We start from the raw sequence: 134,579 nt of genomic DNA on the forward strand, positions 1-134,579 counted from the left end.
TAACATACGAATCATGTGTGAAATTGAGGTACCAAGTTTGTTGACACATTAATAAGGCTTCTAACTAGCAATAAAGTGGTAACAGATTTCAGTTCCAGCTATACTAAGATATTTTATACATTCCCTGAGCCCTGGCTGGACAGTACATTAAAATAGGCCACAACCGCTTTTACCCAGATCCTTCCTACTGATTATTATTTATCTACACAACACCAGAAGTTGATACAGCACAACAAACAGATTCGATAAAATACTTTTGTCTCAATTGAACGAAGGGATTTTCTTAAAATAGGCCACGAACTCTTCTACTCACACTCATCCGCCATTTTATTATAATTATATCATACGTAATTCTTTATAACCTCAGAAGGTGATATACTGTCATTAAACAAACAATAAATAGACTTCGTATGAAGTTGCCTGTGTATTTATGAAGGGTTTAATACGGTCGGATCTCATTTGACGAGATATAATGTCGACAGATGGCAGGTCAGTCTGTCTACATTTTTTTTTTTTAGATTGATGAATGGATTATTGGTTAAAATTCTGTCAGTTACTTTTTGTTTTTGACTTCTTATACACAGTTTTGATCAATTCGTTTTTTAATTGGTTGACAGGCTATTTAAAAACCTGTTTAGCTTTGATGATACTGGTGTTATGAATCAGGTGATTGATGTGTTGATAGACAGGGAATATTAGAAAACTCAATGAAAACTGGCTCTGTGTACCTATTTAATATGAATTAAAATGTTAATATTAGTCTACAGTAGAGTACTGTTACTAAATTCTAGAATATACAATCATGGCAGGAAAGAATTGTTGCTATCAAAATATAAGTTAAAGTAACTCTTGGCTTTTTTTACGTATAATTTGTCCAAAAATGCTTGAAGTGGATGAGTGTGTCTCTGTGTTAATCTAATGTACATTTCATATCTGAAACCGCTTCACGGGCTTTAATTAAATATGGTGTTGGATGTCTTAACACTAAAAATTTGTCGAATGAATTCATTTTCGATTATCGAAGCTCGAATAATCGTATAACTTTGTCGACGTTCTCAAAGTTGATATAATTGCGTCATATTGTGATTTAAAATTTAATTATTCGTGTTTTTTTTCCCGTCTAATCACAATTGTATATAAATAAAATTAAAGACATATCTACGCTCTTCCTCGGTATGTTCATTTTTACATTTTACCTTCCATTTTTATTTATTTTTACCTTATTACATTTTGTCTTCTATACTCGTTCTTTCAAGTTCAGTAATATTTAAAAATATTTTAAATTATTTACGTTACAGGCCAATGTTAAACCACTATCACTTCAAAATATACCCTCACTCCAATGAATTTGGAAGTAAACATCATCAGAAGTTACACAACAACAGTAATTAAGTTTTAGTTTATAAGATTATAATTTTAACTTTTAACTTTACACCTGAAGATGGTTCAATGTAACCGAAACATGTAGTAAAAAGATGTACCAAAATATGTAAATGATATTTTAATATCTTATGTATAAATTTTATTCATATACAATTGTGATTAGACGGAAAAAACACGAATAATTAGACGTTCTCAAAATTTACCCATCGTACCAAAAATTATAACACGGGCCCAACACAAAATGCAGGATATACAAAAATAATCTGACTTTTTCAAATGTATATTTATTAAAATATGAGTAGAATTTTAACAGGCACTCCGCAGCTTTCGAACAGAGGATGTAGGATGGTCTGTTCTACCTTTATACGCGGTTCAATATATTCATCGCCGTCATAGATTCGCTAGGACACTGTGTCATTTTACAAGTTGCATATTTTTAGAATAATCCTTTTCATTTGTTACACGAAGTTTAAGGACGCTACATCACGCGGCGCTAGTGTCACTACTACGCATGGCCGCCATATTGATAACCTACTACTGACGAACTTATTGTGGTAAATGAAAAGTCTAGCGCTTAATGAGTCAGCTGGTTGAAAAGTTTTTAATTACTGTGTAAAATATGCCTTTTTTAACAGTTAATTTATTAATAAAAATTATCATTTTATTTATAGTTTATTTATCGACTGCCAAAAGCTCATATTGTAGATCGTCGGATGTTAACGTGGTTAAATGACTGGAAATGATATGAGAAAACGCGGTCGTGGCCTAATTTAATGCAATATCATAGAATTTGACTGGAGACAATGAAGAAAACAGATAAAATATCTGTCAGCATTGCCGATCTTTGGCTGAGGTTTGAACCCGGGACATTTTGAACACGAAACAGAAGTGACAACCCCTCGACAATGAAGTTTGGTAGAGATTTTTGTTGTTAAAAATAAAGTCTCAGTGGGCAAAGTTCTCTGGCAAAGAATGACTGTTTATTCGGATGGACTGAAATTCTGGAACTTAAAAGTTTTGATTGTAATGATCTTATTGGTATAGATACAGTGTTTTTGAGATGATAAAGTTGCGTCATATTGTGATAAATACTATATTTGTTTAAATCTTGTCAGTCTAATCACAATAAAATTCTTATTAAATATTAAAATATTAATATAATTAACATTTAAATATTTAAAATATATTAAATGATGTTCTCTATCGAAATGTTCGATTTACATTAGATCATCATTTTTTTACACGACATGTTTCAGTTCTAAAAGAACCATCTTCAGGTGTATAAAATTATATAAATGTAATATTTTAATATTTAATAGGAATTTTATTGTGATTAGATTTAAACAAATATACAGTGTTTTGTTTATTTCACAACTTTTGCGAGTAAGATGGTATAGTTACGACTCTCAAAAGCCAACGTACCCGGTTCGAATACCGGCTGTCCTAAGGTTTTTTTCTTGGTTATAGCGAGACTATGGTTTTCAAATAGGCCACGATCATCTCCTTTTAGATTTTTCCAAAAGATTTATAAATTAATATAAACCTCTGTAGAAATATGTTTGTGTAGAGTTGAAGGAAAACCACGAAACATTTTCACGATAGTCAGTTTTGGTTTTCGAACCTTACGAACAATACTTTTGATCTGTTCGCCAACTGAGAAAGATGTTTTCATTTACAGCTGGTGTTAGTGTGGCGATCTGAGACCACAGTTGTAGGACACTTCCACAGCCCCCTGAATAATTTATCGTCTCATAAATCCTAGGACGACCAGCTCTATTACAAAGGGAAATCCGGTGTTTCTTTTATAACACAGATTATTTCGAATTGAATGCGTCCAACTCGAGGTTCTTGCAAATCACGTTTAATATTACACTGATTTTGTCGTCAAAACTCAAACTAAGAAGAATTTTTTGTTATATATTAATGCAGATCTACTCAGCTATTCGTTGATTTAGACGATTGCACTGTGTTTTCAGTAGACATGAATTTAATTGCTTTTATAATTTGGATTGTCTGATATTTAACACCGCGTTTGCAAGCTTTTAATATTTTAAATTTGATATTCGAGGTCTGCATTAGCATTTGACTGACGATTTTAAATTTGGTCTGTAACCGCTGCTGCATATAAAGCCCAAACCGAACTTCCATTGTCGTAAAAAAATAAAATTTAATCGAAAAATTGTTTCGAAAACGGTTTAACGTTTATTTAACTAAAAATATTTCATACATGTACAATGTCTCACTGGGTGCACGCATCGCTCTACATTTCAAACTCCAAAATAACAATAAAAAAACTTTGTCAGTGTAAATAACATTTCAGGAATGGGAACGACACTTTTCGATCACCCTGTTATTTTCTGACTGCAAAGTTTCTGCGACCATGAGCTACATCATAGTGACGGTCACGGAGGAGATGGAAAGGGGTAGCAAGAAGCCCCTTGCATTATCAGCTCCCCTCCCTCCTCGTACCTCTACTGGCTGACCTCAATTATGTGTATTTATAACAGTCGACGAAACTCAGCGGTAGAGTTCGCGCGAGCAGTGGTGGCCTCTAAATACGCGATGTGTAAGCCGGGAGAGGGGAGTTTAGTAGTAGCGGGGGTCGCACAGCCTCGGCTGCGGTGACGCACCGAACTAAACACAGAGCTACAAACCAACTGAAGCTGACACCCTCTCTATCGCGTGCTTCGGATGGGTCCAACTCACACGACCAAAATCAGTCCTTTGCGCAGGTACCAACATTTCTCGCGCGACCTCTATCTTGCTATAAGTACATTGGACCCAACGTAACTCTGAGCTTGGTCGAGCCTTACAAGCGTGCATGTGGGAGGGAGGGGAAGACCGCGAAGTGATGGTATTTAAGGAGAGATTTTCCCGTCTTTTCCTTCATTTGGTTCCTTACTTTGTTTATTTTTTCTAGTTTTCTTTCGTTCTATATCTCCTCTTTCCTTCTCTCTTTCGTTCCAATCTTGTTTGCGTTTTGGTATTTTCTCTTCGTGGGAAATTTCTCTTTAATGCGTTCCGGTTTCACATTCAGCGGTTGCCAGAATATGAGCATAAAACCATGTGATGTTTCACATTTTCTCTCTCGTCTCAGAATCCAATTAAGTATAAGATATTAAACAAAGAAGTAAAGCATTACCAAGTCTCTGCGATGTCGAGAGTTAATGCTTGTTACTTGAATGAACTGAAGGTGGCAGGTGTGCGCTGTGTACCAGGAACTCGATCCATTGAAAACTAGCAGAATCAGTTCAAGGCCACTTCAAGTACTTACGTCATGAAACATATATCACTGTAGTGTAAACAGCTTTATGTATACGTGCGAATTAATCTTTTCAACTTTTCAGTTTAGGACGACCAGAACAAGATCTTGTAATACCACAATATAATGCGCAATTACACCTTCATTTTTTTTTTTCACATATTCTACTTATCGATATACAATACAATATCGATATGTTGGGAATTTTTATAAATATAACTCGTAGATTGAGAATGGTTGTCCACACTGTCTCGGGCAAATACCAGGATATTATATTAAATTAATTATTCCGTAATCATTATATCATTTGACTCTGCGAGTTCACGCTCTCTAATTCTTGGATCGTATTTCTTACTATCGATTCTGCCTGGTATATCGATACATCGTACGTTAGCAGTCGATTTGTTGATAGATACTGCCATAATCGTGCGTCTTTTCCGTATGTGCTTTGGTCTACATACTAAAAAGAATTGAATACTTTTCTTGCAAAATGGGCGTAAGGAATTTCGTAAAACAACTCGCGCGCTCAAACAATTACATGTACCACTGTTATTCTGATTTTTTCAGTTTTGCTAGGCACGTAAGCAGATATTTTAAACTTAATTAGAAATCTTTTTTTTTTACATTTCGAAAGTAATTATATTTATGATATCAGAAACATATATACTAACTCAGCATATGGCTACTGAATTCTATATATATATATTTCGTCTGGTATTCATAGGGTATATAACCCAGGTAAGATTATGAACATTATGAAAAATATAGACAAGACATCGAAACCTCCGACAGTCAATCAATTCAGATAATTATACGTCTTGAACTTTCGATTTTACCACAGTTTTCAGACAGAAATGTAATTAAATGCAATGTGTAGTATAAATCCTTTACTGAAACCTTCAAACACCACACGTAAACAAGACTGAAAATAAGAAAAATTAACGATAATTGACATTTAAATATCCTCACATTTCCGACTTCACAGAGGTGACTGACATGCAAACATCTTTGTTGTTGTTATATGTTTTACGATTGAACTTTGGACATGTACAAAGTCTGTATTGTTCCAAGAGAGAGAGAGAGAGAGAGAGAGAGGAGGAAACAGCTGACGAGGAAAACTTGATCGACTGTTGAGCTAACTCCATGCGGTCGAGTCCTTGAGAAACTTACCCTAAAAAAATCCTCAGATTTTTATAGAACCTGAATGTTTACAAGAACCTGCCACTGCTTTCTACCCTGAGCCAGATTAATCCAGCCACACCGGTCCACTTTAACATTATTCTGTCTTCTACAAAGTGAAATATCCAAATATTTTCTTTGCGAATTTATTTACGTAATAAACTGTAGTGATTATGATTCTTTGAACGTATGGGCCTAAATATATTCTTGCAAAGCTAATCACAACACATAAAGCCCATCACAATGTAGATTCTTAAATTATTTTTATTTGTATGTCGTTAAATTTATATAATATCGGGATGTGTTCCAATTTAAGAACATTTACTTTCCCTTATTACAACTCTATAAAAATAAAATTACCTTCACTTCCAAGCGTCATCACTTCAGACAGTATGTTTATCTAAAACGTTGGTATTTACTGACGAGTATACACGGCGCCAAAATCTCATTAACCTGATCGCCGTGAAAACGTATGTTATATAGTCTATTAATTCCTTGTAAGGCGAAAAATTTCATAATAATTTAGCACGAAACAATTTCTGAAGTACTTCTTGCGACAAAGTGTCACCAGTGCAAGAATCTCGATGTTACGTCATCGAATAACTTTAGAATGAAGAACCAATAACGCAAATACATTGTAACTCGTCTTCAGGTTCGGAAAGTATTTTATTCTAGCTTGGATCTTGGTTTTACAGATAAAATATTATTCATTTTCTCGTGTCGTAAACCCAAGTACCCTGAAATACAAATAAACTCACGTGTTTTCAAATATCGCTGCTCAAAGACAAGCATTTGTTCAGCTTGAAGCTTCTGTTATCTTTACCCCCCGCTGATGAAAGCCACACTACGTTATATGTGACAACAGTTTCATCTGCAGAGGTTATAGACTTACGTATAAAGATGAACGAAGTTGTAAGATCAAATCTAAAAGTTCTTGACGATGGTGGTGAGTCATTTGAATAAAAATTTTCTTGGATATTATCCATCGTCTAGTAAATAAAATATAAAATATATATTGTATTTACTAGACGATGGATAATATCCAAGAATTTTTTTATTAAATATATATAAAATATATATTTTATTTATTAGACGATGGATAATATCCAAGAAAATGTTTATTAAATATATATAAAATATATATTTTATTTACTAGACGATGGATAATATCAAAGAAAATGTTTATTAAATATATAAAATATATATTTTATTTACTAGACGATGGATAATATCCAAGAATTTTTTTATTAAATATATATAAAATATATATTTTATTTACTAGACGATGGATAATATCAAAGAAAATGTTTATTAAATATATATAAAATATATATTTTATTTACTAGACGATGGATAATATCAAAGAAAATGTTTATTAAATATATATAAAATATATATTTTATTTACTAGACGATGGATAATATCCAAGAAAATTTTTATTAAATATATATAAAATATATATTTTATTTACTAGACGATGGATAATAGCCAAGAAAATGTTTATTAAATATATATAAAATATATATTTTATTTATTAGACGATGGATAATATCCAAGAAAATGTTTATTAAATATATATAAAATATATATTTTATTTACTAGACGATGGATAATATCCAAGAAAATTTTTATTAAATATATATAAAATATATATTTTATTTACTAGACGATGGATAATATCTAAGAAAATGTTTATTCAAGTGGTAAGATGTTCATAAATAATGAGTTTATGGCTTTGTTTCCAAATACTTATAAAGTTTGTTGTCGCATCGTACTAAGAAAAATCATTTCAAAACTGGTCTGTAATACCTTTGGTGCTCGATAAGAAGGATCAGTTTAAGCGCAACACAACGTAACGTAACTGGGCTCAAAAAGTATAAAATACGTTTCGCGTTTTCGAAAGGGACTAAATATTAACAGTAGTTGAATCGAAATGACATCAAACATTTCCCTAACGTATCTTCCCCTGACGTCAATTTGAACTTAACTTCTGTTTCCATCCCAACATATATAAATTATTTAAAATTATCAAATGATTTATTGCGTCTACGTTATGTTTAGTAATAATTGTACTTATCGAAAGCAGTCCGCCCTATTCTGAACCGTACAATAGCAGAGTTTACAGAACTGTGTCTGTAACCATGGCCTTGAACTTGCCAGGAGTCAAAGAGGTCCATCCCAGACCTCCGTAGGAAACCTAGGGTTTAATTTAAGGAACAAGTTGAATGCAAACAGCATAGCCATGCTCCGACCTTGGCGCAAAGCGCGTGTTTACTGTTCTATTACCCTGCTTTGTGTTCTTACCACCAGGATCGTCACATTCGGTCGAGCTAATAAACAGACAGTAGACTTCGTCCTTGGTTCATTGTAATGGAACTTTGTCAGTTTGGTTATCTTGAGTTATGTAGAACTGTAGAGTTGTTTATGAACGTGTAATAGTGAGTCATGGCATTTTAACATTCAGCTTGTGTATTTGTCTGGCGAGAATTAAAATAATCATAAAACCGTGGTCTAGAACTGGTGAAGGTATAAGTGAACTCCACTATACGTCATGATGGCGTCTGACCAGAGGGAAAGTTACCTTCAGATTTGCTCTAAGATATTTCGGGGCGTCACTGACCTTCACAAAAAAAACACACAGGTAATGATTCGCCAATGATTTTTATGCACGAGTCTTTAAGCTCATAATGATTATTGTTTAATGTTTTTATTTAGTATTATTGAATTAAATTATATTATTTAGGTATCGTATTTAGCCCATTTACTTGTGAAATTTTATTCAATAATTGAATTATTATTATTATATTTATTTTCATTTATTTTTTTCGTATTTGTAATGTTTTATTTTTATTATTATTGAAATGAATTTAATTATTTATTATATTTTATCGTGTACTCTGGTTTAGTGCTTGGCTGTTGTGAAGCACTTAAATAGATTAATTGAATTGAATTATCATAAATACATGCTTCGCCTATAAAAGAGAAGATATTGTCGTGAGTAATTCCAACCTAACCTAACTAAAGACGATTTTTTTGGTTATTGGACAAGCATTTGAAGATACTAAATTAACAAATACAATAGCACATAAAATGTCTGAGCAGAAAAGTATTTTAAACTCGAGGCTTTTTGGCATTGAAAGGAGAACACAAAGATAATAAATTCACTTGCCATAAAAACTATAAAAATACGATATATATCAATAAATTTAATCATAAACTCCCTCGTTCTTGGTGTCTTCTCCATGACAACACAACCACTGAACAAGAGAACAACTGAACAGATCCTACTGCAAAATATTCACACTAGACGGTACATAAAATCATTGATGCAAGTCTGTCTGAACAATAATATATTTTAAACTCGCTTAGTGTTTTTTAACACTGCGCAAACCCAAAATTGTTCGTTAATATTGCACTTGGAGGGGGCCTTTAAGGCTCCCCGTTTGAACTTTCCCTCTTTTATTAACGTATCTCAGATATTTTGAAACGGTTAGAACGCTGGCCTTGTAATCCTGGGGTCTCGAGTTCGATTCCCGGCGGTGCCCGAATTTATAACTTGTGTTGGGCAAGGCCGTGGTCTAGGCAACACGGAGTTTTCCTCCGTGGCATCCCAACAATTACTCCAGTCACACACAGAAGAAGGCAATGGCAAACCACTTCTGGATCATCTGCCAAGAACGTATATGAACAGGTCCCAGTCCGAGAAAAGGATGGAAGGATCCTGTTCATATGGACCTGTCGTCAGACAGAACACTAAATAATAATAAGATGAGGTGGTCTAGCGGTTAGAACGCTGGCCTTGTAATCCTGGGGTCTCGGGTTCGATTCCCGGCGGTGCCCGAATTTATAACTTGTGTTGGGCAAGGCCGTGGTCTAGGCAACACGGAGTTTTCCTCCGTGGCATCCCAACAATTACTCCATTCACACACAGAAGAAGGCAATGGCAAACCACTTCTGGATCATCTGCCAAGAACGTATATGAACAGGTCCCAGTCCGAGAAAAGGATGGAAGGATCCTGTACATAATATGTCGCCAACCTCCTGTTAAGGAGATATTTTGGGCACAGTATTCCTGACGTTAGGATTTGTCTCTTAACTGAGATTCGAATAGAGAGCTCTCGAGGTAGTGACCTCAACGCTGGACGTTCGGGCAAAGGAAGTTAAATTTCTCGCTTGCAGACCCAAGCACCTTTCTTAATTCGCCATGTTTAACGGCGGTTTCGTAAATTGTAAAGAAATTGGCAGGTTTATCGTCAAATGTGATAAATTATGAATGATTGATTTAAAACGACGTTGAACGAGGAATAAGAGAATTTTCTTGAAGGGATTTAAGAAAACCAAGAAACCTCAGTCACACGACCCGTCCATCAGACCGAGAATCGAATAGGAAACCTTCTGAATATAAGAGCTAGACTGTTATCGGCGACAGCGAATTCAATCCGCGTTAATACGTCCACGCGCTCCGCGCTGGCTTAAAACTGGTAAATGATTAGAATAATTTTGTATTCGTTTTGTTACATTATGAGTTACAAGTTCTAGATTTGCATTCGGATGAACCCAGTTTGAATCTCGACACATCAGACGTTTGAGCATTGAGATTTTTTATGTTTACTCTCAGTCTCTCCAGGCAAATGTCGAACTAGAAGATGTGGCTTGGAGGACCGCCAATCACAAACATTTCCATTTGACCCCCAATAAAATGTGCAGTTTAAAAGCTCGATTAAAATACCCAAGAATCGGTTTATAAAACAACGAATGAGAAATGACCATGATTTGGGTAAAATCCGCCGGTCTGTCCGAAAGTAATGAGGGAACACGTGAAACTTTTATCAGGATTTATGATTACTTAGGCCAAAGTCAGATCGTGGACATCCCCCCCTCCAAACACCAAGAACAGGATTTCGGAGTACACCGAAAAATTTGGGTGACCCGAAACTTTCGTAACATAAATATTACGAATTATTTCATTTCTTGAATGACGCAAAAGATGTGGGTGTTCCTCTAAGCAGAACGCAGTTCCTGGTGAGTCACATTCTACAAGAACTTATCAAATATTACGAAAGCATTCGTGAATACCAGACAGATAAGGATGTTCTGTGTGAGGCTGCCTCCGTCCTCTTTGGCAACACCAAGAGATGGTGGAATGTGTAAATGTTGTTATTAAATCCCCACCGTTCGTTCATTTTGCGTGTTTTGTGCAAACGATGAAACTGAAAATAAATACGGGAATAAAATGTCGGACGTAACGAAACAAAATTTAAAATTAGAAATCCATTCTCCCCTTGTGATCGTATAAAGTTACCGATGCAAGCATCTGGATTTCTCATAGACAGAATTATTTCATGTGTGAACACCAACCAGATGGCTTACGGAACCCGAAGGTTCATCACCGAATTAACCAAAGCCCTCCACCAGACCCTGTCCTGGGCCAACAAAATCCAGTCTCCTTCAACTCCTATCTCCCATAGATCCAACCTGAGATTATCCTCCCATCTACGTCTAGGTCTCCCCAGAGGTCTCTTCCCCTCAGGCTTCCCAAATAGTGGACCCAACCAACCAGATGGCTTACGTAACCCGAAGGTTCATCACCGAATTAACCAAAGCTCTGTCCTTGGCCAACAAAATCCAGTCTCCTTCAACTCCTATCTCCCATAGATTCCGCCTGAGATTATCCTCCCATCTACGTCTAGATCTCTCCAGAGGTCTCTTCCCCTCAGGCTTCCCAAATAGTGGACCCAACCAACCAGATGGCTTACGTAACCCGAAGGTTCATCACCGAATTAACCAAAGCCCTCCACCGGACCCTGTCCTGGGCCAACAAAATCCAGTCTCCTTCAACTCCTATCTCCCATAGATTCCGCCTGACATTATCCTCCCATCTACGTCTAGGTCTCCCCAGAGGTCTCTTCCCCTCAGGCTTCCCAACCAATACCCGGTGCACACCTCTTGTCCCATCCATGCGCGCTACATGCCCAGCCCATCTCATTCTTCTCGACTTATAACATTGAGAAGAAAAGGTATGAGAATAAAGAAGATTGTAGATTTAAGACGAGCAGCGTTAGATCTGTTTCTAGATATTTCCAATCACTGGGAAGGGCTGAATAAAACCCGGTTCTTCGAGCGCCATCCGGGATTCGACACCGTGTCTATTGTAGACTCAGTGATCGTATTTGCCCGCGCAACTCTAGGAAAGTCCGATCGAACTCCAGTCCAGTTCTGGGGTGGGTCTGACATCACCCCTTAACCCCTCAACCCGCGGCCAGCCGATGTATTAAACCTCATAACTGAAGTATTATTGAATAAAAAAATGTAGATCACGAATTAGAAAATTATCTTACCTTTCACGAAACTCTAGAACAAGTTTCTAGATTTATCTTTCGTGTAATATTTTTATTGAATAAGATAATTTCCAACGAACGTTCTGCATTCATATTCAGGATATAATAATGACCTTGAAAATATATACAGGGTGTTTCTTTGTAAACGTTGGTTGTATTTATGAACACAAATTTTCATTCGGATATAAATTCACACCCTTAAGCTGGGCGGAAGTTAAGGGTTACCGACAAGATTAATTATCAGCAATACGATTTCTGACACACCACCTGACGTGAACATAAAGACGTCCATATTAAGGGAAATCGATTCTGTTTCTGTTGTTAGTAGCACGAAAATCACCTGTAGAAGAAATTCTTTCGGTACGTTGGCTTCCAAAAAGGTCACCAGTGGGTCAGGGTACTTAATTTATAGCATATAAAAATCTCTGGGAAACATCGCGTTACGCGCACAAAGGCATTGGAATACGAACTGAAAGTTGTCACAGGATGATTCACGTTTGCTGCTCTGTTTTCTTTCAAGATGAAAGAGACATCTCCAATTAATGTACTTTAACTCTTCTCCTAACTTACGTAATATTTACACGAGAAACAAATATGCAAACACACCAACGTCAGTCTTTGCACAACTTCGTTCTAATAACTTCTTTTGATGTCCAAGATTGTGATCTCGTCTTCCTCCGCTCGGTGTTCGTCACTTTTTTTTTATAGGAGTCAGTTGTCCATTTATCACACCAGTTGCGCTGTAATTATTCAGCGCCAGAGGCTAGCAGCGGGGAGAGGAGGAACTTGGCACCAGACGCGTATAGGCTTTATAACCTAAACTGACACACGTTTCTCACATTAAAAACGATACGCCTCCCATCTATGAATGGGTTTTGGATGTATGAATGGACGAACGAAACTAAATGATCTTGCCCTAGGTTACTGTTATTTTACTCTCTGGATGTTGGTACTGCTCAGCTTTTATTATCATAAAAAGCGATATAGGATCTATTTATTATTCAAAGCGCTATGCGGAAATGCGTGCGTGTTTTGTTATTCAGTTGAGTGACTTTTAAGCCGGGTTGTTACGCTTTTCAAAACAGATTCAACTACCACGTGGCATCCGACATTGAGCAAGGTCGGGAATGATTTTATATCCACGTCACGAGGCTGCGGGGAAGAGAGAGGAAGACAGATGTAAAGAGTAAGGTTGTTCTCTGACATGGATAATCATGACTCATCTGATGGACAGTGTGTGACTTGTTGCTGGTCGATTATAGTAAAGATGTATACGCGTTGTGACTGGAATACTAATTGCAAATGGCTGCCTCCTAACGGAATTGCGACTATGCGTGGAGAAACATTTAAATCTTTTGGCTCGATGGAATTATCTGCTGTTCCTTGCGGTTTATTTAATGACGTTTTCAGTAACTCAGGCTCTATTAACGACAAACTGAATATGGAATGAAGTGGTCGTGGCCTAATGAAATGTGCTGTCTCGGAATTTGCCTGGATGAACTGGAGAAAACCACGACACATCAAAGTTACGATAGATTTATGGAATTATTAGTGCAATGTCTTTGACAGCTTTGAAGGAAGGCAGACCACATAAATTCTTTAATAGCCTCCATTTTTAACAATTTTTGACGGCCATTAGAACGATAATAACATTGAAGACCAATATGAAATGTACAGTACAGTACTTAGGTTGATATACCGACTTATATGATTGATAAATTAATGTTATTCAATAAATATAAATATTAATTTACGAGCAAAATCCAAGTGGTAAGGAATTTACGTTGTTAAATGAAAGAATAAAGCATTTATTATTAAGCCTTTACGGTGAAAATTGTTCAAAACTACTCATTTATTAATTTAGTTTAAATTATGTTATGTGACATTACTTTGCTAATTGGGAAATTTAAAAACTATATTACCATTAAATATATCGATTAAGGGCCATATTGTACACGAATATCGAATAGCCTGTATATCGAGTCGTGAATATCGATATAAAATATCGATACCAAATATCGATACAAAATATCGATACAAAATATCGATACAAAATATCGATGTAAAATATCGATATAAAATATCGATACAAAATATCGATAGAAAATATCGACAGGCTTAGGAAGCAAAATATCGATATTGTTTAATAATAATAAGTTTATGTACCTATTCAAGACGTCTGTGGTCTTGACGTTTGTAATAATGATGTGCACACGTTTAGAATTAATCCTCGTTCATCGACGGGCAGACTATCTGCCCTCAGCGAAATATGAAGTAATAACAAGTAGCTCTTGAATACGCGGACAAATTTTGAATATGACGTCGGAAAATAGACGGTAACTCTGTCGCGAGCATCCAATTTCCCATTCTCGAGTTTAACGCGCGACTTGGCGTTTCACAGTGGCAATTGTCTATTCTCCCGCCTTCGTCTGCTGGCGTTGGTGATTAAAAATACACGAGACTGCGTGCCCCCTCAATGGAATTGGTCGGTTCACAATTTACTTAGCGTAAGTCTTTAAAAAAAAAAACTTCCACGTATTTTTCGCAGCCCACATCCTCAAAAATCTACGTCACATATTCCAATCTTTGTCTCCCCCTTCAACTGTTCCTTCCATTACCAAATTAACCAACCCTGGGTGCATCAGAATGTGTCCCACAATCCTATGTCTTCTTCTGTTAAAATTTTCCCACAGAATCATTATATACATACTCATCTTTCATGTCGATTTTAACCTCATTTTATGCTGTATAAAGTCTGCAATTGAAACAGTGTATTTAAATAAAAATTCAATAAAATAATAATTTTATTTCGTAACGACAACTTTGTGTATCAGACAACCATTTCTTAAATCAAATGTTAAAGGATCTCAATACATTAGTGTATACAAATTTCGTCTCGGGTGTCACATTTTGACAAATCACTCTGAAGACATCCTAGCCTTAATACGTAGATTCTGAAGTTAATTATATACACTCTTAACCTCACTTCTGACCGAATAGTACGTATACTCTTAACTTCACGGAAATATTTAAGTGAATATATCCCAAGTGTTTACAATGCGTAAAGTATTAAGAACTTCCCTTACAGCGGTTTGTTAAGTGGAATTGTGAACCGACTGTGGAATTGGTTACGCTCTGTGTCTGTCTGTCTTCTCTCTTCTCATTCGCTCTCATTTCTCCCTCTCCATATCTCATCCTCTCTTCCTCAGGTCCCGTTACTGTGTTTTCAATAACACGTGCTGCTATGAATCCAAATCGCGTAGATACTTCTCGTTCGGCCTTGTACCCTGCCTACGCAAAGGATGGAAACTTCCTTAACAGCGAGTAACAGCTCAATTTTCTGCAGAATTTAAGAGGAGGGAGGGATATATTATTATAAAACTTTGTGAATGGATGTGTGTACAAAGTCCTATACTTGTATTTTAAATATAATATTTGTATTCAGAAACGTGGAAAAGTTTCTTAATGTTTCCGACACGTACGAGGTGCGATCGGAAAGTTTCAAGACTGCGCGTATAAAAACCCGTACACTTATCTCAGGTATTAAATTCATCCCTCACCCTCGAAGTAGTTCCCCTGGGAGTGAACACAACGATCCCAGCGCCGCTGCCAAGCCTGGAAGCATCCCTGGAAATCTTTCTTTGTCAGCCTGTCAAGCACCATCTGCGATTCTGCCTGAATCTCTTCTATCGTCTCAAATCTCATTCCCTTTAGCTGAATTTTCATCTTTGGGAAGAGGAAGAAGTCACACGGAGCTTAGAAAGGAAGTTGGGGTCGGTTCTTGCAAGATCTTTGAGCTCCTGACAAACGAGAAGTCGATTCTGCTTCTGGTCCTCAGACAGGATGCGTCGCATGTAGAGTTCTTCCTTTAGAATCAGCTGACATGTCCCATAGCCTATCCCAACAATGTCGCACAAGTCGTTGATGGTACGACGTGGATCTTCGTGAATCTTCGTAACATTTTCGGGCGTTGTGCTCGAAGATGGTCGTCCAGAACGCTCGTCATCATCGACAGAGGTTCGGCCATTTTTAAAACGTGAATGCCACACAAAAGTTTGTGCGGACTCCCCAAATGCTTGCTTTAGCATTTCATAGGTTTCCGTAGCCGTTTTGGCGAGTCTTTGGCAAAATTTGATGCACACGCCATTCCGAAATCGCAGGAGGGTCGGTGTAATGCACTACCAAAACGCCCGTAACTAAGAAACAAATGCTAATTCGATGATGCCGGCTGGCACACTGATTCACTATGAATGTAGGCCGCACCCCCTAGCGGCAGAAGCTTGTACTACATCCGGTTCGCCCTCTATTGACACAGTCTTGTAACTTTCCGATCGCACCTTACAAAAAAAATTATCTCTGCGGCACGTACGTAAATTAAAATATAGATTGGGTTTGTGTTTGTAATTATGAAAGTCGTTTCATATTCGATTCTGTATTCTTTGAATTTTAATTATTCAATATACGAGTTAAAGACATCGTAGAGTTTATTTTATTTCAGAATTACACATTTTTAAAAACGTGCTGTGATATTTTGACTTAATTACGATGATGTAACGCACTTTTTCTCATTCTAAACTTAAGAAGCTAAATGTTTGTATGCAAATAATCTGGCGAGAGATTTTAATAGACGTAGACTTGCAATGCAGGTCTTGTGCACTTCATGTAATCTCTCAAATGCTACGAGATATTACAGTTTATTTAAACGGGTTTAATATTTACTATACGCCTTTGAAGTCACACTTACAAATATACTACGCAACCTTGAACACTGTTTTGTAATTCCAATTAGTGCAGACCTTTATGAATCATTTTGTGTGGGAGTTTGTATAAAAACCGAACATTAGTGGTGTTAATGTTGTTTATGAAGTGTAGGCTTTTCATATGCACGGTGCAAATGTTTAGCTAGTGATTCGTTATTTTCGGACGTGCCCCATTTAGCCGCGAGTGTAGTGTTTGGTGGACAACTGGGTTTCTGCTAAAGACAAGCAAGGAGAGAAGATTCATTTTACTTGTGAATTCACGTATTGTGAGCTAAGGAATGACACAGTTCATGAAGTGTGTATTAGTATATAATGTTAAAGATTTTACGAACACAAAAAAAAATTATATGCATAACTGTAGACAAGTGACACTAAAATAAAATGTGTCAGGTTACCTTAGATTAGGTTAGGTTTGGTTACCTTAGGTTAGGTTAGGTTTGGTTACCTTAGATTAGGTTAGGTTTGGTTACCTTAGATTGGGTTAGGTTTGGTTACCTTAGATTAGGTTAGGTTTGGTTAGGTTACCTTAGATTAGGTTACGTTAGGTTAGGTTACCTTAGATTATGTTAGGTTACCTTAGATTAGGTTAGGTTTGGTTACCTTAGATTAGGTTAGGTTTGGTTAGGTTACCTTAGATTATGTTAGGTTACCTTAGATTAGGTTAGGTTTGGTTACCTTAGATTAGGTTAGGTTTGGTTAGGTTACCTTAGATTGGGTTAGGTTTGGTTACCTTAGATTAGGTTAGGTTTGGTTAGGTTACCTTAGATTATGTTAGGTTACCTTAGATTAGGTTAGGTTTGGTTAGGTTACCTTAGATTGGGTTAGGTTTGGTTACCTTAGATTAGGTTAGGTTTGGTTAGGTTACCTTAGATTGGGTTAGGTTAGGTTACGTTAGGTTTGTGGAATGCTTCGTGTGAACGTTAAGAGCCTTTTTTAGGATATCTCAATTTTGCTTTCTGGGATACTTAAGACACGAGTGAAACACTCATGAGGGTGGGGTGACTTGTCCGTGGCAGACCATGGGAACAGGTAAGGAGAAACATTAAGATGCAGAGATTTTATGGCGTACTTGAAATGCACTCTAAAATGTTATTGTTTTTCCATTCCTTACACAACATCTATTATTTATAATGTGTGGACAACGGCATGTTTCGGCATTAATGTGCCATCCACAGGCTGCTTTGTGTGGGTAACGCAAATACTATGTTGAATTGAAAAGCTATTTTTTCAGAAATGGTTCATTGAGGAAAAACGCCTGGTATATAAACCGAATTCTATAAAACTGATCGAATTTAAAATTGTGGTATCGTGCATTTCTTAATATTGACCAAAATTCTAGTTCCTTCAAGCTTTATAGCATTTGTAATGTGCGATATTAATGTTTAAGTTCTGGAATATATTTACTTAGGTGTTTTTGATGGACTGACATGGAGAGTAGTTTGATAACAGATCATTTTTATGGATATGTGATCGCTGTTTAGGCTGCAACAACGGATTGCTTCGTTACTAATCCATACGCCAGACCAGACCAGACCAACCTAACCTAACCTAACCTAACCTAACCTAACCCAACCCAACCTAACCTAAGCTAACGTAACCCAGCACATGCTAACCTAACTAGTAGTTACTTTTACGTATTTTCAATGTTGTCAAAAATAACCGTACCATACGTAACATAAATTATACTTGCCGAAACGTGACATGGGGATCACGCGTGCTCAAGCGTGACAGAGCGTGTCTATGCGTGACCTAGCGCTCCCGTCGTGACAAGGGATCATCATAAGTGTCGTAATATGACGAAGATTTACAAAGCGTGACCATGCGTGACTAAGCGTGACAAAGCGTGACCAGCCGTAATTTACTGTAAAGACTTGACGATATGTGTCCAGAAGTGTCGGCAGATGACGAATAATGCAAAGCGTGACCATGCGTGACAAAGCGTGACTAAGCGTGACTATGCGTGATTTACTGTAAGGGCGTGACGAGATGTGGCCAGAAGTGTCGGAAGTTGACGAATTATACAAAGCGTGATCATGCGTGACAAAGCGTGATCATGCGTGACAAAGCGTGACTAAGCGTGACTATGCGTGATTTACTGTTAAGGCGTAACGAAATGTGGCCAGTAGATTGGAAAAATGAGAAATTTAAACAAGGCGTGACTATGCGTGACAAAGCGTGACTGGTCGTGACGTACTGTAACGGCGTGACGAATTGTGGCCATAAGTGTCGAATCGTCACAAAAATTTTCAAAACAATACCAAACGTAACAAAATACACAAACCTAACCTAACCTAACCTAACCTAACCTAACCTAACCCAACCCAACCCAACCTAACCTAAGCTAACGTAACCCAGCACATGCTAACCTAACTACTAGTTACATCTAACGTATTGCAATGTTGTCAAAAATAACCGTACCGTACGTAACATAAGTTAGACGTTCCGAAACGTGACATGGGGATCACGCGTGCTCAAGCGTGACAGAGCATGTCTATGCGTGACCTAGCGCTCCCGTCGTGACAAGGGATCATCATAAGTGTCGTAATATGACGAAGATTTACAAAGCGTGACCATGCGTGACTAAGCGTGACAAAGCGTGACCAACCGTAATTTACTGTAAAGACTTGACGATATGTGTCCAGAAGTGTCGGCAGATGACGAATAATGAAAAGCGTGACCATGCGTGACTAAGCGTGACAAAGCGTGACCAGCCGTAATTTACTGTAAAGACTTGACGATATGTGTCCAGAAGTGTCGGCAGATGACGAATAATGAAAAGCGTGATCATGCGTGACAAAGCGTGACTATGCGTGATTTACTGTTAAGGCGTAACGAAATGTGGCCAGTAGATTGGAAAAATGAGAAATTTAAACAAGGCGTGACCATGCGTGACAAAGCGTGACAAAGCGTGACTGGTCGTGACGCACTGTAACGGCGTGACGAATTGTGGCCATAAGAGTCGAATCGTCACAAAAATTTTCAAAACAATACCAAACGTAACAAAATACAGAAACCTAACCTAACCTAACCTAACCTAACCTATCCTAACCTAACCTAACCTAACCTAACCTAACCTAACCTAACCTAACCTAACCCAACCCAACCCAACCTAACCTAAGCTAACGTAACCCAGCACATGCTGATCTAACTACTAGTTACTTTTACGTATTTTCAATATTGTCAAAAATAACCGTACCGTACGTAACATAAGTTAGATGTTCCGAAACGTGACATGGGGATCACGCGTGCTCAAGCGTGACAGAGCGTGTCTATGCGTGACCTAGCGCTCCCGTCGTGACAAGGGATCATCATAAGTGTCGTAATATGACGAAGATTTACAAAGCGTGACCATGCGTGACTAAGCGTGACAAAGCGTGACCAACCGTAATTTACTGTAAAGACTTGACGATATGTGTCCAGAAGTGTCGGCAGATGACGAATAATGCAAAGCGTGACCATGCGTGACAAAGCGTGACTAAGCGTGACTATGCGTGATTTACTGTAAAGGCGTGACGAGATGTGGCCAGAAGTGTCGGAAGTTGACGAATTATACAAAGCGTGATCATGCGTGACAAAGCGTGATCATGCGTGACAAAGCGTGACTATGCGTGATTTACTGTTAAGGCGTAACGAAATGTGGCCAGTAGATTGGAAAAATGACAAATTTAAACAAGGCGTGACTATGCGTGACAAAGCGTGACTGGTCGTGACGTACTGTAACGGCGTGACGAATTGTGGCCATAAGTGTCGAATCGTCACAAAAATTTTCAAAACAATACCAAACGTAACAAAATACAGAAACCTAACCTAACCTAACCTAACCTATCCTAACCTAACCTAACCTAACCTAACCTAACCTAACCTAACCCAACCCAACCCAACCTAACCTAAGCTAACGTAACCCAGCACATGCTAACCTAACTAGTAGTTACTTTTACGTATTTTTAATATTGTCAAAAATAACCGTACCGTACGTAACATAAATTATACTTGCCGAAACGTGACATGGGGATCACGCGTGCTCAAGCGTGACAGAGCGTGTCTATGCGTGACTTAGCGCTCCCGTCGTGACAAGGGATCATCATAAGTGTCGTAATATGACGAAGATTTACAAAGCGTGACCATGCGTGACTAAGCGTGACAAAGCGTGACCAGCCGTAATTTACTGTAAAGACTTGACGATATGTGTCCAGAAGTGTCGGCAGATGACGAATAATGAAAAGCGTGACCATGCGTGACAAAGCGTGACTAAGCGTGACTATGCGTGATTTACTGTAAAGGCGTGACGAGATGTGGCCAGAAGTGTCGGAAGTTGACGAATTATACAAAGCGTGATCATGCGTGACAAAGCGTGATCATGCGTGACAAAGCGTAACTAAGCGTGACTATGCGTGATTTACTGTTAAGGCGTGACGAAATGTGGCCAGTAGATTGGAAAAATGAGAAATTTAAACAAGGCGTGACTATGCGTGACAAAGCGTGACTGGTCGTGACGTACTGTAACGGCGTGACGAATTGTGGCCATAAGTGTCGAATCGTCACAAAAATTTTCAAAACAATACCAAACGTAACAAAATACAGAAACCTAACCTAACCTAACCTAACCTAACCTAACCTATCCTAACCTAACCTAACCTAACCTAACCTAACCTAACCTAACCTAACCTAACCTAACCTAACCTAACCCAACCCAACCCAACCTAACCTAAGCTAACGTAACCCAGCACATGCTAACCTAACTAGTAGTTACTTTTACGTATTTTTAATATTGTCAAAAATAACCGTACCGTACGTTACATAAATTATACTTGCCGAAACGTGACATGGGGATCACGCGTGCTCAAGCGTGACAGAGCGTGTCTATGGGTGACCTAGCGCTCCCGTCGTGACAAGGGATCATCATAAGTGTCGTAATATGACGAAGATTTACAAAGCGTGACCATGCGTGACTAAGCGTGACAAAGCGTGACCAGCCGTAATTTACTGTAAAGACTTGACGATATGTGTCCAGAAGTGTCGGCAGATGACGAATAATGAAAAGCGTGACCATGCGTGACAAAGCGTGACTAAGCGTGACTATGCGTGATTTACTGTAAGGGCGTGACGAGATGTGGCCAGAAGTGTCGGAAGTTGACGAATTATACAAAGCGTGATCATGCGTGACAAAGCGTGATTATGCGTGACAAAGCGTGACTAAGCGTGAGTATGCGTGATTTACTGTTAAGGCGTAACGAAATGTGGCCAGTAGATTGGAAAAATGAGAAATTTAAACAAGGCGTGACAAAGCGTGACTGGTCGTGACGTACTGTAACGGCGTGACGAATTGTGGCCATAAGTGTCGAATCGTCACAAAAATTTTCAAAACAATACCAAACGTAACAAAATACACAAACCTAACCTAACATAACCTAACCTAACCTAACCTAACCTAACCTAACCTAACCTAACCTAACCCAACCTAACCTAACCTAACCTAACCTAACCTAACCTAACCCAAGCCGACCTAAGCTAACGTAACCCAGCACATGCTAACCTAACTACTAGTTACATCTAACGTATTTTCAATGTTGTCAAAAATAACCGTACCATACGTAACATAAGTTAGACGTGCCGAAACGTGACATGGGGATCAGGCGTGCTCAAGCGTGACAGAGCGTGTCTATGCGTGACCTAGCGCTCCCGTCGTGACAAGGGATCATCATAAGTGTCGAAATACGACGAAGATTTACAAAGCGTGACCATGCGTGACTAGGCGTGACAAAGCGTGACCAACCGTAATTTACTGTAAAGACTTGACGATATGTGTCCAGAAGTGTCGGCAGATGACGAATAATGCAAAGCGTGACCATGCGTGACAAAGCGTGACAAAGCGTGACTGGTCGTGACGTACTGTAACGGCGTGACGAATTGTGGCCGTAAGTGTCGAATCGTCACAAAAATTTTCAAAACAATACCAAACGTAACAAAATACACAAGCCTAACCTAACCTAACCTAACCTAACCTAACCTAACCTAACCTAACCTAACCTAACCTAACCCAACCTAACCTAAGCTAACGTAACCCAGCACATGCTAACCTAACTAGTAGTTACTTTTACGTATCTTCAATATTGTCAAAAATAACCGTACCGTACGTAACATAAATTATACTTGCCGAAACGTGACATGGGGATCACGCGTGTTCAAGCGTGACAGAGCGTGTCTATGCGTGACCTAGCGCTCCCGTCGTGGCAAGGGATCATCGTAATTGTCATGTGTGACTTAAACTCTCAAAATTTTACGATGATTGCAGAGATGCAGGCAAATGAAAGATAACATTTCTAGATTCTGTACGAGAAGTTATAAATAAATCGATTATAGTGTTTCTGAACGAAATGGCCTACGAATTCCACGCCTCGTCAGTGTTGACGACACATCATACAAACAGTTATATGCGTTTTCATCAATGAACTAGGAAATATGAAAACGCAGGTGGTTTGGCGTTTGTGTGTGAGTTACTGAGGAGTTCGTATGAATCGACTTTTCTCGCTGTGTAGGACGAGAGATTCACGAAGGACTTCTCAAGGTCGTACCGCTGGTCCGATGTCACGTATGCATGGAATCGACCTTTAGCCAAAAGAGAATGTAAACATGTTGATGAACGAGTCCTGTCTTTGGTTCAAAATGTGTACAACACGTCATATAGACCTTACGTGCCCCTTAAAACACGCACAAGACCTGAATACTCGGACCGAGTTCAGTATAGCAGCAATGGAATGTTATGTTTCCAGCCTGGAACGAGATCTCGCATCAACGCTATTTCTCATTCTTCGAACGAATTCTGGAACTGAAAAATTAAAAAAAATGAGTTAGATTTGAGTTTCTCACGGCGGGGAAATTTGAAGATGGCTGTATTCTGGTTTGCAGGGCCGTGTAGCCCGGTAGATGTTTTCTGACGTTTCAGCAATGTTTGCTGCCTACGTCATTGTACTTCTTGTCGCCATGATTATGGCGGTACCTCTGAAACGTCGGTGAACTTCTACCGGACAACTCTCTCTCTCTCATCTTCCTTGATGTACTCAGGATTTCACAACGGGAGAACTCGTCCTTAGATACGTATTTTCCTAGCAACGCGTAACATTTTGATGAATCAGTTTCCAAACACACTGTATCCTAGACCGCCACACGCAATAAAGAGAAGATGTTTTGCGGTTTCTTATTTGTAGTCATGCCAACACTCCCTCACGAATTTTCCCTGTGGTGTGGCTAAGCTAATCTGTGCTTTATCGAGCCAGGATCATCCTTAATGGCTAACTTATGGTATAAGGACCATTTGCCCGCGGGATTTCTCTTTGAATGGTCCTTTCATTCATACAACCATTCATTCATTCATTTTACTATATCTCCTACCTTTTTTCATCTCTCTTACCACTCTCCTTCCTCATATTCTATTATCTCCTTCCCCTCCTCACCAAATCTTTCTTGACAGCAAATCCCCGCTGGGATGCCGATAAAAGAATGGTCCTTCCGATCACGACCTTTAAGGACCACAATACAATGCTTACAGAAGCATATTACCGTACACATCTTACTTAATGACAATTTAGCAAAAGGAAATAAACACCCGATGTAATCGTATAGACCAGGGGTCATCAACCTTTTTTGTTCGGGTTCGATTCCCGGCGGTGCCCGAATTTATAACTTGTGTTGGGCAAGGCCGTGGTCTAGGCAACACGGAGTTTTCCTCCGTGGCATCCCAACAATTACTCCATTCACACACAGAAGAAGGCAATGGCAAACCACTTCTGGATCATCTGCCAAGAACGTATATGAACAGGTCCCAGTCCGAGAAAAGGATGGAAGGATCCTGTTCATATGGACCTGTCGTCACACAGAACACTAAATAAAATATATAATAATACCCCCAGATATAATTTCTCTTCAACTTTGTACCCCCCAAAATTGTTGGTGTATAATTCAAGTTATACGTAGTATATAATCTACATCTAAAATAAATTAAATAAATTACATTACTGATTATTCAGTGTTTATCATATTTTTTTTTAAATTTCACGTACCCCCGGGGGTACGCGTACCCCAGGTTGAATAACACTGCTATAGACCAGGGATTCTCAACCTTGCGTACCACTAATTCTAATTTAACACATTAAATGTACCACAAACCAAATTCGTTGAGAGAAAACTGTTATTTATGTTAATATTAACTTTTGATTTTCTTACGTAGTTCGCGTACCATAGGTTGAGGAACACTGCTATAGACCCAGGACGCGCTATGCGTTACGACACCAGAGTATCTCTGATCAGGGCTGAAAACATTGCAGATTGTCAACAAAGTCTTCTTAGGTCAGCAGTCGCATCATTTGGTTAAACTCTACCGACGTTTAGAAAACCATCTTTGTCCTCATTTTCGTGATGGTTTAGTGGTTTTAAAGTCGACTCAACTTCTTCAGTTATCCGCTGTTAATACATTAAACAAAATGAACCCAAACTTAAAAACTGAACTTGAGTAACAAGCAACATACCGTAAACTCTACGTTATTGTCTAAAGACTCTTGGCTACATTCCAGTAACTAAACTACCTGGTGGAGTGTCCTTGAGAATCTCACGGTTGTTCAACGAGTCAAGACATTCTCCGACTTTCATGGAACACGAGGGTTCATTACGTGTCCTTCACAACAACTCACGAGATACTTGAAACCAGGCCTTACTTCAAGACGTGTTACGTTCAGATAAATTTTAATATTACGCATAGATCTTCCAAGTGACTTCTTTCTAGATCTTTCCTAGTTTTACGACAAGCTTACTGACACATTCTTAACAAATGTAAGAGCCTACTAGCAGCACGTGAAATTACTGTCAGGAAACAATTTCCTCAGTCACAGATTTAAATTTATTATTTAAGATATGGTAAAGTTGCGTCATATTGTGATATAATAAGTATATATTAAATCTTGTCCGTCTAATCACAATAAAATTCTTATTAAATATTAAAATATTATAATAATTAACATTTAAAATATTAAATGATGTTCTTTATCGAAATATTCGATTTACATTTGAAAAATGATGGTCTAATGTAAATCGAATATTTCGATAAAGAACATCATTTGATATTTTAAATATTTTAAATTTTAATTATTGTAATATTTTAATATTTAATAAGAATTTTATTGTGATTAGACGGACAAGATTTAATATATATTTATTATTTAAATTTAGTTTCAGGCTTTAATGGGAAATTTTTTAAATTTATTTACCTTCGTGTCCACTGTATGTATTTATAGTCTGATTATCAGGCATAAAACCACGTTACTATCTTGATATTGAGTAAAGATTTTAAAAAAAAAATATAAAATAGAATGAAATGCTTTCTTTCACGACGTGATTTGCGTCTTATAGAATCAACAGGTCGATTCAACAACCGGGCTCGAGTTTTATTTCGTATACAGTCCTATTGCGAGACGTGGTTGGCGACCATGGGCTCCCAGCATGCCTCAGGCCGATAAAAAAAGAAACGTGATATTTCGCATGATTACGTCATGCGTCACGTGACTGGGGAAGGTAACGGTGGGCTGAAACATGCCTTCAGCGTGACCTTATTGTACATCTGCATCGCGTAATTAGATATACAAGTGAAAATAAATCTACCATCGTCCACGGAAGTATTTTTTTCACGATCTCACGTACCAATTTTAGAGTTCCGAAGGATTCTCCAAATACTGTTACACTTTAATAATTTCGAATGATTGCGGAAATGTTCACTGCCGAAGTCAATTTTGATTTTTAAATATTCTTAACGATTTTCCGCTTGAAGTATGGAGTTAAAGGCTTATTATTATTATTTAGTGTTCTGTTTGACGACAGGTCCATATGAACAGGATCCTTCCATCCTTTTCTCGGACTGGGACCTGTTCATATACGTTCTTGGCAGATGATCCAGAAGTGGTTTGCCATTGCCTTCTTCTGTGTGTGAATGGAGTAATTGTTGGGATGCCACGGAGGAAAACTCCGTGTTGCCTAGACCACGGCCTTGCCCAACACAAGTTATAAAGTCGGGCACCGCCGGGAATCGAACCCGAGACACCAGTAAGGATGACATGGGAAGAGATTTATACGTGCAGAAAACTAGGTTATGTGTGGATATTAAATATTGATATTTTTGACTGGGTTTAATGTACAAGGAGATCACGAATTAAAGCGTTTTTACAATTACCATACTCTGTATTGTTCTACGATTGAAAGACACAGTAAATCTGATCAATAATTTATATTATACAGGCGATAACCTCCCCGCCTACTTTCCTTTCAATAATATTGTTCTCTTTTACGTATGCGAGTCGTATGTACATTCAATGAATGACTACACACAATGTATATGTTACTACAACAGCTGTTAGTGATAGTACATTCATATGACGTTATTAAAACATCAACAGGTGATGCCTATTATGTAACAGAGAGCAGTAACCGCGGATTGTTTAGGAAGTCATTTTGTTTTTTTCCAATTAAATTCATTTGGAGCCATACGTCACATTCACGCACGTCTGGGCTCTCCGCTACGTCACGGTCTAGAACGACGTATCTGACACCTGTCGGCCGAACTGTCGTTGCAAACTCGGAAACCCGTTCACAGATAACTAACGAGCTGACAAGCTGAAGTGAGCATATCAGGAACTATCCTTTAAATTCATAATGAGCATAGCACATAGCATAAGGAGATGAGAGGTTAAACGAAACTTAACCTTAAAAATTTTTTGGGCGGTTTTCGAAATGTTGGCCTACGCCGAGAAAAGAATTGTCCAGTCCAAAAAAAATTCTGTTACCATTAGACAGTTTCTGGAATTACCTCAAAACGAGGTAAAATTACGAAAGATATACAGAAAATGCAGAAATACGACAAAAGATGAAATCATTCTCAGTTAAATTTCCCACTGGTAGACTAATATTAAAATGTATCTCAAAGTAATAGGGCGTCGAACTGTTTTAGCATCCATTAGCGAACTGGTAATAGACCAATTGGCACTGTGAAAAGAGGGGAAATTTCTTGAAAATCGGGGGAAATGTTGGCATTTGAAGAATTCTGTTTCATGACGTTAATTCTTGGGGGTTTTTTATGGACGGTTTTTCGAGTGCATAAGTTTAAGGATAATTTAAAACTTCTTGACGATGGTGAAGAGTCAATTGAATAAAAATTTTCTTGGATATTATCCATCGTCTAGTAAATATAAAACTTAAAACGACGTTTCGGAGATGGGACTCTATCTCCGTCTTAAAGTTCCTACACAGTTGGGCCCACTAGATAGAGCTAATTGGTCCGGAGATACGGATTAGCTCTATCTAGTGGGCCCAACTGTGTAGGAACCTGAAGACGGAGATAGAGTCCCATCTCCGAAACGTCGTTTTTTACGTTTTATATTTACTAGACGATGGATAATATCCAAGGAAATTTTTATTCAATTTAAGGATAATTGTTTTATAATTTGATATATTATTTCGTGTTACCATTTCAAAAAGCTTGGCCTAAATATATATTTAGTTGAGATATTTTTACAGATAAAAGAGGTTTTGAGACTTCGTTTTTGGATTTAAGTTACTTTTAACGCATGAACGGTAAGGATACGGAAGGAAGTGGCCGTGCTTGAAGGGACTCATAGAAAGCACTAGAAACATCCGGACTAGAAGGTATCTTAGCAGAGATCTAAACCCGGGTCTTGTAAAATTTGAAACATTGTCCTCTCCACTCAACTATGACACTTGGTAATAAAACGTAACATTTTATTAATTTACTGTTATAAAAGACTCTTTGAAACACGTGAAAGGAGAGAGAGAGGGGAATAGGTGGGAAAATATTGAGAAACACTACATTTAACTCTTCTAACTGAGACGACGTACCGGTACGTTCGGCATTTAAGTGAGATTCGTGTTCCTTCGTCGGGTATGGTCTCTGCTAGCTCTGGTCCTTGCTGGCTCGCATTTAGAATGGACCACACAGAGGACGAATTTTTCACTTTTCTACAGATTATATGACGATAATCAAGATTGCGATGGATGGTTGAGGGAATCTGCGGCTTTATGTATAATCCTATCCACGTTAGGAGCCTGGTATTAGTGGACAAGGGGAGGTCAAGCCGATAAATCTGTACCTTCCTTGACCATTCGGTCCCCTTCAAGTTCAGTGTCTGTGACCTGTATCTTGTAGAGATCTTCCTAAACTCTTCTTAATTACTCACGTTTTTGTAATATATTTTTTTAATTAATGAAAAATTTATAAAAGAAAATACTCGAACAATTTATGAATATTTTAAAGGTGACGTCTTTAATACACATGGCTTTTTAACTGTTTTGAATTAAACAAACCGAACGTTGCGTTGTAGATGTTGGCACCCCTGTTTTGTGGTCGACAGTTCCGGTTAAGATTCTAACCGAAAATTCAGGCTGTACTGAACATGTAATTCATCTTAGTACCTCAGGCTAAAAGCTGAACCACTTTTGTTTCCGTGTTTTTCTTAATTGACCGCTGACAATCATCCATGTTACGCCAATTGATACTAAGAAAACTAACGGACTGGGACCTGTTCATATACGTTCTTGGCAGATGATCAAGAAGTGGTTTGCCATTGCCTTCTTCTGTGTGTGAATGGAGTAATTGTTGGGATGCCACGGAGGAAAACTCCGTGTTGCCTAGACCACGGCCTTGCCCAACACAAGTTATAAATTCGAACCCGAGACCCCAGGATTACAAGGCCAGCGTTCTAACCGCTAGACCACCTCATCTTATTATTATTTAGTGTTCTGTCTGACGACAGGTCCATATGAACAGGATCCTTCCATCCTTTTCTCGGACTGGGACCTGTTCATATACGTTCTTGGCAGATGATCCAGAAGTGGTTTGCCATTGCCTTCTTCTGTGTGTGAATGGAGTAATTGTTGGGATGCCACGGAGGAAAACTCCGTGTTGCCTAGACCACGGCCTTGCCCAACACAAGTTATAAATTCGAACCCGAGACCCCAGGATTACAAGGCCAGCGTTCTAACCGCTAGACCACCTCATCTTATTATTATTTAGTGTTCTGTCTGACGACAGGTCCATATGAACAGGATCCTTCCATCCTTTTCTCGGACTGGGACCTGTTCATATACGTTCTTGGCAGATGATCCAGAAGTGGTTTGCCATTGCCTTCTTCTGTGTGTGAATGGAGTAATTGTTGGGATGCCACGGAGGAAAACTCCGTGTTGCCTAGACCACGGCCTTGCCCAACACAAGTTATAAATTCGGGCAACGCCGGGAATCGAACCCGAGACCCCAGGATTACAAGGCCAGCGTTCTAACCGCTAGACCACCTCTATAAATAGACGAGATTATCGGTTGTCCTGGCTACATTTATCGAATATTTTCTTCGTTATCATTCTTTACTATCATATTCCAATGTCATTTGAGTGTGCAATCTCTGAAGTTAAAACAGCAACTTTAATAACCAGCGAATTAATGTGTCATCAGTGAAGTGCGGTCCCCAGACTGAGAACGAATGGTATGCCTGTGGAGTGGATGTCTGCCCGGAGTTGTGGCTTGCTTCTATCGATTTACTAGGGGCCTTGATCACTTTTGTGCACAGTGGCATTGAAATTAATTTCGTCGAATCAAAACGTTCTCATTTGCCACGTAATTTGGGAGTCTCTGAGTTCGGATCTCTACCACATTAATCTGCTGATCGACTTAAGACTTTTATTTTCAAAGGCCTATATATTGCTGCTATTATTATTACTAATTATAAATTGTTTAAAAATTTTCCTGTCTCGCAGAAATGTAGATACCAACAAGATTTGTTTCGATGAAAAGCTGTCAGGAGGATATTTTGACCAATAACGAATAAAATAAGTGGGGAATTTAGAATACTTCATAGTGAGGGGGTGCGTGAATTGTACGGGTCACCAGGAACAGTGAGGATAGTGAACTCTAGGAGGCTCCGATCGGCTGGACATGTAACACGCAAGGGGGGGGGGGTTAGAAAGCTAAAGGGTGCATACAGGATTTTGATAGGGAATATTTCTGTAAAACGTCCACTGGTCAGACCAAGAAGGAGATGGAAGGATAACACCAATATGGATTTTAGGGAGGTGAGCTGTGAGGATTGGAAAATGGATGGAGTTGGCTGAGGATCGTGGCCGGTGGCGGGCTTTAAAGCACAATCTTTGGTATATATACAGGCCAATTAAAAATTCAGTACTTTACCCATGAAGGAACCAAGGATATTTTAGTGTTCTGTGTGATTCTCAGCGTAAACACATATTATTAGATGGTAAAGTTGCGTCATATTGTGATATAATAAATATATATATTGTTTAAATCTTGTCCGTCTAATCACAATAAATTCTTATTAAATATTAAAATATTACATTAATTAACATTTAAAATATTTAAAATATTAAATGATGTTCTTTATCGAAATATTGTAATGTAAATCGAATATTTCGATAAAGAACATCATTTAATATTTTAAATATTTTAAATATTAATTAATGTAATATTTTAATGTTTAATAAGAATTTATTGTGATTAGACGGACAAGATTTAAACAATATATACATATTATTAACCAAAATAGCGTTAACCAATTGATGTTTGTGATGGAAACGTGTTGTTTTCTTTGCGGTACGGACTGGAATTGCAAATATTAAATGAATTATATAAATATAACATGAACAGGAATTATATTTACTACATACCGAGCATGTTTTAACCATATATGATATCGTCATCATTTGTATTCCCATCAATTAATCCTTATCATTTTGAAAGAGAACACGCTAATTTTAGAGTACAGAGATTCGAAAGTAACATTCATTATTTTAATAAATCTGTCTTTTCGATGTTTTACATTTAACTTGTACTTAAAATTATAATGTTCCAGTATTTCGTTAAACAGTGAAGCATTGCATTTTAATTATAAATAAAATTAAAAAATCATGAATATTAGAATAGTGAATACAATTCTGTTGAATTTAAAATATGCTACCGTAAGTTATACGTTAAAATAATGTTAAAAGCCTAGGTTACTTGCTTTTATTAAAGTGAGTTTATGTTTCTCGTGATAACAACCTTATATATAAAATTGAAATATATTCGATAAGTGATGAATGTAATTTATATTCATGTTATGATTTTATGGTGATATTTTTTAATATATATATAATATTGTTATATTATTATTTAGATAGCTTGATTCTTCAAAAGGTTGAAAAAGCAACCTCTGTCCCGTGTTGATGATATTCAGATTAAAATGAGTTCTAAAAAGAAGGGAACTTCAAAATATAACGAGTGCAATTCCTACGTATTATGTGATCAATAATTGTGATACTCCACTTTTTCAAGTCTTCCACTGTCCAGACAGGTGTATTTAAATAGACATAAGAGTTGAGGTGTCATTTTGTGCGTCACGAAGCTGTCAAAAGGCAATTTTCTTGTCAAATATTCCTGAAAACACAATGACAATAAAACTGCTACACCAACCCTAATATTGTGCATTTCACACAACCGAGTTAATATTATGACATACGAGGTGCGATCGGAAAGTTTCAAGACTGCGCGTATAAAAACCCGTACACTTATCTCAGGTATTAAATTCATCCATCACCCTCGAAGTAGTTCCCCTGGGAGTGAACACAACGATCCCAGCGCCGCTGCCAAGCCTGGAAGCATCCCTGGAAATCTTTCTTTGTCAGCCTGTCAAGCACCATCTGCGATTCTGCCTGAATCTCTTCTATCGTCTCAAATCTCATTCCCTTTAGCTGAATTTTCATCTTTGGGAAGAGGAAGAAGTCACACGGAGCTTAGAAAGGAAGTTGGGGTCGGTTCTTGCAAGATCTTTGAGCTCCTGACAAACGAGAAGTCGATTCTGCTTCTGGTCCTCAGACAGGATGCGTCGCATGTGGAGTTCTTCCTTTAGAATCAGCTGACAGGTCCCATAGCCTATCCCAACAACGTCGCACAAGTCGTTGATGGTACGACGTCGATCTTCGTGAATGGCTTGCCGAATCTTCGTAACATTTTCGGGCGTTGTGCTCGAAGATGGTCGTCCAGAACGCTCGTCATCATCGACAGAGGTTCGGCCATTTTTAAAACGTGAATGCCACACACAAAAATTTGTGCACGACCAATTGCGGACTCCCCAAATGCTTGCTTTAGCATTTCATAGATTTCCGTAGCCGTTTTGGCGAGTCTTTGGCAAAATTCGATGCACACGCCATTCCGAAATCGCAAGAGGGTCGGTGTAATGCACTACCAAAACGCCCGTAACTAAGAAACAACTGCTAATTCGATGATGCCGGCTGGCACACTGATTCACTATGAATGTAGGCCGCACCCCCTAGCGGCAGAAGCTCGTACTACATCCGGTTCGCCCTCTATTGATACACTCTTGAAACTTTCCGATCGCACCTCGTAACCTTCATCTCTTTACATATTAACCATGTATACAAATTCAGATAAAAGTTGTAGATCTTAATGAGAAATACAGGATATTTTACGTAATATATTTTTTGTCTGCTTATTTTAATGTACGACGAGCTCTTCTAAGAACTTAGATTGCATTTAATATGGATTTTATGTTAAGTAAAGTTTGATAGTTGAACATAAAAATCGAATTCGCTCGACATCTTTTAGTTAGACACCGTTAACGTATTTAATTTGAACTGCAGTTTCTGAGATCAAAGATGCGAATGACAGACACGGTTACCCCAATATGTGCTTGCTTCGTGTATGGAACAAAGGATGCTGAAGCAGACAGCTTTCGACCTAGGTACATAAGCTTTGTTTCAACTCTCTACCGTTTCAGCTGAATCAGAATTATAGAACTTCACAGTTCCTCGTTTCAAACGCCTTTAACGCCGTGTTTAATTAAACAAATGACTACTGAGTGTTAATAAAAACAAATAGACCGGGGTTGGACATCAACTTTACACTCGATCTAGGTAACCTCTGGCCTGCTCAGTCTCGGGTTCGATTCCCGGCGGTGCCCGAATTTATAACTTGTGTTGGGCAAGGCCGTGGTCTAGGCAACACGGAGTTTTCCTCCGTGGCATCCCAACAATTACTCCATTCACACACAGAAGAAGGCAATGGCAAACCACTTCTGGATCATCTGCCAAGAACGTATATGAACAGGTCCCAGTCCGAGAAAAGGATGGAAGGATCCTGTTCATATGGACCTGTCGTCAGACAGAACACTAAATAATAATAAGATGAGGTGGTCTAGCGGTTAGAACGCTGGCCTTGTAATCCTGGGGGTCTCGGGTTCGATTGCCGGCGGTGCCCGAATTTATAACTTGTGTTGGGCAAGGCCGTGGTCTAGGCAACACGGAGTTTTCCTCCGTGGCATCCCAACAATTACTCCATTCACACACAGAAGAAGGCAATGGCAAACCACTTCTGGATCATCTGCCAAGAACGTATATGAACAGGTCCCAGTCCGAGAAAAGGATGGAAGGATCCTGTTCATATGGACCTGTCCTCAGACAGAACACTAAATAAATAAATAAATACTCTGAAATTATCGTTGCACCGGAAGCCTTTCCGTGGGCGAGCAGTTGGCGACCTCTGCAGAGACATCGGACGTATTATGCAGGCACCGCATTGTGTTGGGGTCCATTGATCATGCATCATCACGTTCGCTAGTAGCAGCATCACGTACGAAACACGCGTGTAGTACGTCCTTGCTTGTGGCTATCCATTCATTATCTTTTCATTGTCTGCACCTGAAACACCTTGAAGGGCGGTAAACTAGGACAAAAGGTTCTGTCTCCCTCGTTCTCGTCCTTTTAATGGTGCCTTAGTTGTTGTGTCTGGAAGTTAATAGCATTCAGAAACCTCTCAAGACTTTGGTTCCTGACCTGCCCCAACTCTGGTAGAACGGGAGGGTTGCTTACCGCTTAAGCAGGCTTAAGAAACGTTTAAACATGGATGTGTCGACCAGAGACGTGCATAAGTGGGTGGCTTTATTATGAATGAAATAGGGTTCATGCCCTCCTTGTTTGACTTGGTCGAATTCAAAGACAGCGTTAAGTTCTGGGCAAGGTCATGGTGACGTCATTAATTATTCATATAGTAATAAGCGTTTTGAGAAGCTAACGAATCAGCTGATTAAAATAATCAATGCGTTTTATAGAAAAAGAAAGTTTGTCGCCGTGATTATAAGAACCCGCCATCTGACCTTATCATTAGCCAGTTGAATCCAACCTACATTCTCAAGATAAAAATAATATCGGATTTGAGTTTCTCACGGTGCCAAGTACGAAGATGGCAGTCTTATGGTTTGTAGCGTCGAGTGGTCGACGTTTCAGAGGTCATTTCTGCCTCCATCATCGGGGGTGATGAGTACTCACCGTCTTGATGATGGAGGCAGCAAACAGCTCTGAAACGTCGGGAACCTTTTGTCACACCACACGGCGAAAAAGTGTTACCCTTTGTAATTATGATCGAGGGGCTTTATTTTTAATATTTTTGTGTCTTATAGAATTTGTTTGTCTCGCTCAGTCGTACGAACAAGGCCAAGAGATGAAATTGGATTCATCTGGCTCAGAATAGGCACCAGTAGCGGGCTTTTGTGAATACTGTAATGAACCTTCCGGTTTTATAAATTTTTTGGAATTTATTTAGTGGTTGGTCGACTGTTGGCTTCTAAGCAAGGACTCGGATTCATGTTTTAAATATGTAAGTTACACTGTGATAACAAAACGCAAATATTTAACCGCCACTAACGTGGCAACTCGTTATCGAACACGATCGTTAGTAAGTTCCGGTCACTTCCGACCCCCCACAATTTATTTCCCAAATATTTACTTAAATTTTATAATTTTATATCTTCCAAGTAGACATTTTAGAAGATATTCTCTGCACGAAGTTGATGCCAACAAATTACGTGGCAGATTTGAAGCGACAAATTCAAATTCCTTATAAAACGAAGATTTCTGTCCATTTCTTGAGTTCGGAGTACGATTAAACAATAATTATTATCTGTGATTTTAAACTCTCATGTTTATTTACCCACGCAAATATTTTCGGAATGCGTTTTACGTAAGAGGAATCAATTGGCTTCAGAGTAAATACAAGCTGGTGTTGGCGAGAAAAAAAGAGACCTCTACGTGGAGCTTTAGTGTGGTCTGAACATTGGAAATCGAAACAGCGTAACAGTGTTATCATGGAACGTGATCAAAGCTCCAAATTAAGTGCCAAAGACCTCCACATATCCCATTTAACCACACGTATCGTAACAGTAAAGTATTCACAATACATTACTCGTTATACACCCACATGTGTGGATTTCATTTGTATTAATTTCCCCAAATAAAATATTATTATAAACCCAAAAGATTTTAAAACTAACCTATCTAGTTATCCAGAAAAATAAAAACACGATGTTAAATTAGTTTTGGGGCTATGACACAGAACTGCTGTTTCGTCAGACGTGCAATTCTTCAGGATTTACGTGTTCAATCCCTTGACGTCATGCCACGTTACCAGTACAAAAGAGAAGACGTAACACCTCAGAATTATACTTCGTTGCTGAACAGGATATGTCCATAATTATCCCCTTCGCAGATCTTGTACTCAAGTCAACCACTATCAGCTGTAGAGTCTCCGTAAAGCTTTTGTCGAACATTCCATCATTTTCAAATTCCTTTTTAATCATTAACAAATTCCTAATTCATAACTAACCTCCAGATTAATGTTTAAACCCCCTATTTATCCACCCATAACCGTAGACTCGGGTTCGATTCCCGGCGGTGCCCGAATTTATAACTTGTGTTGGGCAAGGCCGTGGTCTAGGCAACACGGAGTTTTCCTCCGTGGCATCCCAACAATTACTCCATTCACACACAGAAGAAGGCAATGGCAAACCACTTCTGGATCATCTGCCAAGAACGTATATGAACAGGTCCCAGTCCGAGAAAAGGATGGAAGGATCCTGTTCATATGGACCTGTCGTCAGACAGAACACTAAATAAATAAAATAACCGTAGAAGTAATATTATTGATTCTCATTTCCAAATTTGAAAAAATGGCCGATGAATTTCATCGCCAAACATCACATTAACTTCCCACTTGAGTAATAATAATTATACTTATAATACTACGTATTTTTGATTGAAATGGTTTCTTGTATCATTAAACTTCGTGTTGTTTTGCGTATTATTCGGTGTCCGTATCTTATTTGTCCAGAGAAAATAAAATTTGGTTTTGTTAATTGGTTGGTGCCCGCCACGATCTCATAAAACTCTCAAATGTGCCCTTAGGCATAAAGAAATTGGGGACCAATGATATAGAGGTTCAAGGATCTTGTGAACACGATAATTAACCTTCTAGTTCCATAAAAGGCGGAATTATCTTGACCATATGAGCGACTAGTAGATTGTGTGGATGGCTGTGGACAGACGGTTTCAAGGTGATCGGACCCGGAGAGCCCCGGTTCGATTTTCTGCGCCAAATGAGTGTTGTTGAACAGAGTCCACTCGCTCATTCCAGTCAGGGGTTTGAGGGGAAGGTTTGAGCTCTAGCGATTCTCTCTCTCTCTCTCTCCCCCTCCCCCCTCTCTCTCGTCTGCCATAAATCGATAACTCGCCAGGCCACGTACATGGTAGCTGCTCCAGACAGCACAGAATTCAGATTAACGAAACCTGCCGAATCATTCCTGTGTCATTTACCGGCTTCATATTTGCAAATCGTATAATTTTAGTCACTTTTATTAAAATTTACCACAACTGTTGAGTAAATTATACATTGATTTGTGCAGCTCCAAACCTGTGGATCGTTGGCTACCAGTTTCAGCTTTACGTAATGTATACTGTGTTCTCAACTTAATTCTGTTGTGATGACTGGATTTAGGAGAGTGAAATGGTTGGCTTACACGAAAAGGAATGGAAAATACATTCAAAATCTTAGTTACAGAACCTCAGGGGAAGAATGCCTTTGATGGGAGAATACATTTTTTAAGGGCCGAAGATAAATTGGGTTTGCTTTGGATTACATGTCATGTGTAAGCTTTCTTGAGTTGACTTTGGATGGCACGTAATACTTTAAAACAACAAACTGACACAGAGTTCTCGCTATATCCTTTTTTAGTCAAGTCCAGACGAAAGAACTTCGTAAAATAATGGAGGCAAATATCTAAAAAAAATGAATGAGTGATTTTTATATTTCACGAAATCGTTCAAAATCTTATACTTCCAAGCGCTTCAGGTCCTGTACTTTTTAAAACACTCACAACCTAACCTATACACGAAGTACGAACGAACACCCAGTCGTGGATGTGAAACAAAACAGCAGCGCGGACCGTGGGATGGAACGCCATAGAACATTCTATCGCGCATGCGCACATGCATTCACTCGTCCGTCAATCCGAATGCAGGCTCGCCGTTGTGAGTCGTGCAAAGTAATGGAAATTATGCTGATTCACATTTTGTTGTGCTGTTTAACTCTTTCAGCGAAATGGTATTGGAGGATACAGGAAAATTTTATGATACACGTGGCTTACCTAAACACAGGGCAGTACAAAAAGGTGACAAGTACGTTAGCATTATCAAAGTCTGAAGACGTTTTCTACTTATTGTATAAAGTGTTTTGAGATACAGAATCGGAAAGAGACATTTTCTTTAGCAGGAATTGAAAAGGTAAGTTAGGTAGTAACATCTGTATAAAGGATTTAAATGAGAATTGGTAGGTAACTGGTAGATTTCTGTTTACCAAGAGAATATCGCTTTATAGATAGACTTTTTAGGTTATGTATAGTGTTAGAGCCTGTTTTATGTATACAAATCTCAACCCAAATACATTGTTAAGTGGTCGATTTCTTGATTGATTTGACTTACATATTATTATTATTATTATTCGAGTAATCATGGGCTTCAATTTAAGGTTCATAAACTTATAATAATCGAAAATTATAATAGGGAGATATAAACTCGTTAATAGGTGAAGTTATTGGCACAAAGTTGGACAACCTGTTCGAGGTATCGAAATTTTCAGTCTGTAGAAATCTTGAATTATGTTTTTGCCAGTTAGCCCTATTCTAAACTACCGGATGACCACAAAAGAACTTAACACTTTCAAAATGATACAGAAAACTCAAAGAGATTTGTACACACCTCACAGAGACTCGGATATCAGTTACGCGAGTCCTACGGAAGATATCGAAACGATAATCCGATTCGTACCAAACTTTGTGCAGTGTCCGTGGTGTTGGAAGAAATGGCACCTGTTTTAACTAACTGTGCCAACTGCAGACGTAAAAGCTCCAAACTGATTGTGAGATGACTAGAAACGATGAATAAAAATTATTTTATAATGTTACAGCCATGGCCTATTTTAAAATATCCTGATTTTCGCATTGAAATACGTCGTATAAGAGAAGTTACTTATAATAAGATGAAATAATTATACTTCTGAAGATGGCTGTCTTCTCGGCTGTATCACCGTGGTAGATATTGATCCACGTTTCGTAGGAGATTATTGCCACCTTCATCAGGGCGATTTTCAGCTATCTTAAGCTCTGTGGCCGCTGTTTGTGATTAAAACGAGAAGTACGCACATAATTTATTTTGGAGAAACCTTTGGGAGTGAGATTATAGGAAGACGGCGTTACGAAAGGCCTTTCAGAAACAAGTTCTTGTGAGATGTACTGAACTTTCTCTGCTGTTAGGATGGTGAGACTTTGGACTCTATTATAACAGAGTTGGTTAGTTGATTGTTTAGGACAGGGGTGGCCAACCCAAATGATCTTTCGGGCCACTTTGGAAATGCATCATAACTCCGCGGGCCACATATAAAATTATATATCCCCATATTAGATTTAGATACACTATAGACATTTTTTTTGGAGTGAAAAATTGAAACATAATGAGTTACTATTATTGTGTTTACTATTATTCTTACATGTAAACATAGATAATATAATAATAATGATACTAAGCGTACATTGTAAATTTTTTCTCATAATTACGACAGATAATTTTTGAATATATGGATGCACAAATAATGTATTTTTTTAATACATTGGTTTTCACTACTTTGGCCATTATAAAATAAATATATTTTGTAAAACTGTGATGAATCTCGCGGGCCGGAAAAATGTTCAAGGCGGGCCACATGCGGCCCGCGGGTTGGCCACCCCTGGTTTAGGAGATCCTGGTAATTAGTAACTTATTTAATTAGCATCTTAGCAGTAATTTGCCAGTTAGTGACTTACTTATTTCTAGCTAGTTTATTTTTTTGGTATTTGATCACACAAGTATTTAACTATAATAGCATTTAAGTTATTTAGTTACTTATTAGTAAGTCGATACTTAATTAGTTAGGTGTACGTCTAACACAAAAACCAAACATAGAAACGTGTTACAATTTGAATATAGCGTGCAATTGGCCCCTAATTCTTTCCTTTGCCAGGGGCAAAATAATTCTCTCGAGCGCCGTCACAGGGAACCACATTTGTCCATTTAGGATTTAATTTACCGATACGGCTTATAACTTAAATTTTAGGTTTATTTACGTAATTGTGTTTCGAATTTAATTACAGTTAAATAAAACATTTACCTAAATACGCGGCATGTAACCTAACCTAAACTAACCTAACATAACCAAACCTAACCTAACCAAACCTAACCTAACCTAACAAAACCTAACCTAACCTAACCTAAACTAACCTAACCTAACCTAACCTAACCTAACCTAACCAAACCTAACCTAACCTAACCTAAACTAACCTAACCTAAACTAACCTAAACTAACCTAACCTAACCTAACCTAACCTAACTTTCTTATTCCATGAAACATAGTATTTAATAAGAAGCTGATAGTCGTTCAGTCGAAATTAATTACGATGTTTACATGAGCCGGCCACTGGACCAAGTCTGTCGCCTCACAAACCATTAGAATATCCTTTTTAATATTATACTCTCATTTACGACTAGGACTCCCGAGTGGTCGCTTTTAATCGGGTTTTGCATGTAAATTTTATGGACATTTCTTATCTCTTTAGAGATTTCTGTATGTCCCGACAATTCCATCCACTTTGCTTTAATCACGGTATTAATATTCGGAGAAGAATGTAAATTATAAATCTACTGTTTATGTATTTTTCTATATCCTCTTATTATTATCTTCCTGTAGTGTTTTTTAATTTATTTTAAAAAAAACATCAGAAAAAACACTTCATCTCTATGGCTAGGTGAATCTGTTTACTTTCCGCCCAAAATCTTTAGTCGTTAAAAGAATAAAAACAGAAAAGAACCCCTAATGATTCAGTACAGCGATTTTCAATTTTACAAACAGAATTTATTGACACTGGTATTCGTTGACGCCATGTTATGTGTTTGGGACTTTAATGCCGATATTGTATGACAACTGCCAGCTGCCACGTCCGTATTATCCTCAGAGGTTGTACGAGGTGCGATCGGAAAGTTTCAAGACTGTGTCAATAGAGGGCGAACCGGATGTAGTACGAGCTTCTGCCGCTAGGGGGTGCGGCCTACATTCATAGTGAATCAGTGTGCCAGCCGGCATCATCGAATTAGCATTTGTTTCTTAGTTACGGGCGTTTTGGTAGTGCATTACACCGACCCTCCTGCGATTTCGGAATGGCGTGTGCATCAAATTTTGCCAAAGACTCGCCAAAACGGCTACGGAAACCTATGAAATGCTAAAGCAAGCATTTGGGGAGTCCGCAATGGGTCGTGCACAAACTTTTGTGTGGCATTCACGTTTTAAAAATGGCCGAACCTCTGTCGATGATGACGAGCGTTCTGGACGACCATCTTCGAGCACAACGCTCGAAAATGTTACGAAGATTCGGCAAGCCATTCACGAAGATCGACGTCGTACCATCAACGACTTGTGCGACATTGTTGGGATAGGCTATGGGACCTGTCAGCTGATTCTAAAGGAAGAACTCCACATGCGACGCATCGCAGCCAAGTTTGTACCAAGGCTCCTGTCTGAGGACCAGAAGCAGAATCGACTTGACTTCTCGTTTGTCAGGAGCTCAAAGATCTTGCAAGAACCGACCCCAACTTCCTTTCTAAGCTCCGTGTGACTTCTTCCTCTTCCCAAAGATGAAAATTCAGCTAAAGGGAAGGAGATTTGAGACGATAGAAGAGATTCAGGCAGAATCGCAGATGGTGCTTGACAGGCTGACAAAGAAAGATTTCCAGGGATGCTTCCAGGCTTGGCAGCGGCGCTGGGATCGTTGTGTTCACTCCCAGGGGAACTACTTCGAGGGTGATGGATGAATTTAATACCTGAGATAAGTGTACGGGTTTTTATAGGCGCAGTCTTGAAACTTTCCGATCGCACCTCGTATGCATTAAAATATCGATATAGGAACAGGAATGAGTTCTTGTACCTTATATATGATGTCTGTGGCATCTTTAAATATTATTCATCAGTTAAACACGTCTGTATGCAACAAATCGTTTCTTCAATCATCAAAGAATTCTCGCCTGCTCTGCCTATAATCAAAGTGGTCCGAATTGCATATATAAACGTGACAATATGGCGTCTTTTATAGAATTAAATAAAGCGAGCGTACTGTAGGTCTGAGATGGAGTACAGCGAGCTTTCAGATCGAATGGACTGCATTATACTAGGCCGTTTAACCGTGTCGCGCTGTGCCGGTATAAATCACAGCTAGCCACAGACTAGGAAAGAGGGACTTCCCCATTTTATTCCTAACCTACAGCACTACAGTTCAGGGGGACCCCCCCTCCCTCCGTACGTTCATTGAATGTGCATGCTCATGTATATATATGTGTGTATTCTGTGTTGGTTTAAGTTTTGTGAATGGAAGGAAATGGTTTGGGGTTTGGCGTTGGGTGTGAAGTGCAGAGAGAAACTTTCCTTCACGCGTCTTAGCAAAGTACTTAAAGATTAAGTTGTAACAAGTTGTTTCCGGCGTCAGCTCTGTCTGTGGTTCTGATCCATTCTGTCACGTCTGCTGTAACACGCGCCTGGAGCTACTCGAGGCCCGTCGAGGTCGTAGCTTGAACCATGAGTCGGGGATTTCTTCACGCTGTGCGAAAAGAACGTGGACGTAGGCGTCAGTGGAGTTCGTCTTGTTTTGTGCAAGTAATTCAAAACTTTTGTCACAGGAACAACCGGGATAGGTCAGTCACTGGAATAAAATACAAAGAAACAGAATTTGAAGGTTTCTGTCTTCTGGGTTGTTTCGCTGTGTAGTCTGGTCGATGTTTACCAACGTTTCAGAGGTCATACTGCCTCCGTCATCAGAGTATGAAGATTTCTGTCTTCTGGGTTGTTGCGCTGTGTAGTCTGGTCGATGTTAACCAACGTTTCAGAGGTCATACTGCCTCCATCATCAGAGTATGAAGATTTCTGTCTTCTGGGTTGTTGCGCTGTGTAGTCTGGTCGATGTTAACCAACGTTTCAGAGGTCATACTGCCTCCGTCATCTGAGTATGAAGATTTCTGTCTTCTGGGTTGTTGCGCTGTGTAGTCTGGTCGATGTTAACCAACGTTTCAGAGGTCATACTGCCTCCGTCATCTGAGTATGAAGATTTCTGTCTTCTGGGTTGTTGCGCTGTGTAGTCTGGTCGATGTTAACCAACGTTTCAGAGGTCATACTGCCTCCGTCATCAGAGTATGAAGATTTCTGTCTTCTGGGTTGTTGCGCTGTGTAGTCTGGTCGATGTTAACCAACGTTTCAGAGGTCATACTGCCTCCATCATCAGAGTATGAAGATTTCTGTCTTCTGGGTTGTTGCGCTGTGTAGTCTGGTCGATGTTAACCAACGTTTCAGAGGTCATACTGCCTCCGTCATCTGAGTATGAAGATTTCTGTCTTCTGGGTTGTTGCGCTGTGTAGTCTGGTCGATGTTAACCAACGTTTCAGAGGTCATACTGCCTCCGTCATCTGAGTATGAAGATTTCTGTCTTCTGGGTTGTTGCGCTGTGTAGTCTGGTCGATGTTTACGAACGTTTCAGAGGTCATACTGCCTCCGTCATCAGAGTATGAAGATTTCTGTCTTCTGGGTTGTTGCGCTGTGTAGTCTGGTCGATGTTAACCAACGTTTCAGAGGTCATACTGCCTCCATCATCAGAGTATGAAGATTTCTGTCTTCTGGGTTGTTGCGCTGTGTAGTCTGGTCGATGTTAACCAACGTTTCAGAGGTCATACTGCCTCCGTCATCTGAGTATGAAGATTTCTGTCTTCTGGGTTGTTGCGCTGTGTAGTCTGGTCGATGTTAACCAACGTTTCAGAGGTCATACTGCCTCCGTCATCTGAGTATGAAGATTTCTGTCTTCTGGGTTGTTGCGCTGTGTAGTCTGGTCGATGTTTACCAACGTTTCAGAGGTCATACTGCCTCCGTCATCAGAGTATGAAGATTTCTGTCTTCTGGGTTGTTGCGCTGTGTAGTCTGGTCGATGTTTACGAACGTTTCAGAGGTCATACTGCCTCCGTCATCAGAGTATGAAGATTTCTGTCTTCTGGGTTGTTGCGCTGTGTAGTCTGGTCGATGTTAACCAACGTTTCAGAGGTCATACTGCCTCCGTCATCAGAGTATGAAGATTTCTGTCTTCTGGGTTGTTGCGCTGTGTAGAGTGGTCGATGTAACCAACGTTTCAGAGGTCATACTGCCTCCATCATCAGAGTATGAAGATTTCTGCCTTCTGGGTTGTTGCGCTGTGTAGACTGGTCGATGTAACCAACGTTTCAGAGGTCATACTGCCTCCATCATCAGAGTATGAAGATTTCTGCCTTCTGGGTTGTTGCGCTGTGTAGTCTGGTCGATGTTTACCAACGTTTCAGAGGTCATACTGCCTCCGTCATCAGAGTATGAAGATTTCTGTCTTCTGGGTTGTTGAGCTGTGTAGTCTGGTAGATGTTTACCAACGTTTCAGAGGTTATACTGAGGCACTTTACTAAGAACCACGCTTTCTTAACCTCGGCTCTCGTTGGACAGTGGTTAGTCTCACGCGCTGGCCGGTTTACCCCCGTCGAAGTACCGGTATAAGCGTTGTGACGAAGAAATATTTTACCCTGCGAGCAATCTAACCCCGATCTACTAGCCAATAACTTAGTCAGTATACAGACAAAGCTATATCATATCCGCAAATGTTTAATAGCCTTATTTAATTTTATATGGGTGATCAGTCATTAATTATGTGTAAAATGAGTCCTGAAAACAGACTCACGCCAGTTTATTAATGAAAATAAATTAAAAATTGTCAGTGAGCTTTAATTATTAAATACTAATCGATGTGCTACTGTTTCCGTTGCAATATTCCGTACCCTGCTTTACTCTTGTTTCAAAGATTATGAGTTGATTTTTGTTTGTTCCCTAAAGACAAACTTGTAGGTGTGTTCGTGAAACGTTATCATAATATTTTTTTCTGATATAATCTTACACTGTATTAATTGTAATTTTATCACGTCTCTGCTTAAATCAGTTTAGTCGCTGACATTAATGCTTTCGGGGACTTTTAGACTCATTACAGATTAAGTCCCCGTTAAGTTGATTATAATTTAGAATTTACATCTGTGATTTCCCAGGCACTGGCAGGTTTATTCCCCAGCTGCGCTCCCAAGCAGAGGCGATGAATGTAAGCGTACAAACTTCCTATGCACTTACAAATTTAACATTATCTCAAGTCAATTACGAGAGCGAAGATGTTTTCAAACGGAAAACATATTTTTACAAAATTTGCCCTTTTACATATCTCACTGGTATTTCTATTCATTTAGATGCAGATTCAGATTTATTCTTGTCTAAATGTGTGTTTTGAAGGGTAGATATTCCTTCGTGTTCAGGTGACAAAAGAGAGTGTATTTTGTTCGATCAGTTAGACCGAGCTACCCAGTCTCTGGACTCGATGTACTGGATCCAACAGAAGAGGTTCTATCACTTATAACACCTGAAGACGTAGGAAGTTCCATCTAGAAGAACGTCGTGATTTGTTAAGTGTTATCAGCTGACGACTCATAAAACCCAAAACAAAGTAATTTATAGTTCAAATTTATTGATAAATAACTCATCGTACTGCAGGTATCATAAAAATCAGCGTAAAATAATATTTGTCATTGTAAACAGTTAAATATTAAATAATACAGACGTATTCAAAAAAACTTTAAAACTTAATTTTTTTAGGTTATGTGCCATAAATAGTTTTTCGTAAATTTAACTGTGTATTTAATGGGAAATGGAATGAATAAATTTCTAGGTGGTCAACATAACAAAGTTAAATTAAACATAACTTTTAACAAAAACCCAATATCGAATTCTATCGAAATCCTTCGAGTAGTTACGAAGATGAAGGTCTGACACACATAACCTCAATTTGATTTTATTTCATTCATTAAGTGCAAAGAATATACGAAAATAAAATATAGGAAGATTATTGATAATAGCGAATCATTTATAGTTACACAAATATTTATTTCATTACGGTTAGGCCTATATTTAGCACCCAATTTGCACTTACCGGGGTGTAATTACCCAAATTTTGACGACTTTCGAGCCAAATTACAAACATTGTCTTCAGACGACCAGGGCGAGGCTGACACTTTGAAATACTAAAAACAGAAAGTCCCACCATAATAGAACTGACGGAGGCCAATTGCTAACAAAATCTGGCAGGCTGAAGTTTGCTAACGATGCGATGTACATAGCTGATCATTTTATTTTCCGTGTTTCAAAATATTAGCCGGGCTAACACGAAAGCTTCGCCATTTACCAAGACCCACCCAGTGTCATGCTGATGTCCGGAGCTGAACAGTACTGTCGTGGTAACATGGTGGCGTTCGTGTAACGCGACTCGTAAGTCAGCTGTCTTCATTTGAAACCACGCAACACTTTCTAACCGGAGGACCGTTTGTTGACACATTTTTCTGAAGCCAGAGTTACATTTGTGCATGTTATGAAGCAGATTTTATTTATTTAGTGTTCTGTGTGACGACAGGTCCATATGAACAGGATCCTTCCATCCTTTTCTCGGACTGGGACCTGTTCATATGCGTTCTTGGCAGATGATCCAGAAGTGGTTTGCCATTGCCTTCTTCTGTGTGTGAATTGAGTAATTGTTGGGATGCCACGGAGGAAAACTCCGTGTTGCCTAGACCACGGCCTTGCCCAACACAAGTTATAAATTCGGGCACCGCCGAGAATCGAACCCGAGACGCCAGGATTACAAGGCCAGCGTTCTAACCGCTAGACCACCTCATCTTATTATTATTTAGTGTTCTGTCTGACGACAGGTCCATATGAACAGGATCCTTCCATCCTTTTCTCGGACTGGGACCTGTTCATATACGTTCTTGGCAGATGATCCAGAAGTGGTTTGCCATTGCCTTCTTCTGTGTGTGAATGGAGTAATTGTTGGGATGCCATGGAGAAACCGGGGAAGCCCCCGGAGGAAAACTCCGTGTTGCCTAGACCACGGCCTTGCCCAACACAAGTTATAAATTCGGGCACCGCCGGGAATCGAACCCGAGACGCCAGGATTACAAGGCCAGCGTTCTAACCGCTAGACCACCTCATCTTATTATTATTTAGTGTTCTGTCTGACGACAGGTCCATATGAACAGGATCCTTCCATCCTTTTCTCGGACTGGGACCTGTTCATATACGTTCTTGGCAGATGATCCAGAAGTGGTTTGCCATTGCCTTCTTCTGTGTGTGAATGGAGTAATTGTTGGGATGCCACGGAGGAAAACTCCGTGTTGCCTAGACCACGGCCTTGCCCAACACAAGTTATAAATTCGGGCACCGCCGAGAATCGAACCCGAGACGCCAGGATTACAAGGCCAGCGTTCTAACCGCTAGACCACCTCATCTTATTATTATTTAGTGTTCTGTCTGACGACAGGTCCATATGAACAGGATCCTTCCATCCTTTTCTCGGACTGGGACCTGTTCATATACGTTCTTGGCAGATGATCCAGAAGTGGTTTGCCATTGCCTTCTTCTGTGTGTGAATGGAGTAATTGTTGGGATGCCATGGAGAAACCGGGGAAGCCCCCGGAGGAAAACTCCGTGTTGCCTAGACCACGGCCTTGCCCAACACAAGTTATAAATTCGGGCACCGCCGGGAATCGAACCCGAGACGCCAGGATTACAAGGCCAGCGTTCTAACCGCTAGACCACCTCATCTTATTATTATTTAGTGTTCGGTCTGACGACAGGTCCATATGAACAGGATCCTTCCATCCTTTTCTCGGACTGGGACATGTTCATATACGTTCTTGGCAGATGATCCAGAAGTGGTTTGCCATTGCCTTCTTCTGTGTGTGAATGGAGTAATTGTTGGGATGCCACGGAGGAAAACTCCGTGTTGCCTAGACCACGGCCTTGCCCAACACAAGTTATAAATTCGGGCACCGCCGAGAATCGAACCCGAGACGCCAGGATTACAAGGCCAGCGTTCTAACCGCTAGACCACCGTGGCTAAGGTGCGTGTTAGGACTAACAAAACTTATAATCATGTATTAGTCTCTGTTGGAGGAGGAAATGACTTTGGTTTTACCAATACTGAGTTTCATGAAGTTAGAAGTGCACAAGCCTTGTACAGAATCAATGTCAGATTGAAGTTTATTGCAGTCGTTAGGAGATTTAATGACACGGAAGAATAAGATATCATCAGCGTAAAAAAGATAACGTAGAGTGATTAATTACATTACATAAGTCATCAATGAAAAGGTTAAAAGAAGCCCCCAAAATAGATCCCAGCGGAACACCAGAGAACCCTACAACAGGCGTTGGAAGAATCCAGAGAGTTTGTCTGTTGGTTAAGTAACTACGAAACCATTTTAAATGACCACCGGAATGTCCAAGAGCGTTGATGTTTTGGCTGAGATCAAAAGAAATGTTTTAATTTAAAATATACGACTTCAACTAATGGGGTAGCGAAGTCTAGATAAATTACCGGATTGGTTGTGGTAGATTTAGAATTTTGTAAAACCACGCTGACAAGTATTTAATTTTGACTTTAATAAATGTGAAACATGATAAGATTAAGTTCAAAATTTTTGGAAAATGTACTAAGTACATGGTTCGAATGGCCCGAGAGAACCCGGGACTCGAACCCAGGTCGTTCTCATGCACAGCTACGGAATTTATAATTTCAATTACAACGTCTTGGAAAGGTCGTTATGGAAACACAGTAGTATCTGAATACGTCGTTCTCGTGTTCACTCTCTGGTTCCACTACGCGCTTGCGCGCAACAGTCTCCTCACAGCACTTGCGCTGACGAGTCTTCCATTGTTTTGTTTTTTTTCTCGATAGAATCGTCAGCCGCGTCTGCGCAGTCGATTAAGAAAGCTGAGAGGCTACGATGAGTCAGGACTTTCGATACGTAATTGAAATTATAGCTTATTTTCAAACTGGAAAACGAGTTGTCAGCATCGGGCGTGAACTTTCCTTGGGTTTTTCGTGGTTTTAATCAGACACTCCAAATAAATGCCTTATATCAGTTCACGACCACTTCCTTAAACATCCATTCCGAATCATCTGACGCTATGCGTCGTTAAATAAACTATAAACCGAATAAGACAAAAGGTGATATTGTAAATCATAGCAGCTGGATGTCTCGAGTAATTTTGTGAACGAACTACAAATTCCCATGGCCTTGAGGTCCATGGTCACGCAATACAGTTTTGATATTTATTGTTCGGTGAGGAGTCTTTCGCAGTTTGTATACCGGGCTTCTTGTTTTCTACACAGGACGAGTAAATCATGTCACTAAGGAAGAATTAAGCAATTATTCCTCGTTCTTCCTTGCCTTTCTCCTATCTTTAGCGCGTTTTACTTGTCTTGTTTTTAAATACTGTTACGCCCGTTTGGAACTCAACTGTCTGTAACAGAAGACGAGAATGTTACAAATTCTTCCCACAGATGTCACCAGTTATAGAATGTGGGGTATCGAGGACGTAAACAACGAGACGTGTCCAAATGTTCTACGTGCTTCAGGATCGTTTTGTTAAAGGCGAAAATAGATAAACAAGTTGTGTAGGGCCGTTCATTCAAACGTATTCACAATGGGATGTCTAAAAGAATAAAGTTACTCTTGGTTTTGTGTTTAGTGCCAGGATTTCTGGCAACATAACCTGTACAATATACAACAATATGACAGTACATTAACCTCTCAAAAGGCAGCACCACCGTTGAGCAACTACGAACTTCGATTTCTTTAGTTCATTTGTGTGCCTCGCCTCATAGAATTAATAGCGATACTTCTGATAAACATCATGAATCAACTGGTTTTCGTGACTTTAATGTCGTGTGTATTCTTTGAAGTGGGATCTGAATTTGTAAGTGAAATTTTAAGGTTTTCACGGCGGTGAAAATGTGTATTGTGATTGTCAGGATGTGACGCCGTTATCAAAGTTTCGGAAGAACGTATTGTTTCCATCTTCAGGTACGTGACCCAGTGATCAAACAAGAAGTGATAAGTGAACTCACTACAAACAGAATTCAAAAAGAAAAATACAAGTGATAGAAATTGTGACTTTAAGACCATTATTTTGAAATACGTTAAAAGTGTTCAGCAAATATTTGAGATGGGAAGATCGTGTAGCAAGAAGAGATGAAAGCAGGTAGCCGAGAATATAGCATGGGGTAAGTAAGTCACCAAATTCATAAAAGATGGTAAATATTGTAGTTTATCAGCTTGATATACAACCACATAGAATTCAATATATAAGGATGTACGTATTGCGTGCTGCAGTGTTTCACAGCACAGAGTGGAGTGTAGTATTCTAGACTACAAAACCGCTCAGGTTACCAACATTTCGGAGGAACATACCTCATCCGTCTTCAGAGTAGAAACCTTATAATAGTTTATTGACATATTGGTTACAGTTAGGGATAATAATGTTGTTTTGGTCCAATTTCAAGAAAGTAAATCTATTCTGTCACTTTCTAAGGAATCCCAGAGCACACCTTTACCGACAAGACACAACCTAGAGGATCGATCAAACTGACGAAATCGACAGACTTGATGTAAAGCCAATCCTTGGCAGTTCTCGAAACGTCGGGACTCCTGCTCCGAATTGACTAGGTTTTTACCCGATAGATGTCACGTATAGTCACCATAAAGGCTATAAAACTCTTTAGTGGCTGTTTTATTGCACTCAGTGTGATTAAGCAAATTCAAAAAGTGTGGTCCGCGTCCAAGCAGTAGCCAGGTTGTCCGCGGGGAGTACAGAAGGGCCAAGGTAGGCCTACATGTGGAGATATTTAAGTCCAGTGCCAATTCCCTTTTCTATCTTTACAATTTTTAAAACAAGTCAGAAACGTCATTGGTCTTATGCCCTCCGCCAAAACACTCGGCAGTTTTCAAGTAGTTCGAGGGAATAAAAGATTGGAAACCTCTGATGTTACAATTAAACACGTTTATCTTACTGTAAACCTGTTAGTTTTATTCAAAACTCAATGGTAACTATATTTACCACCAGTTTTAATACCAGCAACTCTACATTTGGCTCACACAGTATATTAGTTTCGTACCATTCTAGAAGACATTTGTTTACTAAATAACATAAACGAATTGAACTTCATAACGGAGAAATGTTTTGTTTTCTTTGCGGTACGGACTTGTCTAAATATTATTTAGGTTCGCTTCGAGCGTAAAAGGATTAAAGATGGAACAATACATGTGAGTATGTGTTTGGCCTAAATGAACACCAAGGAATGCCAAGAGGTGGAGGTGCGTCGATGATATCTGTCTGAACTTCATCAGATACCGGAGGAGAAAGATTTTATTCGAAAATTTGTTTCAGTATGACCTTGGCATAAAATGAGACGCTCTTAAAGGCTCAGATAAGTTTCAGCGCGAATTGTGTTAATTCTCATACTCTAGAGCAGAGGTCTTCAACCTGGGGTACGCGTACCCCCGGGGGTACGTGAAATTTAAAAAAAATTATTTTATGATAAACACTGAATAATCAGTAATGTAATTTATTTAATTTATTTTAGATGTAGATTATATACTATGTATAACTTGAATTATACACCAACAACTTTGGGGGTACAAAGTTGAAGAGAAATTATTTCTGGGGGTACGAGAACAAAAAAGGTTGAATACCACTGGTATAGAGGTTAAAAGTAAATGTGATATTGAAACATGGTCTTCAGTAAAACCTGACTATCATCACTAATACGCTATCACTTCAAGACATTTTTACAATTCCAATTCCTAAGAGTTCTAATAAAACTTCACTAGGTTCATGTATGCAGTGTCCTTATAATATATACGTCTTTTGAATTTCCTGATAGACTATCAATAACACCAATTTGTTATGCCTCAAGAACTACTCGATTCAGATTTATACGGAGTTTGGGCTGTGAAGATCCACACATTCATGCCCAAGGCAATCGATGGGCGTGTATAATCTCCTTCTCGCCCACTTCAGATGGTAGATTCTGTGTACCCGTATTCCCCGTTCCACACAAAAGCTCTGAGGATTAGCTCAGTCGGTAAAGCGGCAGGTTCACTTACCGTGAAGGACAGGGATTGTCTCATTTCCACCACGCGTGCACCGAACCTAGGCCCCACTGAGTCTCCTACAGCATTGGTTCTGCAAGATTGTTTCTCGGAGATAAAGCGGGTGGAGCTATAAGCTGATATTTCAACTCACTTGAGGAGGTTTGAACCCCAGCGACTCTATTGCGAGTAATTTTAATCAACCAATTTGATATTTGTTTTATATACAAACTTTAATCGATTTTCAAGATGGTCTGTGACCTTCGGATTTTTCGTTTGTAATCTATTATGCGTTTTTCATCCCCATGGTTGCTACACGTCCTTAATTTTATTATCATAATAATATTTCGTGAAGAATGGAATTTATTATGTTTTTCATTACGTGATTTTCTTAAAGCAGCTTCTAGCCTCGTTTTTCTTTATATATTTATTTATTTTAGTGTTCTGTCTGACGACAGGTCCATATGAACAGGATCCTTCCATCCTTTTCTCGGACTGGGACCTGTTCATATACGTTCTTGGCAGATGATCCAGAAGTGGTTTGCCATTGCCTTCTTCTGTGTGTGAATGGAGTAATTGTTGGGATGCCACGGAGGAAAACTCCGTGTTGCCTAGACCACGGCCTTGCCCAACACAAGTTATAAATTCGGGCACCGCCGGGAATCGAACCCGAGACCCCAGGATTACAAGGCCAGCGTTCTAACCGCTAGACCACCTCATCTTATTATTATTTAGTGTTCTGTCTGACGACAGGTCCATATGAACAGGATCCGTCCATCCTTTTCTCTTCTCGGACTGGGACCTGTTCATATACGTTCTTGGCAGATGATCCAGAAGTGGTTTGCCATTGCCTTCTTCTGTGTGTGAATGGAGTAATTGTTGGGATGCCACGGAGGGAAACTCCGTGTTGCCTAGACCACGGCCTTACCCAACACAAGTTATAAATTCGATCACCGCCGGGAATCGAACCCGAGACCCCAGGATTACAAGGCCAGCGTTCTAACCTCTAACCAAGATATTTTCTCAGGATTATGTTTCAAAACATTCATATAAAACAGTTCGTAGAATTACATTCGTATTTATATTAATCTTGAGACGAGTTTCTGAACCCAAAGGTAACAAACATTCGTATCTAGGTCCCATATATTTATCTTTTCTGGTGTTTAGAAGATAGGACATTGAATATCAACTAGTCGGCTAGACAGATAGACAGAACATCCAGGCAGACACCTGTTGCTATGCTCGGAGAGGACAGTCACATGTCCCAGTGTGTATCCTGCAAGGTCTGTCAGGGTGTGTGCTGAATTACCATGACAGTGTCTTCTCACCTCGTGGACAAAGATTTCATTTCCATTTCATTCGCATTACGAGGAAATGACAGTAAGACGAGATGACGCCAGCTACTGGAATGAGCTCGGACGAGTAGTGAGTCGAGTCTCGTGGCCAGCTGCCTGCTAACTATAAAGTGCTTCTTTGTACGTGTTGGATTCGTTGCCAGTCATACGAGTCTACTGGAATGTCGTGAAGGTATCTCATTTCGAAAAGGGGTTTGCAAGGGTGTGAAATACTTATCCGTATATGTAATGACTGACTAATTGACTGCTTGAAGTCATGTCACGTACTTTACTGCTATTCGGTCAATATATTCTCTGCTTTTATGTAACGCTAATGATCACACTGGAAATTATCCTGAAGCAGTTCGATTTATTCAACCGTTCATTTACATTACACATCTATAATATTTAATATAATGTCCTTCAACGGGCCCTAAGTTCTCGCAAATGGTCAACTTAATATGTATTTAATAATACTACTGTTTGTATTTATAATTTTTTATGTACTAGATACATTTCGTGATTATCGTAACCTTGTTCGCAAGGTGTGTAAGTTATGAATTACCTGTAATTAATACGGTCGTTTTAAGCATATGATTATAAAGTCGTGAGATTAGTTAATATTTAATTATATGTTTCAGGTTTCTTATAAACGCTATATCAAGATTTTAAATTATTTTTATCATGCCGAATTATAGGCTAGGCCTGACTCTTGCTTTATAACTGTTGTAAAAGTTACGCGATTCATTTTATTAATTTAAAACGCAAACAAGTTTTGAAACGTTCTACGAAATCACAATTTCCTTCGCCCAAAAAGAGTTAGTAAGCAGTCTTGATCAATTTAAAGACAACTTTGCTGTCTCGACATTGGTCTGGGGAATAAATAATAATATTAAAAAAAAAACTAAAAACTTCGGTCAGGAAAATCGGTTTAGAACAGGATACCCTTCCAATACAAGACAGGCACATGAGCGATGATCTTGCGGGAGGTGCATTAGGAAGATAAAATTGTCGTATGTCCAATCGCCACCACGAATTTGTTTAGATTTGCTCCCTGGAGGAGGGCCAGTGGTATCCATTCAATAAGAGACTATGTGAGCCTTAGAAAATACCTACACATGATGGCGAGAACAAAGATCATGCCTCTTCCAGTAATCGAACTCTGAGACTTCAGACTTTGTCATATTAAGGGGTAACAGTGAGTTCTTAACACAATTTTCGAATTTGTTTCGTTGGTATAATATCTCGAAGCCGGCGATCTGTGGTCGCCTCGCGATTTCATTATCGTTCCAATCAGCTCTCTGAGCTGTTCACGTCGAAACAGCATTGGCCAGCAATTCCGTTGCCAATGGCTACGCTATCTTGCCACAATATTGCGGTTGGAGCCTTCGAAGTTTTTGTTCAAATGAAGAGATGACGATAGTTTTTTACTCTTACGACCAAGCTGAGGCTCCCTACGTCACACAGAGGTGGGACCAGACATCATTAAATCGCGGTGATATTATAGTTCCTGCTGTCTGGGAAAAATTCGTTCTTTTGATTGAAATTGAACACTGTTTTCAAAGAATACTAGATTTAAACACCCTGTCATATATTTTTATTATTTGTATTTTGAACACTCCCCACCACGTTGTGTTTTCCCCTAGCCTTTTGTCCAGATAAGTAGGGTTACCCAACTTGGATCCATCTCCCACATTCAGGCTTCTACAGAGGACTCACGATTATCAGGGAGCGGATTAACCGGGGTCTGTCTGGTTTAAACGAAAATTGAAAATGAATTAGGTTTTTTGTTGTTGTAAAAGTTGTAACGTTTAAAACTGAAGTAATAAATTTATCAATGACATATAACGTATTAACGTAAATGAACTGTTGCTAAAACCTGAAGTTTACGACAGTAGAATGTTATTGCTATCCTTTGGAATCTTGTTTTTTAAATAGTTGGTATGAACTGTGTAAAATGTTATATAAAATCATCTCTGTTAGTAAATGTGGTACTTGTTGGTTATCGGGACACATCGCTTTAAAAATAAGTTAGGTTAAGTTAAGTTAGTTTAGTTTAGTTTAGGTTAGGTCAGTTTAGGTTAGGTTAGGTCAGTTTAGGTTAGGTTGGGTTGGGTTAGGTTAGGTCAGGTCAGTTACTTTAGGTTAGGTTAGGTTAGTTGTCATTTATTGAAATAAAATATAATAACTTTCAAGTATGTCATTTATTCACACACACATTAACCTAACCTAACCTAAAGTAACTGACCTGACCTAACCTAACCCAACCTAACCTAACCTAAACTGACCTAACCTAACCTAAACTGATCTAACCTAAACTAAACTAAACTAACCTAACCTAACCTAACCTAACCTATTTTTAAAGCGACGTGTCCCGATAACCCACAAGTACCGTAAATGTTTGAAAATATAAGTAGAGTATGTCAGTAAACAAACTTTCGTACTTTTTTTTAGATCTGCGAGTTTTTCTTTCATTTTTGAAAATTACCCAAATTTTCCGGGGTTTCGATTATGCGGGAAAATATATTTTCCCAACCAACTCGGATGATCGGGAGTCTATACTGTACTCATCTGTCTGAACTACTACACGATTCAGAAACCTGGTGGCCAATTGCATAACCTACAAAATGTGGTTGTAATGGTAAGTCTGTATCAGTCTATAAACCGAGGAAATATAGTTCCACTTGAGATGCTGATAGACAATCCGGTTTCAGTTGAACCCAGTTCATAATTTCTAATGCTCTCCCGTCATACATTTTAACAGCCTCCCACTTGGTCTCTTCTCCTCAGGGAATGGACCTAAAATTCTGTATGAATTTCTCATTATATCCTCCTTGATGTCATCACCCTAATGACGGGTGTGTATGTTTGTATGTAGAGTCTATTTACTCTCCAGATTTCTGGCCTATGTGTGTAAAATAGACCCCAAAAAGCAGTTAAAAACCTATCATAACCATTTAGTCGTGAATACTAATAATTACAAAACAATTTGCTGAAGAATCTGTCCTCGTTAACACTTTTAAAGCCTTGTGGTAAATATAATTAACATCTGTTGTAACAACCAGTTTTTCTACGAGATAGTATAATTGCGTCATATTGTGATGTTTTCTATATTTCAATCATATTTCATTAATGTTTTCGAATCTTTTACTTTACAGACTGATATAAACATCAATAACACCACCTCAACAAATAATGTTATATTAATAATATCTAGACACAACTTCCATAAAAAATATACTGAGAAAGATGATAAAATTATAAAAACTATAAATAATTGTAATTTGAGTTTAAAAGTTTATAATTTACACCTGATGACGGTTTTATAAACCGAAACATGTTGTGAATGTTCCGATGTAAATCGAATGCTCGATATGGAACATAAGATGATATTTTAATTATCTTATCTTACTATTTTATTGTGATTTGACGGTAAACAAATATATATAATTATTTCAGTTTTTCTACATCATGCGCGCAGTAAACAGAGATTATTTTCGTAATAAACAGAATTGATCACTTGGTCTTTGTATTGGTAGTGTTTTCTTCGCGGTACGGACTGAAATGTTTTAGATGAGATTCTGCTTCAAATGGTATTTTAAGTGTAAAATTTGAAGTGAATATGAAGTTTTCTTTACTTTAAATTCATTTGTAAGAAATGTGTTTGATATCAAATAACATTTTCATAATTTTACGTAAGCCAATGTAACAATTTTGAACGTTCTGACTTCTAAGCGCCAAAATAATTCTAACCCTGTCCTGTCTCTTGGGGCCGAATATTCAGAAATGGTTAAGGGTTTCGTTGGTACTTCTCGAATTCAGAAGGGTTCAGAATTGGATTTACAAAAGGATTCGATAATTAAAATCTGTACTTAATTTTTATTCCATGGCAACTCATATTATATAAAATTACTAAACATAGCAGGAAATGTCCAATTTAATTATTCCCCTTAAATAACAAACATATTCAAAGGAAAAAATAATAAGTTTCTTTACAACGATATATTTTATGTTTTTTTTAGCAATTGAAGGATTTTAAATTAGACAATCCTCGTATCACATCAAACTTTGTACCATTCGCCAATGACGTTAACATTTACAGAGACGCCACTGTTCTACAGATTTCGAAATGAAAGTTAAGCTTTTAACTCCAGTTCGCTATTCTAAATGACTGATTTACGGCTGAGACATTGAGTGACGTGTAAGCCTCAGTCTAAACAAACAGCTGTTGAGAGGTTAAATGTTGGTCGAGACGGGCAGTTATCAATTTTATACTATTCATGTTTATTATTACAGGAACCACCTGTCAGCGCGGAGGCCAATGGTACCAAAACGATGACGTCATCATTTATTACGAAACAGTAAGTAATCATATATCGTAGTTTTGAAGATGAGTTATGGGTTGTTTACGTTTGAAATTCGATGTGTCAGTGAATCTACGAATGTGTGTGGTAATACGTCCGTCTATTTTTAATCATAACAGTGTTAAAAGATAGATTACTACAAGGTTAAGTTAGACGCGATGACACGGTTATTCAGCTCCGTTAGGTTGCCGGCACTCTTGTGACCTTGGCAACGTTGCATGCAACGAGAAAAGAAATTTGTTTGTCTTACCTTTTTTTTTGTGATTGTTGCTAAGAATATAACAGTCTAATAAAGCTGTACGTTACCGATTCAACAAGAATTCGACAATGGAATGTTTGAAAAATACGAATTTATGAGTTACGCGAAAAATATTTCACATACGCCCCAATGACAGGGAAAAGATTTCGTGGCGAATAACCGCAGAATTCACCGAAAGATACAGACAAGCGAGGTGCGATTAATCGAAGTACTAATCGATTAGTTTAATTGATCTATCGACCGATTAAGCTACATTGGGCTTTGTCATTTGTTATTCTCAGTGTGAAACAAGTTAGGAAATGTTCTCACGCATAAAAATTCTGAAGCGTTGTTCCGTTATTAACTCAATATTCTCGTTCGGATGACGTATGTTTATCTTAATTTAAAAATAAGTCGTTTTATATACTCACTTTATTGTCTCGTCTTTGATCATTGTTTTACCATCAAAATCAATTAACTATTGTAGTAGTGCACTTAGACGTTAGTGTTATGTTCCAAAGACTTATTTTAATTGTAGAAACGTCTTGAGGTTCATGTAAACAAGTCACCGAACACTTCATACAAAAAGCCACTTTCTTATCTTTCGTAGTAGGCGAGAAAATATTTATACGGTGATAAAAACAGGTAAATTTATTTGTATAAATATATAAAATATATATAAAATGGTGTTCCGGTAGAATTGCGATCTGAAGATTAGATCTCTACTATCTCTTATCGAATTAGAAGTCTCGTTTCAGACCAGAACCGAACCAATCCGACGATGGTAGCATATTAGCTTCGATATCGGGAGGTTCTCGTTTCAAATCTCTCCCGGAAGGCCGGGTATCTTGGATTATGATTTTAGTGTTTTTTTTAGAAGAAAATTTCGGGATATTACTTTCAATTAGGCCAATACTATTTCCTTCCACATTCTTTCCAATTCATTATTCATTGGTTATCCAATCATTAGCTGCTATATAATCTGAACTATTTAACACGTCGTTAAATAAACGCAGAATAAGGACAAATGATAAGTCTGCTATGGACCTCAGTATGTGTCTGTAGTCACTCGGATTCTTATTTAAGTTTAGTGCACATATTGAACGCTTATAAGAGACCGTGCTTGTCCGTCTGTTCATATGATTCGATCAAACGATACGAGGTGCGATCGGAAAGTTTCCAGACTGCGCGTATAAAAACCCGTACACTTATCTCAGGTATTAAATTCATCCATCACCCTCGAAGTAGTTCCCCTGGGAGTGAACACAACGATCCCAGCGCCGCTGCCAAGCCTGGAAGCATCCCTGGAAATCTTTCTTTGTCAGCCTGTCAAGCACCATCTGCGATTCTGCCTGAATCTCTTCTATCGTCTCAAATCTCCTTCCCTTTAGCTGAATTTTCATCTTTGGGAAGAGGAAGAAGTCACACGGAGCTTAGAAAGGAAGTTGGGGTCGGTTCTTGCAAGATCTTTGAGCTCCTGACAAACGAGAAGTCAAGTCGATTCTGCTTCTGGTCCTCAGACAGGATGCGTCGCATGTGGAGTTCTTCCTTTAGAATCAGCTGACAGGTCCCATAGCCTATCCCAACAATGTCGCACAAGTCGTTGATGGTACGACGTCGATCTTCGTAACATTTTCGGGCGTTGTGCTCGAAGATGGTCGTCCAGAACGCTCGTCATCATCGACAGAGGTTCGGCCATTTTTAAAACGTGAATGCCACACAAAAGTTTGTGCACGACCCATTGCGGACTCCCCAAATGCTTGCTTTAGCATTTCATAGGTTTCCGTAGCCGTTTTGGCGAGTCTTTGGCAAAATTTGATGCACACGCCATTCCGAAATCGCAGGAGGGTCGGTGTAATGCACTACCAAAACGCCCGTAACTAAGAAACAAATGCTAATTCGATGATGCCGGCTGGCACAATGATTCACTATGAATGTAGGCCGCACCCCTTAGCGGCAGAAGCTCGTACTATATCTGGTTCGCCCGCTATTGACACAGTCTTTAAACTTTCCGATCGCACCTCGTATTACCGATCAAGACCAATAATCGGGTTAGATGTGGAGGTTCTGAGCTTTGACCGAGTGTACGATAACGTGCAGCTCGATCTGAGCTATCAGACACCTCGTGGGGCTGTGATAGATGAGTCTGGAGAAATGGTGGAATGATTAAGGGAGGAAAATTGATGAATTCGGGACAGAATTTGCTTCAGTGAAACTTTATAAAACACGAACCCAGGTCTCCGAGGTGAGAAGCCAGAGTCCAGAAGCCACAGACGTTTAGTTTTGAGTTCGTATCGAACAAATATAACCCCTACGTCACATGAAGTTCAAATCGAATTTTAATTTTCAAAAACACCTCGACTCTGCGTCATCTATTTAAAAGTTTTTTTCCCGTGTGGTGAATATTTATTTTTTTAAATGTGTAATGCGATTATATTTTCAACACAGAATGTGTATCTGCAACAAACACCATTAAGGCTAATGAGATACGTAATATGCTAACGTGGATAACATCTATTCTTCGTAACTGTAAATATTTAATTTATATTCAACTGAATATTTTTCTGTCCTTTGCATAACTTCTCTAAAAATATTTTAAGTTATCCACAGGAACATTTTTAATTCTTGGTTATATCCACAAGCAGGCCTCATTGTGTGCATAGTATCCGCAAAATAGCTCCGAGCTTGAATGCCCATCACAAACAAACACGGAAGTGAGATACTCCGAAGCTATTAGATATATCCCTATCTCCGGACCTTCCATCGTCTAGTAAATATAAAACGTAAAAAACGACGTTTCGGAGATGGGACTCTATCTCCGTCTTCAGGTTCCTACACAGTTGGGCCCACTAGATAGAGCTAATCCCTATCTCCGGACCTTCCATCGTCTAGTAAATATAAAACGTAAAACGACGTTTCGGAGATGGGACTCTATCTCCGTCTTAAGGTTCCTACACAGTTGGGCCCACTAGATAGAGCTAATCCCTATCTCCGGACCAATTAGCTCTATCTAGTGGGCCCAACTGTGTAGGAACCTTAAGACGGAGATAGAGTCCCATCTCCGAAACGTCGTTTTTTTACGTTTTATATTTACTAGACGATGGAAGGTCCGGAGATAGGGATTAGCTCTATCTAGAGGGCCCAACTGTGTAGGAACCTGAAGACGGAGATAGAGTCCCATCTCCGAAACGTCGTTTTACGTTTTATATTTACTAGACGATGGATAATATCCAAGTAAATTTTTATTCAATTAAGCTCGGAGTTATTTTACGGTAACAAGATAAATAAACTTACAGAAATTAAGACATCAATTTCGACAAATCCTTGCTAACATTCCGTTCGGTATGTTAAGCCTACTTATCGCCTCCGTTCATATAAAATTATTTCGATAACTTTATATATTGTTTCGTATGAAAGTCGGTCACTCACGAACACAGACTGAGATATTTTGAATGAAGTTCTGAGGGAATTATTTGAACCCAAAGGGTAAAGTAACGTAGAAAACTATTTGCGGGTGGTTTCAAAATTTGTAATCTTCACAACATACCATTACGATGGTACAATCAAGGATCCTGAAATGGATGAGACATGTAGCACGCATATTGGGAGGTGATGAATATGCATAATAAATATATATTGTTTAAATCTTGTCCGTCTAATCACAATAAATTCTTATTAAATATTAAAATATTACATTAATTAACATTTAAAATATTAAATTATGTTCTTTATCGAAATATTCGATTTACATTAGACCACCATTTTTCAAAATAATTCTTATTAAATATTAAAATATTATAATAATTAATAATTAATAATTAAAATATTTAAAAATATTAAATGATGTACTTTATCGAAATATACGATTTACATTAGACCATCATTTTTCACGACATGTTTCAGTTCCTAAAAGAATTATCTTCAGGTGTATATAATTTATATAAAGATTCAAATCAATAATAACTTAAATACAATTTATTAAATACAATTTCTATATATTATTTTAGCGTACATTTTTTTGTCAGATTTTTATCAGATATCAAACGATGTTCTTTTTAAGATTTTATTTCATTTTAATAACATATTCGATGTTATTCTGTAAATGTACATATCCTGCATAATACGCTTAGAACTGAAATGAAAAGAGGCCAATTGTGAGACGTTCACCCATTAAATCGTAATGTTTGTAAACATTCTATGTTTTCTTTAAACGAAATCACTACATTTTCAGAGCCCAAATCCCATATGAATTTATCATCTGATTAATGTCTTTGGTTCCGTGTGCATCACAGCATGAGCATTGACCTAAAGTCGAAACACATAATCAGCACCGTTGTCAGAGACGAGAGTTGCAGCTGTTGGCTTCGTCCCTGGTCCCTCCGTCATCTGAACACGTGCACACGTCATTGACTCAAAAGAGAGACGGAGTTACTTCATGCCCGCAAATACCAGTCACGCTGGCAACTGTTGCATCTGTGCTGGGTCACTCAAAATAGCTTCTCATTATGTAATGACGAGTTCCTAAGCCCTTGGAAAAGATTAAATTATATTCTTTGTTCTTATGTTCGTACCTTTTACGGAAAAGACTTGTTTGTGTCTGGTCTAGTTATGAATTAACTTCTCGTGGACTGAACGAATCATCTATGGATCCCACAGCTGTGATTTAACTGGGATTCGAACTGGCAATCTCACGTCTGTGTCCTCTTTTCTTTGGTCTTCCTGTCTCCTATCTTAAAACCTATTTATATAAAGCGAAATCCTTGAGATACCAAAACTCGGCCCTCTAATGGGAAATTCTCTGTATTTTATTGAACCCAGTTGTTCATTACCGTATTTAAAAGAGGGTACCACTGATCTCTATCTTGAGCCAGATGAATCCAGTCCACGTCTTCCCATTATTGTCCACTTTAATATCATTCTACCATTTATGTTTAGGTCTTTCGTGTTGTCTCTTAACTGCAGGTATTCTGACCAAAATTTTGTATAAATGCGAAAGACTGACGATTAAAATGTACAAAATTCACAGTCTTATCTACTGTTTTGTATGCATGCAAAATTTGGTCTCGGACTCAAAGGAAATAATATACAGATTGAGAACTTTAAGATAAGAAGAATAATTAATTGCTGAATAATTCATGTACAATACTAAATTTGCTCAATTTCTTTCGTTATAAAAAGATAACAGTAACGTGTAATGTTGCTGTGATTTGTCTGTCCATTATCAGGACGCTGATAAGTAGCTTTAGTTTGACATATAGAATTTTGACTGGAAATAATTTCCGGGAACAAGAATAAATATAAATATTTTTGGTTTGAGATTTTAATTTACGAATCCGTGTAGTCTTGTGATGGTAATTAATATATTTGTTTAATTAGGTGGTTGAATTGTATAAGTATACATATATTCAACGAATTAAATAAATACATTTTAATAAATTAATCCAAGCACGTTCGTTATCATTGGCACTTTAATTAGGGAATTTGTGCAAATTTTCAAGTGACCGCCGTTAGATTAGTGGTACTTTTCAAAGCGGTGAAGAACTGACTTTAAAAAAGACCACGAAAGTTGCTGCTGTGTGTGCATATTTTAGGGACATTCTGTACATCGGTTTCTAATTTTGTTTCAAAATGTATTTGCGTTCTGTGACGGCCTAAAAATTCCAACTACAGCGTACACGAAGGTTAAATAAATCTCAAGTGACACGTATAATAACGTTTAGTTGTAATAAGGAACACATGCATGTGTAAATTGTTGAAATGTATTTGATATTTGAAAAAAAAAATAATAACCCAAGCAACTTTGTTGATTTGGTGACATTTTCGAGTCTTACCACGGACTCTGAGACATTCAATTGTTCATCATGTCCAGAACTGCTGTAGTCAAAGACTGCTTTGTATATTAAGGCTTCGAGATCTTGGTCTAGCGGTTAGAACGCTGGCCTTGTAATCCTGGGCGTCTCGGGTTCGATTCCCGGCGGTGCCCGAATTTATAACTTGTGTTGGGCAAGGCCGTGGTCTAGGCAACACGGAGTTTTCCTCCGTGGCATCCCAACAATTACTCCATTCACACACAGAAGAAGGCAATGGCAAACCACTTCTGGATCATCTGCCAAGAACGTATATGAACAGGTCCCAGTCCGAGAAAAGGATGGAAGGATTCTGTTCCTATGGACCTGTCGTCAGACAGAACACTAAATAATAATAATAGTTGGGGTGCAAGAACTACTTTACAGACAATAAAATACATCATTTAAATTTAACATAATTAATTTATTGGATAATCAGACGTAATTTTTATTATAAAAACATTTTAAATGGCCGTCTTTAACATTTGATACATATAAATTGTACTCATTATAAATATAAATTGACATACAACGTTTACAGGCGGGTTATATAACTTTATACACCACCGTGATGTGGTACTTAAGTACAGGAGAACCCCTTATTTCTTCGTCGTGATTTTTTGGTTTGAAAACAGTTCTTTAGGAAACATCCCTGGCTACATTGATTAAATCAGCTGAGAGACCTTTACGTCTACACGGGTCATGTTGGTTGATCGCCCTGATCGGATTATGAAGATGATTGCATTCACAAAAACAGCAAAATTTAGCTTGTGTTGGGTTAATAGCTCATTGTGCGAGCTATTAGAACGCATTCAGGGCATTAAAGATTACACTTGAATGGCCTTTGTGGTTTGAAAAGCATTTGGGATAATTAGAAGCAAATCAAGCTTAGAATATTCACGGGTGATACTGAATCATCAAAGCTCCCTGGATGAAAGCTTGACAATGTAGCTTTGGCTGTACTGTAAGTAATGTTGTTATGAATTAACCCTTCGAAGCCGAATATCGTCTAAATGAGACTAGAAAAAAATCATTTCCAACTTCAAAAGATCATGTTTTTTAATGATGTTTAGGCAAATAATTGCTGTTTATTCATACGAAACAAATACACACTTTGGATAAAATAGTTTCTGATTGTTAAATCAGGTGTTGCATATATACTAGGTGCGATCGGAAAGTTTCAAGACTGCGCGTATAAAAACCCGTACACTTATCTCAGGTATTAAATTCATCCATCACCCTCGAAGTAGTTCCCCTGGGAGTGAACACAACGATCCCAGCGCCGCTGCCAAGCCTGGAAGCATCCCTGGAAATCTTTCTTTGTCAGCCTGTCAAGCACCATCTGCGATTCTGCCTGAATCTCTTCTATCGTCTCAAATCTCCTTCCCTGATTTTAGCTGAATTTTCATCTTTGGGAAGAGGAAGAAGTCACACGGAACTTAGAAAGGAAGTTGGGGTCGGTTCTTGCAAGATCTTTGAGCTCCTGACAAACGAGAAGTCGATTCTGCTTCTGGTCCTCAGACAGGATGCGTCGCATATGGAGTTCTTCCTTTAGAATCAGCTGACAGGTCCCATAGCCTATCCCAACAATGTCGCACAAGTCGTTGATGGTACGACGTCGATCTTCGTGAATGGCCTGCCGAATCTTGCGTTGTGCTCGAAGATGGTCGTCCAGAACGCTCGTCATCATCGACAGAGGTTCGGCCATTTTTAAAACGTGAATGCCACACAAAAGTTTGTGCACGACCCATTGCGGACTCCCCAAATGCTTGCTTTAGCATTTCATAGGTTTCCGTAGCCGTTTTGGCGAGTCTTTGGCAAAATTTGATGCACACGCCATTCCGAAATCGCAGGAGGGTCGGTGTAATGCACTACCAAAACGCCCGTAACTAAGAAACAAATGCTAATTCGATGATGCCGGCTGGCACACTGATTCACTATGAATGTAAGCCGCACCCCCTAGCGGCAGAAGCTCGTACTACATCCAGTTCGCCCTCTATTGACACAGTCTATAAACTTTCCGATCGCACCTCGTAGTTAAAAGAGCTACGTTTTACATTGTACAGTTTGCAGTTTCCATGACTGGACTGGTCATTACGTGGAACTCTGTCTGGATGGTCCTTCTCAGGCCCTCAACATTGGCAGTACCATATAAAATGAAGAAACGCTTTTTATACAGGGTGTTCTATTTAAAATGCAACCCTAATTACTACACATATACCCCTTCTGACTTAGATTTTGTACCGTAGAATTGATTGTTGTGTTGCGTTATAGATAATTGTACATCTTGTAGTTAAAGGGTCTGAGTCTCAATCTGTTAGTTAGTAACCAACTAATTAATTCCTCCGTACATAACTAAACAGCATTTGATTTGTACCTTTGCTGTTAGGGTAATGTAACTGGAAGGTTCAACCAAACTAAAACCAAAGTCGCCATTGGACACGACAAGTCAATTCCAGTAACCCTGTGTTTCCAATGTCGTCCCTTGAAGACATTTCTTTCAGTTAACCTCTCATAGGAACCATATCTGAGATGTTTCTATTATTTGCTGATACTGAGAACTTAGTATCCATGTTTTACTACGACACACGATGGCTGGCTTAGACAGAACATTATCCATCCTCAGTTACGTCTCGTCTGTGTTTTGTGAACGAAATTTCTTCTAAAACTCATTTAATCATAAACTGAATTGTCGATTTTAAGCCCAAATATTTCCCTGAGTACGTGTTTTTAGACGGGTAATAAAAATCCATACCAAAACTTTCTTCAGAGGGAAATCGTAGATTTACGGCTTGTAAAAGAACCTTACGAGCATGAACGAGATGTTTCGTAAGCAAAATTCAGCGGCCATTTCTCACCCAAGTCTCTCCTGATTCACTGCTAGATGGCTCTGGTAGTCAAATCAGGAGTGAGTAGAAATTGTGCAGAGTCAGTGGACTGGTCACTACTCACAAATGAACACTTGAAAGACTATAAAACCTCCGAAAAATAGTCGGCGAAGACCCACAACTGGGGGTTTTAGAGCCAAGGAACAACAACTTGTTTTCATACACTCGTCGCTGACTTCCATTGTATTTGTAACAGACAACGGTGATCGGCGACAGTTGACGCAACGTAGCTCCGAGCTATTCTGCGTCTGTAAAGTAAGATTATTATTATTATTTAGTGTTCTGTCTGACGACAGGTCCATATGAACAGGATCCTTTTCTCGGACTGGGACCTGTTCATATACGTTCTTGGCAGATGATCCAGAAGTGGTTTGCCATTGCCTTCTTCTGTGTGTGAATGGAGTAATTGTTGGGATGCCACGGAGGAAAACTCCGTGTTGCCTAGACCACGGCCTTGCCCAACACAAGTTATAAATTCGGGCACCGCCGGGAATCGAACCCGAGACTCCAGGATTACAAGGCCAGCGTTCTAACCGCTAGACCACCTCATCTTATTATTATTTAGTGTTCTGTGTGACGACAGGTCCATATGAACAGGATCCTTCCATCCTTTTCTCGGACTGGGACCTGTTCATATACGTTCTTGGCAGATGATCCAGAAGTGGTTTGCCATTGCCTTCTTCTGTGTGTGAATGGAGTAATTGTTGGGATGCCACGGAGAAAAACTCCGTGTTGCCTAGACCACGGCCTTGCCCACTACATAATTATATCGGTTGGATGTGGGAAATCGTGGCCGATTTTAATGTAAATCTAGTATGCATCTGGAGAACTTGAATCAAGTTTTTGTTAAGACAGGATAGATGGTTGTTTAACCACGATTATCAGTACAAAAGTAACTTGAAATCGGAAAAAAAAAGTTTTCGATTTTAAGACGCCATAAAATTTAAGGTAGTGATCAACCAGGTGAAACGAAGTCAAGTTCCGTGTCTGTGCTGTGGCTCTTATACACAGTGTACCAACCTCTGCCATCATTGAAGCTAGAAACCGTTTTAGGACAGACGAGAGCTGCAGAGCGGTGAGTCACAGGGAAGGCATTGAAGGGAGGGTCCCCCAGTTGCAGCTGCATCTCTGAACTTCCCCACTGTATTTGCGAGTGGCAGGCAAACCATCCATTGACTCACTCCTGCAGGAGATACGTCATCAAACATCTGCCCGTATGAGAATACACAAGTTTCCGTAACAGTCGTCAGTGGCCCGATTTCGCAAAATCGATTCTGTGCAAATTATATGCGGGAAGGAAACAAAGATTTGGTTGCGAAATATTTACCATGAAATTAGTTTCATATTTGGCAGGTTCTGAGTTCGTTTCTCAACTCGGAAATCTGATATACTAAGCATTTTCGTGGTTTTATCTAGTCGTTCCAGGTAATGTTAGGATAATATCTTAAAAGAGGCTACGATCGTTTCTTCCAACGTTCTGTAACATCGTAGCTGTTCAGAAGACGTAATTAAACATAACAGTTTACCGAAGTATTTATCACCAGTGATGTAAGTGGTTTGCCCTTTCATACTGAATGTCACAGTAAACTGTTAGCACTTATGATTTACATTGAGAGGTTCCGGGTTCAATTCTTGGTCTGGGGCACGTGTGGGGGTTTTAGTTTAATTTCCTTATTACAAATTTTGTGATGCGATAGGGCAGGGTTCGACCTCGCTTATCGATTAGAGCAGTGGTATTCAACCTTTTTTGTTCGCGTACCCCCAGATATAATTTCTCTTCAACTTTGTACCCCCAAAGTTGTTGGTGTATAATTCAAGTTATACGTAGTATATAATCTACATCTAAAATAAATTAAATAAATTACATTACTGATTATTCAGTGTTTATCATAAAATAATATTTTTTTTTAAAATTTCACGTACCCCCTAATATGTCTTCGCGTACCCCCAGATATAATTTCTCTTCAACTTTGTACCCCCAAAGTTGTTGGTGTATAATTCAGGTTATACGTAGTATATAATCTACATCTAAAATAAATTAAATAAATTACATTACTGATTATTCAGTGTTTATCATAAAATAATATATATATTTTTTAAATTTCACGTACCCCCTAAGATGTCTTCGCGTACCCCCAGATATAATTTCTCTTCAACTTTGTACCCCCAAAGTTGTTGGTGTATAATTCAAGTTATACGTAGTATATAATCTACATCTAAAATAAATTAAATAAATTACATTACTGATTGTTCAGTGTTTATCATAAAATAATATATATATTTTTTAAATTTCACGTACCCCCTAAGATGTCTTCGCGTACCCCCAGATATAATTTCTCTTCAACTTTGTACCCCCAAAGTTGTTGGTGTATAATTCAAGTTATACGTAGTATATAATCTACATCTAAAATAAATTAAATAAATTACATTACTGATTGTTCAGTGTTTATCATAAAATAATTTTTTTTAAATTTCACGTACCCCCTAAGATGTCTTCGCGTACCCCCAGATATAATTTCTCTTCAACTTTGTACCCCCAAAGTTGTTGGTGTATAATTCAAATTATACTTAGTATATAATCTACATCTAAAATAAATTAAATAAATTACATTACTGATTATTCAGTGTTTATCATAAAATAATATATATTTTTTTTAAATTTCACGTACCCCCTAAGATGTCTTCGCGTACCCCCAGATATAATTTCTCCTCAACTTTGTACCCCGCAAAGTTGTTGGTTTATAATTCAAGTTATACATAGTATATAATCTACATCTAAAATAAATTAAATAAATTGCATTACTTATTATTCAGTATTTATCATAATTTTTTTAAAATTTTACGTACCCCCTAAGATGTCTTCGCGTACCCCAGGTTGAATACCACTAGACCAGAGTAACCACAAGGTTATGAATTAGGATAATGTATTGAAACTTCAAAGCAATGTCCTAATTATGCCATCAACTTACTATTACAAATAGGTTCACATTAAACATTAATTTTCGTTTGCAAAATCTGATTAGATATTTGACAATGCTTAAGTCTGTTCAATATTTAAACACAAGGTTTAATTTCTTGTATTTCGATTCTCATGCATCCTACTCCTAATTTGCTATATTAATTTATTCACCAAGTTTGCACAATTTCTCGCAGAGATAATTACTACCAAATACTCACGATGTTAACAAGGCATGTTTTATCACATCAGGTAACAATTTTTGCCCAACAGCGTGACAGCACAAGAATATATGTACGCAGACGATACAAAGCACATCTTCAAGCCACTAACTGAAATCCAATCTATGCTAATGAGAAAGCAATATTTAAAAGAACTTTAAACAATCCAGTCCAAGAAATTAGCTCTGGAATCGAACGAACGTTCTGTTTGCCATTAACTAACTTAACTTAGTTCCTGTAACTCCTACGAGGAGCATAGGAACTCCTTTCGGAGGTTTCGTGGTCTTTAAATCGTGCATTTAAGAGTAGTGACTAGCCCATTGACTCTGCACAAATTTCTACTCACTCCTGATTTGACTACCAGAGCCATCTAGCAGTGAATCAGGAGAGACTTGGTTGAGAAATGGCCGCTGAAATTTTGCTTACGAAACATCTCGTATCATGCTCGTAAGGTTCTTTTACATGCCGTAAAATCCCCTCCGGAGATCACCCTTAAAAATCCATCGACCTCGGCCGGGATTGAACCCGCGAACTTTGGGTCCAGTGGCGATTTCTTGCGATAAATTCGGACGTAGTTTAAAGCCAATGTAACGCCTGTTGCATAGACTCTGCCCCTTCCAAATACTTTGTAACTGTCTCAGGTATAAAGTATATTAAAATAAAAATGTACACCATCTAAGCGAAATCAACTTTTTAATGTGATATTGGGGCTTTATTACACTTGAATAAAAATCCTGCTTTTGCTACTGGAATGTAAAAACGTTGAACTCAGTCTAACTCCTGCACGTGATGATAATGATGATGATTATATGTGTGTGTGTGTTTGTCCACACCGATCCTGCATTATTCTAAAGACTTCTTATTAGATTTTCGTTACAATAAATAAAACAGGTTTTAATATAAATTCACTAACACCTGTCTAAAGCGGACTGCGAAACGGAAAATATCCAAGTCTCTTGGAATTGCTTTATAAAACGTCTTTTCTGTAAATTTATCAAATTAAATGTAGAAATACATGAGATGGTAAAGTTGCGTCATATTGTGATATAATAAATATATATTATTTAAATCTTGTCCGTCTAATCACAATAAATTCTTATTAAATATTACAATAATTAACATTTAAAATATTTAAACTATTAAATGATGTTCTTTATCGAAATATTCGATATACATTAGACCATCATTTTTCATGTTTCACGACATGTTTCAGTTCCTAAAAGAACATCGTTTGATATCTGATAAACATCTGATAAAAATGTACGCTAAAATAATATATAGAAATTGTATTTAATAAATTGTATTTAAGTTATTATTGATTTGAATCTTTATATAAATTATATACACCTGAAGATAATTCTTTTAGGAACTGAAACATGTCGTGAAAAATGATGGTCTAATGTAAATCGAATATTTCGATAAAGAACATCATTTAATAGTTTAAATATTTTAAATGTTAATTAATGTAATATTTTAATATTTAATAAGAATTTATTTTGATTAGACGGACAAGATTTAAATAATATGTAGAAATACATTTTGAGGAGAACTTCTGAAGACTAATTTCCATCAAATGTCTAAAATATACGCGAAGGCCGACATGAACTGTTCTGTATTAAATAAAATACAGTTTGATAGTGAACTCACAATAATATTTAAAAGAGAATTGATTTCAAGAAAAATTCCGAAATTTAATATTTCGGCTATTTTTTTATTGTAATCCTCCTGTAACTTTATGTTTAATGTGATTATCTTGCAAATGTTTGGGCCATATTACACAGTACTACGGGCCTGTTATTGGATTACTTATATTTGAACTAGAAATATTGGTTAAGATCTTTTTTAATGTTGTAACGAGGACTGAGGATACTAAGAAGTGGAACGAATGGGAAGGAAATGTGGGTCCAAGGAGGAAAATAAATAGATAAAAGGATGAAATTAAGAGGGCTAAGAGGTTAAGATACGGAAGGAATCGTTACCAATTAATTTATTTGTAAATTTTATAGGCTTGTAATTTAGTGATCATTGTCTCATCACAATTTCAAATATTAAAATGGGTCTTAAGTTTTGTGCGGACTTATTCATCTGGCTGTGGATAAAAACCAGTGGCGAACTCTTGTGAACACATTAATAAACATTCTGATTCCATATACGACAGGAGGTCCAGCGGTTAGAACGCTGGCCTTGTAATCCTGGGGGTCTCGGGTTCGATTCCCGGCGGTGCCCGAATTTATAACTTGTGTTGGGCAAGGCCGTGGTCTAGGCAACACGGAGTTTTCCTCCGTGGCATCCCAACAATTACTCCATTCACACACAGAAGAAGGCAATGGCAAACCACTTCTGGATCATCTGCCAAGAACGTATATGAACAGGTCCCAGTCCGAGAAAAGGATGGAAGGATCCTGTTCATATGGACCTGTCGCCAGACAGAACACTAAATAATAATAAAATAAATACGACAGCAAACTTATTGACAAACAGACCGACTATTAGCTTCTCGAGGCAGTGTCAAATATCAGTTTAATTATATTTTAATTAGATGTTATACATGTATTTACAAGTTCATAACGAAGTCTCTGTTTTGACGAACGCGGTGCACTGGATGAATATTTCATAACATCGCTACATTCCAGAGTCAAATATGAATGTTAGGTATCAGATAGGTGTCGTTTTGGAGTTGACTCGTGAGGACGGACACGTGGGAAAACGTCCACAAATCGTTCGTCATTTCAGGAATTAAAATTGTCAGAATTGTTAATTGTGTTTTTAAACTCCCTACTTCAACATTTACCTACCGTCAGACTTCCACGTTGTATTTTATCCTGAGAAATTCGAAACAGATATGACGGAGCCTGAAGGCAAGCTGTTTGGCCCCCTGTGGCAGGTGCAGAGAACGCTGGATTGCCCTTCAGGTGCCCTCCACAGTGGTCTAGCACCTGCTAGAACATGCTGCTTTTGAATCTGCCACTTTGCAGAAAATCACACGTTTCAAAAATGTTGTGCGGAATTTTAAAACGTAATAAAGCATCGCTTGATTTCTGAAGCCAGATTTAGAGTTCAGAGTTATGAGTTATCGGGTATTTGAAAACACGTTCAGCCTGTGCAAGGAGCGCATGTGGGCTAAGGCGTGTGTCCTCTTGTCAACAAAACACAGTTTAGTAAAAAGTCAGCGTATGAAATTTGAGGTTTTCACGGCGGTAAGTTTGAAGATGGCTGTCTTCTAGGTTGTTGTAGTCTGGTAGAAGATTACTGACGTTTCAGAGGTCCTTGCTGTCTCCATCATCAGGGCAATTATATAATATTTATTTGAAATTCATTTTATTGCCCGGTTTCTCCGTGGCATCCCAACAATTACTCCATTCACACACAGAAGAAGGCAATGGCAAACCACTTCTGGATTATCTGCCAAGAACGTATATGAACAGGTCCCAGTCCGAGAAAAGGATGGAAGGATCCTGTTCATATGGACCTGTCCTCAGACAGAACACTAAATAATAATAAGATGAGGTGGTCTAGCGGTTAGAACGCTGGCCTTGTAATCCTGGGGTCTCGGGTTCGAATTTATAACTTGTGTTGGGCAAGGCCGTGGTCTAGGCAACACGGAGTTTTCCTCCGTGGCATCCCAACAATTACTCCATTCACACACAGAAGAAGGCAATGGCAAACCACTTCTGGATCATCTGCCAAGAACGTATATGAACAGGTCCCAGTCCGAGAAAAGGATGGAAGGATCCTGTTCATATGGACCTGTCGTCACACAGAACACTAAATAAAAATAACCCCATCGTGTCTAGGCAATCTGTCTCTTGAATGGGCTAGTCTATTTATGTTTTAAGACCAAAATGCTTGCATTTATAGAGTGTGTGTGTGTGTGGCATTATGGAATAACACTCATAATTAACAACCAGCCTCCTCCTCACTGATACATAAATGTAAGTTATATAATTTCAATACAACGCGGAATTTCATTGCGATTTAAAAGTTTTCATACTCGGTCGACACGTCACGTGCGGTTAGTCCAGATGATTGGTTCGCCTCTGTGCCGAAGTTCACTCATGCCAACTGCATCTGGTGATGAATAATTCGATAACCTTATAAATGCAAACGCTGTTCATATTTGCTGAATTCTTGTTTGGAAATCACAGTCATTATCAACATTCGAAAGCCTGTAGAGGCCTACGTTTTCATTTAGAGTCTGTGTGGGTATAAAACCTGGTCTTTTATCCCAAAGGATTAACATATGAAGATTTGAGGTTTTCTCTGCACGTGACATGCTTTGGGGTTCTGGTCGTGTAGGGCTTTAGCCCTGAAGATGGAGACAGTACGGTTTTTCCGAAACGTTGGCATCTGCCGACAAGTCCACAGGGTGCCATAATCTAAAAGGACATAATCTGGATGTACATATGAGAGCATATGACAACATGGTGTTTAGGAAAAAATGACCCTGAGAGAAAATAATTTAAAAATAGAATGGAGAACATTTCCTAAGGAGGAGCTTTAAAATTTGTACTGTTCAACAAGTCCTGGGGTGATAAAATTATTATTAAATGAGTCGTGAACGGAAAACCTGCTTGTAGAGGATCCAGTGGCGGACTTTTTTGAAAACTTTAATAAACTTTCCAAAAAAGATCCAGTGGCGGACTTTTTTGAAAACGGTTATAAACCTTCCAAAAAAGGCGGGTGATTAATTTAGAAGCTGAATATCTAGGATTATATTCCATTAAGTCAGTTGAGGTATTACTCAACTACAGAAAAACACAATTCATTATTTAAATTATTTATTTATTCACAATTTATTATTATCATTAATTAATTGTTTGGTTGGTTCACAAACAGCCAACAAAAACTTAATTTAATTATTGTTATTATGTGATACATAGTCATTCAATTCGTCGTGTCATTGGTGCAAATTACGTGTCCAGATTATTAGACTTATTTTGTCAAAAGTGTGAAATTGTTTAAACTTATTATATGTATTTTTTTAAATGTACTTATCTACCTATGTCTGCCTGTAACTCTTTACGTGAAACTTCGCATAACTGGGGAATCCGCCTAATTGGGGCAAAGTGTTCTAGTCCCGACGTGTCCCAGTTAACCGGAATCCACTGTACTAACATTTACGAGACCGAGGAGATATTGTAGAATAATATTAATATGGTATTTAGAATAAATATTAATAGGATCATTAAAAGATATGATTAGGTTTCGTAGTTGAAACACGGATTAAGTAGACACAGTAATTCTGTCTTATATATGTTTCATGTCGTTGACAGTAGTGAAGAATGTTTTAAATTATAAATGGAACAAGTTTCCTCGCCACTGTTGTCTATTACCAGTCCATTTAACGTGTCAGAAGATGATTCGATCGTTAAACAAAGCGATCAGTGAACCTGATACATAAAAACACGACGTACCGAAATTCAGTTGAGCTTTGCGTAACTTCCGATGTGTCCTTCTATCGAGCACCAGCCATTTTGTGATCGCATTTTGTTAGTTTTATTAGTGCGGAAATTTCTGCAGTAACAATTATCATTCGATCATTCGTAAAAGCTAAATATTTAAATATATTGCGGGCACAATTGTTTGCTTTGCGCGCATTCATACCAAAAAGACCGCTGTGCGTTACTGACACATGAGTGGTTATATGGACCCCTCAAATTTTTCTGTCTCCGGCGAATGGTTTAAATTACGCGACACTCCGTTCAGGGATATCCAACCTATTATCTGCTTTTTATAAAGCAGATATTTCGCACAGAAGAGTGTATTTACGGAATTGTTTTTCTTTGATTGTTTCCATAAATATCACCAACAGATTGATATTTGCAACGAAGAGGCATTGTACCTCTTTGCAGTTTAAGAAATTGTGTAAATTGTCAAATTATCTTCGCTCTTTAATGGGTTGATCTGGACCTGCTTTGGAATACGTTCATTCTCGTACATCAGCTATAAGAAACTGTTTGAAACATCTAAACCTTCGAATTTTTTGAGAGAGAGAGAAGAGAGAAAAAGTGGGGGGAGTAGCGATAGGCACTACTGTTATAAATGGGGGGAGGGGTATAAAGTTAGTTGTGGGCTATGAAGGTTCCCAGGCAGTGCCCGCTCGTCTATGTAAAGGTTCAGTTCCTACCGCGAAGAAAACACAGTCCATGTCCATTAAAAAGATCAATCTGTTAATGCTGTTTAAGGAAACAGTCCCTGTTCGTTCTGAGAATCACACGTAACACATAAGTGTTACGTGTGGGAAAAAAAATGCAGAGTTATGAATTGTTGAAGTAAATGGTACATATACTTACCACTGGACTTTAAAAGGTTGGGTCTATATCACAAATAGAAGCTTTAAAACTCGTACATATTTGACGATCTTAATTTGTTAAACAACATGTATAAAGAATGCAATTTTCGTCTCAACCGTTTTAAAACGATGGTAAATATTGTAAAAGTCAGCGCTTAGAAGTTGATCTACACGCTGCATTACAGGCCCTCCGTGTTTAATAAATCAGACCAACAGGTCAGTACATGATAGACGATTGAGTAAATTAAGATGACTTGTCTTCTGGGTTGTTGCGCTGTGTAGTCTGGTCGCCCTGATGACGGAGGCAGTATGACCTCTGAAACGTTGGTTAACATCGACCAGACTACACAGCCCAACAACCTAGAAGACAGAAATCTTCATACTCTGATGACGGAGGCAGTATGACCTCTGAAACGTTGGAAAACATCGACCAGACTACACAGCCCAACAACCTAGAAGACAGAAATCTTCATACTCTGATGACGGAGGCAGTATGACCTCTGAAACGTTGGTTAACATCGACCAGACTACACAGCCCAACAACCTAGAAGACAGAAATCTTCATACTCTGATGACGGAGGCAGTATGACCTCTGAAACGTTGGAAAACATCGACCAGACTACACAGCCCAACAACCTAGAAGACAGAAATCTTCATACTCTGATGACGGAGGCAGTATGGCCTCTGAAACGTTGGAAAACATCGACCAGACTACACAGCGCAACAACCCAGAAGACAGAAATCTTCATACTCTGATGACGGAGGCAGTATGACCTCTGAAACGTTGGTAAACATCGACCAGACTACACAGCGCAACAACCCAGAAGGCAGAAATCTTCATACTCTGATGATGGAGGCAGTATGACCTCTGAAACGTTGGTAAACATCGACCAGACTACACAGCGCAACAACCCAGAAGACAGAAATCTTCATACTCTGATGACGGAGGCAGTATGGCCTCTGAAACGTTGGAAAACATCGACCAGACTACACAGCGCAACAACCCAGAAGACAGAAATCTTCATACTCTGATGACGGAGGCAGTATGACCTCTGAAACGTTGGTAAACATCGACCAGACTACACAGCGCAACAACCCAGAAGACGGAAATCTTCATACTCTGATGACGGAGGCAGTATGACCTCTGAAACGTTGGTTAACATCGACCAGACTACACAGCGCAATAACCCAGAAGACAGAAATCTTTATACTCTGATGACGGAGGCACTATGACCTCTGAAACGTTGGTAAACATCGACCAGACTACACAGCGCAACAACCCAGAAGACAGACATCTTTATACTCTGATGACGGAGGCAGTAGGACCTCTGAAACGTTGGTAAACATCGACCAGACTACACAGCGCAACAACCCAGAAGACGGAAATCTTCATACTCTGATGACGGAGGCAGTATGACCTCTGAAACGTTGGTTAACATCGACCAGACTACACAGCGCAACAACCCAGAAGACAGAAATCTTCATACCTTCCGCCTTGAGAACCTCAAATCTCACAAGAGACTGACTGATAACCTAAGTACAATTTTCCTCAGTACCGCACTGAATTGAAAATCGTCGACTGGAAGCTTCGACCTTTTAAGACGTGTAGATCTTCCACTAGATGCGTAGTGGTGAATCTGGCTGTGTTCATCCTTAAGCTCCTTGTTCACATCGTGCATGATTTAGTAATGAATATCCTGGTTTTGGAGGGAAAAAATATATTACGATGCCTTTCGTGTCTGTGAGAGTTCGGTTGCAAACAATTTCTCACGCTCATTATTATTAATTTATTAAACCACTGACCACTAAGATATAATATGTAAAATATCAAGGATTTTCTTCGTTGTTCAGACTGATAACTTTACCATAAAGAAAGGACATTCTTAAACTTAGTCATGAAGTGTTTCGTGATTTAAAATGACTCAAAAGTTGGGCCATTTGTCGGCTTTTGAAAACACGGCAATGAACGTTCTGATTCCATAATATCACGTAATTTTGATTGGCTGTTTATAAAACAATACGATTATATAGAAAAATAATGTATTCCTAATCGCTGTGACATTATTTCGTTAGAATTTGTAATAAACTTGCCTTTGTTTTTTGAAATTTATGTTTGTGTTGGGATATAATTTCCTTTTAACGGATTATCTCTTGATGAACGACTTTCGTGGAACGTAAAACTGAATTTTCCTTATTAGAGCGCGTAGTGGCGTAGTAATACTTGCCTTGGCGCTGATAAACAACGGCTTGTAGTTGCATCTGCAGAAATTATGCAATGGCGAATGGGAAAATGAGAACGGTTACATGTGGTGAAACGAGGGAGGAAATGACATCAACCAATTCGACCGCACTATACCTGTACGAGGTGCGATCGGAAAGTTTCAAGACTGTGTCAATAGAGGGCGAACCGGATGTAGTACGAGCTTCTGCCGCTAGGGGGTGCGGCCTACATTCATAGTGAATCAGTGTGCCAGCCGGCATCATCGAATTAGCATTTGTTTCTTAGTTACGGGCGTTTTGGTAGTGCATTACACCGACCCTCCTGCGATTTCGGAATGGCGTGTGCATCAAATTTTGCCAAAGACTCGCCAAAACGGCTACGGAAACCTATGAAATGCTAAAGCAAGCATTTGGGGAGTCCGCAAACTTTTGTGTGGCATTCACGTTTTAAAAATGGCCGAACCTCTGTCGATGATGACGAGCGTTCTGGACGACCATCTTCGAGCACAACGCCCGAAAATGTTACGAAGATCGACGTCGTACCATCAACGACTTGTGCGACATTGTTGGGATAGGCTATGGGACCTGTCAGCTGATTCTAAAGGAAGAACTCCACATGCGACGCATCCTGTCTGAGGACCAGAATCGGAATCGACTTCTCGTTTGTCAGGAGCTCAAAGATCTTGCAAGAACCGACCCCAACTTCCTTTCTAAGCTCCGTGTGACTTCTTCCTCTTCCCAAAGATGAAAATTCAGCTAAAGGGAAGGAGATTTGAGACGATAGAAGAGATTCAGGCAGAATCGCAGATGGTGCTTGACAGGCTGACAAAGAAAGATTTCCAGGGATGCTTCCAGGCTTGGTGTTCACTCCCAGGGGAACTACTTCGAGGGTGATGGATGAATTTAATACCTGAGATAAGTGTACGGGTTTTTATGGGCGCAGTCTTGAAACTTTCCGATCGCACCTCGTATTTGTTCTATGGGGATTACCATAAATTTTTCACAGGGTTTATTCGAAATCCTGAAGGGGGGTTTCGGCTTTGTTCCTAAATTAGTAAATAAATCCTTGAATTTTTGACGTAATGTAAAAGGCCTAATTGTTTTAAGTAAACTTTTGTAATGTTTTTGGTTAGACGAATAATTTTTATTTTTAATTAAATAATCTGAAATTAACTTTAATGTATTGACTATAGATTCGTATGCCATCAGGTAAAGCAGTTATTTGCTTATGAACTCTGACGTCAGAATTATCTAACAGGGTTAAATTTTACTGTAAAGTCTTGTCGGTATGACCCATGCGGACTTGGTTAAAATAACGTGATAAATACTCGCGTAGGGAATCCAGCAGAGGACATGTTCATCCAAACAACCAGCTCACTCGTAGATAATTGACTCCAGATAATACCGACGACACTGATACTAATTACGAAAGTCAGAATATACAACGAAAGAATTTCTTCAAATCTTAGGCCCTTCGTTCAAATCCCCCAAAAATATATTTTTCGCTGATTTTTCGTGGTTTTTTTTTAACTCCTTCCCACGAATAACTACATGAAACAGAATACGTATCGAAAAAAATGATAGTTTCTCAGCTACTCAAAAAATTACCGCCTTTTATGAAAACAGAAAATATATTACCCTCGTTACAAACAACCCGCGTAACTTAGGATACTTAGGCAACCCGTTCTTCAAACCCGTTTGAGCATCTGCGGGTCTCAACTCAGATGGTAAGACTCCTTGGACGAGTGAGCAGGCCTCTACCTGTACACAGGACAGGACAACATAGGAAAACGCGGACAAACATCTGTGCCTTGAGTGGGATTCGAACCCACGGTCCACGCCTAAGACCGCGCGGCCACAGTGACTCCAGAGAAAGTTGGGGGTGAGAGAGGAGAGACTTAGCGGCGGTAGGACTGGAGGAGTGAATTTCCGGCCATGAAGATCCCCAGGCAATGCCCGCTCGTCCTTTTGGCAGAGGTTAGGTTAAAGAGAATGTGAGGTGTTTGGAGGTGCAGGAGTGAAAATTTAAGTTTCTTGTCATATTCAGTCCGTACCGCAAAGAAAACACCGCACTTCTCTGTTACAAAGACAAATTGATTTATGCTATTAGGGAAATAGGTACTGTTTGTTCCGATAATAAACGAAACCCAAATAGTTACATTGAGATTTTCGGGGTTAATGGACAAGCGATTAGTAGTTGATGTGCCGATGTTGGTATTCTGGGTTGCAACGCCTTGTAGACATGTTGGTACTATCCGCGAGAGTTAATGCCTGTGACGTATGCGGCCTTGTAAGTCACGTGTTGCGTTACTAGCAGACCGAAAAACATCATGCCTACTCTGATTTGATGTAAACTTTGTTGGTAATAATTTGTAACGCTAGAAATATTATAAAATAATAATAATAATAATAAAATAAATTAATAACGATACTTCAAACAGTGCAGCAGGTTAAAGTAACAATCACGTGTTAAGTAATCTTTGCGCTAAAGACGAGTGTTTTCCAAGCAGGAATAGAACGCACGCATGCGCACAACGTCATTTGCCTGGCCGATGACGTCATAGGTATTTACGAGACTCTTGCGTGCAGTAGTACCAAGGCTTTATTGGAACTTTAGGTTTCCAAGGTGATATCGGGACCATCAATGCTGTGAGAACCACGGATATTAATTACAAATAAATCTGTTGCGGGCTGCTTTTAGCATAAAAATAGGAGTCAGCGTCTTTTTTTTTTTAAGAACATAAAGAAATTCGTACTCGGTGGGTTATTTTTGTAAATCCGACTCTGCAGAAGTGGGAGTTGTCTGGGATTTCACATTCTCACGGATTGTGGTCAGAGTCATGACCTCGTATGCTTGATAGCCAGTTGACGCCAAGGATAGACCCTGAAGATGGAGGAAACGCTGGTAACTCCCTGAACGCCTACATGCATTCACAGTTTTCTACTCTCACCGAGTACTAACATTACGTGTCTTTAACGCAATTTAAAACTAAAATTTCTACCTAGACTGCCTTCCACATCGACTTTATTAACTGAAGTTTAATTGTAGGAAACTTAATTAAATTCTAAGACGCTGATAAAGAAACCTCTCGTCTTTTAAGGACGCCGACGTTTCAATATCGTGTTCCTATAGTCTGTCGAATCCAGTACGCAACTTATTTATATTTGTAGTTTCTATACTCGCACGTGTGGACCTTCAAATCGTTCTCTTACATTCAGGCGTCTTTTATGTATCCCATGATACACTCTCTTTTCATCTTTTCTATCTCATAGATTTTATTACTCAAGATATTTTGTGTGCAACGAACACAAATTATGAAGTTTCTCGTGTGTAATCGTCCAAGTTTGTCCATATGCCATTCTTACAGTGAATGTACCATCTATGTTTTCCCTCAGGTGGGCAAATAGAGTCCCAAGATTTTCATCCATATAAAGTAACAGGTAAAGTTTTAGTCTTGAATATTACCCTAAAGATCTACCAAGGTTTCATTTCTACGTTGTATTCTTTTGTAAATTAAACAGTCATTAGTCGATGTTTTTCGTATGTTCATCGAATTCTGTCCACGCATGCGCCGAACATACAGCGCTCTGAGCACTGTTTATATCCTGAGTTGACTTTACGTATCTTCAAATAGGCCACGAAAATATATTTCTAAATCCATAGCTATTCAGCCTTCACTCATTTCCTATTTAAGTTGAGCGTAAAAATCTATGAATATTATAGCGTCGTTACATAACCTAAATTTTCGCTGATTCAATTGGAAACAAGAACGTGCTTCGTAGAGAAACGAGGACTGTGATGTTGGTATGAAAGGCAAAGAGAATGAATGCCTTTTCTCGGTTGGTTTACCCTGAACGTAAGGCAACACGGTACACAGCCAAGCCTGTCGCAGCTGAAAGAGAGAGAGAGACAGAGAGACTGCTGAGTCACAAACAAGTCTTCGCTTAGAACTGTAGTTTCACCGACGTTGCCACATCCTCGAGCGCACACATTTTGAAATATCATGAGTTCAGTGTTGCCACGTAATACCCAGCAATTGACTCTGTTGAACAATGAGTAAGAACTTACAGCCTTGCCATGTGCGTCGATGTGGTGCTATGTCGGGACATTCCAAGGCAGGCTTCGACCCACGCATCTCAACAGGTTTCTTTTTTGGTATTTATTGTTGTGTGACACAGAATGACAACCAGCCTTATGCTGTTCTGAGTTCACGTCTTCGTTTGAAAGCTGCTCACATAATACCACACGAAACGTAGCTCTGTCTATACATTTTACTCATAAGAAACGTTTGTAATCCGCTAATGATTAGTATCGGGAAATATTTCCCCTGTCCTATAAATTGCTTACGTGGAGTCGGGTCTTACGTTAGCTTGTCTGACGATAGGAAGATACACGAATTTATAAATTCCTGCCGGCTGGAGTTTTCTTTTAGTGACATTGGGCACAGACAACGAAACATACAAATGCAGGAGCCAATTAGAAGATATCAGGTGACCGACTAATTAAAGAACAAGTGAAACCGAATTTCTTACATAAAAATGAATCTTCCATAATCATGGCAATAAAAATTAAATTTCAACGTAGGAATGCACTTTCATACGAACAGACTAACTAACTAACTAACTAGATGGCTTACAGAACCCGAAGATTCATCACCGAATTAACCAAAGCCCTCCACCGGACCCTGTCCTGGGCCAACAAAATCCAGTCTCCTTCAACTCCTATCTCCCATAGATCCCGCCTGAGATTATCCTCCCATCTACGTCTAGGTCTCTCCAGAGGTCTCTTCCCCTCAGGCTTCCCAAATAGTGGACCCAACCAACCAGAAGGCTTACAGAACCCGAAGGTTCATCACCGAATTAACCAAAGCCCTCCACCGGACCCTGTCCTGGGCCAACAAAATCCAGTCTCCTTCAACTCCTATCTCCCATAGATCCCGCCTGAGATTATCCTCCCATCTACGTCTAGGTCTCCCCAGCGGTCTCTTTCCCTCAGGCTTCCCAACCAATACCCGGTACACACCTTTTGTCCCATCCATGCGCGCTACATGTCCCGCCCATCTAATTCTCGCTAGCAGCTATTTTAAAGCATTAAAACCATGTACTAAACATCGAATGGTCTATACCAGTGGTATTCAACATGGGGTACGCGTACCCCCGGGGGTACGCGAAGAAATTTTACGGGGTACGTGAAATTTAAAAAAGAAATTATTTTATGATAAACACTGAATAATCAGTGATGTAATTTATTTAATTTATTTTAGATGTAGATTATATACTACGTATAACTTGAATTATACACCAACAACTTTGGGGGTACAAAGTTGAAGAGAAATTATATCTGGGGGTACGCGAACAAAAAAGGTTGAATACCACTGGGCTTGACAAACAAGCCGCGCATTAAACGTACGATGTAAGGAAGAATTAAGATCCATAACACATTACAAGGAAGACACATTTTTCGTAGTTCGTGTTATCAACAGTAAACAAACTTGTGTCTCGATCGAGCAAAATATGCAAAAAAAATATAGCATCGCAGTCTAATGAACGTTAATGAGCAGTATTACATCCATCTGTACGACAGGGAAAATCGATTATCGAACAAAAAAAGTTGAATAAAACGGCCCTCTTCGACGTACAAATAAAGTAGGAAAGTATGAATACACAAACAGGACGCCAGAGCTCGTAACTCACGTGACGAAGATTAAATCAGCTTACATACTGGAATACTTTAATTGTAAGTGGTGTAAACACGAAGTATTCCATTACTTACACTTATTATTCATTCGTCTAGTGTGACATAATGTTTTCCTGTTCTGTGAAAATGTATATTGCATTCAAATTCCAAGCAAGCCCCTCCTTCCTTTAAAAACTGACGACTTTTAAATACGCCCACAACTAAAACTTATAAAAATTTACCAGTTTCCTTCGCCAAGACCATCTGTACATCGGGAACCACTGCATTGATTTTGGTTAAATTTGGTATTTGAAATTTTCACTAAATATATCGACTCAGTCCATTTTTAAATTAAAATATGATAATAATAAGAGAAACTTCGCTTTAAGCGGGGAAATTAATGCGTGTGGAATCCCGGAATAAGGAGTTCCCGCTGGGGAATCCCTGCACTTATTTTGATTAAATTTGGTATTAGAAATTTTCATTAAATATATCGACTCAGTCCATTTTTAAATTAAAATATGATAATAATAAGAGACACTTCGCTTTAAGCGTGGATATTAATGCGTGTGGAATCCCGGAATAATGAGTTCCCGCTGGGGAATCCCTGCATGGATGATCCCCAGACAACCGCGCGTCCACAGGAAGGCATCAACAACGACGTAGCCAGACAATTCGCTCACCGAATGGACATTGAACTCCCAGACGATGTACTCAGTGGCTGTTGTTGCAAAATTCAAAGGTCAAATCTTGGCGTGTGCGAAACAAATGTAACTCTGTGTAAAATTCCTTACGTGCTGGACCGTGAAAATATCTGTAGAAGAAAGTAGAAAGTGCCTTTGGTTTTCCAAATGAAGTTTCCCGAGATTTTCTGACGTTAAGTACCTGAAAATATACGTAGATCTATTTGTTTCAGAGCTAATCGCTTTAACACGTAATCTAACAGAAATCAGAAATTGGTTTTTTATATAATATTTTTATATATTATTTAAATCTTGTCCGTCTAATCACAATAAATTCTTATTAAATATTAAAATATTACAATAATTAACATTTAAAATATTTAAAATATTAAATGATGTTCTTTATCGAAATATTCGATTTACATTAGACCATCATTTTTTCACGACATGTTTCAGTTCCTAAAAGAACCATCCTCAGGTGTATATAATTATATAAAGATTCAAATCAATAATAACTTAAATACAATTTATTAAATACAATTTCTATATATTATTTTAGCGTACATTTTTATCAGATGTTTTATCAGATATCAAACGATGTTCTTTACCATCTCATATAATATTTTGTTGAATATCTTATAAAACATAGAAGTTGTCCATTCTAATTCGAAATTTATGTTTAATGGGAGGACAAAGCAGATCCCCCCAGTACCAAATTTATACAAAATCCGTTTTGTTATTTTCTGTTGAAACGTGGGGATTGGATACGAATTTACATTGTGCTCTCATTTTGTGTTCTTTATAAAAATTATCCCGAATAATAAACTATTACGAATATTCTTGTGATTAGGCGTCAGTGATGGGGCACTAGACACTTTTTGTCTGTCTGTCTGTCAGCGTGTTTATATTCGAGAACCGATGAACGGATTTTGGTTAAATTTGGAACCCAAGATCATATTTTATTTTCCTACAGTCGGTATTACCAACATGGCGGTCGCACTGTTTTGTGAGATGGGAGTGACACTATTATATATTTATTATTTAGTGTTCTGTCTGACGACAGGTCCATATGAACAGGATCCTTCCATCCTTTTCTCGGACTGGGACCTGTTCATATACGTTCTTGGCAGATGATCCAGAAGTGGTTTGCCATTGCCTTCTTCTGTGTGTGAATGGAGTAATTGTTGGGATGCCACGGAGGAAAACTCCACGGCCTTGCCCAACACAAGTTATAAATTCGGGCACCGCCGGGAATCGAACCCGAGACCCCAGGTTTCATGAAGTAATGGAAATGTTTCGATCTTATGATCATCTGCGTACGGGTCCAGTGTACTCCCACAGAGACATCGTAGAATTGTTTTAATTTGTTGAATGTTTACGTCACTCAAGAGAGATGCTAAGGACAGGTTGTTTGAGAGATATGAATTTAATTTCAGAGAAGAGAGACGTTCTGTTTTGTGGATTAAGCGTCTTGAAGATGGAGACAGTATGTTCCTCCGAAACTTTTAGAACACCCTACAGGTCTATACGACGTTACTGAGTTTGTGTGTGGTATGGTATGATTTTTGACGTGAAAACGTCTTTAAAATTGATGCTGTCGAAGTAATTTCAAACTTCAATAACTCGGCTACAATTAGATATAGCGCCGCCATATTAGTCTCGTTTTAAAGAGGAAGGATGAAAGTTTGTGCCAGTACCGCTCTGACATTCGTGGCGGCCGGACGTCGCGAACTGCGCACGCGCAAAATGAACCCACGATTTTAGACTTTCCGGATTCGACACGTGTCCATAAACGGGATCATATCTCAAAGACTAATTATCCGATGAGAGTGAACCAAGTGTTGTTTTGAAGAGGAGTGTGTATGGTATAACTCATCCTGGCCTCCAAATGTGTATCTCAAAAACTCAAAAAGATACGAGGATGTGAATTTGAAAAAAGTTTGAAAATTTCCAGATTTTCTTAAAATGTCGCGATATATATGAGGTCAAAGTACAATCAGAATTACAAAAATGTTTAATTCGAATATACTATAAACGATTGACGTTTTCACGAAAATAACTTCGGCAGTGCCTATCAATTGTTTCTGCTTTATTTACCATCCATCTCAATGCAAAAGCGATTTTAAACGTGTTGCACTAACAGTGCACATAAAATTTCATGAGACATGACTCCATTTAAAGTTATTTTAGAAGAAAAAAGTCTGTGTTCTAATTCATGTTTGATTAAGCTTTGTGTTAAGGACGTGCAAGACTTGTGTGTCGAATGGCAATACAGTTTTAATACAGTTATCCATTAACTGATAGCGGTACAAGTTCAACTTTCACCATTTGTTTAATTAATCTTTTATATCTTGTGTCGGAAACAACGGTAGAATCAGTGTTTTCCGTCAAATATAAAAAAGTTCATGTAAACTGAGAAGCAGCCAACCGTAAACAATTTTAAAATTATGTGAAACGAACAGGCAATGTAGCGTCTAGTTATGAGTGGGAAAGGATTTGGAAGGATGCTGTTGTGACCTCTTTCAAATTACTTTCCCTGTATTTGTCTTAAGAGAATGAGGAAAATCACGAAGAACTTGACAAACGCTATTCCGGGCTCTCGTGATTACTATGCAGGAGTGCCAACTGCTCAGCCGCGACGTTCATTTGTCTGCCACGTGTTCTCTTTCTTGCAGAGCTGTGTGATCTTGAATAAGAAATACTGGGATGAATTATAGCGTAGCAGAAGCAACTTTCACTCCTCTGCAATTATGGCCATGTACAATTTTCGTATCACATTTTTCGTGACGGGAAATTTTGTGTTGTGCAGTCATGTGTCTTTGACAAGTTCCGGATCTCCACTCTAGAGGGCAGTAGTGAGGCAATGGGACTTACAATTATTCTCGAAGATCCCTGTTATAATAAGAATGAATGAGGTATATTGTGCTTCAAAGAAAATAATTCCCTTGCGAGTTCTGACTCAAGAATCTAGCTTTTGCGTAAGAATTATTCTATAACACTTATTAATAATTATTTACGTGCTTCATAATTAAGTTAAGAAAGTTTAAAAACACTTGGTTTGCTATTGAAGAACTTTATAATTGAGAAGGAACGAAGGAGCCGTGGCCGACTTTACGGTCCATCCCAATATTTTAATGGAGTTGTGATGAAAAGTCAGGAAAGCCATGTTGGTTTTTTTTTCGAAACAAGCCGGGACTTTCAGAGTATGTAGCAGCAGTATTTAAGCTGAGTATAATTTTTTAAAGCCCGGTGGTTACTGTATTTACCATGAGCTTCGGGTTCAGAAGGTTAAAGCAGGATTGTGAAAATGTGCAATGTATGTCGGTAGGTGGAATTAGTGCAAGATTGTAACATATTACATGCGTTTATAAATTTACTGTGAAAATCTAATGTATATGTTACCGTAAAAGCCCCGAATGTTGGTGAAACCTAGGATTTACCAGAAAAATCTAGGTTTTACTAAACAGTGTTGGTAAACCCCCGAAAAAAGAACTTCGCGTCTTATTTCGGGGTTTTATCATTCACTGTTGCTAAAACAACGTATTCAACGAGAAGACGGTATCTTTAAAGAGTATAAATGTAGTAACTCATTCTTGTAATCGATGCTTTTTTCTATTTTCGGTTACATAAATTACAACTTTAGAAACATACATTCCTTTTTTAATTTGTTTTAAAAAAGTTTAACAGAAGTCAAAATAACAGATAGAAACATTGCAAGAAATATAAAAATTGTGAAATGAAAAAATGAGACATCTAACCTAACCTAACCTAACCTAAACTAACCTAACCTAACCTAAACTAACCCAACCCAACCCAACCTAACCTAACCTAACCTAACCTAACCTAAACTAACCCAACCCAACCTAATTTAACCTAAATTAAACTAAACTAACCTAACCTAAACTAACCTAACCTAACCTAACCTAAACCAACCTAACCTAACCTAACCCAACCCAACCCAACCCAACCTAACCTAACCCAACCCAACCCAACCCAACCCAACCCAACCCAACCTAACCCAACCCAACCCAACCCAACCTAACCTAACCCAACCTAACCCAACCTAACCCAACCTAACCCAACCCAACCCAACCTAACCTAACCTAACCTAAATTAACCCAACCTAACCCAACCCAACCCAACCTAACCCAACCCAACCCAACCTAACCCAACCCAACCCAACCCAACCCAACCCAACCTAACCCAACCTAACCCAACCCAACCCAACCTAACCCAAAACAACCCAACCCAACCCAACCTAACCCAACCTAACCCAACCCAACCCAACCCAACCTAACCCAACCTAACCCAACCCAACCCAACCCAACCCAAACTAACCCAAACTAACCCAACCTAACCTAACCTAATCTAAACTAAACTAAACTAACCTAACCTAACCTTTTACCACCCGCTTATGGTAAATCCTAACATTTACCAACACCCATTGGTAAGACCCCGAAATGAGAATCCAATAGTTAATTTTTCGGGCTTTTACCAGAACTGTTTGGCGAAACCTAGGTTTGTCTGGTAAATCCTAGGTTTCACCAATGTTCGGGCTTTTGTGGTAACATACACACCACAGTCACAAATGCCTGGGGAGTCTTTTCACTTCGAAACAGAACGATTTGCGATGAATCTGTGCGGAATAAAGAGTTCTGAACAAATCAGGCACAAGAACTGTTAGATAAAAGCAGGACTGGAGAAATTTGACAAGAAACGAATGGAAGAATCTGAAGAGGCTAGATTGAACAAATGGAGTCAAACCAAAAAATATAACGTGGGAAAATAATAAAGTCGACAAATTTTCTGATTTCGAGGAATGCAGAGGTCTACATGATTAACTTTAAATAACATTTCCAAGGTGTTTTTTTTCACATCAATTATACGTTCTCGGGACCTATAAAGGGTATTATTATTTAGTGTTCTGTCTGACGACAGGTCCATATGAACAGGATCCTTCGATCCTTTTCTCGGACTGGGACCTGTTCATATACGTTCTTGGCAGATGATCCAGAAGTGGTTTGCCATTGCCTTCTTCTGTGTGTGAAAGGAGTAATTGTTGGGATGCCACGGAGGAAAACTCCGTGTTGCCTAGACCACGGCCTTGCCCAACACAAGTTATAAATTCGGGCACCGCCGGGAATCGAACCCGAGACCCCCAGGATTACAAGGCCAGCGTTCTAACCGCTAGACCACCTCATCTTATTATTATTTAGTGTTCTGTCTGACGACAGGTCCATATGAACAGGATCCTTCGATCCTTTTCTCGGACTGGGACCTGTTCATATACGTTCTTGGCAGATGATCCAGAAGTGGTTTGCCATTGCCTTCTTCTGTGTGTGAAAGGAGTAATTGTTGGGATGCCACGGAGGAAAACTCCGTGTTGCCTAGACCACGGCCTTGCCCAACACAAGTTATAAATTCGGGCACCGCCGGGAATCGAACCCGAGACCCCAGGATTACAAGGCCAGCGTTCTAACCGCTAGACCACCGTGGAGCATGGACTTTGCTTGTCTCCCTACGTACTTTTAGTAGTCAGTTTAGACGTTATGTTAAATTAGAATTAAAATATTCAGAATTTAAAATTCACTTTTCCTAACGCATCAACACCGCCACAGTTCTGAAATTTAGTTAAATTGACTTCGACATAATTTTTCAGTAAAGTGAATTGAAATAATTGTTTGACAAAGTACATCACAATATAATACACAATTCGAATATTTATCGTACGATCATTATACAGGCAGGTGGGCGATTTAGTTTTAAAACACTGAAATGTTTATCGGTGGTCATTGATGAAAAATGTGCGCTGTGGTTTAGAAGTCAAAATTTTTGTGCTCTTAAATGGTTTGTCACTTGTGACAAACTTCTCGCGCTTTCTCCCGGCAAACGCCAAAACTCCCACCTGTCACTTTAGTTTCATTGTGGACCGCCATATCTGTCTCCAGCACACATGCACTCGCCAGAAACTCGTGACGTCACAGCCTTCCACTTCAACTCCCACTCGCTCATCCTCTCGATTTATTTTGTGTGAAAGGTTCCTAACTTTTGGAAGATTTATTACATTGCATATGTAACAAATAGCCACGGTGATCTAGCGGTTAGAACGCTGGTCTTGTAATCCTGGGGTCTCGGGTTCGATTTCCGGCGGTGCCCGAATTTATAACTTGTGTTGGGCAAGGCCGTGGTCTAGGCAACACGGAGTTTTCCTCCGTGGCATCCCAACAATTACTCCATTCACACACAGAAGAAGGCAATGGCAAACCACTTCTGGATCATCTGCCAAGAACGTATATGAACAGGTCCCAGTCCGAGAAAAGGATGGAAGGATCCTGTTCATATGGACCTGTCGTCAGACAGAACACTAAATAATAATAAGATGAGGTGGTCTAGCGGTTAGAACGCTGGCCTTGTAATCCTGGGGTCTCGGGTTCGATTTCCGGCGGTGCCCGAATTTATAACTTGTGTTGGGCAAGGCCGTGGTCTAGGCAACACGGAGTTTTCCTCCGTGGCATCCCATTCACACACAGAAGAAGGCAATGGCAAACCACTTCTGGATCATCTGCCAAGAACGTATATGAACAGGTCCCAGTCCGAGAAAAGGATGGAAGGATCCTGTTCATATGGACCTGTCGTCAGACAGAACACTAAATAATAATAAATATATATATATATAACAAGCATATTAATAAATAAACCATTTTATATACAAAAGAATGACTCCTACAGGTATAAAGTATTATTAAGTCCCTTGGTATTGGTCTATAGTTTACCGGACGTATCAGCCGATTGGCGGCAACCTTGCTGCTTCGTATTCGGGAAGTCCTGGGTTCAATCTTGATCTGGAAACGTTCTTTCTGACTGAGGTTTATGATTTATCTCAGTCTCTGCAGATAAATCCCAATTGCTTCATTCCATGTAATTTACAATTTTATTGTATAGATTACGAATTGTCTCAGTGGTAAAGTTTTGGTTAGCAGCAATTTTAATTGCAATGGAGTGTCAATAAATGTCCTAATTTATAAAATTACAGCCTTGCATGGGTGAATTTGGCTCTCGGTCTCTGAAGTGTTACAGCGATATTTACTGTCAAACACTGACGATATTAAGAAATCGTCTTTGCTGATATCAGGTCACGGAACATAGAAAGTACATGGGCTGGCCGCGTGTTGAAAACCTCTGCTCTAAAAACTGGACTTTGTATAAGCGAACAGTCAGCTGGGGAAACAGTTATTTTAAATTTTTTGGTGATTTTTACTCAGTCTAAGCAGATATCTTTAAATAATCCCGGAACTGACGTCCTTAAGGCTTCTGAAGTCGATTACGCTTGAAATAGAATATCGAAAAAGTAAACAGTTCAAATTATAGATACGAGGCGCGTCCACAAAGTAAGTTTCCCACTCGTCCCACAGCTAGCAAACCTTATATTGAGCGAAGCGACTGTGCGTACGTGATAGAGCAATGACGTAGCATGGCGCATGCACTAACGGCACTTCCCGCGTTCTCACAGTAGCATCGTTGCAGCTGTTGAAGATGGAGGTTCTTATTCCAGCTCCCGCCGACTGTGAAGTGCGGTCAGTGATAACGCTAGGCCGCACACGGCTCGACGGACAGCAAGTCTCCTGCAGGAGTTCAGCTGGGAGGTGTTTAATCATTCACCCTACAGCCCGGACCTCGCTCCCAGTGATTCCCATCTTTTCCTTCACCTCAAGAAATTCCTGTCCGGTCAGCGTCAGCGTTTTGAGAATGACAGAGAGGCGGAGATGGTTGTCACACAGTGGTTCCAATCCCAGGCGGCAGACTTCTACGACACAGGTATTCAAAAGTTGGTCCCACGGTATGACAAATGTCTCAATTCCGGTGGCGAATATGTTGAAAAATAGCTAAACACTTGCTGTATCTGTTGCAATAAATATTTCCATGAAATTGTGTTTTGTTTCTGTAAACGGCCCCAGGGAAACTTACTTTGAGGACGAGGCTCGTATTAAACAGCAAATAATACTGATAACTGTCAGCATTTGTACGTTAAACTAAGCACAGGCATTCTTGACGGTTCGCTAAGCAGATGATGCCAGAGGGCGATGTATTCTCCTGAAAATCTGCGAACTATTAGTAATAAATTAAGAAAAATGTTACCAGAAACTGGTCTTGTAAACCGAAAGGATTCGAATCGGTCAACCTTTATCTCGTAGTTAACGAGATCATCGCCCCATGACAGATAAGGAAATACGCTGGTCACTGAAGACAGTTTCAAGGTTTCAAGATAAGGCAAATATAAGTTCGCGTTAAAATCATTTCAGCGTGTTCTATATTCAGTACGAAAAGAAAATTATCGAGGATTTTTAGCACAGATGTGGCGTCTGTGTCCTGTATGAAGGATGAATACAGCTTGGGGGGGGGGGGGGGGGCACTCGTTATCCTGACACGTTGTCCTGTACTTTGTGGCAAATTCCTGTTTTGGATTTCGACCAGCCACGACAGATTCCACTTTTAAGCGTTCCAGTTCGTTCTCTCATCGAATTCAGCGGCACATAGCCTCTGCAGTCTTGTAGGTTTTCATCACGTAAACGTCGGAAAACGTCCACCAGACTACACTTTGTATTTTCATTTGTAGTTATTGCTAACCTCCCAGTAGACAGACGTTGAACTATTTGTTAAGAATTCATCCGTTGACAAGTTCTTGCAAGATATTATTTGTCCGTGATAGGTTTTACTGAAATTTGGTGTGGAAGGTTCTTCAAGAAAACTAATTTTACGTAGGAATTAAGTTTTGATTAGTATTTCTACAGTGGCAACCCTAATTTACATAATAATCATATCTGAGTAGTCGTGGTGCTTGGTATATAAAATTCTGATTTCAAAGTTTCGATGGGAATAATTTTATATAAATGGAAATAAACGGAATTTCTATTAAATGACAAGTCATTTCGTCCTGAAAATAAAAGCCTGGTGGTTCCTATAGCAACCGAATTTACGTCTGATCATTCATCTCGATAAACGAACATCTTAACTTTATCTGTGTAAAGTGGAGAGCTGAGATACTGAAGAATTTAATACTGGGATTGTAAATTAGTTACCAAAAAATATTTAAGAACCGTATACTCTTTGGAGTTCACTTAAATACCAAAGATGTTCTTCACGCCAAATCACGTGCGATGACGTCATCAGGTTTCTACGTTGACAACCAGAGGTCACAGGAACTGTGTGACCACTCTCGTTTTAAAGAAACAAATTAAACAGTGGTATCTAAAGGTCATTGTTATTGTTCATGTAATTATTATAGACAACCAGAGCTCCAGTTTTAGCAACAAGGAGTTCCAACAATAATCCCGAGTATTGTAGGTCGCGTACTGAAGAATTCTTACATCGCGTAAGAGGATTTCCTTGTAGGCTTGTTTAAATAAGATTCAACGCGCATGTGCGAATGGGCGACGGAGTATGTATGAAGGAGAGACCGTCCTGTCTGGCTCACTGCCTACCTACCAGGGCACGGGCCAGTCCTTGGAATAATCCAAAGAAGTGTTAGAAGACAGACAGAGCCCACATCCGGGAAATGTCAGTCTCGACGTCTACTGCTGGTGGGAATTCAAGGCGAAAGGTGAACTTTCAGAATTCTTGCCAGTGAGGACGTCGGATACACGACATTCACAGGGTATCAGTGGCGTAAGCAGGATTTTAAATGTTCCATTCTTAGTTAAAAGACTTTATTTGGAGAGAAACTACTATCTGTTTTTTTTTTTGGAGTAATGACACTGTTGCAATTAGCACAAATTTAATATGTAATGAGATAAAATTTGATATTAGTTTAGCATTAATCTGGAATGACTGAGGAAACACTCAAAACGTTATTAACGATATTTGCTAGAGAAAAATCTCTGAGCATAAATACCACAACATAAAATATATTTCATTAATATTTAATACGATAAGAAATCCGAAAGTGAATATGGATCTAGATAACTTAGATTTGTGGGCTTAAATTGCATTGTTACGTAGTTTAAGTCATTGAAATGTATTGTTTACTGACTGGATAACGTGTTTTATGTTAGTGATGAAAAAACAGCTCAGTGAACTGAATCGAATAATATATAAAGTATTTTTTGGTGTCTGTGTTATTGTATATTGAATTAATAAAACTGTAAACCATAAGATAGTGTAATTGCGTCATATTGTGAATATTATATCAATTATTTATTTTAATCCGTCTGATCACAATATAATTTTATTTAAAATTTCTTATAATTAAGATAATAAAATATCATTCATGTTCCTTATCGATTGATCGATTTACATTTCGGAACAATCGATCAATCGATATGGAACATGAATGATATTTTATTATCTTAATTATAAGAAATTTTAAATAAAATTATATTGTGATCAGACGGATTAAAATAAATAATTTAAACTGTGAACGTCTGGTGAATTTTGGTTTCTTCAATACGAGCTATAGTGGGCGTCACCAAAATTCATTCTTCAAGGCCACGGAAAGACTTAACCGCGCGGCTCTGTGTTACTAGTAGTACAGTGTTGCCAGCTTTTCTCTCGTCTGACGTCCGCATTTCATGTTGCAACGCTGTAAGATTTCGCTGTGAACTCGGAAGTATGCAACAGTGCTTTCGAGCCCAAGACGGGTTTCACGCTGAGATTTATACGAAAACTCAAAACGTCTTTTTGATGATGATGATGCTTTCTTTCGTGAGTTAAAGAGTTTATCGTTTCCTTGTACAGAAAAACATCTCATGCTGGTTTTGTTTTCGTTCATTTAAAATCAAATTGTGTCGAGTATAACAGAAGACGTATTTGGAACGTATCAATGTAGCTGTTCCGAGTTTCTTACTTTTAATGGGCCACGGCCTTCTTAAAACACCAGTTCCACTCAGTTTATCATGTTTCATGTCGCACTCTAAGGAATTAACATATTTGTCGCTATAAACGTCTGATTTATGGAAAGTAACTTCTTACATTACAAATAAAATAGATGCTTACGAGGTGCGATCGGAAAGTTTCAAGACTGCGCGTATAAAAACCCGTACACTTATCTCAGGTATTAAATTCATCCATCACTCTCGAAGTAGTTCCCCTGGGAGTGAACACAACGATCCCAGCGCCGCTGCCAAGCCTGGAAGCATCCCTGGAAATCTTTCTTTGTCAGCCTGTCAAGCACCATCTGCGATTCTGCCTGAATCTCTTCTATCGTCTCAAATCTCCTTCCCTTTAGCTGAATTTTCATCTTTGGGAAGAGGAAGAAGTCACACGGAGCTTAGAAAGGAAGTTGGGGTCGCTTCTTGCAAGATCTTTGAGCTCCTGACAAACGAGAAGTCAGTCGATTCTGCTTCTGGTCCTCAGACAGGATGCGTCGCATGTGGAGTTCTTCCTTTAGAATCAGCTGACAGGTCCCATAGCCTATCCCAACAATGTCGCACAAGTCGTTGATGGTACGACGTCGATCTTCGTAACATTTTCGGGCGTTTTGCTCGAAGATGGTCGTCCAGAACGCTCGTCATCATCGACAGAGGTTCGGCCGGCCATTTTTAAAACGTGAATGCCACACAAAAGTTTGCGGACTCCCCAAATGCTTGCTTTAGCATTTCATAGGTTTCCGTAGCCGTTTTGGCGAGTCTTTGGCAAAATTTGATGCACACGCCATTCCGAAATCGCAGGAGGGTCGGTGTAACGCACTACCAAAACGCCCGTAACTAAGAAACAAATGCTAATTCGATGATGCCGGCTGGCACACTGATTCACTATGAATGTAGGCCGCACCCCCTAGCGGCAGAAGCTCGTACTACATCCGGTTCGCCCTCTATTGACACAGTCCTGAAACTTTCCGATCGCACCTCGTATAAGAGAATTTAGAAATAACCTTTACGTTGAGAAAAAAATAAAGGCTCGAGAAATCGAGATTGCTACAATTTGAACCCGATTTCTAACCTAGAAAAAAAAAATTGAGGTTTTCACTGTCGTCATAACCTCAAATATGGCGACCGTTACAAATCGCGAATTTCATATGCAATATCCTTTTCAGGCCCATATATCTACTTAAGAACTTTTGTTTTTTAAACTACTCCCCTTAAAGTATTTAAACTTACAAATAATTACATGTTTCTGTTCTATTTCTGTACATTAATACATCTTTTTTTTTTAGTGTCTAAAATTGTTTAAATGTTGCGTGATTCTCACGTCATTACGTCGAATAAACACGACAAGCCTATGGGATAATTACCTGTACTCGACAATCACCCTGTTGTCCGCCTCTGTCATTAACTCTCGCTTTATGTAGGAGGTTCCAATTTAAATACATACAAAATTAATTTATTTAAACATTAACAGGACAAATTGTTGACTTTGTGCCATTTTAACGTAATCACGTTAACATAAAATATTTCGCGAATTTAAACTCGTGATTTGTGTTCAGAAACCTATATTTCATTCTTAATTGGACGTGTTTTACATTCGGAATAAAATAAAACTATTATAGATAAGTCATTTATTTCATTTAACCTTGACAGTGAAAGCCTGTGGGTATGTAAAATATAAACATTGCTGTGTTGAATACATGATTAATTGGTATTTATAGTCGAGGACAAGCCCCTCGTAATGTAGGTTACTAGTATACTACGAGGTTTCCATAAAACGATTACAGTCTCTACATAATTTAATATTCTTGTTGACTGAGGTAGTTGATCTTATAACGCCTCGGTGTCGGTATAATGAACTAAAAGTGTTTCAAGCTGTGGTTCAACTTCGCTGACGAAATGGACTGCGTGTGGTAGAGTTGTGATGAGTTGCCGATAGAAAGTTAGGTTAGGTTTGTCTATCGGAGAAGTTTCGGTCGAGGACACGGAAAGACTAGTGGGTGGCTGTAACCTGTTGATCCTGTGGGAATGCTTGGGAAGGGGGGGGTTTATGTGGCCTGTCCCAGCCACTACCAGTCGCTTGAAGCTAAGGGACTATTGCCGTGTAACCAACAGGTGTGAGGTATTCGTGAGATAAAAAACAGGCGAGCACACAGCATTACAAGGGGAAGGAGATAAATATGTGTACGACTGAGTGGAATAATGGACTAAGGGACGATTCACAACTGCTGTTTTGAGACTTGAAATATCTGACGTGACCTTCGTCTGGAATTTATATGTCCCCCCGGTCTGGAGCGTGGGACACAGACGAGAGACCAAAGTAAACGTGTCTGTACTGTATTTAGCAGAGTTTTGTTCGTTTTATAGGTTATGTAAGTGAAGCTTGAAGCAATTGTAACAATTTTATTGTAGCAAAGAGAATGTTTAATGACGCTGTAATGCAATATTTTAACGAAACGCTTTGATGTAGTGGCAACGTTCCGGACGTATATTCGGAAGGTATTAGGTTTGAATCTCGGCGGGATTACCGGTTATCTAGACCAGTGGTATTCAACATTTTTTGTTCGTGTACCCCCCAGATATAATTTATGTTCAACTTTGTACCCCCAAAGTTGTTGGTGTATAATTCAAGTTATACGTAGTATATAATCTACATCTAAAATAAATTAAATAAATTACATTACTGATTATTCAGTGTTTATCATAAAATAATATTTTTTTTTTAAATTTCACGTACCCCCTAAGATGTCTTCGCGTACCCCAGATATAATTTCTCTTCAACTTTGTACCCCCAAAGTTGTTGGTGTATAATTCAAGTTATACATAGTATATAATCTACATCTAAAATAAATTAAATAAATTACATTACTGATTATTCAGTGTTTATCATAAAATAATATTTTTTTTTTTAAATTTCACGTACCCCCTAAGATGTCTTCGCGTACCCCAGGTTGAATACCACTGATCTAGACAGAAGTCTGTCGTGATTTTTCTCATTCTCTCCACAAGACTACCTGATAGTACATTGAAATCGGCCACGACTGGGCCTTTCCAAATAATGTACTGTTAATTTATTAATATCTTCCCGCCTGTCATTCCACTATTTCCAACAGCGTCTAAAAATGACCTCCAGCCATCACCAGCCCGTTATTTAAAAAAAACCCGTCAAATATAATTATTTGGCTTGGAGAACGTGACTGATTTGAAAACGGGTTGGACGACAGTGTCCTTGTCTGTCCAGTCAATTCAATTCGAGAGCCACTGGATGAATTTGGATGGATGCTGAGTTCAGAAAATTTATGACGATGGATTGACTTACGCCGTGTAAGACATTTGAAGAGATCAGAGAGCAGTTTTTTTTTATCATTTGAAGCCAAGGCTCGGTCCGTACCGCCAAGAAAACACACCATCGCTACAAAGAGTAAAATCTTAACGCGGTTTATACCGAGAATCATACGAAACACATCAAATATTTACCACTGAGCTTTAGGAAAATTTAAGACAATTTCGCTAAAAACGTATATGCAAATGAATCGAAGCATAGACCACCCACGTTATGTAATTTGTTTGAATGGAACGCGTGTATGAGAATGACATATCGATCTCACGTCGATACATCGACGTTCCGCGAGTGTAGAGAAATTACTTCGGAACTCTCGTTTTGGGGAAGGGAATCCTTGCGTTGTCTTTATGTCTCCCCCCCACCAAGATTGGTTAATTAAGAATTAATTTGATATTCGTCTACTCCACATCGGTTATTCGGTTCCATGACAAAACCGCACACGGAAATTACTCACAAGGACAAATGGCCATATTCACAATACTTTAAGTAATCAGAAGCGTTAACTGGTTACCGTAGTAAACCGACGTTTCGGGAACAAACCCTGAAGATGGGGACAGAGTTTGTTTCCGAAACGTCGGTTTACTACGATAACAATCAGCTGCGTTAACTGGTTACCGTAGTAAACCGACGTTTCGGGAACAAATTCAATAAAATCTTCTCGGGCAATCAACCGCGTTAACTGGTTACCGTAGTAAACCGACGTTTCGGGAACAAACCCTGAAGATGGGGACAGAGTTTGTTCCCGAAACGTCGGTTTACTACGATAACAATCAGCTGCGTTAACTGGTTACCGTAGTAAAGCGACGTTTCGGGAAGATATTTAATAAAATATTCTCGGGCAAACAGCTGCGTTAACTGGTTACCGTATTAAACCGACGTTTCGGGAACAAATTCAATAAAATCTTCTCGGGCAATCAACAGCGTTAACTGGTTACCGTAGTAAAGCGACGTTTCGGGAAGATATTCAATTAAATTTTCTCGGGCAATCAGCCGCGTTAACTGGTCGCTGTAGTAAAGCGACGTTTCGGGAAGATATTCAGTTAAATATTTTCGGGCAATCAGCCGCGTTAACTGGTCGCTGTAATAAAGCGACGTTTCGGGAAGATATTCAATAAAATTTTCTCGGGCAAACAGCCGCGTTAACTGGTTACCGTAGTAAACCGACGTTTCGGGAACAAACCCTGAAGATGGGGACAGAGTTTATTCCCGAAACGTCGGTTTACTACGATAACAATCAGCCGCGTTAACTGGTTACCGTAGTAAAGGGGTTAACGCGGCTGATTGCTACTTAAGAAGTCTGATATTCCGAAAATATGACTCGGGAGACGTCAGTTAGTACATGACTTGCGTTTTGCTTAACGAATGGGGTTATATCCGATAATTTCAATGACTCTATTTTTAAACTAAATTTAATAGGCTTATTTTATATAAATCAAGCTTATCACGTACAGGTCTACCTGGCACAATGACCGATAAAAGTCGGCCACTTTACAAAAAAATTATTCAATACAGGTTAATTTCGGAGCAGAATATTTCTGTGTAGAAATTGCACTAACCTCTCTCACCAATTTCATTTAATGTTCCAATACAAACTTGATAAAACAAGGGTTGTAAACCGTTTCGCATATATCGAGCGTCTCTATCCGCGTATCGACGGATAGAATACTGCCTCCATCTCTTTGTGTGTTCGTATAGTGCACAAACACCACAGACTCCCGCTTCTGTTTGGAGAAGATTTCTTACGAAACTCTGTCCAAATCTGCCAAGAAATTCCCCTCTTTGCAACAACCATTTCTCTTTCTCTGCACTTAATATCGTAGTTCCCACGCCATATGTAAAGCCACTCTACGTGGGGTTGAGTTTCCATTCATAAATATCTACGTTACCCACTACTCGTTCATACATGTCAAAATTCCGGAAGCCAGTTCGAAACCACGTCGAGAAATCGTACGTTTTTACAACGATTAAAAAGCTTAGCCCTGTAATATCTGTAATAAAATGATACTCGGAAAGCAATGTGCTGTGTACGTGTGGCTAGTGTTCACGCCTGCGCAGTTGGTATTAATTCAAAGTACAAGTCGTCTCCGCTAGGAGCACTGGCAAATTCGTGTGGGTGTTAGGATCTGCTCTGCAGATGGACTTATTCCACGTGTTTCTCTCTCATTCATGCATTCTTTGTACGTACGTAATGATAGTCATAATGGAATAAAATATAAATGAGTTTGCATTTGTGTTTCATCCCAGAATAGCGTATATAACGACGCTGCCAGTTGCTTAGATTCTGTGCGGTCGAATGGCACGATAGTTAATGAATAAGGAATGGGAAAGATTTTGGGAAAAAGTTGACATGGTCTAATGAAAGGAACTCTCCCAGAATTTCCCTGGAGGGACTGAGGAATAAAACGAAAAACCTCAGTCAGGATATCCGGTCTTCGGGTCGATTACTGAACCTTGGACCTTCAGAATATTTATTATTTATTTATTTAGTGTTCTGTCAGACGACAGGTCCATATGAACAGGATCCTTCCATCCTTTTCTCGGACTGGGACCTGTTCATATACGTTCTTGGCAGATGATCCAGAAGTGGTTTGCCATTGCCTTCTTCTGTGTGTGAGTGGAGTAATTGTTGGGATGCCACGGAGGAAAACTCCGTGTTGCCTAGACCACGGCCTTGCCCAACACAAGTTATAAATTCGGGCACCGCCGGGAATCGAACCCGAGACCCCAGGATTACAAGGCCAGCGTTCTAACCGCTAGACCACCGTGGCTGGACCTTCAGAATACGAAACAGGAATGCTAACCAATCGGTTTAGATATTCGGAAATTAACCCTTTAAATCTCAGTGGTAATTATACTTACCATCTGTTTGAATAGTAATCAATTCTGAATTTTATCACAGTATTAATCGGTTTTGTGTGATTCTTAGAGCAAGTAGAAATCTAACACCTTAAACCCATTCATAGTTTTGATTGAGAAGTGTTTTTTCGTGAGGTAGGAGCCAGATTTTTAAAATTTATTCACACGAGCTTTGCCTTCAAGATTTTAACGTTGTAGCAATAAAATATATTGTTTATTCGTTGAATATTATGGTATTATACGTCACTGAACCTCAACACATCTGTAAGACGTTGATCCCACTTAACAATTAGACTTAAAGTTGTAATCATTTCTTTTGAAGGCGTCTATGTCTTCTGGGCTGGACGTTTACCAACGTTTCAGACAGAGGTCCTTGCTGAACCATAAGACAGCCATCTTGATACTCGAAGCCGTGAAAACCTAAAATCCTGTTTCGGCATTGGTTCGTAACTCAAATAGTAATCTTACCGTCGGGACCATCCAGTCTTTTAAAATGTTACCACGGTTGCTTCGTAAAGATTTGGACGACCGAGGTAATGGGGATATTTATTTTCGTCACTGTGTACAGACTGGTTTTGTTGCCTCTTAAACGATAGTAATTCTGCCGAGGGGCACAGAAGATAACTTATGTTCATCTTGTGCAGAGTTTAAGAATGTTCAGGTTTCGTCTGCCTTTCCGTGTAAAAAGGGAAGGAATGAATTTGTGGAAAATGAACTCTTCTGATAACCTTTACGCGGTGACTGACGGCTAAGGTGTTTGAAAGTTGAACCGAGGACAATAAAACCACAGAATTAATGTGTGACCAGAGGTGCCGACTGAAACGTTTGTGACGTAATTGATTTTTGGAGTGCACTTTGAAACTTAAAATGTCCCTCGAAAGTAATAACACAGATACTTCTATATAGTCCCAGTAGATATTTGAGTGTTCGTGTGTTGTTGATTGAAATAACTTTACTAAAAAATTCGTGTTGTCTTGTCTTAGTTTCTTTTATAACTTATATTAATGTCTAAAACTTTAGAGAGGGTTAAACAATTTTAATGTTTAAAAAAAATACGAATTATTTAGATTCCATCTGGCCTTATTTTGTCTACTGGAACAAACTCACTCTCCCATCCTGAAAAGTCTAGGCTAATTTAGAGATTATTTTTCATCATGATGTTTAATTAAAACTTACTCAACTGTCAGTACTGTCTACAAGTGTGATTTGAATCAGTGTTCCTTAAGCAAGGCTGCAGTGTAGTCGATTACATTTGCAATGGTAGATTTCAAAACTCGACGTTTCGGAAATTGGACGTGTTTCCTTCATCAAATTAAATAAAATGACCCCCTTTGATAGATTTCGTCACGATCTCTGGACAACGAAGGAACTTATAATCAGAGTATATATTTTGTTGTCAGATGTCATTGACGGGAGATAAATATGGAAATAAGACAACTACAGGGATACCAAAAACAATTCCATAGTAATCAGAGATTGGACGAGCTGAAAATATAATCAAATTAACAACCTCTGGAAGCATTAGACTAAACCAATTTTTATTATGTAATCAATTCATTTATAATTTTTGCATGTATATGAAATTAACCGGTAGCTTAGATAACCTAATCATATCCACAAACTAACGAACCTGTCCATAAATTTCGACATACGCTCTGCAATTACTGTAAAAGATCAGACGTTTTGTGATTAAACATTTTTTTAGTTATTGTGCTAGATGGTTATTTATTTATTTATTTAGTGTTCTGTCTGACGACAGGTCCATATGAACAGGATCCTTCCATCCTTTTCTCGGACTGGGACCTGTTCATATACGTTCTTGGCAGATGATCCAGAAGTGGTTTGCCATTGCCTTCTTCTGTGTGTGAATGGAGTAATTGTTGGGATGCCACGGAGGAAAACTCCGTGTTGCCTAGACCACGGCCTTGCCCAACACAAGTTATAAATTCGGGCACCGCCGGGAATCGAACCCGAGACCCCCAGGATTACAAGGCCAGCGTTCTAACCGCTAGACCACCGTGGCGTTATAAGGTGGTATAAGGAAAGAATTTATTTTTGTTATATATAAATATTTTGTTGTCTGTAATAAGGCAAAGACCCACAAAAGGAAATCCACGAATTATTAAAACAAGTGCATTCTAAATGTAGAGACAATATTTTATTCATTATGCCTGTTTGGAAGACATCCGAGTACAATCTTGCATGTAGCAAATGATAACAGCAAATTTATTTTGCGTTTCGAAATTCGCTCTCTGTTCATTCGTTAGATCTTGAAGCGATCAAATATCACGCGGCAGAAATGGAATTTGTTTCCACATCCTCCTGCGCTCCGTCTCCAAAATAATCACATCGACAAAACAATTTCCTGTCCCGGCATCGGATTTGCCAATAAGAAGAGGTTATCGATGAAGAACAAGGTCTATTGATGTTTCGGAATTTGCCACAAACGCGCCTCTCCCACAGGAAATAAGTAGTTTCACCATCTTCAGTAACAGGAGTCGAATTATCAAAGCAGATGACTCGTGACTTCCGACGAACCTCCCAATATCTGGCCCAGGTCAAATTAAAGTTATCGGCTGTAAACTTTAATAGTTCCTCTACATCTGAGGGTCTACAGGTTCACGTTTCTTATTCCAGTGACGTAATGTAGGTATATCATGATTCTATATTCGTAGCATTACCGCCATGATGTCATTCTGATATTTAATACGGGAAACAGTTTGAAGAAATTTGAATATGTTCCTAAAAGGAGATATCTTTGAGTCTTTAAAGACATATTTATGGGCAAACAACATCGCGTGTTCGTGATATCACATTTCTAGGAAATTAATAGTGATTATACTATTGTACGAGGTGCGATCGGAAAGTTTCCACACTGCGCGTATAAAAACCCGTACACTTATCTCAGGTATTAAATTCATCCATCACCCTCGAAGTAGTTCCCCTGGGAGTGAACACAACGATCCCAGCTCCACTGCCAAGCCTGGAAGCATCCCTGGAAATCTTTCTTTGTCAGCCTGTCAAGCACCATCTGCGATTCTGCCTGAATCTCTTGCCAAAGACTCGCCAAAACGGCTACGGAAACCTATGAAATGCTAAAGCAAGCATTTGGGGAGTCCGCAATGGGTCGTGCACAAACTTTTGTGTGGCGTTCACGTTTTAAAAATGGCCGAACCTCTGTCGATGATGACGAGCGTTCTGGACGAACATCTTCGAGCACAACGCCCGAAAATGTTACGAAGATCGACGTCGTACCATCAACGACTTGTGCGACATTGTTGGGATAGGCTATGGGACCTGTCAGCTGATTCTAAAGGAAGAACTCCACATGCGACGCATCGCAGCCAAGTTTGTACCAAGGCTCCTGTCTGAGGACCAGAAGCAGAATCGACTTCTCGTTTGTCAGGAGCTCAAAGATCTTGCAAGAACCGACCCCAACTTCCTTTCTAAGATCCGTGTGACTTCTTCCTCTTTCCAAAGATGAAAATTCAGCTAAAGGGAAGGAGATTTGAGACGATAGAAGAGATTCAGGCAGAATCGCAGATGGTGCTTGACAGGCTGACAAAGAAAGATTTCCAGGGATGCTTCCAGGCTTGGCAGCGGCGCTGGGATCGTTGTGTTCACTCCCAGGGGAACTACTTCGAGGGTGATGGATGAATTTAATACCTGAGATAAGTGTACGGGTTTTTATACGCGCAGTCTTGAAACTTTCCGATCACACCTCGTATACTCTTTGTCAACAGAACGAAAACTCAAAATACAAACAGAACGTGACGCAGTTCACAAAAAGGACTTCGGATGACTACTCAGAACTTAAATATGAGATTTATAATTTCAGCATAGCGTAGCCAAGAATTCTTTCGTAATCATTACGAGGTTTAATGACTCGGCCGTGGGTTGAATCAGCTTTAATTTATACGTGATATAAAAATCATAGAACGGATTTCTGTCTTATTTTGTTTTTCCAATTTCATTCCAGAGACGAAGAAAATTCTGTTGAAAGTTGTATGCTCCGTTAAATGATCCATTAACAAATGTAACGCGATATGTGACTTTTACGAAACGCGACTGTAAACAACAAATTTACGTTATCGGAATTTAATATTCTGAAATGCTCCCTGGGAGCTAAATATATTTTCACAAATATTATTACTAATTTAACATTTCCAGTTGGGTGGTTGGGATGTCTGTCAAATTCCTTACAAAGCATTTTGACTTACTCAGTTCGTGAAATAATATACTTTTAACATTATTTATTATTGCCCGCTGTGTTTAATGACAGTGTGCGTGCTCTCTGCTATGCAACACGCAATTTTGTCGGCATAATGTAACTGCGCGTTGCCTAGTAACAGGCGTTGTTCAGCCTTATTATGGAAACTAGCAGCAACCAGCATAGCAATTCTTACGTTGGACAGAGCACGACGAACAATTATGACACTAAAATTAGATGGATTACACTAGAAATTTTGAGATGAAACCAAAATCACTGTCATTTCTCAGATAAATAAAGGATGGATTTTTGAAAAAAAGGATTTTGTTCGCAAACGAAATACAAAATTTCTGTGATGTATCTTGTTTTTGGTGAAGGTAAATATAAAATCATTCAAAATGTATATTGTTAAGAGACCATACGACGAAATAGTTCGATTTCCATTAAAATATAATTTTTTAATTTTTCCAGAACGCTCAGACCAGTTCTGGGACTGACCCAGCAACATTTACAAACTGTACCGGGATTTATAGCGGAAAAGTTAACCTCTTATTTAGTGACGAGGTTAAGAATCAATGGAGTTGTACCTCCAATGCCCTATTCCTCTTCACGGCGTGGTACTTTCCCCATACTTTATTACATTCTGAATAATTTCGTGTATTTTTCAAATAAGAGACAGCGAATGAGAGATCTATAAAAGTTATTTCTTACCCAAGGATAACTCTCAGGAAACAATTATCTATTTATATGGGCTCCAGCTGGAATCCTTATTTATAAGTTATTTTCTAAAGAACACTATTTCGGATGGCCTTGACACACGTTGATGTTGATTGAATAATGAGTTATTTATGAATGTTACTGATTCAAGTAATATTTATTCTTTTTGAATTACGATACGCACGAGACATTTCCCTTAAACAATTACCTTGCTGATTGAATGTGATTGGTGGCTGTGAAGGGGAAATCTACCGCCATCGCTTAAAAGACGAAGATACTTGTAGGTGTTCACGAGTAGAATATATTAGTAGTTACAGATGTATACCATATCGATTAAAAATAGAACTGAAAGGCATTTAAATATTGTTTTATAGAGTGTAATCGAGAGAATTTATATTGACTTGATTGATAGCTGACTTTAATATTGATTCTTATTTGACTTAACAAGGATTTTCAATAGGACAGCCAGTTTCGGTTTCGAGATTCGAACTAGTGACCTAAATACAAAGCCCTAGTGATGACTACTTCATTGTAGTTAAGCCGGGTCGTCCTTCAATACGCGATATTTATTTATCCAGTTAAGCAATTCCATGCTGTTATGAAATGCCACAGAAGACCATTGGAACCTATCCTTAGCCAATTCAAAATGACACATCTTAAAAAGGAAAGTCTGCATTCAGATTGACGTAGTCATGTACCGACTGCATTTTGCTGGTTTATGCTGTCAGGAATTCAAATAAAATCAGGTAGAACGCTGGCCTTGTAATCCTGGGGTCCCGGGTTCGATTCCCGGCGGTGCCCGAATTTATAACTTGTGTTGGGCAAGGCCGTGGTCTAGGCAACACGGAGTTTTCCTCCGTGGCATCCCAACAATTACTCCATTCACACACAGAAGAAGGCAATGGCAAACCACTTCTGGATCATCTGCCAAGAACGTATATGAACAGGTCCCAGTCCGAGAAAAGGATGGAAGGATCCTGTTCATATGGACCTGTCGTCAGACAGAACACTAAATAAATAAATAAAACATAATGCACAGAAATTAAAAAAAATACATAATGTATTTATTCACTTGAAAGCGAGGGGCCACTATGTTAAAATCGACGAAATGCAAATTGTCCATTCAGATAGTCGAGCCTTTCGACTTGAAAAAAAAAACGATAATCTACGAAAGCGTGTTACATCCGGCACTGAGATTTGAATTCGTAGGTTTTTTTTTTCTCCTTTCGCGACAGATTGAACCGTTAACAGCAACAGAGTAGCCATTAGCTCTTTCTGAAGTCGATGTTGGAATTTCCTAAAACTTTTGTGATTTCAACAGTCAAAATCACTTTACAAAAACTATAGAATATTTTATTATAATATTACAACTAGTGAATAAAAACAACCTTTCACATATACACTTAATTATTCGGAAGTCGCAGATTTGAATTTCGGTTCTGAGGCGTCTCGTGGTTTTCCTAAACAGATACAGGATTTTAGTGTGGAGAAATTTCTTGTCTAGGTATGTTAATTGGATTGTGTACTATCCGAACGAAGTACAGAGGATCTTAGTTCATATTTCAGACTTTATGCGATGTCGAAAACTAATCCCGTAATATTAATTAATAAAATATAATCGTATATACCACACTCGTCGAAAATTAAATAAACTAACAATTTATCAAGTGTTAGAAAAGATGTTCCGTGTGTGTGTTTTTTTTTAAAAAAAGTTAATATTAAATTTAAAATATTTTCAGTTTAATGTTATTTCTGTACAAAAATGTTGATTGGAGTGGTTTAGTCAAAAACAGTCACTGATAGAACTAACATTAAAATATATTTATATTGTGTACATATATTGCAATATGATAATCAAATACCAATAGGCGTGATTGTAATTTATTAAAAATAATTATTGTGCGTCGCAGGATCTCTGCGTATACAGATATTGGCAGAAGTATGATCGCGGACCACGATTTAGCTACTATCTACATGAACGCGAAATTAAACCACACACAAGTTTGTAAGTTTTTACAATCCCCCTTCGTGTGTCATTAATTCATTGCTTCTAGCTAGTATTTGTGTTGGGCTGTGGTTAAAATTTCCCGGATGTGGGAGAAGTTTACTCGTAAGGCAGCAATGAGGTGTAGGTTGTGTTGGCAAGCCTGACGCAGTTGCTGGTTGGCATCGGGCAGAACTCGTATCGACCGGGCCGACCGTGTTACATACATAACCTGAAATAGTTTACAGCTTCGCACAGAGCAATGCCAACTTTTTCGTGCAAACTTGCCCATTTTAGACTACGCATACAGATTTTTGTGTCCCACTCAACTGCACAGATTCGTGTCTCCGTGCGATATCGACAGGCAACTTGTATTCAAATGTATAAAACCTCTTTGCAAAATACATAACCTCAAAGAAACAAACCAAAATATTTACAAAACGACTGATATAAAATTCCTGTGCAATTCGTATGTGTTACTAAGTAATGCTGAATATTACTATCATGTATATATAGCGAAATAATAACATTTTAAGTTATTAAATCAACTTGGAAAGTGTTAAGTATTAAAACTTCATACAGAAATATGTCCACATGCAATTACTGATTATGTATCGTCATAAAACATTAACAATATATTATTATATACCCAAATAGCCTACCAATAGAAATACAGTAGTAAGGAAAAACTATCTGGGGTCTATCACAGACGCTTAGGGCTTAGCTATAACTCGGGTAAACCAGGTTTGCTGCCAATGCAGGACCTCTGAAAACGTCAGGGAGAGCAGCGTAAATCCTCTTGAAGATGTATCATCTTCAGGGCGTATACACGTGACGAAATCTATAAAGCTTTAACAGTGGAACACAGACACTGAACTTATTATATTATTATATATAGGGGCACACTGTAGTTGACTCTGACTCAATATTTTACGTGATATTTCTCAGTCACTTTAAATAAATAGCGACGATCTTTAAAAGAGGCATGACCCTTCCTGATTGTGGTCGTAATCTGATTCATACTGCATAATATCTGCAGTTGTTACGTCATTAAAAGTTGTCTGGTTGTAACGGTTATTATTATTATTATTATTATTATTATTAGTGTTCTGTCTGACGACAGGTCCATATGAACAGGATCCTTCGATCCTTTTCTCGGACTGGGACCTGTTCATATACGTTCTTGGCAGATGATCCAGAAGTGGTTTGCCATTGCCTTCTTCTGTGTGTGAATGGAGTAATTGTTGGGATGCCACGGAGGAAAACTCCGTGTTGCCTAGACCACGGCCTTGCCCAACATAAGTTATAAATTCGGGCACCGCCGGGAATCGAACCCGAGACCCCAGGATTACAAGTCCAGCGTTCTAACCGCTAGACCACCTCATCTTATTATTATTAAGTGTTCTGTCTGACGACAGGTCCATATGAACAGGATCCTTCCATCCTTTTCTCGGACTGGGACCTGTTCATATACGTTCTTGGCAGATGATCCAGAAGTGGTTTGCCATTGCCTTCTTCTGTGTGTGAATGGAGTAATTGTTGGGATGCCACGGAGGAAAACTCCGTGTTGCCTAGACCACGGCCTTGCCCAACACAAGTTATAAATTCGGGCACCGCCGGGAATCGAACCCGAGACCCCCAGGATTACAAGGCCAGCGTTCTAACCGCTAGACCACCTCATCTTATTATTATTTAGTGTTCTGTCTGAGGACAGGTCCATATCAACAGGATCCTTCCATCCTTTTCTCGGACTGGGACCTGTTCATATACGTTCTTGGCAGATGATCCAGAAGTGGTTTGCCATTGCCTTCTTCTGTGTGTGAATGGAGTAATTGTTGGGATGCCACGGAGGAAATCTCCGTGTTGCCTAGACCACGGCCTTGCCCAACACAAGTTATAAATTCGGGCACCGCCGGGAATCGAACCCGAGACCCCAGGATTACAAGGCCAGCGTTCTAACCGCTAGACCACCTTATCTTATTATTATTTAGTGTTCTGTCTGAGGACAGGTCCATATGAACAGGATCCTTCCATCCTTTTCTCGGACTGGGACCTGTTCATATACGTTCTTGGCAGATGATCCAGAAGTGGTTTGCCATTGCCTTCTTCTGTGTGTGAATGGAGTAATTGTTGGGATGCCACGGAGGAAAACTCCGTGTTGCCTAGACCACGGCCTTGCCCAACACAAGTTATAAATTCGGGCACCGCCGGGAATCGAACCCGAGACCCCAGGATTACAAGGCCAGCGTTCTAACCGCTAGACCACCGTGGCGTTTGTAACGGTACATTTAAGTATATAAAAGATTATGCCATTGGAATCAATCCCATATTCGTTTTTAATTCTTTTTCTGTTAATATTCAGCAACACGATTGACATATGAAATGTATATATTTTCTCAGTTTTTATTACGAAAAGAAGCTGATCAATCCACGAAAGTTGACGTGTGAAATTTGGTATGACAAAACCTCACCATACTCACATAGTTGCTTGAAGTGACTTTGCTGTTAGAAATTAGAGGAAGTTAATGGATCAAATGTCTAAGGTATGGAACCCTAGGACGTGAACCCGGGACCTCTCGGACGCAGTCATCTACAGCGGGAAATGTGCTTATTTTCAAGATGAATGTGTCTCTTAGGTTTATAAAACTTTGTAATTCCTGATTGCTTGGAGACAGTCGAATCAGGTATTCTCGTTTCCAAGAACTGCTAAAATTAGAAATCGATTTTCATAAGCAATGAGCTTTCTGAGGCCGTGGTAGGGTGGAAGGCATCTCACGTACGATGCAGCAAAGCAGAAGGTTTGAACTTTGAACGTTTCCTTCCCAACCAAAACATCGGAATGCCGGAACTGTATCAAGGATAATTACCTCTTTGTTACTACTACAAATCTATGATTGCACGGCTGATTTTTTGAGATTTGTATACAGTTTCATGCTGTAAATTTCTGATGTGTGTTCCATGGAACCCTGACGTTCCCTGAGGAAAATCCGATGCAGTAGTTTATCGGGAGCAACCACGGTGGTCTAGCGGTTAGAACGCTGGCCTTGTAATCCTGGGGTCTCGGGTTCGATTCCCGGCGGTGCCCGAATTTATAACTTGTGTTGGGCAAGGCCGTGGTCTAGGCAACACGGAGTTTTCCTCCGGGGGATTCCCCGGTTTCTCCGTTTCATCCCAACAATTACTCCATTCACACACAGAAGAAGGCAATGGCAAACCACTTCTGGATCATCTGCCAAGAACGTATATGAACAGGTCCCAGTCCGAGAAAAGGATGGAAGGATCCTGTTCATATGGACCTGTCGTCAGACAGAACACTAAATAATAATAATAAGATGAGGTAGTCTAGCGGTTAGAACGCTGGCCTTGTAATCCTGGGGTCTCGGGTTCGATTCCCGGCGGTGCCCGAATTTATAACTTGTGTTGGGCAAGGCCGTGGTCTAGGCAACACGGAGTTTTCCTCCGGGGGATTCCCCGGTTTCTCCGTTTCATCCCAACAATTACTCCATTCACACACAGAAGAAGGCAATGGCAAACCACTTCTGGATCATCTGCCAAGAACGTATATGAACAGGTCCCAGTCCGAGAAAAGGATGGAAGGATCCTGTTCATATGGACCTGTCGTCAGACAGAACACTAAATAATAATAATAAGATGAGGTAGTCTAGCGGTTAGAACGCTGGCCTTGTAATCCTGGGGTCTCGGGTTCGATTCCCGGCGGTGCCCGAATTTATAACTTGTGTTGGGCAAGGCCGTGGTCTAGGCAACACGGAGTTTTCCTCCGGGGGCTTCTTCCCCGGTTTCTCCGTGGCATCCCAACAATTACTCCATTCACACACAGAAGAAGGCAATGGCAAACCACTTCTGGATCATCTGCCAAGAACGTATATGAACAGGTCCCAGTCCGAGAAAAGGATGGAAGGATCCTGTTCATATGGACCTGTCGTCAGACAGAACACTAAATAATAATTAAGTTTATCGTGATACTCCCTAAGACACTGAAATAATAGTTTTCACAAAAGTACTCTTAGCTTGTGTACAATACGTCTCCAACTAATCCCAGTGCAATTAAACCGTATTTTACTTAGAACCTTATCGTTTCTAACAATTCATCAGTAGTCTTCGGATGTTTTCGTTTTGCCAATGACTTCACTACGTTATCTTATTGGATATTTATGAAGATATTAAGAAATTGGAGTTACCGCAAAGATTGTTTCGAGTTAAAGGATAAGATCTAAATTTGACCTTGTGTCTATGGGTATGATGATACATAATCACATATTTTAAATCTCCACAGTAGATGAGATGAGTGATTAGCTTCACGCTGTGACCGCGTTAACCTCGGTACTCATTTCATGGAAGACTGATGTAAGTGGGCTTTCTGAAATGTTCTTTGGGTCTCGTAGCAAATAGAAAGTTAGAAACACAGAACATTTACAACGGTGTTCTGTGTTTGACATATTACTGAGATCGTAACGGATTAACACTGAAGCTGCACTCATTACAGAGATTAATCTAACCAGCAAGCGACTGCTTGTTCGTGGTTCCGTGTATGCGTTTGAACACACGAAACTGAGCATCACTAATAGAATTATTTACAGGGCTGAACACAGAAACAATTATGGTATTTGACAAAGGCGTCTTTAAGGAATAATAAATTTTTAAAAAAATTATTAGTTGTCAAAATTTAGGAACGTGCTGCATATTTATCTCAGTTTTTTAAAGATTCCTGAGATTATTATCTCAAAATCACTTCTTTACAATATTCAAACCAAATTTATCATCACCCATTCTGGAATACATTTTTAAATTCAAGGATTTTAATGTTTAAAATCTCATTTTTATTACGCAAATAAAATTAAACTCAAGAATATATTGTATTTTAATTATTTTATTATGTAAGGTTATAGAGTGTAGATTCTTATATAATCGATGTACGTTGGAGTCATCTTAAGGATTTTCATTTATATTTACGAAAAACTAAACCGTTGTCATGAACATAGTTGGAGACGAAACACTACGAACCTACCTCTCGTCAGTTAATGAAATTCTGACAGACACAAGGAATATATAATATATATATGCATACTGAAACTATAACTTAATTATAAAACAGATATAGTAAATAAGTTTAGTAGCCCATTGTACAGAGAATATTGCATAATGTATTGACTATAATAATTTAATTAATTGGTGAGAATTATGAATTGTGTGTGGGTTGTCTGAAGTTTTGCATATGAATAATTTTAATTTTGAATAAAAATTTCCTTGGATATTATTCATCGTCTAGTAAATATAAAACGTAAAACGGAGATAGGGATTAGCTCTATCTAGTGGGCCCAACTGTGTAGGAACCTGAAGACGGAGATAGAGTCCCATCTCCGAAACGTCGTTTCACGTTTTATATTTACTAGACGATGGATAATATCCAAGGAAATTTTTATTCAATTGACTCTTCACCATCGTCGAGAAGTTTTAGATTTGAATTTGAATTTTGTTTAGGCATAGAAATGAGCCTAAAGATTACTTCAGTGTAAGTTTGCAATACGTAGTTAAAAACTGTCACGTATAGCGACGTTTAACAAAGTATTTATTAAAATGAAGTACGTTGTGAGTGAAAGACAGTTCTCTTCATAAAATATAACAATATGCAACATGATTTCTACATCATCTTACAGATTATGCAAATTTAATTATATTCATCTATTTTTCGAGAACTGGATTAATCACCAAGTAATATTTTTATTTGCATTTCATTTTTAGTAACCTAAAGGAAAACTCTTTTAAAAATTAATAGACCATGACCTAGCAATGACAGAAAATTTAAACTTTTGGATTTGATGAGTTGAAAGTTTAATACGTGTCGGACGTTTCTCTGTACACAAATCAGAGTCTGGCGATGAAGACGATTAACACATCAAATTGAAACACATCGCGATACCAGTTTAAATTGACTCAGCCGGATAAGTCGATTAATAAATTCCTATTCGGGGGGCAGAGGGCATATTAGGTCAATGATGAATTCGTAGAAGACTTCAGGTACATTATGAGTTCATATGAATTTACCACAACAAATACTTAAATCTACCAAAAATTTTCTTATAAACCATCCATTCCAAACACCCGGGGATAAAACACGGCCGGGGCATGACGCTAACCACTCACCCCATCTAGTGCCAAGGTTAAGAATTAGTAGGAGCTATATCGCCTCTCCCCCCAAGCGCCTACATGGCGTATAGTGGGACAAAAACGTAGAATTCTGAAAGTAAACAAACACAGGCCTCTTTTTTCTCGAACAACCGTTCATAAAATAAAGTCGGATTTTATGATGATATTTTATTTCAGGAACGCAGTTCAAGGGGGCAGAATACGTTTTTTTTCAAAGACTCACATATTTCATTGAGCTCACCTGCCAAATGTAGGCCTATATTAAATACAGATACAATTTTAACGTAACCTAATTGGTAAAATTAATAACCTCTACGCGAAGACTATTGGAGACCACTAACGAACTGACTATAACGGCCATGTGTAGAGGAATTTCTGGACGTGTAGATGGCTGAGCAGTAATGCATAAAGCGATATCGGGCAATTAAAATCACAGCCAATCATTAATCGGAATGTATTGACATCTGAAAGTCGGTAAGTGTAAAATGTTGTATATGTAGCAGGCTGTACGTGAGACCACCGCATTTAAATTAGAAGGACGATATTGAAGGTTCTTAAGGCAGCGAGCTTTAATCTTTCTCGTTGTATGGATAGAAAACGTGGCCTGTTAATCTGTGGGAAGAACGTAAATCACAGAAGAAAATGCAGAAAAATTAGAAAATATGGGATAATATTATTTTTTTATTTATTATTTAGTGTTCTGTCTGACGACAGGTCCATATGAACAGGATCCTTCCATCCTTTTCTCGGACTGGGACCTGTTCATATACGTTCTTGGCAGATGATCCAGAAGTGGTTTGCCATTGCCTTCTTCTGTGTGTGAATGGAGTAATTGTTGGGATGCCACGGAGGAAAACTCCTTGTTGCCTAGACCACGGCCTTGCCCAACACAAGTTATAAATTCGGGCACCGCCGGGAATCGAACCCGAGACCCCAGGATTACAAGGCTAGCGTTCTAACCGCTAGACCACCTCATCTTATTATTATTTAGTGTTCTGTGTGACGACAGGTCCATATGAACAGGATCCTTCCATCCTTTTCTCGGACTGGGACCTGTTCATATACGTTCTTGGCAGATGATCCAGAAGTGGTTTGCCATTGCCTTCTTCTGTGTGTGAATGGAGTAATTGTTGGGATGCCACGGAGGAAAACTCCGTGTTGCCTAGACCACGGCCTTGCCCAACACAAGTTATAAATTCGGGCACCGCCGGGAATCGAACCCGAGACCCCAGGATTACAAGGCCAGCGTTCTAACCGCTAGACCACCGTGGCACGGGTATAATATTACACACGAGGAACTTCCTGGGAAATAAGTCACTCTGTTTTGGTAGGATAGTAAAGCTCAGAGCAGGTTCTGATGGGCTGGACATGAAGCTGGGATGGGGACAAGCATTTGCGTAGTATTTTATTGTGAAACATGTTTGGAAACGGTCATTTGAAAGCAATAGCGTCATAGTCAGTTTCTTTTCTCGTGAAGCTTGGGCGAAAACCAATCACAAGAAGGCTATGTAGCAGAGTGGGGAGTGTGGCGTTGATCGGCTGCATTCGTGACTTCTCGGGCGATTTCGTCGTGTCACGTGGTACAGAGCCGAGCTCGTGGTCTCGTAGCGTTGCCAAGATAGAACTGGATTCACCGATTATGGCCGCTGACCTTGTAAGGAGAGCCCAGTATGCGGACCACTTAATGGAGGAAGGAGTTTCCGTCGGTCAGTACAGTCTGTGTCAGTTGCAGAAGTGTAGAAGCCTGATAATTGTTGTCTTGTGACTGAGGTGAGTTAACAACATGCCACCTGTTCGTTACAATCTCATTTCTGGTCATTGATAATGCCTCGTATCACAACACTCAGACAGACAAACCACCGACGTCTTACGAAAGCCTGGCTATTGGAAAAAAACATCCCATTTTGTGACGTGTTGAAAGCTCAACTGTACGATTTAATCAAATTAAATAATCCAAAGCAGAAATATTATGTGATTGATCAGATTTTAGCAGACAAGGAACGTACTGTGCTGAGACTTCCGCCTTAAAATCCCGATTTAAACCCCAATGAACTTATTTGGGCAGGTTTGAAACAGTGGGTTGCAAGTAAGAACACAACATTTAAAATTAAGGACGTCGAGCATCCGTGTTGCCAGAGATTCGAAGAAATTTGGCAAGAGGAATGGGATAATGTATGTCAGCATGTGGAAAAACTATAACAAATTTAGTATCAGCAAGAAGGCATAATCGAAGACGCTATTGAACGTATTATAATTGAAAATAATGGAGTGATTTATCAGAAAGGGATGGTCTGTGAGGAGTGGAAGAATTTTAAGAGGACCGAAGAGTTGTGAATAAGATAAAATGATCTAATACTCTCCGCAGTGTTATTTTTCTAGCGATGTGTAGTGTAGTGAAATCTACTTTCCTGTGTTACATAACGTGGTGATATTTTATTTGGAGTGTACTGTACGCGGTCTCCTGCCATACCTTCCAGCTAACGTCTGGTGAGTGACTCGCTCCGAGGTTCTAATTCACTAAGTTCAGAGGCCAAAATCGCTGAATCCAGTTCTACGGCTGAAGGCTTTCGCCGAAGGTTTCCCACCCCGCTATTGTGATTGGCTGTTGTTCGACCCATCGAAGGTCAGGCTTCATGAGAAAAGAAACGAGGTACACAAGCATCTCAGGGAAACAGGTTCTGAAGATGTGGTATGGATAGAACTGACTCAGGACCAGCAGTGTAAAAAACAACCCTCGTATTTATGGTGCCAGAGAGTCATTCAATAACTTTAATACCAACAAAATATGGGGATGTTTTTTGTATTTTGCCATGTGATAAAGGAATTTTGGTGTTGGTATTCCTGCAAGGTCTACGAATCATTATGTGGTTAATAAATTCAAAAATACTGGTTCGGAATTATATAAGAAAATAAAACGAAGAAAAAATACTTTACGATACTGGAGCAAGATTATAGCGTACCTCAAGAAAATCACTGAAAAGACTAGTCGAGCGCGAGGTTTCGGTCTCCTCAGGAAGAACCCCTCCATTGGTGTGTAATCAGGGCAGGGCGGATGATTGACCCAGTTTTTATGGACAGACCGACTGTAAGCTCACTAATGTATATTAATTTAATTAAAAATTGAAGTTGTTTCCTGCTACACGTCGTGGTGGGATTGGTTATCATCCCTGCCTCGTATTCATGAGGTCACGAGTTCAAAATCTAGGCCTGGAGACCATCTGTCTCGATTGAGTTTTTTTTTATATTTTTATTTTTATTTAATCTGCCCAGACAAATGCTGGGATAGTACCTCAAATTAGGCCACGACCGCTTTCTCCCACATCCCTTCCAAGTCTTTATTCATTAACATCCTTTTTGAGTTACTGAAAAAAGACTTTCCCACGAGTTAAATGGTGCAAAAGTACGGTTAGTTTCAACAGGACCCGGTAGAGGCGCTCACAGTCAGAAGCACTGTTTTTCGTAACAGGTGAAGGCTTATAGAACATCTCGGTCCCGAGACCGAATGGAGTGTTAATTTTATTTGTGGGGTACGTTGAAAAGAAAAATGTTCCAGTGCTCCACATATAACATGAAATCATGAATAGATATCCAGGATTTCCCCTCCAGCAAAGCTGCAACGTGTAAAGTTTTCTTGTAGCCCGTTCGCGATGGACCGATTCGCGCCTGGCGGTCCGAATAAGAACTAAGTTTAAAAAAAAACTCAGTGACGTGTGTAAACTCTACAGGGTTAAGATTCTACATGTCTACAAATGACCCCGTACAGACAAATCATGGACAGAGAGACTGACACAGACACGTGGTTTAATGACCTTCAAGGTCGTTTTCCACAGGTGTTATTATCTTCGGCTCGCAAAGCACGCACTCTAGTTGTGAAGTAGCCAGGAACACAAGAAACGCGCATTTGTAACAATCGCATTGTCATGAAATGCCATCGTCTGAACTTTCATTCGGCCAAAGTACTTTTGAAGTTTGCCGCGCTACCGCTCAGGTGGCAGCACTAAACGGCGAGGCTGAGCAGAAAGGCCGATAACGTACATAAAAAGTGCTGAATTTTGTTTGTTAATTCTTGTCTGATATTTCAAACAACATCTACGCATGTAGAAATATGAGTATATGATATTTTTTTTTAAAGACATGTATTTATTTGATTCTATAACGTGAACGATGTGCCATATTTTAAGCAAGCGTTTTCAGTCACCTTGAAGGCAAATGACGGAATACACTTATCGACGTCAGCTGTATTACAAATTGGATAAAATATGTTATCAGTCATTATAATTCAAAGCTCATGATTATGGTTTATAAATTTGTGGTTTACAGTCTTAAAATATCCTCCGCTATCCTTGAGTCAGAATGAAAAAAAAACACGCCAGCCAACATTTTATTTCCTCTGTCGTACTGTTCCTATCCTGGCGCCGCCATCGACCTCTGTCCTAACTACGTCGTTCCCTTCTCTCATCAGTCGCGAAGTTTTCTGTTACGTACGGCCTTTCTCTTCTCTCCGTAACAGTCTTTTTCTCTCGTTCTCTTTATGTTACATGTGTATGCGTGTCTCTCTCGCTATGGTTTTCCTCTCCTCCTTTTCCTGCCTTGCTCCATCTCCCCCTAGATTACGCTGACGTCATTCGAACGAACATTCGAGCGAGAGTTGCGCGGGCGTCGAGCGCTGGCAAACCCGTATCAACATCACGAACTACCCGGCCTGAATTTATATTTATTCGAAACGTTGGTCATAACATGCGAATTTTGTATGGCGGGAAAAGACAATGACGCAGTGATGCTTTAATACTTGGTTGCAGCATCTCGAATTGATTACATTATCATCGTTTCATAAGTTTTGTTGAGTTTATGTTTAAAAAATAATTGTGCGATGTTTTTTTGTTCCCTCGTACGTTAATTTGGTTTGAAGCTCATTATAAAATGTGTACATTTCACACGTGTATTTTGGAATACAATTTTAAACATCAAACACCAAGCACCTGTCCGAGAAATACTTACCTAATTTTGAAATGGTTTGTAATACTTAAAAATTTCGTGTGCAACGTACTCAGATTGTTAAAGACGGAAATATTAAAACAGTAGTTTATAGTATACCTCGGGAATGTTGGCAGAAAGTATTCTCGCTTGGATGATCGCATGTCGACATTGACCTGAGTCATGTGAGAGAGACTTGTGTTTCGTTGGTGTTTTCCATGCCACCTAGTGGCCAAGCAAAGGAACTACACGAACTCGCCGCGTAATAATGTGTGCTCTACATAATAAATCCCAACACAATAGACCGATTTTTTTTTTTACTGGAGTAGAACTGTCAATATTCAGAACATCGCGGCGTCATTTGTAAAGGGAATATGCTACATTTAAAACCAACAGAGTATATATTTCATATCATATATAAAGTAAAACGTAATGGAGAAAATGCAATTGGAAAACTCTTATAAAGCCTCAGCTTCCCTGCGCAGCTTTGCTCGGATTGTATTTACTTCTGCTGATCATAATATAATAACAGAGTACGGTTATTTTGTCATTTTAGAGGTTTTCTGTCTGTGTGAGTCTACGAGGGGTAATTTTACTTTCTTTCTATTTTATCTCCCGTTCATTTCCCATCTCTTTTTTGCTATGTTTTATCAGAGTTGGGCTGGGGGCTGCTCTCTACGCTGTTCGCCCTTCTGCTGTTTTTCTGGCACGATTCTGCTGGTACTGTTGGTTCCACCGCGCTAGCTCGACGCCATTGATCCGCTGGTAGTCTCGTCCCCAGCTCAGAATAGCCGAATGATGGGTTGGGCTTGCACGGCACGGGGAGAGCAGTCAGTCCACAACGCGCAAGTCAGAACTTGTTCTGTTACTGTTATGTTCTTCGCAAGCCACGTTTAGTATGCCCACAAGAGAAAAAAGAACTTTGCCTCGTGACAACAGTGTGATTATCCAAATAAATCCACTATTTTATACTTCTGTGATTTTTTTTTTCGCAGTTGGTACCTAACCACTAAAAGACTTCCCTATCACTCCAGAACTCGCCTGTCTTAACGCACTATTCAGTATTTAATGCTGACCTGACCCCGTGGTTCTGTTGCACACAATGGATAGAAGGCACCAACTCTCCATGTAATGAAACAACTGTCAGGCTGGTTAAATCGGCGTTTGTTTTCGTACCAACTGTCGTGCCCGGCGAATACCCAGGATGACAGTTGGATGTGATGAAGGAGGAGTGGTGGTCACTTGTTGAATGTTTGGCTAGCTTCAGTACTTTTCATCAGGAGAACGAAGGTGTCATAATTCTTTGAATTTCTGCGCTGGACTTACGCCAAGGTTAGCAAGCGAGTGTAGTAGCTCTCGCTACGACAGTACAGGAATCGATAGAAACGGTGGGGATAGTTAGACGCGCAGTGTTGAGCTTTATCCCGACCAGTGCATGCTGCCCGGTTTGAACCGCCGTTTCACTTTATGCAGCTGTGAGACGATAACAACGATGGGCTATAGGACACGGGCGCTGGGGAAAATGCCAAATGGGCTATAGGTAACGGCGGGAAGAGAGAGATTTTGAAGCGGTCGTCTGCTGTCATAGCGCGTACACCAAAAGCCGGGCATGAGAAAGGAAAGAGAAAAACGAATATGAACTTTCTTACTTTTCATGGACCAATGATAGATAGAGCACGCATTTCGAACACAGGCAGAAATGAAAACGAATCCATTCTGTTGGCTACATTTGCATTTATGTCTTTAAAAAAGTATAATAATTTGTGTAGCAGACAGTAGTCGTCAGTGAGACACGCGCAGTTCCGATTACTTGCATGAACACTACGAAGTCGAAACAATCGAATGGACGAAACAGTCGAGGGAGATTAATGACAAATTTCCCTTGAAGATCCATGAACTTTCGTGCTCATTGTACTCATTATTGCGACGAGGTATATTTCTATATTCAACGCGACTGTGAATTTATATTTTTAGCATTTTGATAAGTTGTCAGCAGAACAGTTCAAAACAAAGCTGACGAAGAGAGACTGCCATATCTGTAAATTGAATCGTCGTGACCATTTCTTACCTTGTGTGTTCTCTGGCGGCGACTTTGAGCGGTGGCGCCACATACCAACCGTTTGTGACGTCATGCGTCCTCTGTTGGTTTTCTGTTGTACCTTCTCGCGTAAAGGTTATGTTCTTCATTTTCTATGTAATTTTCTATCATTGTCCAGTTTCAGGTGGAAAACACGTCCCTAGTTTTTCAAGAAGCAGTCGATTTCATGCAATTATACTTTGTTTGCAGGCAAGAAATGTATTGAATGGAAGGAAATAAGAATTAATTCTGTTGTTTATTACTGGCGTATGAATATGTGTCGAGAGCAAATATGGCTGACAGGAGTGAATCAAAATTGTCTTTAATAATAAAACATGTACAGTATTGTTTCCACTGCTTAATATGTTTACGTAGAAGATACAAAAGTCATGTTGCGGTAAATAAAAGTTTTATTGGTTTCAGATTTTAGAGCGGTTTGACTTAAATTACGGTAAAATAGTGTAGTTGCGTCATATTGTGATTTATTAAATTAAAATTAAATTATTTGGTTATTCCGTCAAATCACAATGTAATTAATTAAGATAATTAAAATAATTAAAATATCAATCTGTGTATAACCAAATAATTTAATTTTAATTTAAATTACGGTGTTTAGACAGAAAATTATATTGTGTGTTCGCTGAAAACGACTTTCAGGTATCTTGATACAAAAATATGTTTCACTATAGTGAGAAATAGACTACACCGTTTTTTGCGAGAACCAATTTCTTGAATCCATATGAAATTAAGTATAACTTTTGGATTTCTGTTTTAAATTTTAGAAGAAAAGATTAAATGTAACAGACTACTGAACTTAACAGAAACTGGGAACAAACACTCCTGACAATTATCTGTGAATCTAAATCGGGTTAACCCGTTCCATTTCCTAAACTTAACATGTTAAATCTGCCAAGTGCCACGTTTATTGAACTCCCTTATCTGTCGGAATGAACTGCCTTTGATTAGCTGGCAAATCAGTCATAAGAGTGTCTTTGATTTATTAAATTTTGTTTTGAAATACGAAGGTATTTTGCATGTACGGTCAAACTTTTCAGAACCATCTCTTGTATCTCTGCTGATTTAGAAATAATTTTGTCAAGTATCGTAAAATTTCGCAAACGAGGTTCGCCATTTTTTTTCAAATGAAATTAAAAACTTTCTGCAGATTTATGGAATTGTTTAAAAAAAATTTTTCCGGTCGACAGCCAATGGTATATGTTGAACCTTCATATCATAGAATCAGAGGGTTATGTATACACGTACGTGGGAAATTATGAATGCACATTAACTAACTAGGCAACAAATTTCCCGTATTTTATGGAACCCCAAGTTCGAAACCGTGTTAATAAGAGTCCTATATTGGTGACCAGTTCTTTAATTTGTGAGCAAAGACCATGAAACAAGTACTAAATTTAATTGTTATTTTCGTGACTATCACCATAACTCCAGACATCTATCTTTCTCAAAGTCTAATTCCCTAAAAACCATTTCCTTCTTGTTCTCCCAAATGACCATTTTTCAGTAAGTTTCCTCGCCAGAATTCAATAAGCATTTCTTATCTCCAAATCCTGTCTCGTGCTTACAAAAGCGTGCTACAGGTCCCTGGTCGGAACCAGATGAATGCATCCTTATACCCAATGTTCGTAAGACCATTTTAATATTATTCTCTCACCTACACGTCTGTATTCTGATTGGTAGTTAACTTTCAGGTTTCCCTGCCTACGTTTTATATACATTTCTTGTATCACTCCTTAAACCTTGCAATTTGTGTTGTAAATTTGTCAACTTTAATTTTGCAGTCTGAATTGTTTAAATAATGCAATGTTTATATATTTATAAACCTTTGTATTCACCCACAAAGATACGCACGAGAATACAGACAATTAAAATTAAAATCACAATTAACAGCTTAATTAATAACATCGATTCCCAATTTTATTTTCAGTTGAGGACTGATCTTGGTGGACACGCTTTCAGGCACGAAAAAGTTTTTCAAATTACAAATTCATTATTATTATTACCAGCCTGAAGATAGTCTTCGATGTAAAACTATTTCATAAATTTTCTCTCGTCTCTGGTCCGGTAAAATCTGTTTATATGCCTTCCCGTTCATTTGCTTGTGGTCTCGTTTTGATATATGATATAACGTTTGTCAACGGGAAATTTTTTTTTCGTAAGTTTGCCATAAATAAAGAATTGTATTATTTCAATAAATCTGTAATTATTCTAAGAAGAACGGATAGTTTCGCAATTTTTTTTTTATAAACTAATAAATTCGATACGTAAATTCTTCATCGTCCGCCAATACCAACAAAGGAACTTTTATCTAGCGGATTCTCGGTTTTTTGCTATCGGGTTGATACACCAAAGAACCAGATTAACCAACGCAACGGATCGTCAAGGCAGATTGTAGCTCGCCAGACTGAGTGAACGATTTCTTGTTTATACCAATTGTCCTTTGTTTCAAGAGTTAGCTAGTACCAAGCGAAAGATCTAGATAGCACTGCAATCGAATCTTGTGTTAATGTCCGCGTACAATACAAAATGAAACATGGTTATGTATTTACACAAACGGCAAACTTATGAGGTGTGTGTGGTGGTATTACGAATGCGAAAACGGACAGATCTGGACAATTAGTTAGGAACTGTATTAAAATACAGAGAGGTGAGTAATTATCAAATGGATCTACGTCGTGGTCGAGTGGTTAGCACTCCTGCTTCGTATTCGGGACGTCGCCGTTTCAGATCTGGGCCTGGAGACCGGCTATCCTGACTGGGTTTTTCGTGATTTTCCTCAGTCCCTCCATACAAATGCCGGGATAGTGCCTTAAATTAGGTCACGACCGATCTTTTGCAATTAATTATTTAATATCATCCTCTCATTCGAGGCTGTTTAGTCTGAGCTACTGAAAAAACGTCGTTAAATAAATAAATTATAAGGACAATAAATCAGGCACTGAAATACGCTATTTTGGTTCTCATATATTGTTTTCGTGAAGCTCGCCCAAATGGAATTGATGTTATACTGGGCTAAAAAACATCGATTCTTCAGGAAAGTACTTACGTATTCAAATAACTCATGAAACAAATGTGAAACTGCATATAGACGTTTTGTTTTGTTGTTGAAACAAGATGAAGCCTCAGAGGAACAGAATGTAGCAGAAATATTTTATGTCGCATATAACGAATCTTGACAAGCCACGGTGGTCTAGCGGTTAGAACGCTGGCCTTGTAATCCTGGGGTCTCGGGTTCGATTCCCGGCGGTGCCCGAATTTATAACTTGTGTTGGGCAAGGCCGTGGTCTAGGCAACACGGAGTTTTCCTCCGGGGAGCATCCCAACAATTACTCCATTCACACACAGAAGAAGGCAATGGCAAACCACTTCTGGATCATCTGCCAAGAACGTATATGAACAGGTCCCAGTCCGAGAAAAGGATGGAAGGATCCTGTTCATATGGACCTGTCGTCAGACAGAACACTAAATAAAAATATAACGAATCTTATTGGAATACATTAAGGACATTTTAATCTTAATATTATGAGCTGACATCTGTTATCTTCCATTTCATAGAACACAACAAGGAAATTCAGATTCTGATCCTTATAAAGTCGTGAACCCAAGACATTTTTATACAGGCCTAACGTCTTTGCCTAAGAAACTTGAACTCTGTGTAATATCATAAGGGAAATAATTTAATTTATAACTTTAAATTTATTACACTGAAGAAAATGTTCCTATTAAAATAGATTAATTTAAAATAAAGATGATTATTTTGTGGGTTGTTGCGCCGTGTAGTCTGGTAGAAGTTTACCTATGTTTCAGAGGTCTTTGCTGCCTCCATCATCAGGGCGATAAAACGGAATTTGTATGTCTGTTATGGTATTATGGCTCTTTGTTTATTTACAATTATGAATTTGCATTTCATTGTGGAAATAATGTAACGTTGTGACTGAAATTATTCTGGTCACAAAACCAGACCAGTCTCAGGATGGAATAATGCAGAATTATATCAGGTATAAGCTGTTGTCTGGGATACTGAGGATAAATAATAAATGAGAAGACAGTGAGATTTGTTTCTATGCGAAGACCACTGTCGATGGTAAAAAGGGGAAGTCCCTTTAAATAAGTCTGAAATTCGTTCCGCTGTTTATGTATTCATTTTCAGTAAGAACCCAGGTTTAAAAAAGAAATTGGTACACCTGCTCACGATTTACGGTTTGCAATGGAACAGGGCCTGCACTCTGGTGGTAAGAGCACGGACTGTGGCAACAGGACATTGCCACTGAATTCGCTGTCAGCAAGCTGATGAAACAATCAAGACGTTTCGTAACATGTAATTCTGTGTACACAGCTAATTCCAGAACTCATCATTGGATAAGGTCATGGCCGAGTTCTGTCCTCACAACTTCCTTGTACATCGAGATTCATCGAAATCTTTTACTCGCCTTACAAGTGTTTGTTTCCTAACGAGTATCCTCACTAGATTTCTGTATGCATTCTTTGTATCGTCTTATTATAGTTTCGTATTTGACTGATCGTAGCTTTTTAGATTTTATTATACTAACAAATCGACGAATAGGTGTTTACAGTATTTTAAACACAAAAAACTATCGTTATGCAAACATATAGTCCATGCTAAATTATTTATTTATTTATTTGCTTGCATTCTAAGGTTAAAACATTTTTCTTAACATTTTTTAAAAAATGTTAATTGTGTTCTTTCCTCGAAATAATAGATGCAAATAAATGTATTCGTATAGACTGACTATCTTTATGGGATTATAAATCTCTATACATAAAACGAAGACAAAATTATAAAAAAAATCATAAAAGTAACACAAGTCCAATCCATACAACTGTGAACATTTGAAACACAAAGTTCATCAACATAATATTTAACAATTCCCTTGTTACGTCTAAGACAACACAGGTTATATATACCATCGAATGAGTTTGAAATACGATAAATATTGAGAACCAAGGATTTGAAAGGAGTCGATCGTAGCCTACTTGAAGGTGCTATCCAAATTTTTGCTTAGAGTCACTGAAGAAATCTAGAAATATCACAGGATAACCATTTATTATGACTGGATTCGAACCGGACACTTTCTGAACACAGAACGTTACCGCGACGCCATTATGTTTGTTATATCGAGTTACGTCTACTTTCAGTGAATTAAACTTAATAAAATCATTTTTCTCCGAAAACCACAGTAATCTACACTTCCTGTGTTTAGTTCCACAAGAAATCCTGACGTCTGTCTTAATCTTTTCAAAAATGTTCTTTGGATTCTTTCAGTACTCGAATTTAAAGTCATATTACGTAAAGTTAAATAGGGCACCAAAAACATATCTGCCTTTTACCGAGTAAAGCATAAATTTGAAACATAACAACAACATATTCTAAACATTTTCGCAGTAACCATAGCAACGTTCCCTTCGCAAATAGAACGAGTGTCAAACAATACCCGGAAAATTAAAGTTTGTTCACAGAATAATAAATCAGTTTACATATTCATTTGAGAATAATATGTCTCGTTCTGAACATATCATTGACGGTCATTAAAATTCATTTATTTTTTTTCTAAATAGAAATTGCTTTGATCTGAAGCTAATTAGTAGCTCCAGTTAGGATATATACACCATAAATTTATCTACTTGAGTTATTGGTATGTCCGATTTGAAGATATCATGTTGAATTTCTTAAAACTTTTGTGTTTTTTAATGAATATCACACGCTCGTATACTTGTGTATGCCTACAAAAGACCACATCCATTATCTCTATTTATTTATACTTACAATGCATTTATAAGAAAATTATCGAATGAACGAACCTTCAATGAATGCATTAATCCAGCTTAAATGCAGAATAAGTATGATCGAAAGAAGATGATGCTATAAATTATTAATTCATAATATAATATAATATAATATGATTAATATTATGTGATGTATTTAAGTTCGTAAGTCGATGACGTCACCGAAGGTGATAAAGCAGCCGGAACGTGAAGTTGCCGACGTACTTCCATCTAGTTATTTTATTTTATTTAGTGTTCTGTCTGACGACAGGTCCATATGAACAGGATCCTTCCATCCTTTTCTCGGACTGGGACCTGTTCATATACGTTCTTGGCAGATGATCCAGAAGTGGTTTGCCATTGCCTTCTTCTGTGTGTGAATGGAGTAATTGTTGGGATGCTCCCCGGAGGAAAACTCCGTGTTGCCTAGACCACGGCCTTGCCCAACACAAGTTATAAATTCGGGCACCGCCGGGAATCGAACCCGAGACCCCAGGATTACAAGGCCAGCGTAATGATAGGTTATGTCACAGAATTTAAATAATTTAGTCTGGTGTAAAAATAAATCTACAATCTCTCATTGTGTTGATGCACTGGGTTAAGTGATGTGCTTAGATTAACTTCAAATTAAAGATGGCTGTATTACGGGTTCCTGCGTCATGTAGTCTGGTAGAAGTTTACTGAAGTTCTACACGTGCTTGGCGCTTGTATCTTTAGGGCAATGAGTGACTCAGCTAAACACATGTGAAACGTTGGTAAACTTATACCAGAATACACGTCGTTGCAACCCAGAAGACAGAAATCTTCAGAATCATCTGTCACTTGCTGAATTTATGTTGGCGAAGTCACTTTTGGTGTGGGGTAGTTGTTGTTTGATCCAGCTCAAAATACGAAGTTGCAGTAGAGACCAGATATGGCCTCTGGGTCGCGTGTTGAGCCTGATTTACCTATATCAAATCTAAAACTTCTTGACGATGGTGAAGAGTCAATTGAATAAAATTTTTGGATATTATCCAAAAAATTTTATTCAAGAACCTGAAGACGGAGATAGAGTCCCATCTCTGAAACGTCGTTTTACGTTTTATATTTACTAGACGATGGATAATATCCAAAAAATTTATTCAAGAACCTGAAGACGGAGATAGAGTCCCATCTCTGAAACGTCGTTTTACGTTTTATATTTACTAGACGATGGATAATATCCAAAAATTTTATTCAAGAACCTGAAGACGGAGATAGAGTCCCATCTCTGAAACGTCGTTTTACGTTTTATATTTACTAGACGATGGATAATATCCAAAAATTTTATTCAAGAACCTGAAGACGGAGATAGAGTCCCATCTCTGAAACGTCGTTTTTTACGTTTTATATTTACTAGACGATGGATAATATCCAAAAATTTTATTCAACTGATTTACCTAACAAAAATTCGTAAATTTAGCTAATAGCAGGAATCCAGTGTTAGACGGGCAGAGGCTTTCGGAAATATAACGCAATGAAATAATTGAATTAATGATAAATAGAAGTTTCGGAAGTTAAAAAACTAAAATGGCTGATCTTAGCTAGTGATTCTGTAAATTTTATACCGGTAAAACAACAGTGGGTTTGCCAAAGATCGATTACCTAACACACATTGCTCTGCTCAAATGTCCTGTTGTGTTTATGTATCAGTATACAAATTATCGCTATATGAGTTACTATTAGAATCAAATTGACGTTCTAGTCATCCTGGTAGAACATTCACATGAGGGCAGATGAAATTATTAATTTACCAGAAATTTATATCAGTATATAACATAAATAAAATATTCTTTTTGTGTGTCTCGTTTGGTAAGACGACTCTGATATTCAGTATCATTGAAAAAGGAGTCTTTAGTCACTAAAATTATCCCTAAAAACTAAAAAAAAAATTCGTGAGTCGAAGAGTAAGGTATTTTATTGTAGGTGTGGTAATTTGTGTCGATCGAACACAAATCTAAGAATCGATATTAATTAATCCTCTGCCTTTCATCGGATCACCAACTGAGAGACACTGATTTTTGGAAATGTCGAGTTTGGGTACGCTGTTATATCGATCGATGCTCGAAACTGAAGAAACAATACTCGTCCCGCGGAGGTGTGAATGGTTCGTGTCTGGCACAGTCAGCCTCGCCTCTTTTGAACCCCCTCTCTCTCAATAGACGTAGCTCGGGTTGCAGCGAGACCTCGATGCAATTTAGAAGCATTGGGTTTACGTTTCTGTCCAGAGTTCTCCGTCTGTCAACGTATGATTTATTTATTCGTGCTATGAACATGAATGTTGCATTGATAGGTGTGGCGACACGTTCTGAGTCCTTCGTTCCCAAAGAAATTTAAGGTTAAGAGGTCAGGGTGACAGTCTCTACTCGTAACCTAACAGGAACTTCTTCAAATTAGTCCGGATTTGTTTCGACACGCTAACAGAGTTACAAGTCCTTAGAAAACGTATTTTCGTTGTGTTTGTGATTTTAATAACCTGACTACATTATCAGCCAAGCGATTTGTCAAAAATAAAGTTTATGACGACGGTACGTTAATTTGTGTCAGGTCAGGGCGAAGCGGAGATACGTGCCTACTCCATTACGAATTTAATTATTCATCAATCTGAGGTGAAGTCATCGGTATTGAACCTGATTCTCCATCGTAAAAAGACGGCGTCTGGGAGTCTGATCTGTGTATGGCAGGGGATCCAAAATTGTTCGAAACAAAAGCTGTTGGAAATAATCTTATATACGAGGTGCGATCGGAAAGTTTCTAGACTGCGCGTATAAAAACCCGTACACTTATCTCAGGTATTAAATTCAGCCATCACACTCGAAGTAGTTCCCCTGGGAGTGAACACAACGATCCCAGCGCCGCTGCCAAGCCTGGAAGCATCCCTGGAAATCTTTCTTTGTCAGCCTGTCAAGCACCATCTGCGATTCTGCCTGAATCTCTTCTGTCGTCTCAAATCTCCTTCCCTTTAGCTGAATTTTCATCTTTGGGAAGAGGAAGAAGTCACACGGAGCTTAGAAAGGAAGTTGGGGTCGGTTCTTGCAAGATCTTTGAGCTCCTGACAAACGAGAAGTCGATTCTGCTTCTGGTCCTCAGACAGGATGCGTCGCATGTGGAGTTCTTCCTTTAGAATCAGCTGACAGGTCCCATAGCCTATCCCAACAATGTCGCACAAGTCGTTGATGGTACGACGTCGATCTTCGTAACATTTTTGGGCGTTGTGCTCGAAGATGGTCGTCCAGAACGCTCGTCATCATCGACAGAGGTTCGGCCGGCCATTTTTAAAACGTGAATGCCACACAAAAGTTTGCGGACTCCCCAAATGCTTGCTTTAGCATTTCATAGGTTTCCGTAGCCGTTTTGGCGAGTCTTTGGCAAAATTTGATGCACACGCCATTCCGAAATCGCAGGAGGGTCGGTGTAATGCACTACCAAAACGCCCGTAACTAAGAAACAAATGCTAATTCGATGATGCCGGCTGGCACACTGATTCACTATGAATGTAGGCCGCACCCCCTAGCGGCAGAAGCTCGTACTACATCCGGTTCGCCCTCTATTGACACAGTCTTGAAACTTTCCGATCGCACCTCGTATAACTCAACTCCTTCCTTTTACGTCCATCAATTTAAGTACTGCTGCTTTAATGTCTTTGTCACACCTGTTTCTTGGAGGGGGGCGAGGTTCTCCGAAAATTGTGACAAATAGAGTGGCGTAAGTGCTGTTTTTACCTGGAGGATATAAGACTTCTTACCACGAGAAAGACAAATGATGACGTGGTGTCTGAGAAATGTGGTCAGTGTTGTAATTGTCTTGGCTTACGATTTCTGAGAACCACTTCGACTGTTGACTTCCACGTGATAATCGATGTTCCAGAGACGAAAACGGAGAAGCTTATGTTATTTTTATTAACGGAAAACAACATTTATGATTATTATTTCCATATTTATACATTTTGGACACAGAAGTCTGCAGACTGGCCCTCTTTACACAGAAAACGCAAATTATTTATTGCGTTGACGACAATTGATTAGCTGTTCGAGAAAGTCTCTGCACTCTCGGATCGTTGAGACTGGTCTGTCGTGTCCTTTAAGATGAAAGTTAGTGTTATTTTACCATTTGCTACGTAATTGTCCTTAGGATTTCACGGCTGGAGGTCAACAAAATTTCCTGCACTTTCCGTGCATTTATCATTTTATATATTATTACAACAGACCCTCCTTGTTCGTGGTTTTGCTGATTCGCGGATAAATTACTGTGGTCATGTTTGTGTGTCGCGGGAGTTCGTCCGTCATTTGTTCGCGGTCGATAGTGCGCAGGCGCGCGGAGTAATACACAACAGCCCGCATCTGCCGGCCAGTCTCAGAAGCTTATTCGGATGTCGTTTCACACCGAACGAAATTTTTATTACTTGTTGTTGCCCTTGTGTTTCAACATCTTGACAACTTTCAGCCAGGAATTCAGACGTCGTCCAAATACACACCAACGCAAATGTTAAGTATCGTTTTTCATTTGTCTGTGGTTTCCCCTAACCTCATTTTTTCCATGAGGAGTCAAGGAAGTAATCCCTGCGATCTGCAAGGATAAAAATTTGCTTTAACCTCTGTTTTGCAGTCTTTACTGAACTTATAAATATATAAAGTTTCTGAAATATTAAAAACACTGAATAATTCCCCATAATTAGAATCCATAATTGACCTCCGCGGAGGTCCATACGAGAAATTTAGGGGAACTACTTTTTCCATTTTACTTAACACTTGTCTGTAGGACCATTGTCAGTCTTCGTGGTAAATTTAGGTCCCTCCTAATGTTTATTTCAACTATTATTTTGCTGGATTTTTACATATAACTGTTCAATAATACACACAACAAAATAATTCCAACGCCCAACGTTTACCAAGATTGTTATAACTACAATCCACGAAAGGGTTGATCCTCTGGTTGTCCGTTGGACGAATTTTGACCAAACTTGGTATAGACATCGAATAATTGTTTCAGCTGTAAATAGGGCTCTTAAGGACTGCATATCCAGTTCTGACTCACGTCACTGCGAGATAGATTTAATTATGAAATGGTTACCTAGAATATTCTCGATGGACAGAGTACGAGTTCGTGCAGCCATTTTGAGGTTGAGCGAACTTCATTAGCTGGCCAGCGGGTTGCTATTGGTGTAAGCAGTCGCTTCATCTCTCCGTGGGACGTTGCCGGAAATAATCACTGGCAAATTTTGTCTGGATTCTTGTATGTTATGCGTCCGTTGTACGATAACTATACGTTCCCTTTGTTATTTGTTTAAGAGTCGGTTTATTAATGGCTTGTGGTTTGTCCGTGTTTGTTACTAGAACAATTATGCCGATATCAGAGTGGAGGGTATATAACGAATTCAGAAAATAACTAACCTTCAGGACAGATCACAGTTTTTGACTTATGATATTATCACTCGCTGGTATACCGCCATTATCTTATTATTATTATTATTAAGTGTTCTGTCTTACGACAGGTCCATTGCTCTGCCCAAAAAGAGCTCTCCAGTTGTCCCTATTCTCGGCTTCTCGCTTTAATTCCTGGAACGTCATCTTCTTTCCTTGTTTAAGATCGTCTGTTAGCTGTATCAATCTTCTTCCTAGTCCTCTCTTTCCTTCAACCTGGCCTTCGGTGATGTCACTCAGTAACCCATTCCTTCTCATAATATGTCCCAGCCAGTTAGCTTTCCTTCGTGTAATCGCCTGCAGAATGCTTCTTTGCTCGTTGACTCTCCTCAATACTTCTTCGTTGGTCACTCGATCCGTCCACCTGATCTTCTCTATTCTTCTCCAACACCACATCCATTATCTTAAGACCGATTAATCGAGTTTTCGTGAAAAAATTTGTCTTAAATATTCCCATTTTCTGTAAAATTGAAAACGGACGTAGAAGAATCTGGATGGGGTCTCCTTTCAGGAATCTCAGGTTACGGTACCCTGGTTACCTGGGAAATAACCACTTGGGGAATCCCCAGTCAGTTGCTCAAGTATATGTAAGAATCCTCCATGACTCAATTTTCACCCAACCAGACTATTCACATATTATTGACCTAAAACAACTCTGACGTCATTAGAATCATCAACAAAGTCGAATTATGGCAAAGGCTTCGAAATTGTTACACTGTGGTTACGTTCAAGACCGTGCCTTAGCTCAAGCGGTTAGCCGCTGATTGTTCAAAGCCGTGGCCAACTCTGTTCCCGGGTCATTTCATGAGGGATTTGTGATGGAGAAAATAGCATTGGATAGGTTTTTCTCCGGGTTCCTAGGTTATCACCTATAAATAATTCCTCACAGAGTCTCACCCAATCCCATTTTCAAACTTTTTGTATCCACATGTTTAAGTTTTCGTGTATCGGAGACATAGAAATGCATACAAAATTTTAGTCGGAAAGTTTGAAACAAAGAGACTACTTAGGAGACCTAAATTGCGTATGGTA

At 38.9% G+C, this 134,579-nt stretch overlaps 1 long non-coding RNA gene across 4 annotated transcripts; it reads left to right on the plus strand.

Annotated features, from left to right (window-relative positions):
* The first annotated feature begins 8,187 nt into the window (after positions 1-8,187).
* On the plus strand, positions 8,188-121,201 carry LOC147873835 (uncharacterized). 4 transcript variants are annotated; one of them, XR_015535033.1, is made up of 3 exons: positions 8,188-8,465; positions 58,034-58,098; positions 120,885-121,201. It is a non-coding gene; the product is annotated as an uncharacterized LOC147873835 (long non-coding RNA). The 4 variants fall into 4 exon arrangements; XR_015535035.1 differs by lacking the exon at positions 8,188-8,465 and adding an exon at positions 38,348-38,585; XR_015535034.1 differs by lacking the exon at positions 8,188-8,465 and adding an exon at positions 49,317-50,536.
* The last annotated feature ends 13,378 nt before the right edge of the window (positions 121,202-134,579 follow it).

Source organism: Zootermopsis nevadensis, unplaced genomic scaffold (assembly GCF_977971745.1).
Source record: "Zootermopsis nevadensis isolate Lab colony 2312 unplaced genomic scaffold, Znev_1.0 Znev_ptg000013l, whole genome shotgun sequence".
Lineage (NCBI taxonomy): Eukaryota > Metazoa > Arthropoda > Insecta > Blattodea > Termopsidae > Zootermopsis > Zootermopsis nevadensis.